Consider the following 133,121-nt stretch of genomic DNA (forward strand, 5'->3'; position numbering starts at 1 on the left):
AGATCAGGAGTTCAAGACCATCCTGGCCAACATGGTGAAACCTCCTCTCTACTAAAAATACTAAAATTAGCCAGGCATGGTGGCACATGCCTGTAATCCCAGCTACTTGGGAGGCTGAGGCAGGAGAATCGCTTGAACTCAGGAGGCGGAGGCTGCAGTGAGCTGAGATCACGCCACTGCACTCCAGCCTGGGCGACAGAGCAAGACTCCATCTCAAAAATAAATACAATAAAAAAAATTTTTAAATGGGCAAAGGACATAGACATTTCTCCAAATAAAATATACAAATAACCCAAAAGCACATGAAAAGACGCTCAACATCATTAGTCATCAGGGAAATGGAAATCCAAACCATAGTGAGATACCATTTCCCACCCTCGAGAAATGGACATCAAAAAAAAGAAAGACGATAACAAGTGTTGATGAGATATGGAAAAACTAGACCTCTTTTTTTTTTTTTTTGAGATGGAGCCTCACTCTGCTGCCCAGGCTGGAGTGCAGTGGCACGTCAGCTCACTGTAACCTCCACCTCCTGGGTTCAAGCAATTCTCCTGCCGCAGCCTCCCGAGTAGCTGGGACTACAAGCACGTGCCACCATGCCTGGCTAATTTTTGTATTTTTAGTAGAGACGGGGTTTCACTATGTTAGGCAAGATGGTCTTGATCTCCTAACCTTGTGACCTGCCCACCTTGGCCTCCCAAAGTGCTGGGATTACAGGCATGAGCCACCGCACCCGGCCTAGAACTCTTACACACTGGCATGTGGAGTGCTGCAGCTTCTTTGGAGAGCGGGTTGGCCACTGCTTAAAAAGTGAAACACAGCTGTACCACATGACCCAACAATACCACGCCTTGATATATGCCCAAGAGAATTAAAAACACATATTCATACAGAGACTTGTACACATGTTCATGGCAGCATTATTTATAATAGACAAGAAGGGTAAACAATCCAAATGTCCATCCACTGAAGAATGAATGAACAAAATGTGGTGCATCCATACCAGGGGGTATTGTTCAGCCATAAGAAGGAATGAAGTATCAATACATGCTGTGACATGGGTGAACCCCAAACACATGGGAAGGAAAGAAGCCAGACACAAAAGACCACATATTGTATGGTTCCATTTATATGAAGAAATGGCTAGAAAGAGAAAAATGTACAGAGAAAAAACAGATTGATGGTTGCCAGGGCAAAGCTGGGGGGAAGTGGGGAATGGCAGCTAATGGGTAAGGGGTTTCTTCTGACTTGATAAAAATGTTCTGGAATTAGTGATGATGGATGTCCAGCCTACTGAATATACTAAAAACCACTACATTTTGCATTTTAAAAGGGTGAATGTTATGGAATGTGAATTATATCTCAGAAAATCAAAAAGAAGTAAAGCTTAGCACACACATACTAAGTGCTCAATAAATGTCTGTTCTTTTTCTTCTTACAAAAAATCATTCTTGGCCGGGCGCGGTGACTCACACCTGTAATCCTAGCACTTTGGGAGGCCGAGGCGGGTGGATCACGAGGTCAGGAGATCGAGAGCATCCTGGCTAACATGGTGAAACCCCATCTCTACTAAAAATACAAAAAATTAGCTGGGCGTGGTGGCGGCGCCTGTAGTCCCAGCTACTCGGGAAGCTGAGGCAGGAGAATGGTGTGAACCCAGGAGGCGGAGCTTGCAGTGAGCTGAGATCAGGCCACTGCACTCCAGCCTGGGCGACAGAGTGAGACTCCATCTCAAACTCCATCTCAAAACAAACAAAAAATCATTCTCGAGGAGTGGTCTCCAGGTCAGCAGCATCAACATCACCCAGGAGCGCATTGGGAAGGCAAACACCCTGGGAGGGAGGGGCAGCAACCGGTGTGGTTTGTTTTGTTTTCAGATGGAGTCTTGCTATGTTGCCCTGGCTGATTTTGAACTCCTGGCCTCAAGTGATCCTCCCACCTCAGCCTCCCAAGTGGCTGGGCCTACAGCAGCCTGTTTGAATCAGCCTTCCAGGTGATCCTAATGTATGCCCAATTTGAGAACCACTGGAATGAAGGAACAAGACAACTCTTTACCTCCTCTCAGGGTGTTAAAAAGTGCAGATCTTCCGAATTCTTTCCCTCTAGAGAGCCCAATGACAATATTAGTTCAAACTTCCAAGATGTTGAAGCAAGCCCGCCTCTGCATCTTGAAAGCTGATTCCTATATCCAGCAACATTGCAGAAGACTGCAGGTCACTCTGGGTGTCAACTGCGTGTACCTACATCCATCACACCAAGATTCTTGATCGCCAATCACAGAAACCCACCTGGAAGCCAGGTCCAGCTCCAAGGATGGTTTAACTGCCCCCTTCCCTCTGCTCTCTAGCCAGATCCTAGTGAGGGCTCTGCCCAGCAGGGTGACCCCACATCCCAGTCGACCCCGGACAGCATGGATCCAGGCCTGTTGTCCCAGGTGGAGTTGACAGCTCCTTCATGCAGAAGGCCGGGCGTGGACTGGTGCTGCCCCTGCAGGTCAACACTGGGAGACCAGGGCCCCGCATTCGCGTGCAGCCCGCCTCACGCTTGCGCACAAGCCGCCACTGGCCCAGTGGCCAGCCCAGACCCCATCCTCAAGGCCGGCCAGCTTCCGTGACCCGTCTGTCAGGGGAGGATCTGCACTGATTTCCAAGGATGCAGCCCGTATCAGGGCCTCCTGGCACTCGCCCTGCGCTGGACGATTCCTCTAGTCTCCGGCCCCAGTGTCAGAATTCTGAGAACTGGCCAGGCACGATGGTTCATGCCTGTAATCCCAGGACTTGGGAGGCCAATGTGAGCGGATCACCTGAAGTCAGGAGTTCGAGACCAGCCTGGCCAACATGGTGAAACCCCGTCTCTACTAAAAATACAAAAAAATTAGCCGGGCGTGGTTGCAGGCGCCTGTAATCCCAGCTACTCAGGAGGCTGAGGCAGGAGGATCACTTGAACCCGGGAGGCAGAGGTTGCAGTGAGCCAAGATCGCGTCATTGCACTCCAGCCCGGGCGACAGAGCAAGCCTCTGTCAAAAAAAAAAGAAAAAAAAAATTCTGAGAATTAAGAGGAACTGCAAACCCTTTTCCAGGCGCCCTTTGCAGTGCTAACACGCCCCGGGTTGCACGCACAACCAGCCAAAAACAGCCAAACTGTGCTTCTTTGTATCTTTCTTTCACACTGCACAGCTTTCAAAACGCCAGAAGCCCTGCTCTGCACAGCGGCTCCCCTGTCTGCGGACTGGGCCGTTCCGTTCTGGGTCCAGGCCGGAGGCCGGCGGCTGGACCGCTCCAGGAGGCCAGGCGGGCGCGCGCCCGAGGCCGGGGCGGAGGGGGCGGAGGGGGCGGTGCGGGCCGCGAGCCGGGTGCGTGAGCGCCACACGCCCGCCAGGGGGCGCCGCCCGCCCGGCCCCGCCCCGGCCCGCTCCGCACGCTCAGCTCCTGGACGCCGACGGCGGCGGGCGCTTCCGCCTCGCGGGCCTCGGCCCGGCGCGAGCGGCACCGCGATGTGGCTGAGCCCGGAGGAGGTGCTGGTGGCCAATGCGCTGTGGGTGACGGAGCGGGCCAACCCCTTCTTCGTGCTGCAGCGGCGCCGGGGCCACGGCAAGGGCGGCGGCCTCACGGGTGAGAGGCGCGCGGGCGGCCAGGCCTATGGACGCCGCGGCGGGGCTGGCGGCGGGCGGGTCCGGTTCCGGCCCGGCCTCTGCGCGTCGCAGCGGACACGCACGCCAGTGCGCGGCGGGGCGGGGGCTCGAGGCCAGGACCCGGGAGCCGGGCGCGGAGGGGCCGGGGCGGGGAGGCGAGGGGCTGGCGGGAGGCGAGTGCGCCCTGGGCGGGCTCTCCTCAGGTCGGCGTGGGGCGGCCTCCGCCCGGATTCGGCGCCCGCGAGCCCCGGGAGCCGTGTCGCTTCCCGGGATTCCACCGCCGAAAGTTAGCGAGACCGCCCTGTCCTCATCCTCCACCCCAGTTTCCCCCGGTGCCTCTAAGGGGCCAAGTGACGCCAGCGCACGTTTTCTTTTGCCCTCTTCTTCATTCCCACCTCACCAAAGTATCGCCCTTTTAGCAAGATCGGAGGTCCCCGGAGCGGGCCGCGCCCCCATTCCCCCAGCTTCTCCTCGCCCGCCTTTCTGCTCCTGGCTGCTCTCAGAGCTGCCCAGCCAAGGCTTTGGGTAGCAGCGCAGGGTGTTCCTCCTGCCAGCTCGCCAAGGTGGCCCTGTGTGGGCCCGGGCGCCACCACCACGCAGGCTGAGGCCCTTGGAGTCGTGCGGCCTGTAGGATCCGGGGAGTCTCGTGCTCCAGGGCCTGCGTCCCGCACTGCAGGAGCCCGGCTGGCTCAGGCTCAGTGCCTGTGCTCTTCGGGGCACCGATCGTTGCCCTGCAGGAATGCGGTCCCAGTGTTGCCAGGTCGTCCAGTTTATCAAGACCTTTTTCTGTGAATCCTCCTGATTTTTCAGTGTTAGCAGCTAATAGCCAGATGCAGACGGAGGCTTCTCCTGGGCCACACTTCTTCATATGGAAGAGACTGTTCTGTTCCCAGGAACACTCAGTGTTCCCTTCAGCTTCAGGCTCCCTCCCAGTGGGCCTCGAGGATCTCGGGCTCCTGTGCTGGACCCGCCTCCTAGATCCAGCTGTTCAGTGGGAGTTAGTTGGCAGCCCTTGTGGCCAACCTCAAAGCTACTGCAAGCCCATTGAAGAAGGCAAGGGACCGGCACCTTTCCTTCCGCCAGCGTGCCAGTGTGTCATACTCGCCGGTGTACTTGGAGCACTCGTGCTGTGCTCGGCAGGCTTCCGCAGGTCATCTCATTGGACGGGCGGGTGCAGGTGCAGCGCGGCCTCAGTACACCTCCTTCCTGCGGGCTCTTCTCCTTTCCACCTCACTCTCCCTGTCCCCTGGGACCATTCTTTGAACCCTCTCTCCACTGCTGGGTTTGGTGTGTCCTGCTGAGCCCTCTGACAGGGCCTTCCTTGTGCCATCATGGGCATTGTGGCCTCCGAGCACTGTCCTCCCTGAAGAGGAGCGGACAGTGATTTGGTTTTATTCAAGCCATCTATTAAAAACATGCCAACCTAGACTTTTCATTAAAGAGTCTGAATAGGTAGCTTGGCTAACATAGCAAAACCCCGTCTCTACTAAAAATACAAAATTTAGCCGGGCATGGTGGCATGCACCTGTAATCCCAGCTCCTCGGGAGGGTGAGACAGGAGAATCGCTTGAACCCAGGAGGTGGAGGTTGCAATGAGCTGAGATGGCGCCATTGCATTCCAGCTGGGCGACAGAGCAAGACTGTGTCTCAAAAAAATATTAATGAACTGTGAAGCAAAAGTGTTAAAATTGAGTAATAGCAATAAAAATAGTTCTGACATCAACAGGAAAACTGGTAACAAAATATTTTCAGATCATGTCAAAAGCAGCACTTAGTTAAAAGGAAGAAAAAATTTCAAAAACGATGAACAGGTTTTTAGATTGCTTGATAATTCAATTAGTGAATCAAACGACGGTAAAAAACTATATTTCCTGCTGATTTGTCACTGCAAATAGTGACACTGACAAAGATAGCATTACCAAAAACATAAAATCTAAAAACAAAGATAGCATTGCCACAAACTGGTTAATGTGTGTCATCTATCAAATGGGTGTATGTGAGGAGAAGAAAAACTTGAAATGCCCTAACATGTTTCAATTCAGAAATGAAAACACTTCTATCAGTATTTTCCTGAATTTGACGATTCTAAAAATTGACATCTTCAGTTATGAGTTTTGAGGCTAAAAGAAACTTCCTTAAACGGTCGGTAATAAAAGTCAGTGAGTCATGGCAAAGGGAAGACATTATCTTTCTGTTCTTGATATGGAAAATAATGTTGCAGAATCATTGTCCTGTGAAGAAGCGATGAGTACATGACAAAATATGTCTGGAAGTCTTATTTCTGGAGGTGTGCCTGGCAGTTAAGAAAACATTGTGTTGGTTTTCTGGATTTTGTGATATTGTTCTTTTTTAGCTTTAATGTGTAACTCAGTCTAAAGCAATGCTTGTTTTGTATTTGTCTAATTTGGTATACTTAAAGAGGGCTTCCCAGAATTGTTTAAGCTCTGACCCCATGAAACTTGCATCTGCCTCTGCTTGCAAGCGTTTCTGAGTCAGGAGAAGCAGCAGATGCTTCCAGGAAGAAGTGGAAGGGGATTTTTTTGGTCGGGATCAGACTCTGGCTGAAGGCCTTTCACCGCGGGGATAATTTAGGACGTTTCCCTGGTTGGGCTGGACCCTTTGGGTAGCGCCATCATCATTTCTGCCTCCGGCCAGACTCAGCCTTCAGGGGCCTCAGTCCGGCCCTCCCCTCACCCACCATGTCTGTCTGCCCCGTTCCCAGGTCTTCTCGTGGGCACCCTGGACGTGGTGCTGGACTCCAGTGCCCGCGTGGCCCCTTACCGCATCCTGCACCAGACCCAGGACTCCCAGGTCTACTGGACAGTGGCGTGTGGTAGGTGCCGTGAGTGGTGAGGGGTGCTCGGCAGGGCCTGCCCTGGAAGAGCTGTTGCCAAGAGGAAGGGGTGTGTAGCCCACATGCCTGGGCGGTGTTCCCTGCTGACAGCACAGTCCAAGGCTGCAAGAGGGAAGTGGAGGCAGCTTAGCTTCCATCTTAGAAAGGCAGCTCCACTGGTCATGGGGACAGAGTAGGAGAGGACAGCCCCATGGAGCCCCGCGTACCTCTGGGGGTGCAAGTGTGGGGCTAGCCAATGTCCACGTTCTATGCCACCTTTTCTCAAGGTAGATATAGTTGGCCTCATTCAAAGACTCCATATTTGCAAATTGGCCTGCTCAGTAAAATGTATTTGCAATCCCCAAATCAATGCTTCCAGTGATTTTGTGGTCATGTGGAGACATGGACACGTGTACATTCAAAGCAGTGAAAAATTTGACTCACCTGATGCCCATGTCCCCAGCTGAGGCAGAACAGGGCGACACTCTGCCTTCTTGATTCAGCTGTCACACCGCACTCGTGTGTCTTGTTCACGGTCTCTGCAGTGCCGTGTTTTCCCATGTTTGTGCTCATTGCTGTTGACTTGGCTGTTTAAAATGTCTCCTGAGCATAGCGCTGAGGCGCTCTTGTTCGTAAGAGCAAGAAGCCTGCGTTGTGCCTTGTGCATTAGAGCAGCTTCATTCAGGCGTGAGTGGCAGTGCTGCTGGCCATGAGCTCAATGCCAGTCAATCAGGGGCACGTATTAATAAGGTCTCTTTAAACAGAAACACGTGTAAACAGTTACGTATCGGTCAGTTGAGACGAGTGTGACTAGAGGCTCGAGGAACCTAACCCTGTATTCCCCCAGAGTACTGGTTCAGGATTCGCTAACTCACTGATTGCGGCCACCTTACAGAATCTAACCACCCGAAAAACGAGAATCCGCTGTGTCTTGGCTGAGGCTCTCTGTGTACCTGGTGGATGGGCCCCCTGTCCCACCTCCGGGCAGCTGAGAACGATCCGGGGTGTCATTCACTCCTCATCCTTGTGTTCATTCAGCAGAGGCAAAACCCCAGAAACGGGTGCTGGGGATGGGGGAGCCAGGCTCGGCAGAGATCTCCCCTCATCTCTTTGCGCTTCCCCTGGGGCTTCTTCCCCGATTCTTTGATGGGAGCAAACAGTTCTTCCGGCCTTTAAAAGTGGCATCATGCTGCCTTCTCTACATTTTTGTTTTGTGTGTTGTTTTTTTTGAGACGAGATCTCACTTTGTCACTCAGGCTGCACTGCGGCCTCCGCCTCCCAGGCTCAAGCATTCCTCCCACCTCAGCATCGTGAGTAGCTGGGACCACAGGCACGTGCCACTACGCCCAGCTAATTTTTTTTTTGTATTTTTGGTTTCGCCATGCTGCCCAGGCTGGTCTCAAACTCCTGGGCTCAAACGATCCTCCTGCCTCAGCCTCCCAAAGTGCTGGGATTACAGGCATGAGCCACAGCACCCAGATTTTCTCTACTTTTTTTTAAATCTTTATTGGGCCTATGGAGGACAGGGACCCCCTGCCTCTTAGGTGGGGCAGACACTAGGTAAGAAGGTGGCCAGGAGAAACTGAAGAGAGGGACAGTAGCTACTTGTCTGCCCAGCAGGAGCCTAGCTAGCCAGGGGCCTGGAGTCTTGTAGGAAGCTCCAGCTGCTATCTGTGGATACCTAGATTCTCAGGAAAGAGCTGGACTCATTTATACAAAGTATGGCTGTGTCTGATTAATCACATACATAGCAAAGGCCACATAAAGTTCTTTCAACTTGAGGGAAGGTATAAGTTAGCAAGCTTGCAGGCGCATAGACTGTTTTTAGGACACATAGGAGACTTAGTGACGCTCCCTGTTGGCTTCAGGGACAGGTGGAAATGTTCACTCTCACACGACTGTGATTCAGCCTGGATGTTTAATTTTTTGTTTTTTATCAGGACCATTTATTACTTTCTTTATGCACATATTCATCAGTATAAGAGGGAAAAGAGGAAGCAGCTTGAAGATTCTAGTCACTTGGATTTAGCTAATTAGGTTGCCCACTTTCATCTTGCTTCTTTGAATATGTGTTTAGGACCTGGTGAATTTATGATTTTTCTTTTACTTCACCAACCTCTTCTAGGTTCTTCCCGCAAAGAGATCACAAAACACTGGGAATGGCTGGAAAATAACTTGCTCCAGACACTGTCCATCTTCGACAGTGAGGAAGATATCACTACCTTCGTCAAGGGCAAGATACACGTAAGGTTTACTCGCCACTCCCTGTTCTCACCCTTCCCTGGCCGGCAGTGTTCTCTTGTATTATCCTATTTAATCTTCACAATGTAGGGTGCGTCCTCATTTTACAAAGGTGGTGACTGAAGTGTCAGTGCTCTTTCTCTTGGAGTTGAGAGGGGCAGAGGAACTCATGACCCAGGAAAACCCCTTCTTACCCTGGCTGGGCACTGGAGGCTGCTGAAGCCTAGTGCGGGGTTTCCATTCCTACCCAGGTGCCTTGGAAAGCGTGTGCAGATAGACAGCTCTGTTTGCCAGAGGAGATGCTGGAAACAATAGGATATTTTGAGTTATTTTTTATTGTAAAACTAACGTTATTTTAAAAGGCACATGCCCTTTACCCCAAAATTCCAATCCTTGGAGCCCCTACAGTATATTCATATACGCAGAATGTACAGTTTCAAGGGCCATGTGCGGTGGCTCACACCTGTAATCCCAGCACTTTGGAAGGCCAGGCAGGAGGATCCTTTGAGCCCAGGAGTTTGAGACCAGCCTGGCCAACATAGCGAGACCTTGTCTTTAAAAAATATATATGTATATATTTGCATATGCATACATGTATAAATAATACATGTATACACACATATGTTGTTGTTGTTGTTTTTTTTTTTTTTTTTTTTTTTTTTTTTTTTTTTTTTTTTGAGACGGAGTCTTTGCTCTGTCGCCCAGGCTGGAGTGCAGTGGCGCGAACTCGGCTCACTACAAGCTCCGCCTCCCGGGTTTACGCCATTCTCCTGCCTCAGCCTCCCGAGTAGCTGGGACTACAGGCGCCCGCCACCTCGCCCGGCTAATTTTTTGTATTTTTTAGTAGAGACGGGGTTTCACCGTGTTCGCCAGGATGGTCTCGATCTCCTGACCTTGTGATCCACCCGTCTCGGCCTCCCAAAGTGCTGGGATTACAGGCGTGAGCCACCGCGCCCGGCCGAATAATACATGTATACACACATATGTTATATATATAAACACACAGTTTAATATGTCTCCCACCAGACTGTGTGTATTAGCAGAAAAACTGGAAACAGTGCCTCCCGGTCCCATGATAAGGGAGGAAAGCAGCTGTTCTCTCTTCTGCAACCTGAGAATAATAATAGGTGCTGTGGCATTGACTGAGCGTACACAAAGTGTATACATACACTGTGCTAAGTGCTGCTTGTTCAGGGGACTTGTTAAGTCATGTATGCTATACTTAGTGCAATATTTTGCTGCCATCAAACAATGGTTATGAAAATTGTAGCGGTGTGTAAAAACTCATGGTGATCTCTAGGTTGTTTCCTCTTTGGGGATAATTAACAGGATAATGAGCATTTATCTGAATGTATGTGTCTTTTTTTTTTTTTTTTTTTTTTTTTTTTTGAGCCAGAGTCTCACTCTGTTACCTAGGAAGGAGTACAGTGGCACAATCTCAGCGCACTGCAACCTCTACCCCCTAGGTTCAAATGAATCTCCTGCCTCAGCCTCCCAAGTAGCTGGGATTATAGGCACGCACCACCGTGCTCAGCTAATTTCTCTATTTTTGGTAGAGACGGGGCAGGTGGTCAGGTACAGTAGCTCACACCTGTAATCCCAGCGCTTTGGGAGGCCAAGGCAGGCAGATCAGCTGAGGTCAGGAGTTCGAGAGCAACCTGGCCAACGTGGCAAAACCCCATCTCTACTAAAAATACAAAAATTAGCCAGGCATGGTGGCGTGCGCCTGTAATCCCAGCTACTCAAGAGGCTGAGACAGGAGAATTGCTTGAACCCAGGAGGTACAGGTTTCAGTGAGCTGAGATCGCACCACTACACTCCGGCCTGGGCGACAGAGCGAGACTCCTTGTCAGAAAGAAAAAAAAAAAAAGGCTGGGCGTGGTGGCTCATGCCTGTAATCCCAGCACTTTGGGAGGCTGAGGCGGGTGGATCACGAGGTCAGGAGATCGAGACCATCCTGGCTAACACAGCGAAACCCTGTCTCTACTAAAAATACCAAAAAAATTAGCCGGGCGTGGTGGCGGGTGCCTGTAGTTCCAGCTACTCAGAAGGCTGAGGCAGGAGAATGGTGTGAACCCGGGAGGCAGAGCTTGCAGTGAGCCAAGATCATGCCATTGCCCTCCAGCCTGGGTGACAGAGCGAGACTCCGTCTCAAAAAAAAAAGAGTGGAGATGGGATTTTGCCATGTTGGCCAGGCTGGTCTCAAACTCCTGACCTCAAGTGATCCACCCACCTTGGCCTGCCAAAGTTCTGGGGTTACAGGCGTCAGTCACCGCACCTGGCCTGAATGTATATGTCTTGTTCTTTCTGTTAGGTTATTTCCTTAAGTTAGAGTCATGGGAAGGCTCTTACTAGGTCAAAGTCGTGTGGTACAAAGTTGCTTTGGGCAGGCTCTTGTGAATTCCTGATACCAGAACGTCCCATGCCTGGACAGACATTACCAAGTTTCTCAGCTCTCCTCGGTGCACTTTGGGGTTCAAGTTGAGACCTCGTTGCCTCTGTCTCCAGGAAAACAGGTGGAGAGAGTAGAAGCAAACCTTTACTCTCTGGTGAGCAATTGGGCGGTGATAATAATAGTAGTTGTGGCGTTATTCCCTGCCTCCTATATGCCAGGCCCAAAAAACGCATCAGCAGAAAAAACTCTAAATGACTCATAGGCCAAGGAAGAAATGGAAATTAGAAAATATTTAGAATTGAGGCAGGAGGATGGCTTCAGCTGTTGGGTTGAGGCTGCACTCCAGCTTGGGTGACAGTGAGACCCTGTCTTAATTTTTTTTTAAAGTCTCTGCTCACAGCTGGTGATGACAGTAGTTCAGGGAGTTGCAGGAGCTTTATCTGGAGAGTCACACAGGCAGCATCTGTCATCCATGTGCCTTGACTGCAACCCAGCAAGAGCCGCTGACTGTTCCCACCTGTGCCTGTAGCCCTTAGACCAAGGTCCATGAGTCCTGGGTTCCCTGGGCCTCTCTGCTCCACGCTGTGACCTGTCCAGGACTGTGCAGGGCAAGCCCTTGTCCTCTTGTCTTCCTCCAGGGCATCATCGCAGAAGAGAACAAGAACCTGCAGCCCCAGGGAGACGAGGACCCCGGGAAGTTCAAGGAGGCCGAGCTGAAGATGCGGAAGCAGTTTGGGATGCCTGAGGGCGAGAAGCTGGTGAATTACTACTCCTGCAGCTACTGGAAGGGCCGCGTGCCCCGGCAGGGCTGGCTCTACCTGACTGTCAACCACCTGTGCTTCTACTCCTTCCTGCTGGGGAAGGAAGGTAAGCCAGCCCCTCAGTGTGCCCCCGCCCCCACACCCTCAGCCCCTCCCTGCCCTCAGCCTCCAGATTCTCCATCCCCACATGGCCACCAGAGGGCTCTTCCTGAAACCCAAATGCCACCTTTGCAGCCCAGGGTGGGACTGTCCAGCCTTGGCCAGGCATCCACCTGCTCCCAGCCGGCTTTTACCGTGCCCACCCCTCGCTAGTAGGGTTCTCCACATGGTGACTCCACATGCCTGCCCTGCTCTCTTCTGCTGAGCTGGCGTATTCGGGCACACATCTGCCCCGAATTCCTGGGATTCCATGCCATGCAGTGCCTTGGGTGTGTGCCACAGCCTTCATCTGCTGCAGGTCCCTCTCTGCAGACACCCCGGCCACAGGATGCGAGCCTGGTTCCCCAGCAGCTCCAGAAAGAGCCCCCAAGGTCTTAGCCATCCCCAAGCCCACCACGCCCTCCTCCCTCCTCGTCTCCCTCAGCCCACAGCCTCCCTGTGCCCCCTCCTGCCCTTGCCACTTATCTGTCACAACCAGGTGGCCAGTCACCTCCTGTCAGCAGGGGCTGGGTCCTGCTCTGTGTTGGCCAGCTGTGCTGTGACTGTTCACACATCAGTGCGCTCCCACTTAGGGGAGCTGCAGGGTGGGTCTTGATGGTTCACCTCTGCACATTGGTTCCTTTCCCCTTCCGCCACTGATGGGGCAGACACCGTGTGTGGTTGGTCTGAAAGGCAGTGGACACCTCAGTGGCCTGGTCCCTCCACATGGAGGGCATGACCCAGCCCAGCCAGGCCTGGGCATGCAGGAAGTGCTGCCCCCAGAGAGCAGTTCCCTAGGGTGGGTCTGGGGTACAGATGGGCATCAGGAGCCTCACCCTGCCAGGCCCTAACCCGCGGTGTGTCTGTCCCTGCGGGCACAGTGAGCCTCGTGGTGCAGTGGGTGGACATAACGCGTCTGGAGAAGAACGCCACCCTGCTCTTCCCCGAGAGCATCCGTGTGGACACTCGCGACCAGGAGCTCTTCTTCTCCATGTTCCTCAACATCGGCGAGACCTTCAAGCTCATGGAGCAGTTGGCCAACCTGGCCATGCGGCAGCTACTGGACAGTGAGGGCTTCCTGGAGGACAAGGTCCTGCCCAGGCCTGTCCGGCCACACAGGAACATCTCAGCCCTGAAGCGGTGCGTTACCCTCCAGGGCTGGGGTGGGCTCATGTGAGCCAGGTTTGCTGACCTTGGCTGGGACCTGCCTGGTCCAAGTGTGTAGATCTGGAGAGGGTGTCCACATTTACCCCTCATGGGCTCCCCACTTGGGAGGGAAGCCAGGTAAACAGATCATTGCAGTACCGTGTGGAGAGGCAGCAGGAGATAGCAGTGATGTCCTGACCACTAACGGGGAGGAGGCTTTTCACACTTTACTCCTCTTGGCCCTATGATGGGAAGGGTCTCTTACCATCCCTAGGTGTCAGACAAGGAAGCTGAGGCACGGAGAGGTCAAGTAAGTTGCCTGAAGTCCTCAGTGAGCAGTGGAGCCAGAATCTAGCCACCTCAGCCGGGGTGCTCTGACGCCCCCAGAAAGGCTTCGGTGAATCTGGGCTCAAGTGCACAGCCTCCATCCCACCATGATTGACAACTCTCCTGTATATCCCGAGACTCTGGCCAGAGGACCCTCCCAGCCATGGGACCCCAGGGGTCCCAAGTTTGATGTGGAAGCAGACCTCTGGGTCTGAAGCCAGCCAAGGAGCTGGGCCATGTGTGGGTCTGAGTCCCTGCTGCCCTGTCCAGAGGACTGATGGATAGGAACACATCATAGCAGCCGGCCCTCCCGGGCTGCTTACGTTTGGGCTTCTAGGTTGTAGCTTATGGGAAACTCAAGAGGCTGGCCAAGATCTCTGAGGTTCTCTGCGTCCCACAGCCAACCTGAGCACAGCCAGATTCACACCCATGTGTTCAGCAACCTCATTCCAACCAGGCCATTTCCTGCATTGCACCCACAGACTATGGTCTAGGTCCAAACTCTGGGGTCCACCCCCAGAAGCAGAAGATTGTGCCAGCATGTTGCCCTTAGGGTGTGGGTGCTGGTTGGCCGTGGGACCTTTTGGAAACAACAGTAGAGGTGGAGTGTGGCCACGCTGGCACTGCCGGTGAGGGTGCAGCCAGGCCCTGCTTAGGCCACGGCAGCCCAGGCCAGGCAGGAGGCTCCCTTTGGGGCTGGGAGGGTTTATGTGAACAGAGCCACCGAAGGGGTGGGGCCCTGGGTCTGAGATACACAGGTGTGCGTGTCTGTTAGCAGCCGCATGCTTTAGTTTTAGCTCCACACCTCCCAGTGGGGAGCTCCTCACCCAGGCTTCAAGGTGAAACCTGGGGTTAGGCCTGCCCAGGGTGGAAGAGCTGCCGGGAGCCGTCCATCTGAGTGGGACCAGTGCAGACGCTCTGGGCTCTGCCTGCCCTTCAGTACCGAGGGATGGGTTGCACGTTGCCCAGGCCAGCGTCTAGGTGTCCTTTTCAGAGCAGTCTCAGGACACATTGCTTGCTGGCCACTTCTCCGCTGGTTATGTGACTGTCTCACCTTCTGCCTGGTGACTCAGCGTGCATGTTCTATTGAACTCTCAGGTCCCTGAGCGGGACTTCCTTCAGGGAGAGCCCCAGGGATCCTGAATCTGATGTGTAAACAGGCCTGGGGAGGCCCCAAGGCTTCCTTGAGAGTGTGCTGGTCCTGACTTTGTCCCCTTTCCTCCTGTCCTCCCACCTTGTTTCCCCAGAGACCTGGACGCCCGAGCCAAGAATGAGTGCTACCGAGCCACATTCCGGCTACCCAGGGATGAGCGGCTGGACGGCCACACGAGCTGCACCCTGTGGACACCGTTCAACAAGCTGCACATCCCTGGCCAGATGTTCATCTCCAACAACTACATCTGCTTCGCCAGCAAGGAGGAGGATGCGTGCCACCTCATCATACCCCTGAGGGAGGTCAGCATCCCCTAATTGAGAGGCCAGGGCCTTTCTATCCCTGAGGGGTCAGTCAGCTCAGGGACCAGCCTGTCCTGCTCTGCCGTGGCTTACTGGGGGGCATCTGGGAGGAGGCCCTAGCCCAGACAGCCACATGTCACTCAGTGATGGGACAGGTGGAGGATGTAGGCCGAGTGAGCCCCTCCACAAGCACCTGCCCTGTGGGGGAGGCAGGTGACATGGTGGGGGCACACTGCTTGCCCTCCCAGGTCACTTGCGTGAGTTTCCGTCAGGCTTGCCTTCTGGGCCCTGCAGTTGAATTTTGGCAAAGCACTGCTCTGTGGCTGGGCTTAAAGGACCCTGTTCCTGCACCGGTCCCACATGTCATTCTCAGAGGCCACCTCACCAGTCCTCTCTGGACACACCACCTTGGCTGTGGCTCAGGCTCCAGCAGGCCATCAGAGGTCGGCTCTCCCCTGTGGGGCGGCATTGGCTCTCACTTGCTCCTTCTTGGGTTTCTTGGGCCTCCACAGTGACCCTGGTGGGAATAAGGCCATCTGTCCTGCACTACAGTGAAGGGGTGTGGAGCAAGGATAAGGCACCTTGCCCAAATAGAAAACATGAGACTGAGTCAGGACAGGTCCCAAGGACTCCTTTTCCTTGTGGCCAAGCAGGGCACTGACTGTTTAATTATAAGAAGAAGCAAGTGAGATTCTTTTATTTTTATTTATGTATTTATTTATTTTTGAGATGGAGTCTCGCTCTGTTGCCCAGGCTGGAGTGCAGTGGTGCGATCTCTGCTCACTGTTCATGCCACTCTCCTGCCTCAGCCTCCCGAGTAGCTGGGACTACAGGCATCTGCCACCATACCTGGCTAATTTTTTGGATTTTTGGTAGAGATAGGGTTTCACTGCGTTAACCAGGATGGTCTTGATCTCCTGACCTTGTGATCCGCCCACCTCGGCCTCCCAAAGTGCTGGGATTACAGACATGAGCCACCGCGCCCAGCTGAGATTCTTAAAGACTTTCCTGCCATTTGCACAAATCCCTCAAAGTGTAGCTGTAGCTGAGAATAGGTGTGGGAGAGTTGTTGCCTCAGTTTCCCCAAGAGAAGTCAGAGGGAAGGAACTCAGAAGAGCCACAGCTCCAAAAGCTCCAGGTTGAGAGTCTCAGGTGTGACCCGGACCCCACATTCTATTAGCACTAGGGCCCTGTGGATCTGTCCCGGGCACTGTACTGACCTGGCCCCTGGGCCTAGGGGTCTTCCTGACACCTGAAGCTCCATTTGAATTTCTCTTGCCGGGCCCTTGACATCTCAGATGGTAGAACCCTGGTGGAGCTCGGGGAGCAGGACTAGCCCACACTGGAGGGCTCGGGGAGCAGGACCGGCCCACGCTGGAGGGCTCGGGGAGCAGGACCGGCCCACACTGGAGGGCTCGGGGAGCAGGACCGGCCCACACTGGAGGGCTCGGGGAGCAGGACCGGCCCACACTGGAGGGCTGAGTTTGCTCTGGTGATGAACTCTGCAGCTGGTCAGGGTGGAGGCGGCCAATGCTGACCCCTCAACACACCCGCTCCTCCACGTTCCCGCCTGCAGGCTCTTGCGCACGCAGCACACTCTGCTGTGGGTGTAGTGGGCTCTTGAATTTCACTCCCAACCACGCCCTTCCGTACTTCCCTTGGGAAGTGACCCCTCTTCCACCCTTTGTCCAGGTAGAAACCACGTATCAGCCTAGATTCCAACCTCTCCCTCCTCCCTTTGTCCTACCTACAGCATGTCTTGCCAGCTCACCCCACAGAGCTCAGCCCTTCCTCTCCATGGCTGCCACCTAAGACACTGTCATCTGCTTTAGCCACTCCCTAACCACACTTAACCCCCACCTCTGCTTTGTTTTTTTGTTTCTTTTTGTTTTTTTTGGAGACAGGGTCTCACTTTTGCCTAGGCAGGAATGCAGTGGTGTGATCATGGCTCACTGCAGCCTCGATCTCCCGGGCTTAAGTGATTCTCCCACCTCAACCTCCCAAGTAGCTGGGACAACAGATGTGTGCCACCACACCTAGCTGTTTTTTTTTTTTTTTTTTTTATTTTTAACAGAGACAGGGGTTCATCTTGTTGCCCAGGCTGGTCTCAAACTTTTGGATTCAAGTGATCCTTCCTCCTCAGCCTTCCAAAGTGTTGGAATTACAGGCAAGAGCTACCACACCTGGCCCAACACACTTAGCCCCTTTATAACACATCCTCCCACAGCAACCAGCAAAATTTGAAATGTCAGTCAGAGCATGTTGGCAACCTGCTTAGAGTCCTCTAGTGTCTTCTCCCACCTGCCTCCTGTGGCCTGTGAGGCCCTCTGTGTGCCTCTGCCCCGGCACACCCCATGTATATGCTCACACACAGACATAAAAAGTGTACACACACTCCCCACCGCGTCCCCGGTCATGCTGTCCTGGCTTCTCTGGCCTTCTCTTCCTCCCTCAGGCAGTCCCACCCCACTCTGCAGGGTGACTGCTGTGCCCCTGCCCATCTCTTCCCCAGCACTCACCTGGCTGGACCAGGTCTTAGCTCGGTGGCCACCTCCCCTGGGGCCACCCAGCCTTCCCCCTTCCCAGCACTCATCCCTGCTGACTGTGCTCAGCTGGTGCATCCCTTGTCCGTCTCCCTGCCAGGCCTTGGGCTCTGCAGAGGTGCCCGCTGAAAGCCTGTCCTGTGCCCTCCACACCTCAGAAGGGTTCAGAGCCAAGCTCCAGGACCCCTGCTATCAAAAAGTGTTCCCTGGGAACAAGTGCAGGGGACAGTCCTGCAAGCAAGGGACCGCTTGCCCTGCTTTAGGACAGCCTTCTGAGAGCCAGTGACGGCCAGCAGCTGGGCTGAACACTTTACGTCATCATCCTCAGAACCGCCCTGCACGGCCAGTGTGCTCACCCCCATCGACAGGAAAAACAGGACCTTACAGGCACAGGCAGCTTGGTCGGGGTTACGTGCAGCGGGTGGCAGAGTCAGAATATGAGGGCAGTAGGGCCACTCACTGCATTGTGCCCAGGAGGGGACAGCTGCATGACAGTCTGCCATTCACAAAGCATGCCCAGTGGCAGGATCTGAGATGCAGACACCAAAAAGAGTTCTTCCACCTTCTCAGGTGACCATTGTCGAAAAAGCCGACAGCTCCAGTGTGCTGCCCAGCCCCCTGTCCATCAGCACCAAAAGCAAAATGACATTCCTGTTTGCCAACCTGAAAGACCGTGATTTCTTGGTTCAGAGGATCTCTGACTTCCTCCAGAAAACGCCATCCAAGCAGCCAGGCAGTATCGTTGGGAGCAGGAAAGCCAGCGTTGTGGACACAGAGGTGAGAAGCCCCTTGGGAGCAGCAGGGTCAGGAAGAGCCAGGGCATGCATCAGCCTCCCCGCTGGAGCCTGACCCCATGGTGCCTGCTGTGGGCCTCAGCCTAGGGGCTGATGTGTCGGAGCTGGCAGGAGACCCCTAGCCCAGACCCACACTGCCCAGCAACATCACAGCCCCTCTGCTCCCCTAGCCACACACCCTGGTACTCCTCACTCCTGCTGGGCCCAGTGCCCATGAGGAACCCTCTCTGGCCGTCCTTTCTGCATTGCTGCTGCACTGAGAGCAAAGCCACACTGTGGAGGCCCGTATACTTCGGCTTTGTGCTCATGGCCTTCCCTGCCAGGCTTTCATTCTGAAGTTCTTGCCGGTAGAACTGCAGTATCACTATTGTACCAGCAAACTTAACAATAATTCCTTAATATCATCAAATACTGTATTCACACTTCCCCGTGTACTTTTCACGGCTTGATTATTTGAACTGAGACACACAAAAGTCACACATGTCACTGTGGATTGATAGGTCTCTTAAATCCCTTTAGTCTACGGGCTTCTGTTCCACCTAGTTCTTGTTTATTCTTCCACAGTATTTTGTTGAAGGAATCGGCGACTTGTGCCATAGAGTCTCTCATTGTCTGATTTTGCTGATTGCATCCACTGCAGGCGTTTAGCAAGCTCCTGTGTCCCCTGTTTCCTTTTAAGTTGGTTGAGCAGTGAGACCGAGAGCCATGATCACATTCAGGCTTAGCTGATTTTGGTTCTGGCAAGTTTGCCTGTGGGCAGGCTCAAGGTGCTGTTTACTTCCAACAAGAGATGTCGGGCGACCGGCCACTTCTCCATGCTACTGTCTGTCATTGAGAATATGCTTGGATCCAGCAGCCAGCGGCACGCTCATTCCATTCCTCCTTTCATCTGGGAGCTGAAATTCTCCCAAAGAGGGAAGCTGACCCCAGGCACGGTTCATAGAGGAAAGGCAGAATACATCTTTTACTCTTCGTTCTTACTCTCCAGTTGTCAAAATAATGATGAGTTGGTTTTCTAGTGTCTTCCACATGTGACCAGTGAGTTTTTTGGCTTACTTTTTATTGTAATTATGAACGTATGGATTTAAGCAACTTGATGTGTGTCTTTCCACTGGAATCACTATGCTTATTCTATATGTGGCCAGAGGGGCTCATCTGGGCTGGCCCTGAGAGTCCCTGGGCACAACACTGGTCGTCTTTGATTCCTTGCTTTCTGGTGTGACAAGATGGATGTGCTGCTGCTGTCATTGAGTCTGAATTTGCAAAAACATTTGGCCATTAGAAGAGTCCATATATAAATTCACAGATCCAGCTTCTCTGGAAAAATCAGTGCCCAGCCTTGCAGGCCCCATCTCATTGGGCAGCAGGCATGGGAGCTGTGGGTGCATGTGTCCTCAGTGCTCTAGAACCGTGTGTGGTCTGGCCCAGGCAGGCCTTTACATTGTCCGCCCCAATAACAGATGCTAAATAAATTACTACATAGATGAGTGAGTGGGAAGGGGTGGGCGGAATCAGTGTGGATTGGAGATATTAAGAAAGGTGTGGTGGAGGTTGGGCTTCATCTGGGATTTCAAGAAAGAGTGAAGTTGGATTGAGTGGCAGGGGCAGTGAACAGGGTGGTCAAGCCTCCTCTGCCTCCATGAGGCCCCACACTTCCTGAAAGCTGAGTAAGCACCACTCATGGCCCCTCCCACACACTCGGCTTCATGTATGCAAACACATTTTATTGCATTCCTGTTAGGTGCCAGCTGCTATTCTAGGCCCCAGGAGTAGAACAGTGAACACATTGGACAGGGTGCATGTTCACTTAGAGCTAATATTCCAGTGAGGGAGACAGTAAGCAAATAAACATACAATATGTCAGGCAGTGATAAGGGCTGTCGGTTGAACTAAAGCAGGATGAGGGGATCAGGAGTGCCAGAGGAAAGAAGGGGGCTCCATTTTCTCTCTGTTCCTCATGGGTGACCTCTCTGATCAGGCAGCACTGAAGGAGAAACTTGAAAGAAGCAGAGGAACCAGCCATAGTGTGTCTGGGGCAGAGTGTTGGAGGCAGAGAGCACAGCAAGCTGGGAGACAGGATTGGGCGTGGCATGGGCTCCTGGGACCAGGGCTTAGGAGACTGACCAGGTGTAGGAGGTGAGACCAGAGAGGTGGCAGAAGGCCAAGTCACCGAAAGCCCGTGGACCCTGTGAGTGCTGCAGCTTTGACTCTAGGTGAGATGAGAAGCCAGTGAAGAGTCATGACCAGAGGGCAGGACCTGTTTACGTGTTAATGGGGTTACTGAGGCCGCTGACGTTGGCAGTGGATTAGAGGTGCCCCGTGTAGTACAGCACCACGTGTGGCCATGGAGCACTGGAAACCCAGCGGGTCCCAGTGGAAATGTACGGTAAGTGTTCACTATACATGGGTTTTGGAGACTTAGTATGAAAAGAAAAACATAAAATATCTCCTTTTTTTTTTTGAGAGACAGAGTCTTGCTCTGTCACCCAGGCTGGAGTGCAGTGGGGCAGTTTTGGCTCACTGCAGCCTCTGCCTCCCAAGTTCAAGTGATTCTCCTGCCTCAGCCTCCCGAGTAGCTGGGATTACAGGCATCCACCACCATGCCCAACTAATTTTGTATTTTTAGTAGAGATGGGTTTTCACCATGTTGGCCAGATAGGTCTCAAACTCCTGACCTCCGGTGATCCACCTGCCTCAGCCTCCTGAAGTGCTGGTCTTATAGGGGTGAACCACCACGCCTGGCCACTCCATCATTTTTTAATTGATTCCTGTTGAAATGCAAATATTTTGGATATATTAGATTAAGCCAAATATATTGTTCAAATTAATCTCAATTTACTTTAGGACTTTTTAATGTGGCTACTAGAAAATTTACAATTACATTTGTGGCTGTCATCATCTCTCTTGGGCAGTGCTGGACTAGAGAGTGGCAAGAGCAGAAGCAAGGAGGCCGGCTGGAGGCCGCCACAGTAGCAGGGCACAAGATGATAGAGTCCAGCATCAAAGGTAGGAGCAGTGTAGGTGGTAAGAAGGGGTCAGATTCAGGAGATATTATTGTGGTAAAACACACATAACAACATTTACCATTAAGTACATTCACATTGTTATGCCGTCACCACCATCCATCCACAGAACTTTTTCAATTTTGCAAAACTGAAACTCTGAACCCGTTAAACAGTAACTCCTCAGTCCCCACTCTCCCAGCCCCTAGCAAGCACCATTCTACCTTTTGACTCTTTGAATTGAACTATTCTAGGTAATGCACATAAGTGGAAGCATATAGTATTTTCCCTTTTGTGCCTGCCTTATTTCATTTAGCATGATGTCCTCCAGGTTCATCCTTGTTGTAGCATGCTTAAGATTTCTTTTTTAAGGCTGAATCACATGCCATTGTATGGATAAGCCACATTTTGTTCATCCATTGAAACTTGGACTGCTTCCACCTCATGGCTACTATGAGTAACACTGCTGTGAACATGGGTGTACAGATGTCTGTTTGAATCTTTGCTTTCAGTTCTTTTGGGGACATACCCGGGAGTGGAATTGCTGGATTGTATAGCAATTCTATTTTTAATATTTCGAGGAACCTCCATGCTATGCTCTATGCACCAACTATGCACCATAGATGGGTGCCAGACCACCAACTGTGACATGACTCCGTGCAGACACAGAGCCAGTAGCTGTGCTGAGGCAATGGCAGGAAGGAAAAGCGGCTCCGACAGTCCTAAGAGCCAAGGAATCCAGAAGTCACCAGAATACCCCTCACGAGAGACTCCTCAGCAAATGGAAACCTCACCAAGTGAATCTGAGAGAGCCAGTGAGACTGGGGCAGGTTTCTCAGGCTCCAGTTTATAGAGGAGGCTTTTTTATTAATGGAAGCACAAAATCCTGCTTTATTTCTACCCACAGCCTTATCGCTGCCTGGCATATTATACGGCTGAGGAAAGATCAAGAATGTGAGGGAAGCCCATGCCCTTGACAAAAACTTCTCTTCTGAAAGAAAAGAGCCCACCCCCCCGCAAAAAAAAAGGGCTGGGATTGAACAGAGCAGGAACACTTGGGGTAAAGGAGAAAAGCTTCAGATACAAGAAAGAGGTGGCCGATCCTAGAAAGTACAGGAGCAAGGGCTACACAGACCGACCACTGCAGGGAAAGGCCCCTCCAGCTGTGGAGTTCAGAAAGCTACTCTGACCCACAACCGCCCATACATAGAACATCCTGCTGAAAGAACAGGAAAAGATGCTGATCACACCCTGTACAAAGATATTGTGGGGAGAGAGTGAACCAGATAACCTTCCACAGATAATGAAAGCACACCAGAAAAACATTCCTCCAGGCAGATGAAAACTGTCCTGATGTTTTCAAGTGATCTCAAAGGAATTAGAAAAACTACAGAAACTACTAAAGAATGGCATAAATTAAAAATGTTTAGAAAGCTCAGGTTAAAAGTGACTAAACAGAAAAATATGAAGAGAGTTGACAGGACTCAGGAGGAAATAAGAAAAAAGACACATATTTCTGAAATGAAAATCAGGAACACAAGAATGAAAATACATTAAGGTAAATTAGGAAGAGACCAGAGAAAAATGGAGTCAGACGAGACTCAAACAAATAGAGAAGAAATTGTCCAGAGAAGGGATAAAGAAGTCAGGCAAAGACGATCCAACTTACGTATAATTGTAGTGCCACCCCACACCCTTCCCAGAGAAAAGTGGTGGAATAACAGGTAATAGAAACCATGATTCAGGAAAACTTAGAAAATAAGCTTGAACTTGTATAGTGGAAGGGCACATTGAATGTCTAGAAAAATCAACACAAAATAGTCAATATTGACATATAATCTCATAAAACTATTCGATTTTAAAGATTTAAAAATTAGTCCAGGCTGGGCACAGTGACTCACACCTGTAATCCCAGCACTTTGGGAGGCCAAAGCAGGCAGGTCACTTGAGGCCAGAAGTTCAAAACCAGTCTGGCCAACATGGTGAAACTCTGTCTCTACTAAAAATACAAAAATAAGCTAGGTGTGGTGGCACATGCCTGGAATCCCAGCTACTCGGGAGGCTGAGGCACAAGAATCACTTGAACCCAGGAGGTGGGAGACGGAGGTTGCAGTGGACCAAGATCCTGAAAGATTCCTCCTCAGAGAGGTATCAGACTTTGTGATACAGTAGCAACATTTTAGAATAACTTTTTGGTGGGGGTTGGGCGGGGGATGTCTCCTGGTGTGCAGTGGCACAATCTCGGCTCACTGCAACCTCTGCCTCCCAGGTTCCTGCAATCTCATGCCTCAGCCTCCTGAGTAGCTGGAACTACATGTGCGTTTCACCATGCCTGGCTGTTTGTATTTTTCGTAGAGACAGGGTTGAGATTTCACCATGTTGGCCAGGCTGGTCTTGAACTCCTGACCTAGAGTGATCCACCCGCTTCAGCCTCCCAAAGTGCTGAGATTATACAAAGTAACATTTTTAAGATACACAGTAAAAGAAGCTGTGACCCAAGGATTTTATACCCAGCCGAACTGACCTTCAGGTATAAAGACCATAGGCTGTAAAGAACGTGCAGAGGAGCTCAGGGGCTCTCTCAGCTTCTTTGGAGTCTGCTGGAGAACAGACTTCAGACAACCAAGGAGTGATGGAAGCAGCTTGGGCATGAGGACTGGTGGTAGCATTGAATATATTTAGCTGTGGAATTAAGGTTAGATAGTAGGAATAGAGGTGACAGTTTGTAAATGTTACAGTTTCTGATGATGGAGACATAGTACAATCAAAACCTGAGATCAGGAAGGAATATGAGGCTGGGCTTGGTGGCTCACACCTGTAATCCCAACACTTTGGGAGGCCGAGGCAGGCAGGTCACCTGAAGTCGGGGGTTTGAGACCAGCCTGGCCAACATGGTGAAACCTCGTCTCTATTAAAAATACAAAAATCAGCCGGGCATGGTGGTGCACACCTGTAATCCCAGCTACTTGGGAGGCTGAGGCAGGAGAATTGCCTGAGCCCAGGAGGTGGAGGTTGCACCTCCGTACTCCAGCCTGGGTGACAGAGCGAGACTCCATCTCAAAAAAAAAGGAAGGTATATGGAAAGTAGAATAAGCTCACTGATTACCTTATTAATTAAAAGTATATCCTTTTGATCAGATGTTGGCAGAGAGGGAGGAAAGTGGGAAGAAAAGGCCTACTCGCTAATTTCCATATTGCTTATAGTAGGGAATTGACATCTTAAAAAGAGAGGACTAAGGGAACTATATAATGGTATTAGCATAAAAGTATTACAGTATAAATATACACTTTTTGACACAGGGGAAAAAAACTTGAAAGGGAGAAAGGAGACAGTGAGATTAAGCATCTCTCTCAAGTTTTGTGTGAAGGTCAGCAGAAAGTAATGAGGTAACTTTTGGGAGGGCTAGAATTTGAACTGAAGTTTAACATACATACCCAGAAGTACACATACAGTTTACAACTGGATGAATCTTAGCAGAGTGAGCATAACATGTGAACAACACCCAGCTGAAGTGGGGGTGGCCTTTAGGGGAATAACAGTGCAGTTCTGTGCTGGAGAGCGACTCCTGCAGAGAAGGCAGGGGATGGGGTCCAGGTGCAGGCAGTGGGTGGGCAGGCTGGCAGTCACCTGTGGAGGGCTCAGATCGTTCCCGTGTGCTCAGTTTGACAGGAAGAAGTGTGGTTCAGTGGGATGCAAGGATGGCAGGTGGTTTTGGAGGTTTACGTGAGGTGGTTACCTCGGGGAAGCAGGGAGGACTGGACTAGGAATACATAGGATCCCAGGCAGCTCTGAGAGCCCACCTGAGGCCAGTGAGCCTGAATGTAAGGCGGGACCTGAGCCAAGCTTCTGCAGAAAGCAACCTGGTCCCCAAGCTCGGTGTCGCGCTCGACGCCTCACCAGGAGCACGCATCTGCTGTGCAGCACACACCCGGCGGTCTGGCTCCTTCCCTGGCACTAAGATTTGTGATCCTCCAAGGCACCTCACAGCCTGCAAACCCATGTGTGTCCTAGTCAGTCCCTCTGGGGGAGCTCAGGTGGGAAGCAGGGTCTCCAGGCAGGCAGCTGGTCTGCACTGGGGCTGTGCCCACTGGATTCAGGCGGCTCGTCGTAAACATGTGTTGGAGCGGACCCAAAAGCCACTTCTGTGACATCGTGGGGGGCAGAGGGGTAGACTGTGGGTGTGAGCCTAGCAGAGTTCTCTCTTTTCTTTTCTTTTTTCCTTTTATATTAATAACTTCATTGAGATAAAATTGATATGCAATACACTATACATATTTAAGGAATACAATTTGGTACGTTTTAACATGTATACCCCCATGAAGCCATCACCACAGTCAAGATCAGGGTTCTCTCAAAAAACACAGAATAGGAAGTGTCTTAGGAGGGCGCCCAGCACGTTGGCTGCTGCCCTATCCGTGGGTGCAGTGGGACCATGACCACGGGAGCAGAGCCCGCGGGAGGGTGTGAGGGTGTGAGGGGTCGAGAGCCCAGCCCAGGCCGGAGCCCGCCATGGGGAGTCTACCACCTGCAGAGCCAAGAAGCTCAGGCAGTCAGCTGGCCCCGGTTGAGCTGGGCTCTCCCACACTGGACTTTGCTTTCTGCCAAGACAGCATCACTTTGAGGCCCGTGTGGCCCTATGACGGCAGCCGCAGGCCTGGCACGCTCCCTGGGTTATCCCAACACTCCTGTCACTCTCAGGCCCGTGTGGCACCATGATGGCAGCCGCAGGCCTGGCACGCTCCCTGGGTTATCCCAACACTCCTGCAGAAGGGCCACTCGTTTCCTTGGTGGCAACTGGGTGACGCAGTCACCCCAAACCCACCCTGAGCCCAGACCAACATCATAGGCCATCGCCCAACCCTCTGTGCAGCCTAAGAAGCGTGGGTCTGCGAGTGGGCAGGGGTGTGCCTCCACGTTAGGATAGGGCCTCTCCTGTTCTTTACACTGACCTCCCTCAGAAAAGGGCCCCACAGGGTGAGCCCAGAATTCACTCCCTGAGACTGACTCGATGGTGAGGGTGGGTTTGGTTACTGAGGACTCAGTGTCCAGCAGCCAGAGAAGAGCTGAGGGCAGAGCTGCAGCCACAGCCTCCTGCCCAACCAGACAGGCTCTTCTCCATGCACCACTCACCCCCATGGCCCTTTCTGCACCGGGCCCTGGTCCGGCTCTGGGTGGACGGCGCGTCAGAGGCTGCCCGGCAGCACAGTTGTTAGGTGTCCCCTTCCCTGTTTTATTTTCTAGTCTTCCCCAGCTCCTCAGGAGGTGCCGGAGCAGCCTGCCAGCCCAGCCTCTCCCCTCAGCAGCCGACAGAGCTTCTGTGCGCAGGAGGTGCCAACCGCATCCCAGGGCCTGCTCAAGCTCTTTCAGAAAAACTCACCCATGGAGGACCTTGGAGCCAAGGGGGTGAGCCCTGAGCGCTGGCACTCCAGCCTCTGTCCAGAGCGGAGCCCTCAGGAGGAAAGCTGGATCCAGTCCTGGGCCTGTGCCTTCCTCAGGGCCCTAGGCTGACCACTGGGCAGTGCCCATCCAGGCTGCACCCTGGCAGTGTGGGACGGAGCAGGCACTCTCTCGGGGGCTCCACTGACCTGCTCAGTGGTGCTGTTTGCCACGGCCTCCAGGCCTCTGAAGGGAAGGGCCCTCCCGCTGAGGAGCTGATCTCCTGAGCCTTGGGAGGTGTGGCTCAGCGCAGCCTGGTCTTTCCCGGGAATCGTGAGGAAGGCCGCACCTGCAGGCCAGCACTGTCTGGAGGCTTTCGGCGTGGCCTAGGCCTCAGCACTCAGATGTGCTTCGGCCCCCAGGCTCCCTGATGCGCTTTTCCCTCAGGCCAAGGAGAAGATGAAAGAGGAATCATGGCACATCCACTTCTTCGAGTATGGGCGTGGCGTGTGCATGTACCGCACAGCCAAGACACGGGCACTGGTCCTGAAGGGCATCCCTGAGAGCCTCCGGGGAGAGCTGTGGCTCCTCTTCTCCGGTGAGTGGGATGCAGCCACCCCAAGCCTCAGCTCAGCCAGTCACAGCCCCCAAGCTCTCTCCATGTCTCAGCCAGTCACAGCCCCCAAGCTCTCCCCATGTGAGCTCGTCTGGTCCTGAGCCGGCCTGAACCGATGCAATCTCAGCTCACTGCAACCTCTGCCACCTAAGCTGGCCAGGCAGGAGCTCCCAACTTTCACATAGCTGGGAGCCTGGCTCTGGGCCATGGCCAGGGGCCCAACCAGGAGGAGCATCCCGAGGGACAGAGGCTGGGGGCCAGGCACTCTGCTGGCCTCCCACTGTGGGTGGGAGGGAAACAGGTCCCCTAGAGGCCTCCTTTCCTTGGGACGGGCTCTGACAGCATTCACACCCGTGGTTTCTGGAGGAGGCAAGTCAGCCACTTGAACTTTCGGGTAGAACAGCCTCCCCGGGAGCACAAGGGAAAGCTTGCCTTGCAGCTTGTGCTTGATCCCAAGTCCCACCTCTCCTCTGTGGGGCACCGGTATCTCCAACCTGCCCTGTTACTGCCCCCAAAGTACCAGAAGAAGGACAGAGACAGCCGGCACCCGTGTCTCCCCAGGGGCCTGGAATGAGATGGTGACTCACCCCGGCTACTATGCTGAGCTGGTGGAGGAGTCCACTGGGAAGTATAGCCTGGCCACGGAGGAGATCGAGCGAGACCTGCACCGCTCCATGCCCGAGCACCCTGCCTTCCAGAACGAGCTCGGGATTGCTGCCCTCCGGCGGGTGCTGACTGCCTATGCCTTCCGAAACCCCACCATCGGCTACTGCCAGGTAAGGGGCCTGACAGGGGCCCAGAGACAGCATCTGCCACCAGAGGCTCACAAGAGCAGGTCCCTGTGGTCCCAGGCCTGTGTGGTGACCCTGCCTCATGTCCCAAGGAAGGAGCCCAGCTGCAGAAAAAGATGTAATTTAAAAACAGTATTACTTGCTCATCTCATCCCCATGCCAAATAGAAGTTGTCCTCTTGCTACTTTTGTCTGAGTCCCAGCAGCATTCGATTGTTTTATGTGTTTGGTAAAATAAGTATTCAGAACGTAAAATTTCCCATGTTCACCATTTTTAAGTGTGCAGCTCAGTGCTTTAAGCACATTCACACTGTTGTGCACCCGTCACCACCATCCATCCCCAGACCTCTTTTCATCTTGCAAAACCAGAGCTCTGTGCCCATTAAACATGCCCCAACCACCATAGCAACCACTGTTCTACTTTCCATTACTATGAACTGGACGACTGTGTCCCATATATGTGGAATAATACAGTATTTGCCTTTCTGTGCCTGGCTTATTTCACTTAGCATGATATCCTCAAAGGTCATCCATGTCATATGAATGTGTCAGAATTTCCTTTCTTTCGGGCCAGGCGCAGTGGCTCACACCTGTGATCCCAGCACTTTGGGAGGCCGAGGCGGGCCGATCACAAGGCCAGGAGATCGAGACCATCCTGGCTAACACGGTGAAATCCCATCTGTACTAAAAATACAAAAAATTAGCCAGGTGAGGTGGCGGCGCCTGTAGTCCCAGCTCCTCAGGAGACTGAGACAGGAGAATGGTGTGAACCTGGGAGGAGGAGCTTGCAGTGAGCCGAGATCACGCCACTGCACTCCAGCATGGGCGACACAGCGAGACTCCGTCTCAAAAAAAAAAAAAGAATTTCTTTTCTTTCTAAGACTCAATCATATTAGATAGACCACATTTTCTTTTCTTTTTTTTTTTTTGAGATGGAATCTCACTCTTGTTGCCCAGACTGGAGTGCAGTGGCGCAATCTCGGCTCACTGCAACCTCCATCTCCCAGGTTCAAGCGATTCTCCTGCCTCAGCCTCCCGAGTAGCTGGGATTACAGACACATGCCGCCTTGCCCAGCTAATGTTTCGCATTTTTAGTAGAGATGGAGTTTTGCCATGTTGGCTAAGCTGGTCTTGAACTCCTGATATCAGGTGATCCACCTGCCTTGGCCTCCCGAAGTGCTGGGATTATGAGCATGAACCACTGTGCCTGGCCAGTATTTCTATTTTTAATTTATTTAATTTTTTTTTTTTTAGAGACAGGGTCTTGCTATGTTGTCCAGGCTGGTCTCAAGCTCCTTGGACAAGGGAATCCTCCTGTCTCAGCCTCCCAAGTAGCTGGGACTACAGGCATATGCCACCATACCCAGCTAATTTTTTTTTTTTTTTTTTAAGACATGGGGTCTCACTGTCTTGCCCAGACAGGCCTCAAACTCCTAGGCTCAAGTGATCCTTCTGCCTCAGCCTCTCAAAATGCTGAGATTACAGACGTGAGCTACCAGCCACCATTCCTGGGCATTTTTTTTTGAGACAGGATCTCCTTCTGTTGCCCACAATAGTCGGTGGCATCATCATGGCTCACTACAGCCTCCATCTACTGGGCTCAATCGATCTCTCACCTCAGCCTCCTGGGTAGCTGGGGCTGCAGGGGCACACCACCACGCCCAGCTCTGTTTTGTATTTTTTGTAGAGACGGGGTCTCACTGTGTGGCCCAGGCTGGTCTTGAACTCTTGGACTCAAGTGATCCACCCTCGTCAGCCTCCTAAAGTGCTGGAATTACAAGGCGTGAGCTACTGTGGCCTGGCCTATTTTTAATTTTTTGAGGAACTGCATACTTCTTCCCCAGCAGCTGCACCATTTTATATTCCCACCAGCAATTCACAAGGGTTTCGATTTCTCCACATCCTCATCAACACTTGCTATATTCTGTTATAGTGATGGGCATGAGGGTATTTAATTGTGCTTTGAGTTAGCAGTTCTGGCAGCTTTTGGTTTTAACTCCAGGCATTTTCCTGGCTGAGTCAAATGGCATTCTGTTTGCCTTAAAGGTCTTGTTAGCAGCTAGGGCTGTGTGTGGTCCTAGTTCTGTGCCCAGTGAGTGGCCTTGGTGTGGGGCTCTGGCCACATGGCTCACCTCCACGTCAGCTTGGTCATGCGTCCCACCTCCGACACCCAACACCACTTTGCAGAAGTGTAATGTGTTGATGTCCACTTTCTCTGTTTTCCCAGTGCCTTCTGACCCAGTTGGAAGGAGTTGGCCGACTCTCTGTTCAATCAGTTTCCTACAAATTGCCTTTTGACATTTCCCGGAGTTGGGCAGGGGCCGTTTCTCATTACCAGATGCCCAGCACTCCTGAAGAGGCAAACTTGCTTGTAGGAGGCCATTAATCTTTACCATGAGAACCTGAAAAATAATAAAAATAACAACAACAAAAAGAAGGAGATCATGTGGGCCCTTTTAGGGAGGGGGCAGCTGGGAGGGATAGGGAGAGACAGTTTCATTTCCTGGCCAGCAGTGCAAGCCTTCCCCGGCTGTCTCTGCCCGGCAGGCGATGAACATCGTGACCTCGGTGCTCCTGCTCTATGGCAGTGAGGAGGAGGCCTTCTGGCTCCTGGTGGCCCTGTGTGAGCGCATGCTGCCCGACTACTACAACACCAGGGTGGTGGGTGAGTGTCCCCAGGTGCCGCCTTGCCTGAGTCTCCAGGTGCCTGCTGGTTCCATGAGGGCGGCAGCCCTTCCCAGGCCAAGCTCCAGGCTTCACGTGGTTTCCTTAGGAGTTAGAGGGTAGTATTACACATTCAGTGATTTATAAAAGTCCCCTCAGAGCCTAAGTTCCTATCCATCTAACTTTCTGTCAGCTTTCCGATTATAGAAAATTTCAAACATCAAAACTAGAGAGTGTATATCCCCCGTGTAACCTGATGCTCAACTTTACTGAACTCACATCCAGTGAAATCTGTTATTAAATGGAAATGACTTGCAAGTATTTAATTCAGTTCATATTTAAGTGTGTTATCCTGTCCTTCCCCTGCCGTCTGGTGTTTGGAGTTACCGCTCTTAATGTCCTGCATCTATGTGCAGTCATCAGGATGGGACACAGTCACTGAGGGCGCTGTTTACCTCTCATGCCTCGGGGAGAAATCAGTATTTCCCCAAAATAAAATTCAAGTGTAGTGGAAGAAATAGTTATTTCGCCCAGTGGTTTGGAAGCTGTAGAGAGAAGACTTGAAGGGTTTTTTCGTCCTTATTTTCTCCTGGCACTCCAAGTCCCCTTCAGCCCTCACTGAAAAGCTGGCAATGCTGGAGTGGCCAGGGCTGGTAGGCTGCAGGCGCGGCCCCACCCAGGCCATGGGGTGGGCTCACCATCAGCCTCGCTCATCCTGCCCGCAGGAGCCCTGGTGGACCAAGGCATCTTCGAAGAGCTCACAAGAGACTTCCTGCCGCAGCTCTCAGAGAAGATGCAGGACCTGGGGGTGATCTCCAGCATCTCGCTGTCCTGGTTCCTGACCCTCTTCCTCAGTGTCATGCCCTTCGAGAGCGCTGTGGTCATCGTCGACTGCTTTTTCTATGAGGGCATCAAGGTGATCCTGCAGGTGGCCCTGGCCGTCCTGGACGCCAACATGGAGCAGCTGCTGGGCTGCAGCGACGAGGGCGAGGCCATGACCATGCTGGGCAGGTGACATGCCGGGCTCCTTCTCCTGCTAGGGGCTCGCAGCAGAACCCCTCACCAGCCGTGGGCACTGTCCAGTCAGTCTCCAGTGACTGTGTCTGCGAAGTGCCAGGCCGCAGCTGGACCCGGGGGTGCTATGGGGTCAGGAGCCGGCTCCTTTCTAGTGGGAGATGAAGCAGCGCTCAGTGATAGGTGCCAGGAGGAATAAAGCAGGAGCTGTAGGCAGAGCACGCTGGCTGGAGGGCCGCCGCTCAGATTGGGGGGAGGGGGTGCTTCTCCTAGGGGCAACCCAGAGCCAAGATCCAGTGACCACAATTCCAGTTGGTGGCACAGCTGGGCATTTCATGTCCACTAGGTGGTCCTGGTCATACCTCCCCAAGCTCAGCTGCAATGCACACCCCACGCCCTGGAGGGAGCAGGCCTGCCCTGGGCCTGCTGGAACAGCTGGATGAGCTGATGCCCTGCTAGTCACGCCAGAGGCCCAGGGTCATCCCAGCCCCTCCACGCGCTCCTTAGTCCCCACATCCCATGCCTTGCAGATTCTGTCTGGGATCCAGTCCCTTCCCCCCTTCCCTTCAGCCTGCTGCCTCAGCCCAGGCCTACCATGCCCTTTCCCTGGGGTTCCCCTCTCAGGTCTTTCACCTGCCTGCATCCCAGGACTCTGATCAGACCTGGCCCTCCCCCTCGCCTGGGTCCTCTGTACAAAGGCACTGTCTGAGCCCCCAGCCTGGCCTTCACGCCCCGGCCCCTCCTGGCTACACTCTGCCCTGCCCTGAGCTCTGTGCAATCCCACCCTCCTACATAGTGTATTTGACCTGGAATGCCCCCAGCCCCCGGGAACAGCCTGGGACTCTACCACTTGCCTGTGGCCAGGCCAGGTGCTGCCTGGGACTGTCTAGATCCAGCAGGGTTGTCACCTCCCTACTGTGGGCCTAAGTAGCTTTTGGTTCACACTGATGTCAAGATACTCAGCCTGTGGCCGGAGTCTGGCTGGTTTTCCTGCCCCTTCCTACAAGTGGATAGGGCCTCCTCCAGAGCAGGGGTCGGACTGGGGTACTACCAGGGCCATGGGCATGGGGAATCAGCTACCTCCTCCCAGCTGAGGTCAGGCTCAGCCCAGAGACCCAGGGAGGCCATGAACTCTGCCGGGGCTAGGGCAGCTGACCGAGGTGGGGCTCCATCCCCAGGACTGTGTCCCTGGAGAAGCTGATTCCCTGAGCTGCAGCAGGCCTCCCCATACCTGACTTTCTCCTGCGACTCAACCTTTGATCCCTGAATCTTCTTGGCCAGGGCGAGAAGGTGCCACGTCCCCAGGGCCCTGCCAAAGGGAGGAAGCTTGTCATCCTTCCATCTGGTTAGGGCCTGGGGTTATAAAGCCCAGGGGACCCCCGCACTAAGAAAACAGCCTGGTGTCCTCAGGGTTAGTGCTCAGGCCTTGTTGGGGGCACTGCCCTGTAGAGAGCTCCCAAGCTTGCTGGGGGCCTGCCGGGGCACACCTCTGCCCTCCTGCAGGGTGCCCAGTCCTCAGCACACTCCTTGTTAGGAGTCTGTGTAAACATTGGGTCCCTGTGCATCACCCCGCTGTGGGAAGGAGGCTCCCTCTGCCTGGGCGTGGTCTGGACTGTTGTCCTCTGCCTTTTGTAGATACCTGGATAATGTGGTCAATAAGCAGAGTGTCTCTCCTCCTATCCCACACCTCCATGCCTTGCTGACCAGTGGCGATGACCCCCCTGCAGAGGTGGACATCTTTGAGCTCCTGAAAGTGTCCTATGAGGTCAGCACCCAGTGGGGTCAGTTTGGCCAGGCCGCTCCATCTCGCGTGTGGGTTGGGGTAGCTACGGGCAGGTGGCGGCCCTCTGCCCTGCAGTTGGCTCGATCTCACCAAGTCACCTCTGCCTGTAGAAATTCAGCAGCCTGAGGGCCGAGGACATCGAGCAGATGCGGTTTAAACAGAGGCTGAAAGTGATCCAGTCCTTGGAGGACACGGCCAAGAGGAGTGTGGTATGGGTGCCAGCGGGGCTGGGCGGGGGCTGGGCCGGGGCTGGGCCGGGGGGCAGCGGAGCCCTCTCCACAGAGCAGGGCGGGTGCAGGGCTCCACCGCACCCGCTGTCCTACACTGCTTTGGTACGTACATCATGGTAGCATTCGTGGGACCAGATCCAGGGGTGTAGGTGGGAATGTGGGGAGAGGTCCCAGTCACTTTTCTCTGCTGGTGGGTGAGTCCAGGAAGCTTCTCAGATGGCTGCCACCCTGACAGCCACATGCCCTCTGGGCCGAGCCCGCCCAGCCTGGCTGTGCCATGTGTTCCCTGCCCCACTCCCAGGTGGTGGCAACATGCCGCCACCCTCCACCCTCCCCAAATGCCACGTCTCTGCCACAAGCTGCTGTCCTCGTCTCTGGAGGGGCCAGGCCCTCCCTGCCACCCTGTACTGCAAGACCTGTTCGTGGTCTCTGCCCCCAAAGGCAGGGACTTCTTCCGTGCTTTCCACACTCCCAGCCCTCCTGCAGGCTTGTGGGACACGGTAAAGACATTGGGTCACAGCACCAGAGACTGGCTGCTTCGGCCAATTAAAGCAAAGGAGCGCTGGCTGGCAGGTTCGAGGGCTCCTTCCACGGAGCTGGCACCAGGGTCTCCGCAGGGATCCGGACGATGGGAGCCAAATGAGCATTCCTCACCCTTCAACCTCAACTGTATGTTGAGGAGAGAGGCTCCCCCAAGCCCCTCCTGGGAAGGAGCCCAGGAGTGTGAGCTGACTGGTGGGTGGGGAGTCAGGGATGGGCTGTGGGCCTCGCCCTCTCCTGAAGGGTCTGCCCTTGAGTGCTGGGCCACTGAGAGGTGGTTCACACCCTTGCCTTCATCTGCTGAGGATACTCCCACAGAGTGCTGTACTTCTGTGGCAGGAGCTTGTGATCCAGCCATACACCCTGTTTCTCCTTCCTTCTAGGTCCGAGCTATACCTGTGGACATTGGTTTCTCAATTGAAGAGCTGGAGGACCTTTACATGGTGTTTAAGGTGACAGCCCAGAGCCAGGGCAGGACCCCTTCCTAGCTTCCTAGCTTCCTGCCAGAAAAGAAATAGATCCAAGAGTATCCTCTTAGAAATAGAGGATAGAAATAGAAATAGGGAATAGAATAGAAATAGAGAAATAGATCTAAGTGCATCCTCAGATGCAGTTGCCATGAACCTCATGTGGTAGAATCGAATCCTTCTTGGAGTTTAGGCAGGACCTCTTAAATGGCAAAAAATCCATTCAAGTCATCTTTCACAGAAAAGGGAATGCATTGCCCCTGTAACTGAAAAGTCTATCAATGCAAACTTCAGACATGGCTGGATCCAGGTGCTCAAATGTGCCGTCAGGCTCCCCACCTCTGATGTCTTCTGCACTGCTTTTCCTACAGTGCCAGGACTGTCGTCACAGCTCCAGGGCCATACTCTCTTCTCAGTAACCCCAGTGCGAAGATAATTTTTCTTGCTCTTGTGCTTTTAGTAAAAGACCCAGCCTTGATAGTTGGAATGACTGCCTTTCTGTTCTTGTTGCCAGTTCACATTCACCTCTCCAGCTGCCTCAGGTTCTGTGCTCAAGGTGGCCACTGCACTGTGGCCCTGGTGTCACAACGGTTGAGCCAGCTCTGCCTGCCTCCTAGAGAGGTCACAGGAGCGAGAGCAAGCCTCGGGCCTCTTGTTTCCCTGGAGCCCTGCCAGGAAGGCTCAGCCCTTCTCTGGGGCCAGCAGACCAGCTCTGCCCTCTGCAGGCTGCCAAGGACTCTGTCAGCCAACCCCCTCCCCATCTGTTAACAAGGGACTGATGATACCCTGAGAGCTTTCAAGAGGTGCTGCGGTGTCTGGCCAGTGCTCACCACCCCAGGGCTCCGCAGGCTTGGACGGAGGGGGAGGGTGGACACATCACCAGCCTAGGGGTCCCCTCCACCCACAGGCTTAGCAGCTGGGCCATCTCACCAGACTGTGTCCCACAGGCCAAGCACCTGGCAAGCCAGTACTGGGGGTGCAGCCACACGGTGGCCGGCCGTCGGGACCCCAGCCTGCCCTACCTGGAGCAGTACCGGATTGATGCCAGCCAGTTCCGGGAACTCTTTGCCAGCCTGACACCCTGGGCCTGCGGCTCCCACACGCCTGTGCTGGCAGGTCGCATGTTCAGGCTCCTGGACAAAAACAAGGACTCGCTGATCAACTTCAAGGAGTTCGTGACGGGGATGAGTGAGTGCCTGCAGGGCCTACCAGGGGCCGACCCTCCCTTACCCTTTCCCAGGAAGCCTTCCAAATGCCAGCATCTCCTGTCTGTCCCCACTACAGCCAGTAGGGGGCTGCTTGAGCCCCTGGCCCTAGATACGGGAAGAACAGTTTACCCACAGGAGCCGAGAGGAGGTCCAGCAGGAGCCTTACCCGCTCCCCTCCCTCATGCAGTCTGGGGCTGCTAGAAGCTGGTCTGCCAGCCCCAGGGAAGGGCTGAGCCTTCCCAGCAGGGCACCAGGGAGACAGGAGGCCTGGGACTCCCCCCGTGACCTCTCCAGGAGGGAGCTGGGCAGCGCAGGCTGTGAAGAGGGTCCCACTCGTACCCCCTGGAAGGGGCTCTGCAGCCATCTTGCCAGCCCCAGCCCCTTCCCTGGCCTTCTCCACAGGCGGGATGTACCACGGGGACCTGACAGAGAAGCTCAAGGTGCTCTACAAGCTACACCTTCCCCCAGGTGAGAGCCTCCTGCCCACTCCCCAGCCAGGATCTCCCACTTGTCCGAAAGTTCAGCTGCAGGGGACAGGCCTCTGTGGGACTGTGGGGCCTTAAGGGGGCACAGCGGCTCCACAGGCTGGAGTTTCACATTGGGGGAGAGGGAACGGGAGCTTGAGCACCTGACAGAGGTCTAAGAGCAGGGCCTTGGCCTGGGAAAGGACATGGAGGAGAATCCCATGGGTGACCGGGCACCACTGGGAACAGAACTCCCACCGAGGAAGCAGCTGGACCCAAAACCCACGAGGAGGGCCATGAGTGGAGCTTCAGGGCTGGAACTGAAACTGCTGCATTAATTTGTCAAGTTTCTTAAGGGTTTATTCCCAGAGGTTCAGCTAGAGAATCCTCACATGGCCATGAGGAGGGGCCACTTCTCTCTGGCCTCTCAGCGGTGCTGGAGCCTAGTAGGGCTGCATTGGCGACAGGCTGTCTGGGGGCTCAGCAGGGGTGGCTGCATGGACAGTGCTCCAAGGAGGGGTCATCTCCATCATCATAGAAAGAAAGAAAGAAAGGTGAGGCAGGTGGAAATCCTGGGCCAGGGGCTCTGCTCTGGCTGGACCTGCCCCCAGGTCCCTGCTGTCGCTTGCCATCTGAGGTCAGCAGCTGCCCTCAGAACCGACCCTGGGGATTTTTAGAGTCCTGGGGCTGGGCTTCACCTGAGGAGATTCTCTCCTGATTGCCTGTGATGGGGCCCAGACCTGTGATTTTTCAAGCTGACAGGCCATTGCTCTGTGCCTCCAGAGCCGAAAGGCTCTTGACACAGCTGTTCTCGCTCGTTTGTGGCTGGCTCACCAGAGAGGCCCTGGTGGGACAGACCCCACTGGGCCTAGGTCCCAGGGTTGAGAGCATGCAGGGCTACCCTGAGACTCCTGAGCCCCCTCAGCCTGCCCTGCTCTGTCCTGTCCAGACACAGAGAACACGTGGGCTCTGGTGGGCTGCAGCCCATGCCCTGCCACAATCACCCAGGACCATGTGATCTGCAACCCTGGGTACTGCTTGGTGACTTCCAGCAAAGACTGCACTAATGAGGCAGGCCAGCACACACGGCGCAGCACGACCTCTGAGCTACCCAAAGAGAGAGCAGCAAGTTGCCTGTGCATGGCCGGTCTCTGTGTGCCCATAGGAGCATGAAACGCCCCCAAAGGGTCCACTGGCCAGATGGGCATTGGGACAGGAGGGCAGCTGCCATTCACTGGACTCCTAATTGTGTTGATTGGATTTTTACCTGGGATAGGTATTTCCTTTTCAAATACAATGTAAAAGTCAGGAAAGCAGAGACCTGGGTGCAGGGGCTCACGCCTGTCATCCCAGCACTTTGGGAGGCCGAGGCGGGCGGATCATGAGGTCAGGAGATCGAGACCATCCTGACTAACACGGTGAAACCCCATCTCTACTAAAAATACAAAAAATTAGCCGGGCATGGTGGTGGGCACCTGTAGTCCCAGCTACTCTGGAGGCTGAGGCAGGAGAATGGCGTGAACCCAGGAGGCGGAGCTTGCAGTGAGCTGAGATGGTGCCACTGTACTCCAGCCTGGGCCACAGAGCAAGACTCTGTCTCAAAAAAAAAAAAAAAGTCACAAAAGCAGCTGGGCACAGTAGGAGGCCCAGACAGGTGGATCACTTGAGGTCAGGAGTTGGAGACCAGCCTGGCCAACATGATGAAACCTGTCTCTACTAAAAATACAAAAATTAGCTGGGCATGGTGGTACGCACTTGTAGTCCCAGCTACTTGGGAGGCTGAGACAGGAGAATCACTTGAACCCAGGACGCGGAGGTTGCAGTGAGCCAAGATCATGTGACTGCAGTGCAACCTGAGCGATAAAGTAAGACTTCTTTTCAAAAAAAAAAGGAAAGTAACAAATAACCAATCATCACCATCAAAACTATTACTGGACACTGTAATGGGCAGGTGGTGGGACTGGCCAGGCTTGTGGGTGGGGAAAGCAAGCCTCTGCCCAGGGCTGGAGGGAACTAACTTTGAGGGGGTCTCCTTGTTTCCTCCTGCCCTCACTCTGCCTTCTCTCCGGGCACAGCTCTGAGCCCAGAGGAAGCCGAGTCAGCCCTGGAGGCAGCCCATTATTTCACAGAGGACAGCTCCTCAGAAGGTGAGTGGCCACTGGACCTGACATGCCCAGCCAGCACCCTGCAGCCACCGCAGCCTTCCTGTGGGGCTCGGGCAGTGGCCAGCAGTCCCACCTGGGCTCAGGGAGCAGGCTGCATGGGGTTCTCCCCAGGGGACCACGGGCTGGGCCCTGCCATGCTGGCGGGGGCTGGGGCCGCCCCCTGTGGATGTCCTCACTCCTGTTTCTCTTGTGTCTCTGTCTTCCTGGACCTTGGCTCCTCCCCCCTCTGCCCCTCTGCCTCTCCTCTGCTGTCCCTTCCAGCATCTCCTCTGGCCTCAGATCTGGATCTTTTCCTGCCCTGGGAGGCTCAAGGTCAGTCCCTGGAAGGCAGGGGCGCCCCCTGTACCTCCTGACACTCTCCTGCACTATCAGGAAGCCTGGAAGCTCTTTGTCCCAGGGACCCCTCTGGGACTTCATCCTGTGGGGATAAGTCCTGAGAAGGACCCAGAACCAAGCCACTCCTCTGCACCGCCTCCATGTCTGCTGTGGGTGAGGAGTAGATAAGGCCCCCACACTAGGCACCAAGCAGGCCCAGGGCATGACCTCCGCAGCCACATGTTAGAGATATTCTGTCTTCATGTGAGTAGAAAAATATAAAATGCTATCGGAGCATGTGAAAGACAGCGTGGCTGAGTGGAGGCTAGAAAGAAAAGTGGATGCTTTCCTAGGAAAAATCTGCATGCTCCACATCACTTTTTTTGTTAAGGAAAAACATGCATGTTGAGTGCCTGTTAGAACTCATCCCTGTGCTATGTTTAAAGCCTGTTGGGACCATCTGATCCCAGGTGATGGGAGAATTCTAGGCCCTGGGCTTGGGCAGTCGAGCTGGTGACATGCAGCACACTTGCAAAACCGACCATAATGCCACCTGGTGATTTCATGTGGGGGATAATGCACACCAAGGAACTGACTCAGAAAACCAAAAATAGTGTGTACCAAGATGCCCATGGCAGTCCTGGTGACAGTGGCAGAGGCTGACTTGAGCTTGAGGACCTTGATTTCAAGGACAGAAACTACAGAAGCAGGTACACCTTCTGTTGTACGTGGAACCAGCAGGCCACTCTAGGCTTGTCCCACATGCTTCTGGGAGCGGCATGGTGGTGCAGAGCCCTGGCCTCAGACCGCACGTGGCTCCCAGGAAGCAGGGCTTCCATTCCAGGGTGAGATGTCTGAGCCCAGGGAGGTGTGCCCTTCACTGCCACCACACAGCCAGCAAGAGCAGCTCAGAACTGGGTGCTGCCGACCTGCCTGAGGTGCCCCCACCAGCCACACTGCCTCTGGGGAACAGCTCCAGGATAGCTGGTCAGCTGCTTCTCTCCTCAGGTGCATGTTCCCACACGGGGAGTATAGTGTGCGCCAACTCCAGCAAGTGTACTCCTCCCCGAAACGCTGCACTGAGCACAGGAGCTGTGCACAGACAACCCCTCTAACAGGCACAGCAGGCACTGGTGGAAGGCGTCACTAGGATTCCCCTGTAGTTCTAGCAGGAACTATAGAGTTCATTAGTCCTCAGACTGGTCTGTAGCCCGCATCATTGTTCACTTCAAAATCAGCATGTTGAGACTTGTATTCATTTGGAAGAGAGGAAGTGAGGGTTTGGCGGCTTTTGTTTTAAGTGTGGGAATGCTCAGGCCCTTGCTGTGGTGCCTTAGGGTGGGGCAGGGCGGGCCAGGCAGGAGGCCTGGCATGGGGGACCTGCCCCCAGGGCCTGGCCTGGGGCGGCTGTACAGAAACACAGACTACATCTCTTAAGGACCCCAGGAGCTTGCAGTCCCAACAGCAGAATGTTCTCCATGTTCTTTTTATTTTTGTGTTTGTCCAGAAGCACTACCACAGGAAGAGCAAGAAGGAAGTGGCGGTGAGGATGTCCAGGAAAAGAGAGGAGGTACAGGCCATTCTCTGCTGCTGTTCTTAGAGACCCCAGCGTGGAGGCACTCTTGCTGGCTGGTCTTTTCCCCAGTCACTGCCAGGGAGCCCCCTACCCTGGGAGATGGCAGATGCGTCCCCTGATCAGGGAGCAGGCCTCAGGGTGCACAGGAGGCTCCGCGTTCTCCACCAGCCCCGCGGGCACCCAGCCAGCCCCACCCTCTTGCCAGCTTCTCTCCATCTGCCCTGGGACTCCTCATCCGAGGAAAGACAGTGTGGACCATTGTCACCAGCTTCGGTCCAACCACTTCAGCCATTTAGGGGAAACCTGTGGCTGTTCTGGGTTGTTTTCCCATGACCACCTTCCCAAATGCCAGGGTGTTTTATAACAGGGCTCCGGTAGCTCCATGCAGAAGACACCCACCCTTCCTCCCCTGCTGTCAGCCCCCAGCCCTCTCTCTCACATGACAAAGATGAATCTCTTTCCTCCTAACCCGCAGAGGAGAAGGGGACCAGCTCTCCGGACTATCGGCACTACCTTCGAATGTGGGCCAAGGAGAAAGAGGCTCAGAAGGAAACGATTAAGGATCTTCCCAAGATGAACCAGGTAGGCTCCATCAGAGCCCACAATAGACATTTCTGGAGAGTTCTGACCAAGACTGGGCCCTCATATCACAGCACCCACAATGCAGCATCTCCTGGTGGGTGGGAAGGCTCCTCCCTGCCTCTAGAACCCATTAGTCCTAGTTGCCAGTCAGTGATGGTTCCAGAAAGACAGGAGGCCAGTTGCTCCAGGGCCTTGTACAGGGGCATGTTTCCGTGGTGACCGCTGTCCAGATTAAGGGAGCGTCCGTGAACCAGGAGCCGGAGGCTCGTAGGCTACCTTTGACAAGAATGCGTTCCACGCTCTGCACACGCAGGCTCACGTGCACCTTCCATACACCACTCTTCATTTACCGGTCTTGCAGGTCAGGAGCGTGGGGTCTTGCCAGGGGTCTCACAGCCAGAAAATGGGAGACCCCAGCTTCAAACTGCAAGTGTTGAGCCAAAGGCAAGTCCGGAGCACCAGCCTGACCGTGGCCCTTGGGACAGATCCACAGCCTAGCTGTGCCTAGTAGGAGACCCTGCAGTCTGACCAGTCCCCTGGCAGGCCTGGACAGTGGGCACCATGTGTGATGAGGATTCTTCCCATTCTTGAGCCAAGGGGTCTAGATGTGTGGCTTAAGGACCCTAGCACCCACCCTCGTCAGGACCCTCCTCCCCAGCTGACCCAGGCTGTACTTTCCTCATCATCACCTTCTAAAGAGCTTCATTTGGCTGGGCGCAGTGGCTCAAGCCTGTAATCCCAGCACTTTGGGAGGCCGAGACGGGCGGATCACGAGGTCAGGAGAGGGAGATCATCCTGGCTAACACGGTGAAACCCCGTCTCTACTAAAAAAATACAAAAAAACTAGCCAGGTGAGGTGGCGGGCGTCTTTAGTCCCAGCTACTCGGGAGGCTGAGGCAGGAGAATGGCGTGAACCCGGGAGGCAGAACGTGCAGTGAGCCGAGGTCCGGCCACTGCACTCCAGCCTGGGCGACAGAGCGAGACTCCGTCTCAAGAAAAAATAAAAAATAAAAAAAATAAAGAGCTTCATTCAAGGGCTGAGTTGAGGTTGCTTCTGATTAAAGCCAAAGGTGATTCTAAAACACAACGGAGAAGTCCTTGTACTGACTGGATTTAGAGTCGTGGTAGAAATCCATCTCCCTGTGCCAACAGAACAGACCTAGAAACAGGGAGGCTCCAGGTCAGACTGGCACGCTCTATGTGCCGAGAAAGGCAGCTAGAGGGGAAAGCCTTTTGAAGAGTTATGTGGCCTTGGTCGAGCCACTCTCCCTCTCTGAGCCTGTGTCCTGATCTATGAGATGGGACTGATGAGGCTCGTGGAGATGATTAACAAGACGGCAGCCAACATCCTTAGGCTGTCCCTTGTCATCAGTTTGGCTAATATGGACCCCGTCTGACTGGTCTTTTACCATCTCCCTGTTCTTCTGTTTTTCTCCTTAAAAGGAGCAGTTCATTGAGCTGTGCAAGACGCTTTACAACATGTTCAGTGAAGACCCCATGGAGCAGGACCTGTACCACGCCATCGCCACCGTGGCCAGCCTCCTGCTCCGCATCGGAGAGGTGGGGAAGAAGTTCTCGGCCCGCACAGGCAGGAAGCCCAGGGACTGTGCCACTGAGGAGGACGAGCCACCAGCACCCGGACCCCATCAGGACGCAGCCAGGGAGCTTCAGCCCCCAGCTGCAGGAGACCCCCAAGCCAAAGCCGGCGGAGACACACACCTCGGGAAAGCCCCACAGGAGAGCCAGGTGGTGGTGGAGGGGGCCAGCGGCGAGGGACAGGGCTCACCCTCCCAGCTGCTGTCTGACGACGAAACCAAAGACGACATGTCCATGTCCTCATACTCGGTGGTCAGCACGGGCTCCCTGCAGTGTGAAGACCTCACAGACGACACGGTGCTGGTGGGAGGGGAGGCCTGCAGCCCCACAGCCCGCATCGGGGGCACTGTTGACACCGACTGGTGCATCTCCTTCGAGCAGATCCTGGCCTCCATTCTGACGGAGTCTGTGCTGGTGAACTTCTTTGAGAAGAGAGTGGACATTGGACTCAAGATCAAGGACCAGAAGAAAGTGGAGAGACAGTTCAGCACTGCCAGTGACCATGAGCAGCCCGGAGCTTCCGGCTGAGGCCTGCAGCGGTGAGGCCTGGCCCGAGGTGTCATTGGTGGAACTGGCCTCCTCTCCTGCCTTTCCTCCCTTATCAGTTTCTCTTGAAAGGTGTGCCCCTCCTGCTCTCCCGGGAGCAGTGAGTTGTGAATGGAAAGAAGGCTGGTGCAGACCCAGCTGCCTTAGACAGATTCCCTGGGCCTGCATCTCCCGGCACCGGCTGCTTCTGGGCCCAGGAAGAGGCTGTGGCTCCCACCTTCCTTACACCCGCTGGGAGCACGCCTTGCACCAGCTGCACCTGCTTAGTGTTAGACGCTCTCAGATCTGCCCTTGCTTGCCTCATACCTCTGTGCCCGCACTGTGGCCAGGCCAGCTGAGTCCCTCCATCCGTGGATGCTCTCCTGCAGCTTGTGGTGCAGGGGTCATTCCTGCCGCTTGGCACCAGGTGGGGGGCATGTGCTTGTTGGGCAGCAAAGTGATGGGACCCTCAGGTGCCCTCCGGGAGCCTGAACCTCCTGACTGAGGAACACGGACAGACCACGTTTGCCGCACAGAGTGGTCGCTGCGCTTAGGCGTGGCTGTACACACGTTCTCAGCTCATCATCCTTTCCAGTAACTTTAAAAGCACATCCCTCAGGTCCTGATATATTTCCCTGGATTCATTTCACTTGGCTAGAGATTACACTGTGCTCAATGCCTTAATAAATCCCTGAAAGAAAGAAAACCCACACTGTGTGCAATGCCTTGCTGTGGCCCCCAACCACTGCTTAGGCCTCCCAACTTCTCCCCAGGCCAAGTACAGGGCCCTGGCTGCATTCTGGAAGTTCAAGACACCTAGTCCTCCGCAGGGGGTGGAAGAGTGCAAGGCCTGCCAGGTCAGATGGAGAAGCAGAACCTGTTGGTGCAGGCAGGGCAGGTCCTGACCAACCTGCATCAGAGGATGCACTGAGCTCCACAGGTCTGTGGGCAGGGGTCATGGGTCCTGGTGAAGGAAGTGTATCCTCAGGCCTGGGTTGTAGCAAGCTGTCTGCCCTTGGGTTCAAGAACCAGACTGTGGAGCCACAGGTGACCAGAGGGGGCCCCGGGTCTGAGCCACGAGGATACCCTCACTTTGCAGGAGCTGAAACTGACCGGTGTCCAGCGTTTGCCCCCACATGGGGCTACTCTTGCTTCTACTAAAAGATATAGCAGTTACCCCCTTATCCATGGGGGATACAGTCCCAGACCCCCAGTGGATGCCTAAAACCACAGATAACCTTACACATACTGTTTTTTCCTATACATACATACCTGTGAGTAAGTTTATGAATTAGGCACCTTAAGAGATTAACAATAATAAAATGTAACGGTTATACTGTAATGAAAGTTGTAAATGTGGTCTGTCTCACAATATCTTCTTTTTTTTTTTTTTTTTTTTTTGAGACGGAGTCTTGCTCTGTCGCCCAGGCTGGAGTGCAGTGGCCGGATCTCAGCTCACTGCAAGCTCCGCCTCCCGGGTTTACGCCATTCTCCTGCCTCAGCCTCCCGAGTAGCTGGGACTACAGGCGCCCGCCATCTCACCCGGCTAGTTTTTTTGTATTTTTTAGTAGAGACGGGGTTTCACCGTGTTAGCCAGGATGGTCTCGATCTCCTGACCTCGTGATCCGCCCGTCTCGGCCTCCCAAAGTGCTGGGATTACAGGCTTGAGCCACCGCGCCCGGCCTCACAATATCTTCTTGTACTGTGTACTCATCTCTTCCAGGTGGCTGTTGACTCAGGGTAACTAAAGCTGCAGAGGGTGAAACTCAAGAGGTACTATTGTATATCTCTGTGGCTGCTGGTTTTGTTTTAAGTAGCTTTGCTTTTTTTTTTTTTTTTTAAAGACTGACTCTTGCTGTGTTGCCCAGCCTGGAGTGGAGTGGCGTGATCTGGGCTCACTGCAACCTCTGCCTTCTGGGTTCAAGCAATTCTTTGGCCTCAGCCTCCCAAGCAGCTGGGACTACAGGCATGCGCCACCAAGCCCAGCTAATTTTTGCATTTTTACTGGAGACAGGGTTTCACCATATTGGCCAGGCTGGTCTCAAACTCCTGACCACCCACCTCAGCCTCCCAAAGTGCTGGGATTACAGCCGTGAGCCACCGTGCCCAGCCTGCTTATTTGTTTGTTTTAGAGACAGACTGGAGTGCTGTGGCATGACCGTAGCTCACTGCAGCCTCAAACTCTTGGCCTGAAGTGATCCTCCTGCCGCAGCCTCCCTAGTAGCTGGGACTACAGGCATGAATCACCATGCCTGGCTTTAATTTCCTTTCTAGTATTTACACAAACTACCATAAAATAATTTCAAATGATTTATACCAAAAAGACTGTTCTTGGTCATAATTAAGATATAATAACCCCACACATTTGGCAATTTTAAGTCTTACATTGATTGTATTCAATCAGATTTGAATAACTTGGAATTTGGATAAATGCCTTTTTTTTTTTTCCATTTTTTGTCTTTACAGAGGTAAGATAAAAATGTTTTTAATATGTGGAAGTATAAGCTTGTGAATACACCAAAGAAATTAAACCAAAGGATAGAAAAGAGGAATCTGGCCTAGTCACATGATACAATGTACAAAAATGTACAATAGTGCTTTCATCCATAAATCATTCAACCTGGGAAGATAACTCAAAATGTTTAACAACCAGAACAGTAACATTAAATAATATATAGATAATACAAATAAAAAATCTAAATTTTATAAGTAAACATGAATATTTTAAAACTGCTTACCAAGTAATACAAGTTCTATCAAACCACTCATCAAATCATTCTAATTCCAAGAAAAATACTATACACATGAATTTTTGTTTTTGTTTTTGTTTGAGACGGAGTCTCGCTGTGTCGCCCAGGCTGGAGTGCAGTGGTCGGATCTCAGCTCACTGCAAGCTCTGCCTCCCGGGTTTACGTCATTTTCCTGCCTTAGCCTCCCGAGTAGCTGGGACTACAGGCGCCCACCACCTCGCCCGGCTAGTTTTTTTGTATTTTTTAGTAGAGACGGGGTTTCACCGTGTTAGCCAGGATGGTCTCGATCTCCTGACCTCGTGATCCGCCCGTCTCGGCCTCCCAATGTGCTGGGATTACACTGCACCCGGCCGCAACACATGAATTCTTAAAGGATTACAGGTTTATTGCCAAAAGGAGAAAAATACACAGAAGAGTAGAAAAACAATTTTTCCTAGTGCTACAGATTCCTCCTCAGTATTTTGGTATTCATTCTGTATTTTTTTCAGAGTTTAACTGATGTCATATATGAAATGTTTATCCTACTCTTTTCATTAAGCATAAAACATTTTTTGCAGATGCCTTCCTTCTGTTCTCAGCTACAATAACTCAAACGTAGAAATGAAGGAAGACCACCCAAATGAGAAACAGTATTCACCGCTTGCTCCAGCAAGGGAGTCAGAGACATCACAGGTGTGGGCAGGCGCAAGGGCCAGGGGATGGAAAACAGGGAAGGCTCCAGGTGGTTCTGACTGCAGGCTGTTGGAAACGAGGTGAGCTAACAAGCAGGATGTTTTCTGTGACTGGCTTGGGGAGCATATCCCTCTTTCGTGGGTTGGCTCTGACATGGGGAGGGTGGTACAGAAAATAGAGGAGCAAGCAGTCCTGACTACATCCTTCCCACACAGCCAACTGCCCGATTACTGCAGAGGCTGCAGTTTCTTGTCATTCGTTATCCGACCATTGTCTATTGGCATACTGTCTCTCAATTTTTTTTTTTTTTTCTGGTAACTACTTACTGTACAAAAGTTGGAGAAAATTTAAAAATTAGCATTACCTACAACCTTAGCCACACACACACACACACACACACACACACACCAGAAAATAATGCCGGTGTCACAGAATTCAAACGATGTACTGTAATTTTGTAGCCTTGCCTCTCCACAGCAGGGTGTCACTTCAAACTCAAGTTCTTGCTGATAGAACTGCATAAGGGTCCGTGCCATTCTTCAGAACACTGATTTCCATTTCTTCCTGGTATACTTCAGGGAACACTAGGGAACGAATAGTAAATCACCTGGGTGAAGGGATTCCTTCCTTGGGGTAGCAGTATTGTCAGGTTGCTTTCCACGGTTTTGCATTTGAATTTGACCGTTCTCCCAGCTTCCTGTAAGAGGGGTAGCTCTCCCCGCGCCGTTGTCAGGCTTGGGTGTTTTCTTCACCGGGATGGTTTCTGCTGTTAAAAGCGAGTGTCGGCCGGGTGCAGTGGCTCACGTCTGTAATCCCGGTACTTTGGGAAGCCGAGGCGGGCAGATCACCACACGTCAGGAGTTCGAGACCAGCCTGGCCAACATGGAGAAACACCGTCTCTACTAAAACTACAAAAATTAGCTGGGCTTGGTGGCGGGCACCCGTAATCCCAGCTACTCGGGAGGCTGAGGCAGGAGAATCATGCCACTGCACTCCAGCCTGGGCGACACAGCAAGACTCTTGTCTCCAAAAAAAAAAAAAAAAAAAAAAAAAGCTCGCTTTTTAATTTTTCACTGTGCAAAAGTTGGAAAAAAAAAAAAACATAAATTAAAATTATAACCCTAGACACGGGGTTGTAGGATTGGAGATAATTTTAAATTTTTTTTTGTATTTTATTTTCCAACAAGGCTACAACCCTAAGCCACGCAGGGTTGCCGCGAGAGCGTCGGGCTGCGGGGGCGCCTCCGCCCTCCGTAGGGTGGGCCTGGGACGCTCCCGGGGCGGCAGGGGGCCGGCTTCGTGCTCTCCGGGAAGCTTGGGTCGGCTGAGCCCCTCCGTCTCCCCGGATTCCTCCCCGGGCCCCGGTTCAAAGGCTAACTGTGCGCTGCTGCCCCAAAGCACGGCAGCGCAGGCCGGGCAGGGCGGCCCCTCGCCCCGCTCCGCGTGGTGCAAGAGCCCAAAGAACTCGTCCGCGGAGGCCCTGCCGTCTCAACTCCAGTCTCCCTAGGGCCGGAAGCCGCTGCCTTAGGAAGATGAGGGCGCTGCCCTGGTCAGACGGCACGTCTGCGACCCGGCATCCCGCACCCACCGGGACCCAGGACTCCTTCGACGTCGGAGGGGCCCAGACGACCAGCGAGAGGCGCGGTAGGCTAGAGGGACCCCAGTGCGCAGGGGCGGGCCGTGGCTGCCGAAGCGAAGAGTATACGCGCATGCGAGGCGGCGTAGGGGACTAGAGCGTCGCGAGCGCGTACGTGGGGCGGGGCGCGGCGCGGCGGGACAAATGCAGAGCGCGCGCGCTTCGCTAGCTGGCTACTGCACAGGCAAGGATGGCGCCTCCTCAGCCTTGTCGGGTCCTGTGCTGCTGCAGCTGCCGCCTCTTCCAGGCGCACCAGGTCTGGCGGGTGCCGGCCCCCTCCTTCTCCACCGGCGCGGGGACAGTGGACGGGAAATGGCGGGGCCGTGGGTGCTGTCTCGAGTGGCTCCGGGATGCACCTGGGCCCGAAGGAGTGCAGGGACCGCTGAGGGCGGGTCTCATTGGGGTCGCCCCCGCATAACGTCGTTCTGGGCTTTTTGTTTGGTTCGTGTACAAACCAGACGTAGTGGTTTCTGCAGAGGTGGCCTCTCGTGAATTGTAGCAGGTCGTGGGAGAACCCGGTTGAGGATAGCGTCCTTTACGCAGAGCCTACCCCACGAGGTGGCCCTGTCTCAGTTACAGTGAGAGGGGAGGACGGTTCTTAGAGCCCGGGCGCGCCGCGGCGGCGTCCCTGCTCCACTCCTGGGCGCCCTCTCCGTTGCCCCGCGCCTCTGCCGCCGTTCTTTTCCGCGGGGCCAGGGACTTAATACGCCTGTTCGCCGACGCGTGAAACACGGGCCCCCGAGTCTTAAAGACAGTTAATCTGTGTTTCTAGAACATATTTGCCTCCCTGACTTTCAGCGTGCGAGATAGAGGATGCCGCTTAACCTTTTCCGGATCGCACCTGTCTCCGTGCTGGATATCACTTAACCCTGCAGGCAGCGTATCCGCTTCGGATAGTCCCTCCCTCCTCATTATTGCTAATCTGCTCTGCCCTGAGAAAGAATAGCATCAGACTTCTCTAAGTCGTATGTTAAAAAGTCAGCAAGATGCTGAGGATGTGTCTGTAACCTTGCATTTAATGCTAAGCGTTTGTAAGGGCCATTTTAAGGGCTCAGAAAGTTTTTACTTGTTTTCTTTCAGGAGCTGGGTCCTAAGAGTTGCAAATAAAGGGAGATCATTTGTTTTTTTAAATTATTACACGTCTAATGTTTCATGCTTTTTTAAAAAACAAATTTTCCATTTATTTTTATTTCCTTTTTTAGTTTTTGAGATGGAGTCTCATGTCTCACTCTGTCACCAGGCTGGAGTGCAGTGGCTCGATCTCGTTTAGCTACAACCTCCGCCTCCCAGGTTCAAACGATTCTTCTGCCTGAGCCTCCTGAATAGCTTGGACTACAGGCGCCCGCCACCAAGCCCAGTTAAATTTTGTGTTTTTAGTATTGGCCAGGAAGGTCTCCATCTCTTGACCTCGTGATCCACCCGCCTCAGCCTCCCGGAGTGCTGGGATTACAGACGTGAGCCACTGCGCCCGGCCTCTGTTTCCTTGTTTGTTTCCCTGTTTCACTCTTCCATATTCACCAGTGTTATTTTTTTATTTACTTATTTATTTTGAGACAAGGTCTGGCATTATCGCCCAGATTGGAGTGCAGTGGTAACAATCACAGCTTGCTGCAACCTGCACCTCCCGAGCTCAGCTGATCCACCTCAGCCTCCTACGTAGCTGGTACTATGGGTGCGGCCACCATCCCCAGCTAATTTTTATATTTTTTGTAGAAATGGGGTTTTCGGCCGTGTTGCCCAGGCTGGGGCAAGTGTTCTGCCCGCCTTGGCTTCCAAAGTGCCGGGATTACAGGTGTGAGCCAGCGCCCCTGACCCTTATGGTCATTTTCAACCCTATGAAATGTGAGTTGCCTGGCCCCTGTGGCTCACACCCATAATCCCAGCACTTTGGGAAGCCCACTAGGGCAGATCACTTGAGCTCAGAAGTTCCAGACCAGCCTGGGCAACGTAGCGAGACCTTGTCTATACTAAAATTCAAAATAAAATAGCCAGATGTGGTGGCGTGCATCTCTAGTCCCAGCTACTCATGGGCACTGAGACAGGAGAATCGCTTCAGATCAGGAGGCAGAGGTTGCAGTGAGCCGCGTTCGCACCACTGGACTCCAGCCTGGGCAACAGAGCCAGACCCTGTCTCAAAAACAAAGAAAAATTACTTGAAACCGAAGAGGATGTTGACCATTTTAATTGCAAGTCAGCTGGGTACTACTTTAACACGTTTAACTTCAACCACCTTTGACTTAGGCATCATTCCCATCTTACACGAGAATTCCAGAATCCACAGAAATCAAGTGGTTTCTCCATCTAGTAAGTGTCAGAACCATACTATCTCAGCAGTTCGCAGAGTTCATCCCTTCACCAGGTACTGTGAGTCCTAAACTTTTAAAAATGCTTTTCTTGTCCGGGCACGGTGGCTCACACCTGTAATCCCAGCACTTCGGGAGGCCAAGGTGGGCAGATCACGAGGTCAGGAGTTAGAGACCAACCTGGGCAACATGGTGAAACCCTGTCTCTACTAAAAAGACAAAAAATATAGGGCATGGTGGTGCGCACCTGTAATCCCAGCTACTTGGGAGGCTGAGACAGGAGAATCACTTGCATCCAGGAGGCAGAGGTTACAGAGAGCCGAGATGATGCAACAACACTCCAGCCTGGGTGACCAATACTGTCTCAAAAAAAAAAAAATGCTTACTTGCTTACATACTCATAGAAAATTCACAGTTTTATTGGTGTTTTAAGGTAGAAGCTGAGAAGTAAAATTGCTAAGTCATTCCCCATTTCCATTTTTGGTAGGTGCTCATTGTCCTCAGAATCCTTTTGGATACTTCCCCCGAAAACCTCATGATTTTGTGCTAGGATCATATTAATCGTATTAATGTTAACGAATTAACCTAGACATCTTTGTGATGTTAAACATGATCTATTACATTTCTTCAAGTAACCTTGGTATCCCTTGGTAACATTTTATTTTTTGCTATTATAAATGGACTCTTTATCCATTATGTGTTCTAACTAGATGTCTGCTCATATAAAACCTATGTTAACTTTTGAAGGTATCTTAATTTTGTACCTAACCACCATATTAGATTGTCTGGTTTTAGCAGCTTTTCATTTTGTTGGTTTTCGGATAAAAAATTATATCAGGTAGCACCTGGGCATGGTGGCTCACACCTTTAATCCCAGTGCTTTGTGAGGCCGAGGTGGGTGGGTCACTTGAGGTCAGGAGTTTGAGACCAGCCTGACCAACATGATGAAACCCTGTCTCTGCTAAAACTACAAAATTAGCCGGGTGTGGTGGCACATACCTGTAATCCCAGCTACTTGGGAGACTGAGGCAGGAGAATCGCTTGAACCTGGAAGGCGGAGGTTGCAGTGAGCCAAGATCTCACCACTGTACTCCAGCCTGGGCAACAGAGTGAGACTCTGTCTCAAAAAAAAATTATATCGGGTATTATAATTATATCGATAAATAATGATAGGGTTTTGCCCTTCTTTCCAATTTTTATATCTCTTACAACTTTCTTCTAATTCCATTGGGTAGTACATCCAGAAAAAAATGGTAAATAATAGTGGGCAACCCTTCCAGGTGGAACGCTGGTAGAGACTCTGCAGCATTAGAGCTGGGTTTAAGGCATTTTATCATGTTAAGAGAGTACACATCTACTCAGGTTTAACAAGAACTGAAAATGTTATGGAATTTTTTTTACACCCAGGTTTAACAAGAATTGAAAATAAATATGGAATTTTTTTTTAGAGTTTCCACTTGGGTTTTTCAGAGTTTCTTTGTTTGTTTGGGTTTGGTTTTGAGAGACAGGCTCTTGCTCTGCTACCCAGGCTGGCCTCAAACTCCTGGGCTCAAGTAGTCCTGGCCTGCCTGGTCGCTGAGACGACAGGCTCAAGCCACTGCACCCCGCCCAACTTGATTGTGTTTCGTGTAGATAGCCAGTTTTCTCAGCACCAACCCAGACTTGTTAAACAGTCTGTTCTTTTCTCACTCTTAAAGTCCACCTTTATGATTATGATAGGCTAAATTTTTACACATGTGTTGGTTTGTTTCTGGACTCTTTCCATCCATTTTTAAAATTATTTGGGGCCAGGGCCAGGCACGGTGGCTCTCGCCTGTAATCCCAGCACTTTGGGAGGCCAAGGCAGGTGGATCACGAGGTCAGGAGATGGAGACCATCCTGGCTAACACAGTGAAACCTTGTCTCTACTAAAAATACAAAAAATTAGCCGGTCATGGTGGGCACCTGTAGTCCCAGCTACATGGGAGGCTGAGGCAGGGGAATGGCGTGAACCCGGGAGGTGGAGCTTGCGGTGAGCTGAGATCGCGCCACTGCACTCCAGCCTGGGCAACAGAGTGAGACTCCGTCTCAAAAAAAAAAAAAATTCTTTCGGGCCAGGCATGGTGGCTCATGCCTGTAATCCCAGCACTGTGGGAGGCCAAGGCAGGTGGATCACTTGAGGTCAAGAGTTTGAGACCAGCCTGGTCAACATGGTGAAACCCCATCTCTAGTAAAATGCAAAAATTAGCTGGACCTGGTGGTACGCACCTGTAATCCCAGCTACTTGGGATTGAAAAAAAGAAATTTCAGATCCGATTCCATTTTGCTGTTTGTTTGTTTATTTGAGATGAAGTCTCACTCTGTCACATAGGCTGGAGTGCAGTGGCGCAGTCTCGTCTCATTGCAGCCTCCATCTCCTGGGTTCAAGCGATTCTCCTGCCTCAGCCTCCTGAGTAGCTGGGATTACAGGTGCCGCCACCGCGCCTGGCTAATTTTTGTATATTTAGTAGAGACAGGGTTCACCATGTTGATCAAGCTGGTCTCGACCGCCTGACCTAGTGATCCGCCCATCTTGGCCTCCCAAAGGGAGATTACAGGTGTGAGCCACCGGGCCCAGCCCAATTCCATTTTGTTTTAAATAATTATCTGAGTTGTATTTCTGAAATTTCATTGCAGGTAAAAAAGAGTGCCAAGTGGACATGCAAAGCCTGTGGAGAGAAGCAGTCCTTTTTGCGGGTGAGTCTCCAAAACAGAAAGCAGGTGGGACGCAGGCCTGCAGTGAGCCCTTCCAGGGAGTCCCAGAATGCCACAGCTGGGATCATCCTCTCTCACACAAAGTTCCCAGACACGGAGCTCCTGCTTCTGAGCTTCCTGTTCCTTCAGGAAGTGAAATGGATGGAGTGGTGTCTGGAAAGGTACTGCCATTTGATTCTTCATTCAGCAAGTATTTCTTGAGTACCTTCTGTGTGCCAAGCATGAGGGAAACAGTGGAAAGTAAGCCCATTGTCATTCTTGCCCTCACAGATGCCCTTGTGTGGAAGGGGAAGAGAAACTAATGCACACACGCTTCTATATAATTTAAAACTCGGCTGAGCACAAGGAAATGAAAGCACCAGGGACTGTGAGAAGATGACGGAGGAATCAGGGCAGCTGGGGAAGGGCAGAGGCTGGTGGTGGAGGTGGGGGTGTGGGAGAGTGGGCTCAAGAAGTGCAGGCAGGCAGGGGCAGGCTGTAAATGCTCTTATCCAGCTGTTTGCATCTGGCATTGAGCACATCTTTTCAGTCCATCCATATTCCCCCTCCTGAACTCTGAAGACCCCAAACTGTCCTACATCCTTTGCCTTACTGAACTTGCTCTTTTCCTGCTCCAGCCCCAGTGCCGCCTCTCCCTTCGTCTCTCATCTTTCCTCTTCTCCTACAGCCGTGTGCTTTCTTTCTGACCTGAAGCCTAAATTTGCTCCCTCTTGGACCTTTGTGCTCTCTGTGGAGTTCCCCTCCCTTTTCTCAGTATCCTATGGAAGTTATATGATCATGTGTTTATGTGCAGATTGTCCATCTAAGACTAGTTCCATGAGAACAGAGGCTTTTTCTTTACTGTTGTATCCTCAGCACCTAGCACAGTGCTTGGTGTTTGTTGAGTGAGTGAGTAACGGGTCCAACCTTGTTGGGCATTTAGGTTGATTTCCCTTTTGACTGTTAGGCACAACTCTACAGTGAAGCTTTTTACAAAAACCTCTTTATCCACGTGACCGGCTGTTTACTGTTTATTTAGGACATAGTCCTAGAAGTTAAATTGCCGGTTTTTGGGGGGAGGGGGGTGAAGGGGTGGCCTGCCCCTCCACACCTGTGGGTGTTTCTCGTTAGGTGGAACGAGAGACTTGAGAAAAGAAAGAAGACACAGAGACAAAGTATAGAGAAAGAAAAGCGGGGGCCCAGGGGACCGGCGCTCAGCTTACAGAGGACCCACGCCGGCACCGGTCTCTGAGTTCCCTTAGTATTCATTGATAATTATCTCTACCATCTTAAAGATAAGGGAGTGGCAGGACAATAGGATCGTTTTTAGGGAGGAAATCAGCAGTAAGACATAAGAACAAGGATCTCTGTGACATGAATAAGTAAAGGAAAATCCTGTGCCTTGAGATAAACCTTTTAGCGGCATTGTTTCATCCTATCACATGGAGATAAACCTTGGACAATACCTAGCTTTTCTAGGAACAAAGACACGCCCTGCACGCCCAAAATCCATTAAACCTTGAGTTACCACAGCACATGTCTCTTGCAAGGACAAGGTTGGGAGTAGGGTCACAGATTAACAGCATCTCAAATACAGAACAAAATGGAGTCTCTCATGTCTACTTCTTTCTATATAGACACAGTAACAGGCTGATCTCTTTCTTTTCCCCACGGTGGGGGAAGTTTTTTTTTTGAGATGGAGTCTCACTCTATCACCCAGGCTGGAGTGTAATGGTACGATCTTGGCTCACTGCAACCTTCGCCTCCCAGGTTCAAGCGATTCTCCTGCCTCAGCCTCCTGAGTATGTGGGACTACAGGTGCGTGCCACCTCGCCCAGCTAATTTGTTTTTTGAATGTTTAGTAGAGATGGCGTCTCACCATGTTGGCCAGGCTGGTCTCAAATTCCAGACCTCAAGTGATCCACCTGCCGTTGATGGTGCCTTCACTTGATATTTTTTTTTATTTTTTTTGAGACAGAGTCTCCCTCTGTCACCCAGGCTGGAGTGCAGTGGCGTGAACTCGGCTCACTGCAAACTCCACCTCCCGGGTTCACGCCATTCTCCTGCCTCAGCCTCCCGAGTAGCTGGGACTACAGGTGCCCGCCACCTCGCCCAGCTAAGTTTTTTGTATTTTTTAGTAGAGGCGGGGTTTCACTGTGTTAGCCAGGATGGTCTCGATCTCCTGACCCCATGATCCACCTGCCTTGGCCTCCCAAAGTGCGGGGATTACAGGCGTGAACCACCGGTGCCCAGCTGATTTTTTTTTTTTTTTAAAGGGAAAAAAAAAACACTTCAGAATGGGTTCAGCAAAGTTAAAAACAAGAAAAAGTGCTGGCAAGGTAATGAGATCTCTTAGGGAATCCAAGGGGCAGAACTTCATTCCTGATGCCTTGAAAAACTAGCCCCAAGAACTGAAAAGCTGCCAACAAGCCAGGCATCAGCTTTTCCTCCCATCACCCAGCTTCTCCCTGTATCTTTGTTCTATTTTCTCCTCCCCTTCCCTTTCTGTTTCTCCCCAGACTGTTCAGTCACATTCTCTGCTCCAAGTCCACAGAATCTCATTCCAAGCCAACTGGAAGAGGTGAGTCCCAGTTATAAATTCCTAGGAGAAGCAATCTGGTTGGCCCAGGCTGATTCGGATGTCCACCTCTGGTCCAGTCAACTGGGATTGGGTCTCAGTAGAGAGGGGCTGGCTTACCAGGTAGGCAGACACCCCACATGGTGAGCATGGCTTGTTTGAGATGTATTTCTGCATTCTCCTTGAGTAAGGCTTCTTAACCCCTCGGTGCTTCTGTGCTGTGTGTGGTATATGGTGTATGGCTGACTAGGCCACAGTAACAAACACACCAAAATTGTGCTGGCTTCATGCAATAGACGTTTCTCTTGCTCTCGTATCAGTCCTGGGAAGACGATAAGGACAGCAGCGTGCTGCCCTTGATGTGGTTGCTTGGGGATCCAAGTTCCTGCCATCTTGGGCTTCTTTTATTCCCTGAGGCTCATCTGTAGCTGCTTCTAGCGACTGAGAAAGGCAAGTGCGTGGAGGAGCTGCTGGAGGCTTTGAGGGCCAGGCTGGGAAACAACTGACACTGCCATGGAAAGAGGCTGGTTTCGTGGCCACCCTGACCACATGCACACTGGGAAATGAAGTCTAGTTTTGTGCCCACATCGGGAAGAATGCGCTTCGGTATCCAGCCAGCAGTCCCTGCCCTATGGAAGGGCACACTGCTTCTGGTTATGCCAGCCTGGTCTTTTTCAGCTTTGCCATTTCCCCTCCAGCTGCTCTCCTCCGTTCTCACTTGAATGTGCTCCAGACAGGGCTGCACTCCCCACCTGTCCATTACAATTGCTTGTGTCGGAGTCGGCAGCAGTCTCCATGCCGCTAAAAACAATGGTTGGTTCTCAGTTCTCACTTGACACACTGCTGCCAGGCACTGGGAGTCCACCAGAATTCTTTCCTCACGGGACATCAAGAATACTCCTGCCAGCGGGGTGTTGAGGAAGAGTGGACACATACAGTGTGTGCGTCTGATCGCAGATGTGCGCCATTGTCCCAGCAGACTTCACTTACAAAACACAAGTTCAGATTGTTAAGAATTTCAAGAAGGCGACAGCAGAGCAGATCTCATACCTGTAAAGCTGATTCTGCCTGTAGTAGGACCCATACTCTCAAGTTTCATTTCTTACCATCTTCCCCTTAGATCACTCAGCTCCAGCCATACTGGCCTCTTCACTCTTCCTCCAAAATTCCAGGCTCAGGGTCTTCACACTCATTTTCATATCATTGCTTCTGCTGGAATGTTCTTCCCCTAGACAGCCATGTGGCTTGCTCCTTCGTATCTTCCTGTTTGTGCTCAAACCTTACCTTCTTAGGGATCCATTCCTTGACCACTTTGAACACCTTGTGTAAAACGGTATGCTCTTTCCTGGCCTTGTCTTTCTCAGGAGCACGTATTAGCGTCTGATATGTTACATGCCTCACTGTTTCTTTCCTGTCTCTTCGCACTTGAATGTGAGTTCCATGATGACAGGGAGTCTTGTCTGTTCCTGTGTCATCTGCCCTTAGATGAGGCCTGGCACATTAGTTGGTACTCAGTAAATACATGTTGGATGAATTTGTGACTGCTAAGTGGAAAAAATTTATTTTGTATTCCTTTGATTATCAGTGAAGGTAAGTAGCATTTCATATATTTTTTGGTGGTATGTTATACAATGTGGCAATATGTGTTACTTCTCTTATGACCTTTTTATTCATGTTCACTAACCATTTTGTGTAGGGCTTTGGGTTGAGTTTGGCTTCAATAGGTAGAGTTCAGGGTGCTTGCGGGATAGCCACATAGATCTAAAGTATTAGTTCCAGAGACGGTTGGTTTGTAAATGATTCTAGAGACAGCAGTCAGTCATTAGGATTCCTACGTGCTGCTTTAGGGGTCTTTGGGCCTTGCAGAATATAGCTTTGTCCTCCCCAAGGTGTATCTCAAATGGATCTGTTTCTCAACATTCTGCCAACACTTTTTTTTTTTTTTTTTTTTTTTTTTGAGACGGAGTCTCCCTGTGTCGCCCAGGGTGGAGTGCAGTGGCCAGATCTCAGCTCACTACAAGCTCCGCCTCCCGGGTTCACGCCATTCTCCTGCCTCAACCTCCCGAGTAGCTGGGACTACAGGCGCCCGCCACCACACTCGGCTAGTTTTTTGTATTTTTTAGTAGAGACGGGGTTTCACCGTGTTAGCCAGGATGGTCTCGATCTCCTGACCTTGTGATTCGCCCGTCTTGGCCTCCCAAAGTGCTGGGATTACAGGCTTGAGCCACCGCGCCCAGCCAACACTTTTTAAATGTAATATATTTTTTGGTTTTTCAGGCTTATGGTGAAGGCTCTGGTGCTGACTGTAGACGCCATGTCCAAAAATTAAATCTACTACAGGGACAGGTTTCAGAGCTGCCACTCAGGTACAGTTGTTTGAGAAGAGTGTGGTTGTCTTGCCCTGTTTTCGTCTTGACTGGGTGATAGAAGTACACAGTGGAGAAGTCCCTTAGACACCCATGTCTCACAATATGGCAGTCAAACACGCTGAGCAGTTCTCTCACTGAAAATAAAACACCAGCTGTTTTACATGCACGGATGAGCTGACTAGAAAGAAAGGAACTCTCGGCCGGGAGCGGTGGCTCATGCTTGTAGTCCCAGCACTTTGGGAGGCCGAGGCGGGCCCATCACGAGGTCAGGAGTGCGAGACCAGCCTGGCCAGCATGGTGAAACCCCGACTATACTAAAAATACAAAAAAAGTAGCCGGGCATGGTGGCATGCACCTGTAATCCCAGCTACTCAGGAGGCTGAGATAGGAGAATCACTTGACCCCAGGCAATGGAGGTTGCAGTGAGCCAAGATTGCACCACTGCACTCCAGCCAGGATGACAGAATGAGACTATCTCAAAAAAAAAAAAAAAGAAAAGAAAAAAAAAAGGTAAGTAAGTAACTCTCAAGAGGTCAAAAATGAAGGAGAAGCTGGTCCGATGGTAGTGGGTTATCAGAACTTATTAACATTAGTGTCACTAAAGTTGATATACAACTTGCACTGCTAAATTTAACTGGCTTTAAAAAAAAAAAAAAAAAGTGGAAGCCAGAATCCAGAGAGGAAGCACCTGAGCTGCTAGGGTGGTTGAAGCCGGGTGCTCTGGAGCCTCCAGTTAGATGGCTGGGAGGGGTGCAGGAGACCCTCAGAAGACAAAACGTACGGCCCGGTCAGTGTGGGAAGACCAGTGGGATACCTCCTAACAAAACCAAGCCCCTGGAGGACTGCACCCTCTGTGTACAAATGAACTAGATCCCCTCTGCAGCGGGCAGCCTGCCTGTATTGACCTTGGCAATGGCTGAAGAGGGGGAAATAGCTCTAAGATTTTGGAAATAAAAGGAAGTTGTTGCATGGTTTTTCATCCTTTTACATACCCTGTGTGAAAAGCCTCCAGCGGAAAATTTATCTTCTAATTGTCCCAGCGAGCAGAGGTGAATGCAGCTCCTCTCTGCAGCAATATATCTTCAATTGCCGGGCCTTAAAGAATTCCCACAGAAAAAGTTCCAAGTAGCATGTACTCAGGAGTTTAAAATCATTTAACATTCAAGGAAATATGTCACCAGGAGCAAAAGATAGCAGAACAGCAGTCCGAAAAGTCAGACCCATAAAGACTTCAGAATACATGATATTGCATGTTTAATATACTTAATAAAATAAAAGAAGTGGGTGATAAGATGAGGGACTTCAAAAAATAGGTGTATTTGAGAGCTTGTTTGGAGGTTCTAGCAGGAGGGTGCAGCTACTCACATACCCTGGACCGAAGACCGCTCCTCCTCTATTGGAGGTGGTGGTCCTCTTCAGCCAAGCGCACAGCTTCAGGAGGGACGCACGTGGAGCGGTGAGGGAGGACGGGGACACCAGCCAGATGAGCTAACCAACCTTGGTGACTGATGGGGTGACAGATACTGCAGCCAGATCGCCCTCATCCAAAAAAATAGGTGTATTTGAAAAAGAACCAAAAAGAGGCCAGGTGCAGTGGCTCACACCTGTAATCCCAGCACTTTGAGAGGCCAAAGCAGGCGGATTATTTGAGGTCAGGAGTTCAAGACCCAGCCTGGCCAACATAGTGAAACTCCGCCTCTACTAAAAATACAAAAGTTAATTGGGTGTGGTGGCACGTGCCTGTAATCCCAGCTACTCTGGAGGCTGAGGCATAAGAATCGCTTGAGCCTGGGAGGTGGAGGTTGTAATGAGCCAGCCTCCACCTCCCAGGCTCAAGTGAGGCCTGCAACAGAGTAAGACTCTGTCTTAAAAAAAAAAAAAAAGCCGGGCGCGGTGGCTCAAGCCTGTAATCCCAGCACTTTGGGAGGCCGAGACGGGGGGCTTTTGGGGGCGGATCAGGAGGTCAGGAGATCGAGACCATCCTGGCTAACATGGTGAAACCCCGTCTCTACTAAAAAATACAAAAAACTAGCTGGGCGAGGTGGCGGGTGCCTGTAGTCCCAGCTACTTGGGAGGCTGAGGCAGGAGAATGGCGGGAACCCGGGAGGCGGAGCTTGCAGTGAGCTGAGATCTGGCCACTGCACTCCAGCCTGGGTGACAGAGCAAGACTCTGTCTCAAAAAAACAAAAAACAAAAACAAAAAACAAAGAGTTTGCAGAACTTAAAAGTATAATTACTAAAATTAAAAATCCAGTTTAGGCCAGGCATAGTAGCTCATGCCTGTAATCCTAGTACTTTGGGAGGCCAAGGCAGGCAGATCACTTGAGGTCAGGAGTTCATGACCAGCTTGGCCAACATAGTGAAACCCCATCTCTACTAAAAATACAAAAATTAGCTGAAAATCACTTGAACCCAGAAGGCAGAGGTTGTGGTGAGCCAAGATTGCGCCACTGCACACCAGCCTGGGTGACAGAGTAAGACTCCATCTCAAAAAAAAAAAAAGAAATTAAAAATTCAGTGGACACGTTAAACAGATTAAATGCAGCTAAGAGAGAATTAGTGAAATGGAAGATAAATCTAAAAAATTATTCACAGTGCAACACAGAAAAATGGAAAAGTAGAAAATATAAGGGAAAGTTGAGGGACATGGAGGTTACAGAGGAGAGTTCTAGCAAAAGATAATTAAGAGAATGGAGCAAAAGCAATAACTGAAGAGATAAGAGCAGCATTTTCCAGAATCAAAGACATAACATTTTTAGATTAAGGAAACGAAGTAAATACCAAACTGGATAAAACCATTATTTTATTTGCAAATAGCATGATTGTGTATGTAGGAAATCCTAATGAATCTACAAAAAAGCTATTGGAACTAATAATTTAGCAAGATCACAAGGATACAAGGTCAACATACAAAATTAAATTGTATTTCTTTTTTTTTTTTTTTTTTTTTTTTTTTTGAGACGGAGTCTGGCTCTGTCGCCCAGGCTGGAGTGCAGTGGCCGGATCTCAGCTCACTGCAAGCTCCGCCTCCCGGGTTTACGCCATTCTCCTGCCTCAGCCTCCCGAGTAGCTGGGACTACAGGCGCCCGCCACCTCGCCCGGCTAGTTTTTTGTATTTTTTAGTAGAGACGGGGTTTCACCGTGTTAGCCAGGATGGTCTCGATCTCCTGACCTCGTGATCCGCCCGTCTTGGCCTCCCAAAGTGCTGGGATTACAGGCTTGAGCCACCGCGCCCGGCCTTAAATTGTATTTCTATATATATGCAGTGGGCAATTGGAAAAATGATTTTTAAAATCAAATAACAGCTGGATGCATACTTCACGCTTGTAATCCTAGCACTTGGGGAGGCTGAGGTGGGTAGATCACTTGAGCCCAGGAGTTTGAGACTAGCCTGGGCAAGATGGCAAAACCTTTTCTACAAAGGAAAAAAAAAATTTAGCCAGGCATGGTAGTGGGTGCCTGTGGTCCCAGATACTCAGGAGGCTGAGGTGGGAGGATCACCTGAGCCCAGGGAGGTTGAAGCTGCAACTTATCTCCATTGTCATGTGATTCCATGTTCTAGCAATCTTGGCTCACTGCAACCTCCGCCTCCCGGGTTCAAACGATTATCCTGCCTCAGCCTCCCAAGTAGCTGGGATTATAGATATGCACCACCATGTTGGCCAGACTTGTCTTGAACTCCTGACCTCAGGTGATCCACCTGCCTCAGCCTCCCAAAGTGCTGGGATTACAGGAGTGAGCCGCTGTGCCCAGCCCCTGGTCATTTTTCAAAGGGCATATGTATGGTCTTCCCTGAAGGTCTCTAGAAGAAACTCTCGGTGCTGGTGAAGAAGAAAACGTGGGCCACCAGCAGGCTGGGAATGTGAAGCAGCAGGTAAGCCTCAGGCCCACCTGCCCCAGGCTGGCTCTGTGTCAGGGAAGGGATGAATGCACAGATGTATCCAGTAGTCATTCGTAGAGCAAATGTGTGTTGATGCCACCCTACAGGCAGTTGACTTAAAGCTGCAGGGAACACAAAAATAAATAAACCTGTACCTTTTCTAAGGATGGGGATAGCCACGTGTACCAATCATTACAGTACCCTGCAAAGGACTCTCTCGTGTCTGCTTGGAGAACTGAATGTAGCTCAAATATCACCTTACTGCTTCCACTTTGCTCCCACGGCACTCTGGGCATACCTCTGAGAGGGAGAGAATAATGGGATAAAACACCTGGGTTTCTTTCTTTCCTTGTTCCAGACTGCAAGCTGTTTTGTTTTGTTTGAAACAAGGTCTCACTGTGTCGCCCAGGCTGGAATGCAGGGAGCGATCATGGCTCCCTGCAGCCTTGACTTCCTGGACTTAAGTAATCCTCCCACCTCAGGCTCCTTAGTAACTGGGACTACAAGTGTGCCCTGCCACACACAGCTAATTTTGTTTCTGTTTTGTAGAGGCAGGGTCTCCCTGTGTTGCCTAGGCTGGTCTCGAACTCCTGGGCTCAAGCCATCTTCCCGCCTCGGCTCCCAAAGTACTGGGAGTACAGGCATGAACCAATGCACCTGGCCAGATTCACACTTTGTTATAAGCAGAGGAAGATGCTCTTCTGGTACCTGTGTCTGTGCTTCCAATTTGGTCCATTTACAGACTTAATTTTATATCATTCTCATCAGAAATACTTTTTTGCATCCTAGTTTTCAGTTGTATCATTCTTCTGTGTTGCGGTATAGTTTTCAGTGATTTTCATTTCTTACTTATTTTTGAGACAGGGTCTCCCTCTGTCACCCAGGCTGGAGTGCAGAGGCATGATCACTGCTCACTGGAGTCCCAACATCTCAAAAAAACAAAGTATTTACAGAGTGTAGTAGATGTACTAGTATTGGTTCCTTTATTATATGTTATTTAGGTTGTTTCCACACTTTTGCTTGCCTCCCTCCCTCCCTCCCTCCCTTCTTCCCTCCCTTCTTTCCTCTCCTTTCCTTCTTTCGACAGTCTCGGCCTGTCCCCCAGCTGGAGTGCAGTGGTGTGATCTCGGCTCACTGCAACCTCTGCCTCCTGGGTTCAAGCAACTCTCCTTCCTCAGCCTCCCAAGCAGCTGGGATAACAGACGCACATCACCACACCCAGCTAATGTTTGTATTTTTAGTAGAGATGGGGTTTCACCATGTTGCCCAGGCTAGTCTTGAACTCCTGAACTCAGGTGACCCGCCCGCCTCAGCCTCCTGAAGTGCTAGGATTACAGGTGTGAGCCACGGCGCCTGGCCATGTTTCCACACTTCTGTTCTTTTTTTTTTTCTTTTGAGACAGAGTCCCAGGCTGGAGTATAATGACACAATCTCGGCTTACTGCAAGCTCCGCCTCCCGGGTTCACGCCATTCTCCTGCTTCAGCCTCCCGAGTAGCTGGGACTCCAGGCGCCCACCACCACGCCCGGTTAGTTTTTTGTATTTTTTTTTTTTTTAGTAGAGATGGGTTTTCACTGTGTTGGCCAGGATGGTCTTGATCTCCTGACCTCGTGATCCACCCGCCTCGGCCTCCCAAAGTGCTGGGATGACAGGCATGAGCCACTGCACCTGGCCACTTCTGTTCTTATAAATAAAATTTGCTATCTTTTGTAACACTGGGACCGGCACCTCTGCCTTCTCTCTTTGTGTGGAATCACTGGGCCAGGGAGCATAGATATTCATGAGATTCTTGGTGGGCCGTGCCCTGCCGCCTTCCCAAGGCCTGTACCAGTGAGCACTGTCCTGCCAGCATCACAGGGTGTTGGTGTCCATCACCTTCCAGCCACTGCCTTTCCTAGCGTGGAGCTGCACATGACCCCTGAGATCCTCAGGCACAAGAGTTGGGTTAGGGGTTTTCAATAAAACTGCCTGCTTTCCAGTACTGAGAATCAACTTTTTTCCCACTCTGATAGGAAAAATCGCAGCCCTCAGAGAGTCGCTGGCTGAAGTATCTAGAAAAGGACTCCCAAGAACCGGAGCTGGAAGGAAGAGGAGTGTGTTTCAGCAAACAGCCTTCATCCAAAACGGAGGAGCCAGGCCCCCGCCTCAGCCAAGACCTGCCTAGAAAAAGGTGCCAAGTGCGACTCCGGTCCAGCCCTGGCCCAGAGCCTATGCTGCCTCCAGCAGTGGGGCACCAGTGAGCCACTGTGAGCATCAGCCAAGTGGGGGAAGCCTAGGTGGCAAGTGGCAATGGGCAGCTGCTGCCACTGCTGGCCCCTCGGCCCACCTGGGCATTGGGCACTGCTGGTGCAGAGGCAAAGGCTGGGCAGGACACCAGTATGCATACCCTTTATGATGCCCACTTAATTCTGAACATCTCAGACTATACTGACCTCAGGGAAGTGGCCAGAGTAGCTGAGAGGCCTGAGAGCTTTTAGCACAGAGAAGCAGAGACCTCAGACTTGAAGGAAGGTTTCTTCTGCTTCAGGCATTTCAGTGAGTTTTTTGGAGAGACTGCTTTAGGCTAAGGATCTAGGGTGGCTCTTAGAAGGCAGGTGCTTTCAGGAGGTAGATTCTGCTTTCAAACCAGAACGTTCATCTGGGCACAATGGCTCACACCTGTAATCCCAGCACTTTGGGAGGCTGAGGCAGGAGGATCATTTGAGACCAGTCCGGGCAACATAGGGAGACCCTATCTGTACAACAAAGTTTTTAAACAAATTCATGGGGCATGGTGGTGCATGCCTGTGGTCTCAGCTACTTGGGAGAATGAGGCAGGAGGATCACCTGAACCCAGGAGGTCAAGGCTGCAGTGAGCCATTGCACTCCAGCCTGGGTGCCAGTGAGACCCTGCGTAAAAGAAAAACACAACTTTCTAGCAACTAGAAGCTGCGAAGCAGGGGAGTGGGGCCTGCGCGGTGGCGGGGCAGCCTGAGCAGGGGAGCGGGGCCTGCGCGGTGGCGGGGCAGCCTGAGCAGGGGAGCGGGGCCTGCGCGGTGGTGGCGGGGCAGCCGGAGCAGGGGAGCGGGGCCTGCGCGGTGGCGGGGCGGCCTGAGCAGGGGAGCGGGGCCTGCGCGGTGGCGGGGCGGCCGGAGCAGGGGAGCGGGGCCTGCGCGGTGGCGGGGCGGCCGGAGGAGGGGAGCGGGGCCTGCGCGGTGGCGGGGCAGCCTGAGCAGCTGCCTGGGAAGCTACAGGGGTGAGCAGGCGGCCACCCGGGCTTGTGGGCCGTGTGATTGTGGAGTCAGGCTTGGGGTGCCACTGGAGAGTAGCACGGGACCACTGACAGTACTGTCCTGACAGGAAGTGGAGCCAGAGCACCGTCCAGCCTCCGTGCAGCCTTGGCATCCAGGACTCGGGTGGCTCTGAGGTCGCCTGGGAACCCCAGAAGGTCAGTGACAGAGAACAGTTTCTCTGTGGTCCCAGTGACCACTGAGTATGTGTGGGATAATTTTGTCTTTTGTCACAGTTGACAAAGTATAAGATTCCTAACCGCAGAAAGCCCATCTCACCACCTGGGTTTCTTGTCTTTTCTGTGTGAAGCCAACTCCTTCCTTGGTTCTCTACCCCCTTTTCTCTCCCATGCCTCTCATCTCTCATGAGGGTAGCTCAGGACCAAAGAGCATCGTGACACCTGGGAGCAACTAAGGTTGGATTTTCTGGGTCAGGGCCATCGTCTCATTCTGCAGGGAGCACGGGGACCTTTGTCCAGGCAGGAGCAGTCTGTGGGCCCGCCCTGAATCCTGGGAGATGCTTCCCTCCACACTCGCATTTGCCCAGGTGTGGACTCTTGTATGTGAGACGCTCTTCACTTAGGGTGTTGCCTTGTTCTTTTTTGTTTTCTGAGACAGGGTCTCACTGTGTCTACCCAGGCTGGAGTGCAGTGGCCCAGTCAGAGCCTACTGAAGCTTCAACCGCCCAGGCTCAAGTGATCCTCCTGCCTCAGCCCCTCAAGTAGCTGGGACTACAGATGTGCACCACCACACTGGCTAATTCTAAAACAATATTTTGTAGAGGTCGGGCGCGGTGGCTCACACCTGTAATCTCAGCACTTTGGGAGGGTGAGGCGGGCGGATCACCTGAAGGTCAGGAGTTTGAGACCAGCCTGGCCAACATGGTGAAACCCCGTCTCTACTAAAAATAATGAGTTGGGCATGGGTGCATGCACCTGTAATCCTGGCTACTCGAGAGGCTGAGGCAGGAGAATTGCTTGAACCTGGGAGGCGCAGGTTGCAGTGAGCCGAGATCACACCACTGCACTCCAGCCTGGGCGACAGAAAAAAAAAAAATTTAGAGACATGGTCTCACTATGTTGCCCAGGCTTGTCTCAAAACTCCTGAGCTCAAGCAATCTTCCCAATTCCCAAAGTGCTGGGATTACAGGTGTGGGCCACCGTGCCTGGCCCGGTTGTCTTGTTCTTGAAGCTTCCAATCTAGCAGGCCCCACCACATATCCAGTGCTGCAGAGTGCAGGGTGTGCTCTGCCTGTCACAGGAGCCAGGGGACAGCAAGGGCACTGCAGCTGGGAGTCCAGTGGGCATCAGTCACTGCCCCCACCCCCACGTCAGCCAAGGTCGGCCTCGGCTGGCCTCACCACGCACAGAGCACTGGCTCATGCCAAGAGGCAGAAGTCAAACTTTGATGTTGCCGCCAACGAGTTTTGTGATCCTGGGTAAGTATGTGGTCTCGAATCTCCAAATCCTAGAAGAATGACCACAGAGTCTACCATGGGTCCGTCCCTGGGCTGCACGTTGTAATGGTATCATTGTGTTTCATGCTCCCTCAAGCCTGTTGCTTTGTTTTGAAGGTGAGAAACAGGCTTGTAGTTTGTGTGGTCATGGCAAGTTCAGTGGCAAAGCTGGCATCAAGTGTCAGGGCTTCTTCCAGATTGCCTGGGTGGCAGCACTGCAGGGACCCACTCTGTTGCTGCTTTCACATCCCTTTGTAAGCAGTACAGCCCAACTTTTTTTGAGATGGAGTTTCACTCTTGTTCCCCTGGCTGGAGTGCAATGGCATATCGGCTCACTGCAACCTCCGCCTCCCAGGTTCAAGTGATTCTCCTGCCTCAGCCCCGAGTAGCTGTGATTACAGGCAGGCGCCACCACGCCCGACTAATTTTTCTATTTTTAGTAGACAGGGCTTCACCATGTTGGCCAGACTGGTCTCGAACTCCTGACCTCAAGTGATCCACCTGCCTCGGCCTCCCAAAGTACTGGGATTACAGGCGTGAACCACCACCCCCAGCCTTCTGTTTTTAAGACAGGGTATCACTCTGTCACCCAGGCTGGAGTGCAATGGTGCCATCTCAGCTCATAGCAGCCTCCAACTCCCGGGCTGAAGTGATCCTCCTGAGTAGCTGGGATCACAGGCACTCACCACCACGTTTGGCTAATTTTTTGTAGAGGTGGGGTTTCATCATGTTTCCCAAGCTAGTCTCAAACTCCTGGACTAAAGCAATCTGCTTGAGCATTCCAATCTGCCTCGGCCTTCCAAAGTGCTGGGATTCAGGCATGAGCCACTGCTCCCAGTCTACAACCCAAGTTTCTTTTTTTTTTTTTTTTGGGGACAGAGTCTCACTCAGTTGCCCAGGCTGGAGTGGAATGGCACGATCTCGGCTCACTGCAACCTCTGCCTCCGAGGTTCAAGTGATTCTCCTGCCTCAGCCTCCTGAGTAGCTGAGATTACAGGCATGTGCCACCATGCCTGGTTAATTTTTGTATTTTTAGTAGTGATAGGGTTTCGTTTTGTTGACCAGGTTGGTCTTGAACCCCTGGCCTCGGGTGATCTGCCCGCCTCGGCCTCCTAAAGTGCTGGGATTACAGACATGAGCCACTGCACCCGGCCAACACCCAACTTTCAGAGCATCTTTGGTTCTTGGGGTGAGAGAAGCCAGACCCCAGCTTTTCTATCCTACCCGGAGCTCGGTGCTGCCACCTGTGCAGCTGCAGAACCTGGCAGGCTCTGGAGAGCTGCTCCCAGGTGGGAGATGGCAGGATGGAGCCAGCCCACCCCTTTCCAGATGTCTCTAGGCCCTCCCTGCTCAAACCTCCTTTGTAGGCACTGGTGACCCGATTCTAAGGTCCCCAGGAGATGGATCACCTGATGACGTGTCTTGTTTTTGGAAAGCCTGGTCATGCAATTTAGCAGATGGTTTGGGGTGAGGTGGAAGGCATTTATTTGCTTTGTCTTGCTAACTCTCAAAATCAAAGCCTGTCCCAGCCTAACAGCTTCCAGCAGAAAGTGTCTGAACTAGAGGCCCAGCCAAGGCCCAGGCAGGGCTCGTGGTCCTGCTGGGCCCTGGCATTGTTCTTACAAATGGAGGGCATGGCCATCTTCTCTTTCAGGGACAGGCTGGCTTGACATGGAAGGTGAAGCAAGGCAGCAGCCCCTGCCTCCGGGAGAATGCTGCCGACTCCAGCGCCAGGGAGCCGAGGGGTCCTGGGAAGGAGCTATGGAGTCCTGCCCAGCAGGTCACCGCCACCTCCTCTAAATGGGTGCAGTTTGTCCTGTCACCTAGAAACAGTTCACACGTGGACAGAGAGCAGCCAACGCCTCTTCAGAGGGACCCTGGGCCAGCTGCTCCAGCACAGGCTAAGCAAGGGACCCCCGGGACCCCCAGAGCACAGGCCTCAATGGAAGGCCTCAGCAGGCCCACCGACGCTGTCCAGCTTCCTCGGGCCACACACCCCACCACATCCGGGCCTGAGAGGCCCTGTGGGAAGACCTCATGGGACTCAAGGACTCCCTGGGCAGAGGGTGGGCCCCTGGTCCAGGAGACACAGAATCCCCGACTCCCACGACTATGTGACTTCTTTACAACTGGTGAAGACTTTGATGATGATCTGTGATCTGGGACTGGCAGGTTATTATTAATCGAGATACACTTGTTAGGAGGGACAGGGTTCCCTAAGGCACTTTTAAAGCTACTGTGTAAGAACCACCAATAAACTTACTGTCAAACAGATCATTTCTCTCTATGCAAATATCATTGGTTAAAGTGCTGATGCCATTTAATTAGATTGTTTACAAACGTAACAGGATGGCTACAAAGAGATCTTATTTTAAAAGCAGCTGATGGTTTGGCAATGAGAGAACTACAGTGGTGGAGAGACCAGGAGGCGGCTCTCAGCGAAACCAACATTATGGATGCCCTGCATGAGCCTTCTCAGTCCCAGCAGGAAGCCCACCACACTGGCTGCCCCGGCCTCCCCACTGCCTGTGCCAGGACAGCCGCCTCCCCTGCTTACCCGCCGACAACACCTAGGCTTCCTTTATCTAAAATCAGAGCGTACCAGGTCTCTAGCAGAAAATCAACTCAGTGTCAGGGACCTCCGAGTCATTTAAAAAGAGAAAGTGGAAGGCCATTAGGCAAGCTATGTCTGCGCTGCTAATGTGGCCCCTGCAGGGAGGGGCCAGGAGCGCTGCGGTGAGCCTCAGGTCTCAAAGGCCCAGCCCTGCTGCAGGGAGCTAGAGCACCCAGGAGACCAGGACACCAGGAGACCGGTCTTGCTTCTCAGACGTCACACACACGGGGCCCCTCCCCTCATGTCACTTGTTTTGCTTCCCTAAATGGCTTCTTCCACCCTAACCCCTGATCCCCTGATCCTGGAATAAGGCAGAGAAACTGGCCCATACAGAGACCTGCAATTCTACACTAGCTTAACAGCTACGAGACAGAAGAGGGAGACACAGAAGAGGTGGGCAAAAGCGGTCACAATGGCGGGGAATGCTTTGAATACTGGATGGTGTCCAGAGCCGCCCCGATGTCGTAATTCTTGGTCTGCAGGAGCCTGGTGAGCCAGCCGCCTTCGTCAGAGAAGCCCATGGAGAGCATCTGGGAGAGGGACTCAATCAGCCGCGGGTCAGCCTCTGCCAAAACAGTAAGGAAGCCATGAGGAGTGGTGCTGAGCCCTGTGAGTGACCCGAAACACACACCCTCCTGCCTTGGCCAGCGGGACCGGGGCCTGCCAGTGTCCGAGTGCCCAGAGCTCTGGCCCTCACAGGCCACAGTGGACCTGCCTGCCCTATAAAGGGCCAACTAGTCTTTTTCACACTGCTCAACTCTGCCACTGTGACACAAGGCAGCCAGGTGGTATGTAAACAAAACTATCGCTGGACACTGAAATACGCATTTCATCTAACTGTCACATCTTTTGATTGAAAAATACAAGAACTACTCTTGGCCCATAGCTCGCCATCCCCTGCCCTAAGGCAGAGAAGACACACTGGCAGCGCACAGCAGGTTGTGCACACAGACCCTGGTTTACACACGGCTGCAGTGTGACAATGAGGAGTCTGTCAGCTGTCCCCATCCCCCACCGCTGCCTTCCACACCATCCACTTCAACGGTGGCTTCTGCCTGGCTCCTCCAGGGATCTTGGCTATGACCTCCACTCAGACCAGCACTCCCTGAGGAGACACTGAAGAGGTCTGAGCCCAGTGTGAGTAGTAGGGACACACCCAGTGCTGCCCCCTCTCTGTGTCACACCTGCCTTAATTCCTGGTCTGCATGTTAAGTTTTAGAAACTCCTACAATTAATATTCCTGGCTCTGGAGTTTCCTTAAAGAAAAACATTTTTAGAACTCCTGCATTAGCAGAGCTTACTCACTACTGCTCAGGGTAGACGTGAGAGGACAAAACCAACTCCTAACCTCCCACACCTACAGACAAGCCCTGCAGTGGAGAACGTCCCATCCTGTGTGTGTCGCTGGAATCAGAGGGGGCAGGATGCTCTGAAGGGAAAGGTAGGACTGAATACAGAACTCTTGGTTCACTTGCCTGGTGGGAGATGTGGGTACAAGGCGGCTTCCTTCAGCCCTGTGGGTCCCTCCTGGGAGGGGTCCAGAGAGCTTGGCCCTTCGGATTCTGGCATCTGTAGGGACTGGAGTTCACCTGTGGACGGGTCCACTTCTTTTGAAGACAAATGGGTCCAGTCATCGTCTCCTCCTGAACAGTTATCAGACTCCATCTGTTCCTGGAACAGAACTCACCATGAGCACACAAGAGACACGCGCAACAGGCCAAGCCTGACCATGGCACTGACTCCTGGCACACAGTTGGGGAGTGTGCACGCACACGTGTTTAAGGCTGCAGGGGGCTACGGGGAACAGTGAGCCACTCACAAAGACCAAGTAACTACAAAGTTCTAGCCGGTTCCCAGAGTGACTTTAATGGCACAGACATCACTGCAGCAGCAGCAGCTCCCTCGGGTTTCATAAGTGGCTGCATAGGTGCTGAGGATGGGGCGGAGGCGCAGCTACAAATCGCTAGGCTGCCCGAGGTCCCAGGTGGTGGGAGGGGCACAGGCTTGCCTCAGGCCGCCCCTCGGACTCCAAGGCGATCTGTCTCATCTGCTCTGCCAGAGACTGCGTGGCGCCCTCAACGCTCCCACCCGGCTGGCTGGGGCCAGAGCAGCGGCTGCTTGGCTGTGAGCTGTTCTTCTCCTCTGTGCTGGAGCTCTCTGGAGAGGCAGGGGTCAGGCGGCTTCTTTTCCCGCCGTGCTCCACGTCAATATCCACTTCAATGCCTAGAGGCCAAGGAGGAGAGAGAAAGCTGTGACGCCCCCACAAGGAGGCAGCTGCGAGCAGGAGCGTGGCCTGTGGGGACTAGACTCGCGAAGATCTCACGTTCAGTCCCCACAGGCAGGCGAGGGTCTGGATGGCGGCACTCAGTGTGTGGATGCCGGGGCTAGGTTCTCCTACCCAGCTTGACCCCGGAATCACACAGTCACTATGGGACTAGACGATGCAAACCTGTGAGTCCGAGGCTTCTCCCAGTATCCCAGCTACAAATCTCTGTGGCTTCTGGAAACATTCTCGGTGTGCCCGTGATACTGGAGCTTTCTCTTTCTCCAATTCAGTAAAACATTAACCTCAGCTAGCATCTAAGGTCAGCTTCTAAGCCAGAAAGTCAAGAGAGACCTTGTTTTTTCTAACCATGCAGGGTATGGGCTGCACAGCAGGTAGGGCCAGGCCCTAAGTACGGGGGAGCCAATACTGCATGTGGCAGGCACCTCCAGCCAGTGATGGAAGGCTGTGTACCTCATGACACCTGCACATAGAGGCTTTGTGTGATGACACATAACACGCACCTAAACGCTGGGCTCTGCTCGGAGTGGACAGGCCATGCAGGGGAGGCGTGGGGCCCGACATGGCAGCGCAGGGAGCCTGCACACCTCCAGGCTCACGTAACTCACCAAGGACAGAGGGAAGAATCACCTGCACTATTTTTGAAATTCAATAGTGTCAGAAGTCTCCATGCCCACAGCTTAGAGTCACCAGTTGTCAAAGGCTGTGGTGCACACTCTGCTCCCATCCCACTCCCCAAAACCTCCCTGCACCCTTTCAGCTCATGCTGCTCTCACCTGATGACCGAGTTCACATCTGTGCATTTCCTACTCTAGACAGTATCTGCCTCTCCTTCCACTACCCTTTCCAAGACTCAGTTTTTCGTTAAAAGAACATTCAGTGTTTCAGCTAGTGCCTCTATCTAAATGTTCTTTGCTGGGTCAAGGGGCAGACTATTTCCTTGGATAGCTTTTTGTTTTCCTACCACTGATGACGGCTTCTCTTTTTTTTTTTTTTAGACGGAGTCTCGCTCTGACGCCCAGGCTGGAGTGCAGTGGCGCAATCTCTCGGCTCACTGCAACCTCCGCCCACCGGGTACAAGTGATTCTCCTGCCTCAGCCTCCAGAGTAGCTGGGACTACAGGCGTCCGCCACCTCACCTGGCTAGTTTCTTTGTATTTTTTAGTAGAGACGGGGTTTCACCGTGTTAGCCAGGATGGTCTCGATCTCCTGACCTCGTGATCCGCCCGCCTCGGCCTCCCAAAGTGCTGGGATTACAGGCTTGAGCCACCGCGCCCGGCCTTAACTGATTTAAGTCATCAGTTGTTCCACTGTCTCCTAGCTTTTCATGATTGTTTGCTCTTTGTATTCCCAAGTATTTACAATAACCTAAAATTTTAGAAGCCCCTCTTTATCCTCAGGGTTCTGATTTGACAGCGATAAGCTTTGCTGTGGGTCTTTCTCAGTCACTGTCAGGGCCGCTTTCAATCTAGAAGATAAGGTCCTCATTGCCAAGAAACTATCTTGCATTTTTGTTGTTGTTTTCTGTTTTTTTGTTTTGAGACAAGGTCTGGTTCTGTCGCCCAGGATGGAGTGCAGTGGTACAATCTAGGCTCGTTGCACCCTCTGCCTCCCAGGCTCAAGCCATCCCCAACCGCAGCCTCCCGAGTAGCTGGGGCCATAAGTACACAACTCCAGGCCCAGCTAATGTTTGTAGTGTTTGTAGACACGGGGAGGGGGGACGGTGTCTCCCTATGTTGCCAAGGCTGGTCTCAAACTCGTGAGCTCAAGTTATCTGCCCGCCTTGGTCTCCCAAAGTGTTGGGATTACAGGGATGAGCCACTGTGCTTGGCGCCAAGAAACTATCTTGCATTCCATGTTCATTTCCTCCTTTCAGTTTTCTATTCTTTCTGGAATTCCTACTCATCCTATATGGGGCTTCTAGACTTGTTCCTACACTAGTTTTCTTATATTTCTCTCCTTCTATCTCTCTTCTGCTTTTGGAATATCTCCTTGAGATAATATTAGAATCTAAGCCTTCTTTTGAAGTTTTTTTTCTATTTACATTTTTTAATTTCAAGAACTTTCTTATTCTATTCCCTTTGTTATCCTTTTTATAGTATCCTGTTCCTTTTTCACACAGACAATACTCTTTTTGTATCTCACTGAGGGCATTAACATTCTTTTCCCTTTAAGCCCTTTTCTCCCATGTGTGGGGCCTTTCCTCAGATGGCTGGTGACCCAAGGCTGTCTGATCCCACGGAAACACTAAGAAAAGGTTGATAGGAAGCCTTCTGTGAGGCCAGCGCCATCACCAACTTCTCCTCTGCAGGGTGACTGGGGGCCTGGCAGGCAGGAGCTGTAGGACGCTTCTCTGGGGGCATTCAGCCTCCCTCAGCAGGGACTCCCCATCTCCTGCCTGGCCAGGGAACTGACTGTTGGGCCCACTGCTCATTCAGGATGCCCAGTTTCAGGCTGGTGCCTCACCTTGCCCTGTGTCTCTGGTATCCCATGCTGAAGCTTCCCTGGGTCTGGTGCTCTTGGAATTAAACATGAGGTCTCCTTCAGTTGTTGGCAAGAGCTGTCATCTGGTCAAGTGGGCCCTGAAGTCTCTTGACACTTACTAGAGGTTTTCAACCCTCCCCCCTTGTTCCTGTCCCCCATCACTCCCACCTCTTGCCTTTCCTGGCACCTGAACAGATGGTCCTGCTTCTCACCAGGGTGCCCTGTTGTGGCACACAGATTTCTGAAGCTTCCCTCAGCAGGTTGTCATCCTCCCTCCATTTCCATCTTCCAAAATCTGATCACATCTTTGTCTTTTCCTCTTATTACTTTCTTTGTCTATGGTGTTTTCTTTTTGTGTAAGCCCTTTCCTGTTATTTCAGTAGAATGTAAGGGGGGAGCAGAGGTAAAAGCAGACTTAACTACAAGTACCTCCATCTGTAAATTGTTTTTCTCCTTTATTCTTCCCAACGTGTGATTATGAAAAGGTTGAAGCTGCCGGGCACAGTGGCTCACACCTGTAATCCCAGCACTTTGGGAGGCCAAAGCAGGTGGATCACCTGAGGTCAGGAGTTCGAGACCAGCCTGACCAATGTGGAGAAACCCCGTCTCTAGTAGAAATACAAAATTAGCTGAGTGTGGTGGCACATGCCCGTAATCCCAGCTACTCAGAAGGCTGAGGCATGAGAATCGCTTGAACCCAGAGGCGGAGGTTGCAATGAGCCAAGATTGCACCATTGCACTCCAGCCTAGGCAACAAGAGCAAAAGTCTGTCTCAAAAAAAAAAAAAAAAGAAAAAAGGTTGAAACAAACAGAAAAGTTGAAAGAACAGTACAATCAACACCCATATGCTTTTTAAATGCGTGAGTAATGAGACTTGTCTGTAAACAGATCAGAGAAATTACAGAATTAGGATTTCTCCAACTTGATGATGAAAGCCTGAGATTTCAGGGCTTATAAGAAGACTCTGCCTATGGAGTAGCCATTCTTGTATTCCTTTACTTTCTTAAGAAACTTGCTTTCACTTTAAAAAAAAAAAAGTGGACGATGCTTCGTGCCCTGCTGCCCCGCAAAGCCTCTGCGTGTGGGTGTGTTTATCAAAGATACCGTGGCCAGGAGGGGCCCTGTGGCTTCATGTCAATGCATCTCGGGGCCTGCAGCCTCCCAGCCAGGAGTAGCCTGGGTCTCAGTGGTGGCTTCCTCAGCGGGTTCTCACCGCCCCACCAAAAGGCCTTGGCACTTCACACGAAAGCCGCCGCTTACCCCACACACACTGCCATTGGGAGGCAGCTGTTGACTCATTCCCCTTTGGGCCCTGCTCTGGGAACAGTCCCTTCTAGGCAGTTAACCTGAGTCATCCGGCTTATAGTTCTTCATAAAGAAAGGAAAGAAACTAGCCCTAACTTCTGTAACAGTCTAAGCCGCTCTGCGACTGGCTCTCCTCAGCTGAAACCTCTCAGTCTATTTTACTAAAATCTTCCTTGTTTGTAGAGCTGCAGGCTCCTCCCAGGTTAGGAGAAAGCAGTTTACCCACTTCAAGCCTTTAGCTTTTAGTGCTCAAAGACATCTGAGCACTTGCAAGATGATTCCTGTCTTTGCCAAGTGGGGCGTCCAGTTCAGTTCTGAGATGCTGCACCAGCACAGGTGGGTCTTGAGACAGTGTGACCCCAAGCACCTGGGCAGCCTCCCAGACAGATCCCAGGCCCCACCAACACCTACTTACCACAATCAAAAAAGGTAAGGTCTGGGGATCTGCACTCTCTTAAAGTCTCCATCTGAACCTACACTTGCTTCTGTGACTTCCCAGGATGTCTCCTTTGTTCTCTGAGTGAAGGACTCTTGTTCGTACCTCCAAATTCACCTGCAATTTCTCATACCTTTACTATGCCCAGAGTGAGTTGCAGGATTGAGGCACAGCCTATCTCTCAGTCATGATCTCAATGCTCCACTGTTCTACCCTCCTTCGAAGGCATTAAGAATACTGATTCTAGGCTGAGCACGGTGGCTCACACCGGTAATCCCAGCACTTTGAGAGGCTGAGGAGGGTGGATCACGAGGTCAGGAGTTCGAGACCAGCCTGGCCAACATAGTGACACCCCATCTCTACTAAAAATACAAAAATTAGCCCGGCGTGGTGGCGGGCACCTGTAATCCCAGCTACTCTGGAGGCTGAGGCAGGAGAATCGCTTGAACCCAGGAGGCGGAGGTTGCAGCGAGCCGAGATCACATCATTGCACTCCAGCCTAGGCTACAAGGGCAAAACTCCATCTCAACAAACAAAAAAACCAGAATAGCGATTCTTCTTTCCTATTCTCTGACTTCGCCTCTAAACTCTAGTACAGAAGCCATATGTGTTTGGGCTGTTTAGTACAGCAGCGATGCCAAGATGTCACTGCTGCCTCAAAGTGGAATGAGCAAGGCCAGGCGCAGTGGCTCACGCCTGTAATCCCAGCACTTGGGAGGCCAAGGCGGGTGGATCACGAGGTCAGGAGTCAAGACCAGCCTGGCCAATGTGGCGAAACCCCGTCTCTACAAAAAAAAAATACAAAAATTAGCTGGGCGTGGTGGTGGGTACCTGTAATCCCAGTTACCCAGGAGGCTGAAGCAGGGGAATCGCTTGAACCCAGGAGGTGGAGGTTGCAGTGAGCAGAGATGGCGCCACTGCACTCCAACCTCGGCGACAGAGCAAGATTCCATCTCAAAAAAAAACACAAACCAAAAAAACTGGAATGAGCAGAGTTGGAGCAGATGGCAGTCATGCCCTGTAGCCACAGGAGGCAGCAGGCAGGGCTCGGATGCCCCTCCTGGCAGCATTCTCTCAGACACTGAACACAACCTTTGGACAGGCTGACACAGCCTGCCACTGCAGTCGCAAAAACAAGCTCACTCTTCTAGAGAGAGATGCAAGTGTCCCAGCGATCCATCTGCCATCACGGATCCACCGTCATCTTGAACTAGAAGTTGGCTTCATTCACTGATTCTCACTGCCGCATGCCTAACCCTGCAGCACCCACCCCAGACCCTTAGCCAGACACAGGCACTTTCTAAAGCCCAGCGGGGAGGGGTCTCGGAGCCTGAGCTCATGCCCGGGGTCAGGTGGCATCACTCTGGGGGTACACATTGGGGTTCGCCCACCCCAGCAGACCCACTGTGCAACCTGAGGCACCAGAACTGGCTGTCACCCAGAGTCCCTGCCTCCACCTTCTCCCCGCTCTGATGCAGGCCCAGCACCCAGAAGCACCGGAAAGGTTTGGGGGTTGTAAACTAAAAGAAGGAAAAGATAAGTAGCATCTCAACTACTACCCAGGTCCTCAAAAGTCCAAATCCCAAGGCCTGGCTTAGGGGAAAATCCAGACTATTGTTCACCCAAAGGAGGCCAGTCAGAGGTGACAGGCAAGCCCTACAGCCAGACCCTGGTGACCCTGCCTCACTGGGACCGTCCCAACCAAATGCTGATTCCACTTCACTCCATGTAGAAAGCTTGAGAATTCTGTCAGGGAATTCAACCGTGAGTGAGTTGCCTGTGGTCCAGCATTTAGTAAAGGTTGACTTGAGGCAACAAACCCTCACCAGTGTCAAGGGCATGTCAATTACCCATTTCTCTGCGGTATTCCCGGTGAAAGTGACAAAGTGCAGGCTGAGTTAGGGAAGCGCTGGGCAAGGAGGCACACTCACCCAGAGGGCTAAGGGCGGCTGCCACGCTCTCCCCCACGTTCTTCAGGAAATTCACACTGGGATCCTCCGATGGACCAGCAGCTTTGATTTTTACAAAGATAAGATAAAGATATCTTTAATGCCTTGGATACCTGTCACCTTCTTGCCAAGGTCCCTGTGTTCCTGGGTGACCTTTAACCCAGACGCCTTGTCCAGGGGCCCACTCAGCATCCCCTACTCCTCCCTCCCACTCTGCACCCCCTGGCCCTGCCCCGAGAGCCTCTCCACTCTCGCGCGCCGTTCCCCCTCATCTGCGACCCTGGTGCTCAGCAACCCCACACAGGCTCAGGCTCGGTACACTGTGAATATTGATCACATCCTTGAGTAAATATTTACTCAAAGTCAAGCAAACATCCCCATCTTTGTCCCAGAGAGTGGGGTGATTCACAGGACACAGTAACATTAATAAAATCAGAATCCAAAAATCTAGACTACAAAGCTAAGGGTAAGTCTTTAACTTACAACTATGTTTAAAAGGACTTGAGAAACTTGGGCTCTGATCTTCAACAACCATCACAAAAGAGAACAAAGTGCATCAAAAACCCTGGGCTGGAAGGGCCTCCCTGCCTGCACCTCACGGCACCTGGACAGGGCAGCCTCCTGAGGGGGAAGGGCTACGCAGGTGAATTTGTGGCTTCAGGCACTCACACCTCAGTTTCCCCGTTTGGGAAATGCAGAGAATACTCCCCACTTTGCAGGTTCTTGTGCGATTGTAGGACACCGGGAAGGTGGGGAGGTATCCTGAATTCTTGCCTTGCACACAGGCTTTGCACAAGGGCTCTGCGCACAGGCTGCCTGGCCGCTGCCACCATTCAGAAGCCGGTTCCCATGCAAGCCTCACCTGATTCCGCCGTGGGACCAGGGCGGGCATCCCCTGCACGAGGTGGACGTGGGCTCCAGTTTCCTGGTGGGCCCATTTCCCATCCTGGCCACCCGAAGTGCCCGTGTTTCAGCTTCCGGAGCCAGCGGCTGTGCGAGAAGCCCTGGGGGAGGAATTAGCAGAGGGGCAGGCAGTGAGCGGGTCAAGGTTCCTGCCACCCTGAGCCCACCCCAGGCCTGCCCAGAGGGCCTGCTCACCTCAGACAGGTGCCCGAAGGGGCTGGGGAACGCGAGCTTGGTGTGTCCCTGGTGCAAGCCCTTTCCCTCACAGACGCTACACAAGTCGTAGTCTGGACAGACGCTACACTTGTAGCGGGTTCCTACCACGGGCCCGTTGCAGCCATCACAGATCACATTGGGGTGCACCATGTTGCGAGGCGCCTCCTGAGCACACGGTGGGCGGTGGTCCCGCCGGCACTCTTTTTTCTCTACAGGAAGGGCAGAGAGAGCTGCTAGGGTGTAGCCCCCTAAAGTGCTCCCCCTCTATCATCACTGTGGGGCTGTCACTGCCAACAAGGCCCCTGGAACTGCTCCCCAGCATGGACTCCACACAGAATTCAGCTGCTTAGGTGAGGGCCGCAGAGCAACCAAGAACCTGCTAGGAGGTTCCCAGTCCCTGCGTCTGTTACCTGGGAACCGTGGCCCAGGCAGCAGAGCAGCAGCAAGGAGCCCAGGCTGCACGGCTTGGGCCTTGCTCTTCACCCAAGCACCGCGGCAGCAGACCCCATACCTAGGGTGAACACGGACTCCTCTTTCTCAGGTCAGGTCAGGCACAGCACTTAGTATGTCTTTTTTTTTCTGACACAGAGTCTCACGCTGTCGCCTAGGCTGGAGTGCAGTCGTGTGATTTTGGCTAGCGGCAACCTCTGCTCTCCAGGTTTAAGCGATTCTGGTCTCAGCCTCTTGAGTAGCTGGGACTAGAAGCACACGCCACCACACCCAGCTAATTTTTGTATTTTTAGTAGAGACAAGGTTTCACCATGTTGGCCAGGCTGGTCTTAAACTCCTGACCTCAGGTGCTCTGCCTGCCTCGGCCTCCCAAAGTGCTGGGATTACAGGCGTGAGCCACCACACCTGGCCTACGTCCCTGTCTTAAACAGCCCTCAAATTACTGACCCCTTCATTGGTGGAACATCAAGCCCTGTTTTTCACTCAGCAGGGAACTGAGTACAGGCTGAGCTGGCTTCAGGCAGCCCCTAGAGCAGCCCCTTACCTTTAATGTAGATTCGGAAGATGTCATCCTTCACATAGGACATGGCCATTGTCAATTCCTCATCACTGGAAAAGGCAACCAAGTCCCCGTCCTCATCTAGATTGTTTAAAAGACAGCACATGAGCACCCAGAGGTTCTCAGCTGGACATAAGCTGCTGGAATGGGCTGAGGCCAGTATGAAAGGGACACTCACAGGGCTATAAACTGGAGCATACCCACTTGAGCCACGGAGGGCAGGAGTGAGAGGCAAGATTGCCTCCTTGCTCTGGCACCTCCTGGAAGGTGAGTGCTCCAACCTGGCCCTGGACCACAGCCACACGCAGCAGGTGGAGGGCCCTGGTGGAGGGCCCTGGACCACAGGGACAACAGCAGCTTCGGCTGCTGCACTTATTTAGACTCGGGCCAGCTTCCTCTTCAGAAACGTGCCACCTCATTCCACATCCGACCAGGCCCATGTCCATCTTCAACTGTGGGAGATCCCTGCCTGTGACCTGCTTCTGAGGGGCCCAGCCCCACAAAGGCCTTAGACTTCTAGTGGCTTGGGAGTAAAGGAGACGAGGGCATCTGTCTACTTCCTTCCCTAACAAAGCTAAAAATCATGTATTTGTATGTAGTCTCCAGCTGTGACAGATACATGTGAGCTCAAAGGGCTTTAAAGCACAACCGTGCAGACCAAACCACACCATCCACTGTGTGAACAGGTGTGGCACCCAAAGATGCAAACAACCCAAATGTCTGTCAACTAATGAACAGGTAAAACACAGCCCATCCATACAACAGAATATTATTCCTCCAAAAAAACCGAAGTACTGATGTGTGCTACAACATTGAACACACTACACTAAAGGAAAGAAGACTCCATTGTATGATTCTATTTACGTGAAATGCCCAGGATTGCAAGAGGAACAGATACAGAAAGGAGGTGAGTGGTTGCTGGGGGCATGTGGATGGGGGGTGATAAAAGGTATGTATGGCGTTTATAAGGTGATGAAAAGCTCTCAGGTTGAATATGGTCCACAAACCTATGAAAATGGTGAAAACCACTGACTTGTACACTAAATGGGTGAACCCTTATGTCAGTTACAGCTCAATATCACAATTTTTTTTTAAGAACAGGAGAGGGCCTGGCAGGCTGGCAGCACTCCAGAGGGAGGTCCTAGCACTACCCGCTCCCAGGGGCCGGCCTTGGCCACCTCCCTAACCCCACCCCCAGCAGCCACTGGTCACACCAGCGCAGCAGGAAACAGTTCCTGGGCTTCTGTGCCCACACCAACACTTCTGAAGAACGTTCTCGTCTTGTCCCTCTCTCGACTTGCCAGTGGGATAACCTCTGTACTCGACCTGGCCTGGAGCGTTCCTCCCGGAATCAGTGCCCTCCTCCCAGGCGCTGTCGCGGCGCTCGCGAGTCCCCCGCACCCCCGCGCTTGTTTACCCGCGTCACTCCCTCCCCTCCGCCGGCGCTCCCCGGGCTCCTCCGGGCCATTATCTGAACCCACCACCTGGCGCAGCAAGATGTCAGTGTAACCCGAGTGCCCGCCTGACCACCCAGTTCCCGGGGAGAGCCAGAGAGTTCGCCCCGGCGCGTCCTGGCCAAAATCCCCAACAGCGCGGGGGGTGGGGGGGTCTGACGCTCGCAGGCTCGAGCCCGCGGCCCGCAGGGCTCCACCGCTGAACAGCGGGTCCCGGCCTTGGTCACCACTGCCGTCACCAGGCTGGCACCCAAGGCCGAACCGGGACCCATGCAGGCCACCGCCATCCAGGGAGCAGCCAGAGCAGACCCCTCACGGCCCACCAGGCGTCGCCGAGAAGCGGGAGGGCAGCCACACGCGCAGGAGGCCGAACCCGGCCTGCGTCACCGCCCCCGCCCTGCCCGGCCCGCTCACCGCGGTAGTGCGCCTGGAAGCCGCCGGGCCGCAGCGCGGGGAACAGGGCGGCCACCCGGCTCAGCAGCCGCTCGCAGGGCCCCGGACCTGCCGCGTCCTCGGCTTCCGCCTCCGGCTCGGGGCTGAAGCAGAAGCTGAAGCGGCGGATCTCGCGCGCCGCGTCCTCCTTGCCCAGCAGGTAGGCCTTCACCGTGAGGGACGCCATAGCGAGGTCGAGCTGCGGGAAAACCGGCCGTCCGGGTCGCGGCCGACGCGCGGCTTTTGTAGCGAGCGCGGAGGCCCCGCCCCGCCTCGAGAGGGGCGGAGCCTGTCGCGCCCTCCCAGCCTCCTCCACTGCCGTCGCGGCGCGAGAGCCGCCCTGCAGAGGCCCCTTCACTACTCACCCCTTCCCCGCTACCCCTCGCTCCAGGTCTGCCGACCCCTCATTGCTGACCCCTCTCTTCACTGCCCCAGTGCACCAAGGACCCCAAGAAACCGGCCCTGGCACTCACATAGGCCTGGGCTCCAGCCTCTGCACCTGGGATCAGGGGACTGTCCAGCCCCCGCCCCTCCCAGGCTTGGGCCTGGTCATGACTCAGCAATATCCTCCGTTGGGGGTACCCAGTGCAGGGAGAGCTGACACAGCCCCCATATCAGGAGGCTGCTAGGTCGCCCAGTGGGCACTGCTGGCCAGAACAAGCTGGCTCTCGGGGTACTGTTCCAACCCTGCCATGGTCAGCCTCCAGCGGGGGCAGCCCTCTTACAGCGCATGGCACCCTCGCTGATGGCCCCTAACTGGGTTGAGGGACGGACCCGACTCTGGCCTGAGCACCAGAGAAGTTCCCAGTTTAATAGGAGTGGAGCTGAGAGGTGCTGAGGACCACCCAAGGTCTCCTGAGTGTCAGTGGTCGCCAAATGTGCACTGTGGCCCAAGCGACTCCTTACGGGCTCCTCAATTCAGCGGGCAGTGCCCATGGCGCTGTGGGGGCTCAGGTCCGTCGGCCTTGTGGGCAGCCAAGGGGGTCAGGCAACAGCCTCCTCAGCTGGGAATGAAGAAACTCTACTTTATGCCACCAAAGTAACTGTCCGCCAGAACTGGGGCAAGGAGAGGGGCAGGACTGGTGGTCACCCTCTGGAGCCTCCCAGGCAGGGTCCTGTGAGTGGGAGGTCAGAACCTGCTGGGTCCAACTCATGCCATTTCAGGCCAGGGCTTGCAGGAGTTGGAGAAACGTCCCAACGGGGGAAACCCAAACCGAGGGAAGGGTGGCTGGATGGGGCCGGTCAGGTGCAAAGGTGGTATGTGGGTGTGCACACAGCAGGGGCTGGCCCACAGGTGTGAACGATCCTTCCGGGAGAGCTCTGCCGCGGGCAAGTCTTCCACCCTGCCCAGAGCAGCACCCTCTGTGGCGAGGGCTCAGGCCTCTCCCTGCATCCAGAGGGGGACAGTGGAAAGTGCCCCAGGGCCTGCTGGAGCCGGCCTTGCAGATAGAGGCAGGGGACACAGAGGGGCGTGCTGGCAGGGGCTGCGGCCTACAGACAGGTGCTGGCCAAGCGTGAGTCAGCAGCCCAGGCGCCTGAGAGCCACGTGGCCCCCGCCGAGGGCCGGCCTTCCTGCCCCAGCCCCTGGCTATGGCTCGGTCTGAGCAGGGTGAGGAACACAAGGAAAGCCCTCTGGCTCTGGGAACATAGCTTTGAGCTCCCCCAAGAAGGAGCTTCTTTGCCTTCTCGCCATTTGGCCCCGTTCGGGATCGTGGGAAGTTTCCGCGGGGGCTGGGGGCAGGTGAAGAGACTCGGGGGTGGGGGAGAAGGAAGCACAGAAGGGGTGTCCTTGGGAAGCTGGGGTAGAGACCCCGGCTCAGGCCCTTCCCCGCACGCCTTGCAGCCCCAGCGGCCGCCCTGCCCCCATGCGAGGCCGAGGCCTCCCGGAGGTAAACAAGCCGCGGCGGGAACCCCCTGGCAGGGCCCTCCCTCCCACCGCGGAGGTCAGGTGGTCTGGCCGGCAGTGAGTCAGCGTCCCATGACTGCTCTCGTAATAGGGGGATCCCCGGCCCCTGCTGCCACCCATCTCAGTGACCTCTTACCTGGAGGCTGGGCTGGGCAGTGGCTCCGGGGTCACTGTGAGTCCCCTGAGCAGGAAGAGCGTGCAGCGGCCGGAGCCAACCAGACCCTGTCCCCCTTCTCCCGTCTGACTCCTTCCCCTTTCCCGATGCAGTCCCACTCCGCAAGCTCCCCGCGTCCATTGGCCCCCTTCCCACCCTCCAGGGCCCCCTTCCCACCCTCCAGGGCCCGGCGTGTATGCCCAGGGAAAGCTCGGCAGCTGAGTTGGAGACCCACTATGAACCAGCCTCTCATTTCCTCATCTTTCAAATGGGGCTGAAGTGGGAGGACTTGCGCTGCCTTACCAGGGGATGGCCCATGAGTGTGCGAGTTGTTTAGCTGCTTTTGGGGCTGTTCGCTGGGGGGTCAGGGCAGGGCAGAGACTGCAGGCGGCCTGAGGTGAAAGAGTGGGGAGGGCAGGAGAGGCCTGAGCCAAGCGCCCGGTGGTCCCAGGAGACCAGGCGGTTGGCCACAGCGGTGGTCTGGTTCTGTCTGTTGCTGCCCCCCGTGTTGTAACCATCTCGTCAGTTCCCCCTTCCCCCTTCCCAAATAATCCCATACCTTGGCAGTGGCGTTCCCAGGTTCCCTTTTCTTTGCGGTGTGGAGTCAAGTGTCCGCGTGGGTGCTGGGGCAGCCAGAGACAGGGCCACTGAGGGATTCAGGCTGCACTGCTCTGGGCCATCTTTAGGGAGATTGACAATCACAGAGGACACAGTGCCTCCAGGCCCAGCCCTAGGCCCAGGGGATGAGTTCCTCTACGGAGGTCCTGGTCTGTGAGGGGACCTCCAGGCCTTCTGCACTGCAGCCACTCGCTTCCACTCAGATGGGAGGGCCACAGCCCTCCCTACCATCTTCCAAATCATGCCAGCTCATTCTACCTGGTGACTTTTCCCTGGCTCTCCCTCTGGTCCGAAACCCTTTCCCCTCCTGCCCTGCAAGGCAACTTCCCACCCTAAATGTCCGCTCCTCAGTGGGGCCTTCCTTGACCACTCCCTAGGAAAAATCCCCAGGCACTGGACATCTTTTTTTTTTTTTTTTTTGAGACAATCTCACTCTGTCACCCAGGCTGAAGTGCAGTAGCATGATCCTGGCTCACTGCAACCTTTGCCTCCCAGGTTCAAGCAATTCTCCTGCTCCTGCCTCAGCCTCCCAAATAGCTAGGATTACAGGTGCCCGCAAGCAAGCCTTGCTAATTTTTGTATTTTTAGTAGAGACAGGTTTCACTGTGTTGGCCAGGATGGTCTTGAACTCTTGACCTCAAGTGATCCGTCCACCTCGGCCTCCCAAAGTGCTGGCACTGCAGGCTGAGCCACCCGCCAGGCCAGACATCACCCCCTTTTAGCCCTTTCAGACAAGCCCAAAGCCCAGGCAAGAGGTGTTGGGGCCATGGGAGGGGGCACGCCCAAAAGGGGTTTGCAAAGATCTTTCTGAAAGAAAAGGAGTTCAAGTCATGGACTGACATGGTTAGAGAATTCGGTGATGCCAAGTTGTCAGGCGCGAGAACCTCAGGGACCCTCTCCTACTGGAAGGCCAGAGCTACAGAAAGAGGTCCCCCTGACTGTCGGAATTTCTCCAAATAATTTCAAATATAGCCTGCCTGGGGGACGGGGCGAGACCCTGGGCCCTCAGGGACACTGAGGGGTTGCCCATGTGGGGGGACATTGCCACATGGGGGCGGCCCTCGCCAACCGCGGAGTGGGGAAAAGGGGGAGGGATGGAGGAGGAAGCCCGGCCGTGTCTGAACGCACAACGCGGAGCGGGAACCACAGCCCTGGTCCCCAGAAAGCGCGCGCGGCCCGGGGGAGAACCTGCTGGGGTTCCAGCTCGGGCGCAAGGGACGTGGGGTCACTGGAAGACGGGAAGCGGGCCGCCGGTGGGGAGGAGACTGGACCCGACCCCGGCCCGCCCCACCCGAGTGGCGACGCCAGCGCTGCCCCCAGGCGTGTCCTGGCCCCCGGCGCGGCTCCGGCCCAACCGAGCACGCCCGCGGGCGCTTCCCCTGCCCCGGGCAGGAAGCCTCCCACCCGCGTCGGAAGTGGCCTGCCCGGGGCCACCGGCCTGCAAGTCCCCGTGTTCTCGAGGTCCCTGCCTCGTTGTCCCGCGCACCTGTGGCCGGCGGGAGGGGCTGAGAGGAGGGTTGTGCTGGGACCTAAGGCCCCGCCCCCTCGCCAGCCTCTCCCTTCCTCGGTCACCCGGTGGCCGGAGACCCAGGGGCATTGCTGGGGTACCCCAAAGCATAGGGTTAGCCTGAGTGTAGAAGGTCCTGAAAAGACAGGAGGGGGCGACAAGGAGTAGGGAGGGTGGCTGGGGGAAGACGGCAAAGTGACCCCGGAAGGGTCCAGGCGCCCCAAGCCCATCGAAGACTGGAAGCCCTCAGTGAGGCCTGGGGGGACTGTGGGAAAAGAAGCTCAAGAAGGGGAATCTGGAGCGAGGTGGGGGAGAGGTCAGCACGGCCTTCTCTAGGAGCGCCAGCCCCAGACAGAGCGGTGACAGGCTGCATCGGGGGTACCCCATCTATCCTGAATTGGCCAGGAATGTGGGATCCCGTGGAAGGGTTGTCCCCAGAGCAGGAGCAATGGCCCTCTCCCTCCCCTCCACTTGCTCCCCTCAAAAACCTTCTGGAAGAGGCTGGGCGCAGTGGCTCACGCCTGTAATCCCAGCACTGGCAGGCCAAGGTGGGCAGATCATGAGGTCAGGAGTTCGAGACCAGCCTGGCCAACAGAGTGAAACCCCGTCTCTACTAAAAATGCAAAAAATTAGCTGGGCGTGGTGGCAGGCGCCTGTAGTCCCAGCTAGTCGGGAGGCTGAGGCTTGAGCCTCGGAGGCAGAGGTTGCAGTAAGCTAGAATGGTGCCACTGCACTCCAATCCGGGTGTCTCAAAAAAACAAAACAAAGAAAAGAAAACCTTCTGGAAGAATTATCTGACTTTGAGGATCTAACCCTTCTTGCTCCCAATGCTTCCTAGCAGGGCCTGCACCCCAGGGCGGGTACTTACTGCAGTCCCCCACCTCCAGCTCTGCATACCTACAGCCCAGTGCCCGCTCTTCCCCCTCAACCTCCCTGGAGTCCCTGTGCACCCATTTTGTTCTGTGCCTGTCCCTGCCCTGACTGTGTGGGCTCAGGTAGCTTTGTGGGGTGTGCCCCATGTGTCCCATGTGTTATAACCCTGATGGTCTGGAGCAGAAGGCGTGGGGTCATCTGTGGATAAAGGCGTGGGGTCATCTGTGGATAAAGGGTGGTATTCAAGCAGGGTCCCCACCTGTGTTAGGCCACTACGTACTTTTGCGTACAGGTAGGGTGAGGTAAACCTACAACCCAAGCTTGGCCAACTAGAGCATTGTAGCACCCTGGGTCAGGGTTGACATGTGGCCCATGCTGGTGGATGAAATGCACACTGGGGCCATCTGCAAGCAGGAGCCTTGGGGAGGGGGGAATCCTGAGCAGATCAAAGCTTGATCTCAGTATCTGACTCCTGGATCCAGGCTGGCCTAATGCTGGATTATCAAATGGCTTAAGCCAGCTGACTGTGGTTTTGGTCAGTTGTATCCAGGAGTAGTGACCCATGTCGAACACCCCACGCCTGCACCAGGTTTTCTTTTCTTTCTTTTTTGTTTTTTCAAGGCAGAGTCTTGCTCTGTTGCCCAGGATGGAGTACAGTGGCTTGATCTCACTGCAACCTCCACCTCCCGAGTTCAAGCAATTATGGTGCCTCAGCCTCCCAAGTAGCTGGGATTACAGGTGCCCATCACCACATCCCGCTAATTTTTATATTTTTAGTAGAGATGGGGTTTCACCATTTGGCCAGGCTGGTCTTGAACTCTTGGCCTCAAGTTATCCACCCACCTCAGACTCCCAAAGTACTGGGATTGTGAGCTGCCATACCCGGTCTGCTCTAGGGTTCCTGATGGCAGTCATGGTCACAATGCAAGCCAGAAATGGTCACTAACAGGCCAGGGTCCAGTACAGGCATGCTGTCTGGGGAGTTGGGACCCCTCCTTTAAACAGTTGCAAGTTTGCATTGTAGTAAGAGGCGGAAGAGGGGGTTGAGATGTCCTTCACGTGAGGCCGATGGCACCTGCCTGCTACAAAGCTGGGGGTGCAGTGGGGCAGGCATAGTCTCTTTGCCTCATTTTCCCCTGCGCACCCAGACATCTCCTGGACTGCCCGCACCATCAAGATCTGGACTTCAGAGCACGTCTGTGACCACCGGTGAGAAACTGTTACAACAGTTGCACAAATACCCAAAAGCTCTATGAACCAGAGCACGGTGTGGGCTGGTGTTGGACAGACATACAGATCCCAGTGAAGAGTTGCACGGGCACAGACTTCTCTGCACAGAGTGGGAACTGCAAGTCGCTTATTGGTACAGCAAGAACCAAAACACATGAGCTAGAATATTCTGTAGTTTATCCTATAGAGAAAACAATCAAACTTAAATCTACTAATATTTCACTTAAAATATGGTTTCAGTAGATGAGAGACTTATATACAAACCACACCCTCAGGACCCAGAAAAAAAATTACTTTGACTAAAGAAGCCATAATCACTGAAAGGAGGCAGCTTCAGCAGTTACCCTGAAGGACTGATGGCAAGAACGGTATCTTCAAATGCTAACAAAGGCCAGGCCCTGGAATGGGGCATACATAGATTAGATGTTAAAAATGAAGCATCGATGGCTCCCACAAGGGGAGGCATAAGAACTCCGGTGGTGGCTGCAGCAGCCTTTGTAGTGAATTGATAATGAATGTGTGTAGACAAGTACCCCACGTCTCTCCAAGCTGGTAATACATTTATTTTAAAACTATAAACATATTTTAAGTAGAATTTTTAAAAAGTAGGCTGATATTGGCTGGGTGCAGTAGCTCACGCCTGTGATCACTTTGGGAGGCCGAGGCGGGCGGATCACAAGGTCAGGAGATCAAGACCATCCTGGCTAACATGGTGAAACCCTGTCTCTACTAAAAATACAAAAAATTGGCTGGGCGCAGTGGCTCACACCTGTAATCGCAACACTTTGGGAGGCCAAGATGGGTGGATCATGAGGTCAGGAGATTGAGACCATCCTGGCTAACATGGTGAAACCCCGTCTCTACTAAAAAATACCAAAAAAAAAATTAGCCGGACGTGGTGGTGGGTGCCTGTAGTCCCAGCTACTTGGGAGGCTGAGGCAGGACAATGGCATGAACACGGGAGGTGGAGCTTGCAGTGAGCCAAGATCACACCACTGCACTCCAGCCTGGGTGGCAGAGCAAGACACTGTCTCAAAAAATATATATATATACAAAAAATACAAAAAATTAGCCGGGCGTGGTGGCGGATGCCTGTAGTCCTAGCTACTCAGGAGGTTGAGGCAGGAGAATGGCGTGAACCCAGGAGGTGGAGCTTGCAGTGAGCTGAGATCGCGCCACTGCACTCCAGCCTGGGCGACAAGAGCAAGACTCTTGTCTTGAAAAAAAAAAAAAAAGGAGGCTAATATAAGACAGTGACTTTAGATCAAAACAAAGAGATGCATGGCATCTAAATAAAAGCTATCATCTGAAATTAGTGTCGTTTGAAATGACTGTCTAATATTGGAGATTCCAGTATTTATGATAAATTTAACAATTTTTTTAAAAGAAATTATTCTTAATGTTTTAAATTTGGGGTACATAAGCAGGTTGTTATTCTGGTAAACTTGTGTCGTGGGAGTTTGTTGTACACACTATTTTATCACCCAGGTATGAAGCCTGGTGCCCATTATTATTTTTCCTGCTCCTCTCTCTGCTTCCATCCTCCACCTTCAGTGGGCCCCAGTGTCTGTTGCTCCCCTCTTTGTGTCCATGTGTTCTCACCATTCAGCTCCAGCTTATAAGTGAGAACATGTGGTATTTGCTTTTCTATTCCTGCATTAGTTTGCTAAGAATAATGGCCCCCAGCTCCATCTATGTTCCTGCAAAAGACATGATCTTGTTCTTTTTTATGGCTGCATAGTATACCGTGGTATACATGTACGTTTTCTTTATCCAGTCTACCATTAAAGAACATTTAGGTTGAAAAAATAAAAACACACACACATTTGTGATATAGAAACACCTGATTATTATTATTATTGAGATGGAGTCTTGCTCTGTCGCCCAGCCTAGAGTGCAGTGGCCTGATCTTGGCTCACTGCAAGCTCTGCCTCTTGGATTCAATCGACTCTCCTCCCTCAGTCTCCCAAGTAGCTGGGATTGCAGGTGCCCACCACCATGCCTGGCTAATTTTTCTATTTTTAGTAGAGATGGGGTTTCACCATCTTGGTTAGGCTGGTCTCGAACTCCTGACCTGGTGCCTTGGCCTCCCAAAGTGCTGGGATTACAGGTGTGAGCCACCGTGCCCAGCCTTTTTTTTTTTTTTTTTTTTTGAGATAGGGTCTCACTCTGTCGCCCAGGCTGGAGTGCAGTGGCACAAACATGGCTCACTGCAACCTCTGCTTCCCAGCCTCAAGCCTCCAGAGTAGCAGGACTACAGGCTAGTTTTTGTAGAGCCAGGGTTTTGCCATGTTGCCCAGGCTGGTCTCAAACTCCTGGACTCAAGTTATTCTCCTGCCTAGGCCTCCCAGAGTGCTGGGATTATAGGCCTGAGCCACTGTACCCAGCCATGATTCTTTTTTTTTTTTTTTTTTTTTTTTTTGAGACGGAGTCTCGCTCTGTCGCCCAGGCTGGAGTGCAGTGGCGCAATCTCGGCTCACTGCAAGCTCCGCCTCCCGGGTTCACGCCATTCTCCTGCCTCAGCCTCCCGAGTAGCTGGGACTACAGGCGCCCGCCACTGCGCCCGGCTAATTTTTTCTATTTTTAGAAGAGACGAGGTTTCACCATGGTCTCGATCTCCTGACCTTGTGATCCACCCGCCTCGGCCTCCCAAAGTGCTGGGATTACAGGCGTGAGCCACCGCGCCCGGCCCAGCCATGATTCTTTATTAATAAACTCATTAAATTATGAGATCTAGAGGCAGGACAAATAAGTACCAGAAATCTGAAGTTACTGCTGTGAGTGGAATCGCTATTTTGAGGTGTCTGCAGCACCTACTGATTTCTGTCTTGACAGTCAGAGCTACTGTTAATTCTGGTGGATTTTGGTACTTCCATTCATAACTGAAGGACATACCAAGTATTAGCTCCTGGACCTCCCCAGTTCTGGGTCCCTGGACCACAGGCTAAGAACGGAAGGAGTGGACACCTCCAAGGGCTGTCCCAGAAAATATTCAGGAAGACAAAGTGGGCTGAGGGTTGGCAAGTAATCCCAAAACAAATAGGCACTTACATCATGTGGTAAGAACAAAGGAAAGGTCCACGGGCTGGGGTTTGGACAGCAACTGGACTTTTGTGCTCCATTTGGCTGCAGGCAGTGGCAGTCCTCAGGCACACTCCTAGCACAGGGTGACAGGCAGAACTCACCTGTCTGGAAGTGCCTGAGGGAGTCTGGGCTGCAGGCAGGCCCAGAGAGCAGCAGAAAATGGGAAGGGAGCCAGACAATGCGGGTCCCTGTTTCAAAGGGAGAAAGGTGGGGTGGAGAGGTTACAGCCAGGGTCAGGATCAAGGGTCATGGTGCTGGGACACCAGGTTCACCCCACCTCATCCCAGATCTTCCTACCCTGAAGCCACTGAGTGTAGAGGGGGAGGGGACTCAAAAGAGCTTCCCAAACTTGGTCACCAATAGGCCATTTCCTTCATTTTTACTGGTTTAATACTTTTAATATTTTTCCTTAAATCAATGCACTTTTGTGTGTGTGTATTTTGAGACAGGGTCTCACTCTGTTGCCCAGGCTGGAGTGCAATGGCATGATCTTGGCTCCCTGGAGCCTGAACCTCCTGGGATCAAGCGATCCTCCCACCTCAGCCGCCCAAGTAGTTGGGACTACACAGGCATATACCACTATGCCTGGCTAATTTTTTTTTTGTATTTTGGGGTTTTATTCTGTTTTTTGTAAAGACAGGGTCTCACTGTGTTGCTCAGGCTGGTCTCGAACTCCTGGGCTCAAGGGATCCTTTTGCCTCAGCCTTTTACCAGTTTGCATGGGAGGAGGGAGGCCAAAGCCCGGCTGGTAAAAACTTTCCCCTTTTGCCAGCATGTTGGGGTTCTGGGTTCCCTTCCCGAGCCCAATCCTAAGCCAACCAGTTTAAGGTTTGGGAAATTAACTTTTCCCAGTTTGGAGGATGCATCTGTGGGGAGTGTCCCACAGTACAGAGACTACAATTACCTATCAGTGAAGAGAGGACAGAGGAGGAGAAAGGAAAAATGATGGCGTTTTTTCAAAGGAGTCCCAGGGATTCAGGATGCATTCAAAAGGGGTACAGACTAAAGATGAATGGCTACCCATCTAGAAAGAGGGGAGCAGCCGGGCGCGGTGGCTCACGCCTGTAATCCCAGCACTTTGGGAGGCCGAGGCAGGCGGATCATGAGGTCAGGAGATCGAGACCATCCTGGCTAACACGGTGAAACCCCGTCTCTACTAAAAATACAAAATATTAGCCAGGCGTGGTGACGGCGCCTGTAGTCCCAGCTACTCGGGAGGCTGAGGCAGGAGAATGGTGTGAACCCAGGAGGCGGAGCTTGCAGTGAGCTGAGATCCGGCCACTGCACTCCAGCCTGGGCGAGAGCGAGACTGTCTTAAAAAAAAAAAAAAAAAAAAAAGGCCGGGCGCGGTGGCTCAAGCCTGTAATCCCAGCACTTTGGGAGGCCGAGATGGGCGGATCACGAGGTCAGGAGATCGAGACCATCCTGGCTAACACGGTGAAACCCCGTCTCTACTAAAAAATACAAAAAACTAGCTGGGCGAGGTGGCGGGCGCCTGTAGTCCCAGCTACTCGGGAGGCTGAGGCAGGAGAATGGCGTGAACCCGGGAGGCGGAGCTTGCAGTGAGCTGAGATCCGGCCACAGCACTCCAGCCTGGGCGACAGAGCGAGACTCTGTCTCAAAAAAAAAAAAAAAAAAAAAAAAAAAAGAGAGGAGCAGGCATCCCTGGTTCCCTTCTCTTCCTAGCAAATACCCAGGGTACATGAGGGAGAGAAGGGCGTCCTCTCTCTTCCGTCCTTGCATCCCCGAGTCCTGGCGACCTTGGCAGGTGCCACCCATGGGTGCCAGAGGCTTGCACCATGAAGCAGGGAGGGCCTTGAGAATAGGGATTATTCAGTCTCACCTGTGTCTCTATCCCACCTTGGAGTTCCCTAGACCTCATTTAAGCCATGAATACCATCAGCATGACCCTTACCATGAAATGGGGGGCTTGGCTTAATAGTCAGGAATTAACCATGCGCATGTGCTCTGTGTCTTCTAAGCTCTGTTATTGTGTGCCTCTGGATCCCTTAGATCAAGATTTCTTTCCCAGGGCTTTGACCCAAAGCTTGGAATTGAGTTTGGGACAGAAATGTGTCTGGGGGGCTGGGGGGTGGTTGCGTGGACTCCTTATCATAAGTGGAATGTTAAGGTGAAGCTGTGGAATTGAGTCCTCCTCCAACAAGGGAGAGAAAAGGATGTCATGCCCAGAAAACTGGTGGCTATAGTTATGCTTGCTAAGATTTGGGTGCCTGGTGCTTGGCTTTGGTTAGCTCCCCTGGTCTTATTTTCCCAAAAAGGAAACCTCCAGGTGATGGGCATCTTATTACTCCCATCACCTGGCAGGAATTGCAGGATAATTGCTCAGAACTAGAATACTGATCCAGATTTTCACATTAACTATCCCTTTTGTTCTTTCTGAGCTACAGCCAGAGATTGCAGGTTGATTCACAGGAACAAGAATAACTATTTCTACAGAGGCCTTTTAGGTTGGCTTTGATGGAACTCTGTTCCACAAGGAATCTCAGACAAGACCTTTTAAAACCGAGCCCAGCCATGGGTTTGTATCCTTAAATACCTGTGAGTTGGGTGATCCTCTCCTCTTAAAGACCCCAGATAAACTTGGGGCTCCTGGGCCTGTTAGAAAGTGACATTCTTTACTGACCACAGGTCAGGAACCCTGTACAGGGACTGTGTAGATGAGGGTATGAGGCCAGTTTTTTACCCCCAAGGGGCTTTTATTGGATCTACAAGTTGAGCTTGACACAAAAGGAAGTATATCCTTCCAGTCAAAGCCTTGGTAAAACAGCCAGTTTCTCCAATTGTGTCCTGTTGCAAAAGAAAAATGGATTCTTATAGCACTAATGCAAACAACTATATTGCCATAAGTTAAGAATATTCACAGATGGTTTCCAAATTCTAGAGGAGCTGGGCAGAAAGAAACAAACATGCTCCAAATTTAGTTCACAGGAGTATACCTTACTCAATTATTATTATTTTATTTTATTTTTGAGACGGAGTCTTGTTCTGTCACCTAGGCTGGAGTACAGTGGCGTGATTTCAGCTCACTACAATCTATGCCTCCCGGGTTCAAGCAATTCTCTGCCTCAGCCTCCTGAGTAGCTGGGATTATAGGTGCCTGCTACCATGCCCGGCTAATTTTTTTGCATTTTTAGTAGAGATGGGGTTTCACCATCTTGGCCAGGCTGGTCTTGAACTCCTGACCTCCCAGGTTCAAGTGATCCACCTGCCTCAGCCTCCCAAAGTGCTGGGATTACATGTGTGAGCCACCGTGCCTGGTCACCTTACTCAATTATTAAAGAAAATTTTGAAACTCAACTTTGAGTTGGGGAAGCCTGTTAAATATGTTAGAGGTTTAAAACACTTGACCTTATAAAACAGAATTCCAGGTTACCATAAATTATTAATTTTGCCAAAATGACTCAAATCTTAAGGAAGGAAAACCCTTTTTTTTTTTTTTTTTGAGATGGAATTTCACTCTTGTTGCCCAGGCTGGAGTGCAGTGGCATGATCTCTGCTCACTGCAACCTCTGCCTACCAGGTTCAAGTGATTCTCCCACCTCAGCCTCCCGAGTAGCTGGGATTACAGGCATGTGCCACCACACCTGCCTAATTTTGTATTTTTATTTATTTATTTTGAGATGGAGTCTCACTCTGTTGCCCCGGCTGGAGTTCAGTGACATGACCTCTGCTCACTACAACCTCCGCCTGTTGGATTCAAGCAATTCTCTTGCCTCAGCCTCCCGAGTAGCTGGGACTACAGGCGTGTGCCACCATGCCTGGCTAATGTTTTGTATTTTTAGTAGAGACAGGATTTCTCCATGTTGGTCAGGCTGGTCTCGAACTCCTGACCTCAGGTAAGCCACCCACCTCAGCCTCCCAAAGTGCTGGGATTACAACAGGCGTGAGCCACTGCAGCCGGCCAGGAAGCAAAAACCTTTTATAACACTTAACAGATTTTGCCACAGAACAGATCAGTGCCCAAAGAATACCTTGTTGTGCTTTTCTTTTATTGCTCAATTTACAGAAGAACCATATAATACTTAGGCAATATGTTCACACATGGAATTTTGCAAGATTAATTTTTATAATCCTTACACCACTTGTTTGAACTTTTAGCTTTATCTTATCTAATTTAAAATAATCCTTTAACCCTAGGCAAAACTGAAGGGGGCCTGCCGCTCCACACCCATGGGTATTTCTCGCAAGGTGGAGACGAGAGACTGAGAAAAGAAATAAGACATGGAGACAAAGTATAGAGGAAGAAAAGTGGGCCCAGGGGACCGGCACTCAGCAAGTGAGGACCTGCACCAGCGCTGGTCTCTGAATTCCCTCAGTATTTACTGATCACTATCTTTACTATCTCGGCGAGGGAAATGTGGCATAACTATACGGTGAAGGTGGGGAGAGGGTCAGCAGAAAAACATGTAAGCAAAAGACTCTGTGTCATAAATAAGTTTAAGGAAAGGTGCTGTGCCTGGATGTGTACGTAGGCTAGATTTATGTTTAACTTTACACAAACATCTCAGTGCAGTAAAGAGTAACAGAGCAGTATTGCCACCATGATGTCTCGCCTCTGGCCATAAGGCAGTTTTTTCCTATCTCAGAATAGAGTAAGTATGGTCGGTTTTACAACAAGTCTTTCCACTCCCAGAGACATAAAGGTGGCAGATGCCTCCCTTTTATCTCAACAGCACAGAGGCCTTCCTCTTTCACTAACCCTCTTCAGCACAGACCCTTTACAGGTGTCGGGCTGTGGGGCTGTAAGGTCTTTCCCTTCCCACAAGGCCATATCTCAGGCTGTCTCAGTGGGGAGAAATCTGGACAATACCCAGGCAAGAATTTCTCGGGCAGGGGTCCCTGCAGCTTTCCGCAGTGCATTGTGTCTCTGGTTAATAGAGAATGGAGAATGGCGATGACTTCCACCAAGCATGCATACTGCCTGCAGGAACATTTTTAACAAAGCACATCCTGCACAGTCCCAGATCCATTAAACCTTGAGTCAATACAGCCTATGTTTTTGTCAGCAAAGGGTTAGGACGAAAGTTACAGATTAACAGCATCTCAAAGCAGAACAATTTTTCTTAGTACAGATCAAAATGGAGTTTCTTTATGTCTTCCTTTTTCTACACAGACACAGTCACAATCTGATCTTTCCTTTCCCCCACACAAAATTTTACATTTTTATGCTTTTTTATAATTATTTACTAAAAAAGTACATATTATTGGCCTTTTTTTTTTTTTTTGAGACGGAGTCTCGCTCTGTCGCCCAGGCTGGAGTGCAGTGGCCAGATCTCAGCTCACTGCAAGCTCCGCCTCCCGGGTTTACGCCATTCTCCTGCCTCAGCCTCCCGAGTAGCTGGAACTACAGGCGCCCGCCACCTCGCCCGGCTAGTTTTTTTACATTTTTTAGTAGAGACGGGGTTTCACTGTGTTAGCCAGGATGGTCTCGATCTCCTGACCTTGTGATCCGCCCGTCTCGGCCTCCCAAAGTGCTGGGATTACAGGCTTGAGCCACCACGCCCGGCCCATATTATTGGTCTTACACGTCTCACATGTATATCTATTTTCAGTAGTTTCAATTACATATTAAAATGGTAACTCCTAGCAATTTTTTTTTTTTTTTGAATCTTGTTCTATTGCCCAGGCTGGAGTGCAATGGTGCAGTCTTGGCTCACTGCAACCTCCACCTCCCGGATTCAAGTGATTGCCTTGCCTCTGCCTCCCGAGTGGCTGGGACTACAGGTATGCACCACCAAGCCCGGCTAATTTTTGTATTTTTAGTAGAGACGGGTTTCATCATTTTGGCCAGGCTGGTCTCAAACTGCTGACCTCAGGTGACCCGCCCACCTCAGTCTCCCAAAGTGCTGGGATTACAGTCATGAGTGACTGCATCTAGCCACTCTTAGTAATTTTAACTTTAATGTAAAACCTGGGCCAGGAGTAGTGGCTTATGCCTGTAATCCCAGCAGACTGGGAGGCTGAGGTGGGTGGATCACAAGGTCAGGAGTTCAAGACCAGCCGGGCCAACATGGTGAAACCCCATCTCTACTAAAAACACAAAATTAGTCAGGTGTGGTGGCGCTTGCCTATAATCCCAGCTACTCAGGAGGCTGAGACAGGAGAATTGCTTGAACCTGGGAGCCGAGATTGTGCCACTGCACTCCAGCCTTGGCGACAGAGCGAGATGTCCTCTTGAAAACAAAAAATAAAAATAAACAAACAAAAAACTGGTAAGTTGTCTTTTTTTTTTTTTTTTTTGAGTCAGAGTTTCACTCTGTCCTCCAGGCTGGAGTGAAGTGGCGCGATCTTGGTTCACTACAACTTCTGCCTCCTAGGTTCAAGCAATTATCCTGCCGCAGCCTCCCAAGTAGCTATGATTACAAGTGTGCACCACCATGTCTGGCTAATTTTTGTGTTTTCAGTAGAGATGGGACTTCTCCATGTTGGCCAGGCTGGTCTTGAACTCCTGGCCTCAACTGATCTGATCTGCCCGCCTCGGCCTCCCAAAGTGCTGGGATTACAGGCGCGAGCTGCCAAGCCTGGCCACAACCTGGTAAATTGTTTTATTACGTGCTAGATGCAGCCAAGGTTTGACTCCTTCCAGCATAATTAAGGGTGTGGTTAGTTCCATGTGTCCCCAGGCCACCAACTGGGAAGCAGCAAGTCAAATAGTTCTCAAAACCCAAAAGGCAGTTCATAACCTTCAAACATTTAGCAAGCTAGTACCTAACCTGAATAATTATTTTATTATTTTTATGTTTTATTTTTTTTGAGACTGAGTCTTGCTCTGTCGCCCAGGCTAGAGTGCAGTGTGGTGATCTCGGCTCACTGCAACCTCTGCCTCCCGGGTTCAAGAGATTTTCCTGTCTCAGCCTCTTAAGAAGCTGGGACTACAGGCGCCCGCCATCACGCCCAGCTAATTTTTGTATTTTTAGTAGAGACACAGTTTCACCATGTTGGCCAGGCTGGTCTTGAACTCCTGACCTTGTGATCTGCCTGCCTCGGCCTCCCAAAGTGCTGGGATTACATGTGTGAGCCACGGTGTCCAGTCTAACCTGCATAATTTATTAGTCCACCTATTTATATTTTGATGACATCCACTTTTTGCCAATAATCTTTAAGGCTATTTTTATTTCTTAAAGATTAGAGTCATGTGAATTGAAAAGTCTTCCCTTTAAAAAATATTTGATCTGGCTGGGCACGGTGGCTCATGCCTGTAATCCCAGCACTTTGGGAGGCCAAGGTGGGTGGATTACCTGAGGTCAGGAGTTCGAGGCCAGCCTGGCCAACATGGTGAAGCCCTGTCTCTACTAAAAATGCAAAAATTAGGCCAGGCATGGTTGCTCATGCCTGTAATCGCAGCACTTTGGGAGGCCGAGGTGGGCGGATCATGAGGTCAGGGGTTCGAGACCAGCCTGGCCATTATGGTGAAACCCCCGTCTCTACTAAAAATACAAAAATCAGCTGGGTGTAGTGGCGGGCGCCTGTAATATCAGCTCCTGGGGAGGCAGAGGCAGGAGAATCACTTGAACACAGGAGGCGGAGGTTGCAGTGAGCTGAGATCATGCCATTGTACTCCAGCCTGGGGCAACAGCGCAAGACTCTGTCTCAAAAATAAATAAATACATAAAAATAAAAAATGAAAACAAATTAGCCGGGCATGGTAGCGTGCGCCTGCAGTCCCAGCTACTTGGGAGGCAGAGGCAGGAGACTCACTTGAACCTGGGAGGTGGAGGTTGCAGTGAGCTGAGATCGTGCCACTGCACTCCAGCCTGGGCAACAGAGTGAGACTACATCTCAAAAAAAAAAAAAAAAAAAAAAAATTTTGATCCAAGTTCTTGACTTCCTTTAGGCCAACTAATTAGAGCTCTTTTTATAGACATTACACACACAACACATACACAATTACACAGGCAGAATAAAACCCAGTCTGCACAAGATCCTTTGTTTGCCAATCTTTTATTTGGATCATTGGCCTCTGGGTGCTTTTAATCCCTGGGGTTCTATGAAGAAAACAGGTTTGTCGCAAAACAGGGTCTCTGGCACCTCCTGTTTTTCCCAAGGAGTCCGAGGTTATTAGAGCTTGAATATCTGCTTTTAATTAAGTTGACTTTTAACGATAGCACTCTTTAATACGGTCCTTTTAAAATTTATTACCCGACTTTACATAGGCCAAATGGCCAATATTCCTGGCTTTCAAACTTTACTAAAGGCTGGGAAAAAGGAAACTCCAACGTGGTTCATGGAGGGGAGGGGAATCAACAAATAGCAAAAGGTCATGCAGATACCAAACCAGAAAAAACTCAGCTAGGAAGCCAGAATGAACTCTGAGACCCCGGAGGCTAAGCCATGCCTTGCCACAGGGTTACAGGCCATGTCCCCAGGGACATAAAACAAGATGGAGGCCTGCAGCAAAGTTTACTAGGGACCACACAGAAAGACACACAAAGCACACCAGATAGGCTACAGCTTAAGACCAAACTCATCAATCCTTTTTCACAATTAAAACTCCACAGAAAATATAAACGGTGATCCCCATTTTCCAGCCCAGCAAAACACCTTTCAAATGGAAAAAAAAAAACTCGCTTAAAAGTCAACTTTTGGCGGGGGGCGGGGGGGGGGGGGGGGGGTGCGGTGGCTCACACCTGTAATCCCAGCACTTTGGGAGGCCGAGGTGGGCAGATCACGACATCAGGAACTTGACACCATCCTGGCCAACATGGTGAAACCCCGTCTCCACTAAAATACAAAAATTTGGCCGCAGGCACCTGTAGTCCCAGCTACTCGGGAGGCTGAAGCAGGAGAATTGCTTGAACTCGGGAGGTGGAGCTTGCAGTGAGCCAAGATCGGGCCACTGCACTCCAGCCTGGGTGACACAGCGAGACTCTGCCTCAAAAAAAAAAAAAAAAAAAAAAAAAGCGGGGGGGGGGGGGGCGGGTGCGGTGGCTCACGCCTGTAATCCCAGCACTTTGGGAGGCCGAGGCCGGCGGATCACAAGGTCAGGAGATCCAGACCATCTTGGCTAACACGGTGAAACCGTGTCTCCACTAAAAATACAAAAAAATGAACTGGGCGTGGTGGCGGGCGCCTGTAGTCCTAGCTACTCAGGAGGCTGAGGCAGGAGAATGGCGTGAACCCAGGAGGTGGAGCTTGCAGTGAGCCAAGATAGCGTCTCCAGCCTGGGCAACACAGGAAGACTCCATCTCAAAAAAAAAAAAATCAACTTCTGACCCGGTGGGGAAAAGAAAAGAAAAAAGTTCAAAAATGCCTGGGGGCTGGATCACTACTGTAATCCCAGCACTTTGGGAGGCCGAGAAGGGTGGATCACTTGAGTTCAGGAGTTAGAGACCAGCCTGGCCAACACGGTGAAACCCCATCTCTACTAAAAATACAAAAATTAGCCGGGCATGGTAGCAGGAACCTGTAATCCCAGCTACTTGGGAGCAGGCTGAGACAGGAGGTTCCTTCGAACCCGGGAGACGGAGGTTGCAGTGAGCGGAAGTGGAGCCACTGCACTCCAGCCTGGGTGACAGAGAACTGCCCTTCGCCCATCTGTCCAGAAGGAAGGAAAACGCCGTGGAGACCAAGGCCAACCTTCCCGACCCCCGGGAACAATGGGGGTGGGGTCACAGTTTCCCGTATCCTCCCCCTCAGAAGTCCGAAGATAAATAGGCTTAGAAAGAGAGGAAAAAGGCCGGGCGTGGTGGCTCACACCTGTAATCCCAGCACTTTGGGAGGCTGAGGCAGGTGGATCACGAGGTCAGGAGATTGAAACCATCCTGGCTAACACAGTAAAAACCCCGTCTCTACTGAAAATGCAAAAACGTTAGCCGGGCGTGGCCGCGGGTACCTGTAGTCCCAGCTACTCAGGAGGCTGAGGCAGGAGAATGGCATGAACCCAGGAGGTGGAGCTTGCAGTGAGCCGAGATCGCGCTACTGTACTCCAGCTTGGGCGAAAGAGTCAGACTCCGTCTCAAAAAAAAAAAAAAAAGAGAGAGAGAGGAAAGAAATTTCTTGGTTTGCATCTCACTCACCCTTTCTCAAGCCCCATGTTGCACGCCAAACTGTTGTAGGACTTTCTCCTTAGTTCAGCTAAAAGCCAGGTTCTTGTCCCACGGCCATCAGAGATTAATCTCGCAGACACTTTGAAGGGTGAGAAAAATGTAATTTATTGGGCAAGAGGGAAAAAAGGGGAAACAGGGACTCTCAGCAAAGCAAGAGAGAGTGCCGCTAGCTGGTTTCTCGCCTCACAGACAAAATCCCAGATTCCACCCAGAACAGGAGGCCAAGCTCCTCCCCCAGCAAAGAGTGGGAGCTTCTGTGGCTCCACCCAGTTCTTCCGGTGCTTCCGCAGGTGGGAGTTTCTCTGGGACCCCTTTATACTTGGCTGTCTCACTTGGATTACAGGTGTAGGCCACAGTGGCCAGCTGACTCACTTTTTTTTTTTTTCCTTAAAAAAATTGTTGGCCTGGCCAAGCGCAGTGGCTCACGCCTGTAATCCCAGCACTTTGGGACGCCGAGGCGGGGTGATCACGAGGTCAGGAGATCGAGACCATCCTGGCTAACATGGTGAAACCCCCTCTCTACTAAAAATACAAAAAATTAGCCTGGCATGGTGGCGGGGCCTGTAGTCCCAGCTACTCAGGAGGCTGAGGCAGGAGAATGGTGTGAACCCAGGTGGCGGAGCTTGCAGTGAGCCAAGATAGCGCCACTGGGCTCCAGCCTGGGTGACAGAGCAAGCCTCCATGTCAAAAAAAAAAAATTGTTGGCCCGCAGACACATGAAAAAATGTTCATCGGCCGGGCGCGGTGGCTCAAGCCTGTAATCCCAGCACTTTGGGAGGCCGAGTCGGGCGGATCACGAGGTCAGGAGATCGAGACCATCCTGGCTAAACCGGTGAAACCCCGTCTCTACTAAAAAATACAAAAAACTAGCCGGGCGAGGTGGCGGGCGCCTGTAGTCCCAGCTACTCGGGAAGCTGAGGCAGGAGAATGGCGTAAACCCGGGAGGCGGAGCTTGCAGTGAGCTGAGATCCGGCCACTGCACTCCAGCCTGGGCGACAGAGCGAGACTCCGTCTCAAAAAAAATAAAAAAAATAAAAAAAAATAAAAATGTTCATCATCACTCACCATCAGAGAAATGCAAATCAAAACTACAATGAGATACCATCTCACACCAGTTCGAATGGCTATCATTAAAAAGTCAGGAAACAACAGGTGCTGGAGAGGATAAGGAGAAATAGGAACACTTTTACACTGTCGGTGGGACTGTAAACTAGTTCAACCATTGTGGAAGACGGTGTGGCAATTCCTCAATGATCTAGAACTAGAAATACCATTTGACCCAACCATCCCATTACTGGGTATATACCCAAGGGATTATAAATAATGCAGGTATAAAGACACATGCACACATATGTTTATTGTGGCACTATTCACAACAGCAAAAACTTGGAACCAACCCTAATGTCCATCAGTGATAGACTGGATTAAGAAAATGTGGCACATATACACCATGGAATACTATGCAGCCATAAAAAAGGATGAGTTCATGCCCTTTGTAGGGACATAGATGAAGCTGGAAAACGTCATTCTGAGCAAACTATCATAAGGACAGAAAACCAAACACCACATGTTCTCACTCTTAGGTGGGAGTTGAACAATGAGAACACTTGGACACAGGGTGGGGAACATCACACACCGGGGCTTGTCCTGGGGTGGGGGAAGGGGGGAGGGATAGCATTAGGAGATACACCTAATGTAAATGATGAGTTAATGGGTGCAGCACACCACATGGCACATGTATACATACATAACAAACCTGCATGTTGTACACATGTACCCTAGAACTTAAAGTATAATAAAAAATAAAAATAAATTAAAATTAAAAAAAAAAATTGTTGGCCCGGCGCGCTGGCTCATGCCTGTAATCCCAGCACTCTGGGAGACTGAGGCAGGCGGATCACCTGAGGTCAGGAGTTGGAGACCAACCTGGCCAACATGGTGAAACCCCATCTCTACTAAAAATGCAAAAATTAGGTTGGGCGCCCCTGGTGGCTCACACCTGTAATCCCAGCACTTTGGGAGGCTGAGGCAGGCGGATCACCTGAGGTCAGGAGTTCAAGACCAGTCTGACCAACATGGTGAAAGCCTGTCTCTGCTAAAAATACAAAAATTAGCTGGGCATGGTGGCACATGCCTGTAATCCCAGCTACTCAGGCAGGTGAGGCAGGAGAATCGCTTGAACTCAGGAGGCGGAGGTTGCAGTGAGCCAAGATTGCCTGACTGCACTCCAGCCTGGGCCACGGAGCAAGATTCTGTTTCAAAAAAAAAAAAAAAAAAGGCCAGGCACGGTGGCTCATGCCTGTAATCCCAGTACTTTGGGAGGCCAATGTGGGTGGATCACGAGGTCAAGAGTTTGAGACCAGACTGACCAACATGGTGAAACCCCACCTCTACTAAAAATACAAACGGGCGGATCACGAGGTCAGGAGATCCAGACCATCCTGGCTAACACGGTGAAACCCCGTCTCTACTAAAAAGACAAAAAACTAGCCGGGCGAGGTGGCGGGTGCCTGTAGTCCCAGCTACTTGGGAGGCTGAGGCAGGAGAATGGCGGGAACCCGGGAGGCGGAGCTTGCAGTGAGCTGAGATCCGGCCACTGCACTCCAGCCTGGGCCACAGAGCGAGACTCCGTCTCAAAAAAAAAAAAAAAAAAATACAAAAAAATTAGCTGGGTGTGGTGGGGCGCGCCGGTAATCCCAGCTACTTAGGAGGATGAGGCAAGAGAATTCCTTGAACCTGGGAGGCAGAAGTTGCAGTGAGTTGAGATTGTGCCACTGCACTCCAGCCCGGGCAACAGAGCGAGACTCCATCTTTAAAAACAAAACAAAACAAAAAAGGCCGGGCGCGGTGGCTCACGCCTGTAATCCCAGCACTTTGGGAGGCTGAAGCAGGTGGATCACGAGGTCAGGAGATCGAGACCATCCTGGCTAACATGGTGAAACCCCGTCTCTACTAAAAAATACAAAACATTAGCCAGGTGTGGTGTCGGGCGCCTGTAGTCCCAGCTACTCGGGAGCCTGAGGCAGGAGAATGGCGTGAACCCGGGAGGCGGAGCTTGCAGTCAGCCTAGATCACGCCACTGCACTCCAGCCTGGGCGACAAGGCAAGACTCTGTCTCAAAAATAAATAAATAAATAAATATTTTTAAAATTACAAAAAAAAAAATCCAAAAAAATTGTTTAAAACTTTTTAATTTTATAGAGATGAGGTGTCACTATGTTGCCCAGGTTGGTCTCGAACTGGTGAGCTCAAATGATCCTCCCGCCTTAGCCTCTCAAAATGCTGGGATTACAGGCATGAGCCACCACACCGGGCCTGGGTGACTAAGTTTTAACGTTAAGTAACTCATTAACAATTTCTAAGGCCCTTTATGCCACAGCCTAAGTGAAAAGCCATTATCCTTTGCCACACATAGAAGACACCTGTGAAAACACGAGTTTCCTCTAGAAGGCGCCTACAAGCCCCAGTCTCTAGTTCGGAAAGTTCCAGGAGCACTGAATGGGGAGCCCTGTCCTTTAACACTGGGCCTCAGGATCCAGCCCACCTCAGCCTCTGGCTCGGCCACCCACTTCTTGGCATCAATCTCTCTGTGGGAGAATTGTCCAGACCCGTAGAAGCTCCCGATTCCACCCAGCCCCAGGTGTGGGCCGGGGCTGGACTAGGAAGACAAAGCTGCATTCACTCCCAATCTGAGTCCAGCCCCTCAGGCCTACCCCGAGCGGGCGGGGCAGAGGTCCCTGCAGCCTCCACCCGGAACCGGGCCCCTAGGACTGGGAGGTCCAAGCTGGGAGCGGGCCAGGCGCTGCCCAAAGTCTTAAAAAAAAAAAAAAAAAAAAAAGCCGGGCGCCTGTAATCCCGGCTACTCCGGAGGCTGAGATCGCAGTGAGCCGAGATCGCTCCATTGCATTCCAGCCTGGGCGACAGAGCGAGACTCTGTCTCAAAAAAAAAAAACCACAAAAATCCGAATGAAGGCGTGGGCCCCTATCAAGAGCCGGCTGGGCTGCGCGGGGCGAGGTGGCCGCTGCACCACCGGGAGCAGGGCCCGTTGCTCCCGTAAGCGGCGCGCTTGGGCCGCCACTGTCCCGGGAAGCCGGTCCGGTTCTGGGCTGGTCATTCCTTTGCACCCACAAGCATTGGCCCTGATTCCCCCTAGAACGGCCCATTGTTCCCGCCTCCTGGGCCCCTGCGCGTCTCAGTCCCGCGCCCCAGAGGAAGCTCCTGAGCGGGAAAGCGCCCTGGGCGGCGCCAAAGGCAACGGTGGCTCCCGGCTCCAAGCGCCCAGTCCCCCGCGCCACCCAGAGCCCCTCACGCTCGGGAAACAGCCCAGAGAACGTGCGAGTGGGGTCGGGGTCCGCGCGCGGAGGAGACGTTGCCAAGAAGAGTACCTGGGCCCGGGAGCGCCGCCCCCGCCGCCCGCACCGGCTGCGGTCGACCCACACTCCCACGCCGGCCTTACCTGAGGGCGACTCACACAAGCCCAAGCGGGGCTGCGGGAGCCGGTCGGGATCGCGGGCGCCGGCCCCCACTCCGCCCCCTCGCGGCGCCGGCGGCGGCGGTGCTGCGGCCCCTTTAAATCCGGGCCGCCCCGCCCTGCGCCGTCGACTCCGCGGCGGCCCCAGATCCAGGCCCCAGATCCAGGCCGGGCCGCGGCTCTCGCCGCCCAGCCCAGCCCAGCCCGGCCTGGCCCGGCCCTGCCCTGCCGCGGAGGCGAGGCCGCCAGTGTCCCGCGCCCCTGATACCTGCAGTGAGCCTGATATCTGCCTCTGCTCCTCTGAGTCTGTTCCTTTTCCCTGAGTACAGGGCACAAAGCTTGCGCCCTGAGGAGCGGCAGGCGCGCTCCCCGGCCCGGTCCCCGCCCGGCCCCGGGCCCCCCGCCCCTCCCCGCCCCGGGGCCGGGGCCCCCTGCAGCCGCCGCCTTCCGACCCCTGCGCCCCGACCCCGGTTCCCCGGGCCATGCAGCCTCGGCCCCGCGGGCGCCCGCCGCGCATCGGAGGAGATGAGGCTCCGCAATGGCACCTTCCTGACGCTGCTGCTCTTCTGCCTGTGCGCCTTCCTCTCGCTGTCCTGGTACGCGGCACTCAGCGGCCAGAAAGGTAAGCGCGACCCCCGCCCGGCCGGCCCGGCCCGCACCTGGCGCACCTGGGCGTCGGCGGCGGGAGCGGGCCCGGCGATGGCCGCGGGAGGCGGCCGGAAGCCGACGCAGGCGCCCCTTCCCCGCCCGGGCGGCGCGGAGGACGCCCCTCCCACCCTCCCCCACTTGTTTGCTGCTGGAGCCGCGGCGTCCTCCTCGGGCCCGGGCTGCGCCAGCCCGCCCAGCGCTGGCCGCGCCCGTGGGTGCCCCGGACCGGACTCCGCGGGCGCAGCTGAGCTGGGGACCCGTGGGGTTCTCGGAGAGGGGCACAGACCCAAGGTCACAGAGGTCCCGGAACACCAGCTACAGCCACTTGGGCAGGACCTGGGCCGGCGTGAGGGACACAGGCGCGAGGGCACCGCTAGGCGGTCAGGCATCCCCCCACCCGCCCTCCCCCGACCCTGCCTTCCGCTGCCCCGCGCCGGCCTGGGCGACCCCGGCGTGACACCCGGTCCTGGGTCTCCGTCGCCGACCCCCGGGCGCCCGGAACGCCTCGGCAGCATCCGGCCTATGGGAGCGGGGGAGGGAGGGAGAGGCGTCCTGAGCCAGCCCGGCCACTGCTGCCCTGCGCTCCTGTGCGGCCCCAGCCCGTCCCCCGCACCCCGAGCTTCCCGGGCTGGCCCCCGCCCTCCGCGTCCGCCCAGCGCTCTTGCAGGCGGAGGGTGCAGACCGAACCCCCGCCCCCCGCCCCCCTGACCGGTCTTGGCGATGGTGGGGCCGAGTAGGGCCTGAGCCCTCCGAGGCGCTCTTCCCCTAGCCTGGAGGTTCCTGGAGAGTGGCCTCCTGCCTGCCTGCCTGCTGAAGGCCTAAGCGGACTGAGGCCACCTGCCCCCTTGGCCTCCCCGCCTCCTGCTTCCCTGTTTCCCTGTCCCGGAGCGCCACCCCAGAGAGGCTGAGGAGGCTGGGAGGACCTGGACCCTTCCAGAACCTCCGAGCCTCAGCTACCCTCACCCAGCTCTGCCAGCGCGCCCGCCTGCCGCACTTGTTCTGTCAGGGCAGAGGCCTGGGCTGGCCTTGGGGCTCCAGGGCCAGAGCCCCATCACCCAGGGACTCTGCGGGGAGACTGCCGGACAGGGGAGGGATGGCTGGGGCAGAGGCCCCAGTGGTGGCGTATATTATCAAGGGCAGGCATGACTGGGGCAGAATTCTCTGTACATAGGGTGTGTCACCTGGGGAAGGACATTCTGGGTCCTTGGCAGGGTGACTAGCAGACTGGCATGAAGGCCTAGGTGGGGCCTTATCTGAAGGGCTGGGGCACACTCTTCCAGTCGTGGGTAGAGCCATGAGCCCTTGCCCTTTGTCCTCAGCCAGTGTGTGTCTCCCACAGCAGCCACATGCCCCCAGATTGATGTCAGGAGCCACCTCTGCAAGCCTGGCTTACCACAGGGAGCCAGTCTCTGGGACAGCAGAGTGAGGGAGAGGCACTGGCTCCGTGGGACCCACTGTGCCTGGGGAGCATCCAGGAGGCTGGCTCTTTGAGGGCCTGGGGAACAGGAGAGCTAAGAAGGGGAGCACCTAGATTCAAGGACCCAGCCCCTAGGGGAGGGAAGCCTAAGGATCCTGTGAGGCATGAGTAGGGGGTGACCTAGGCCTGCCTTGTTGAGGGGCTGTCACTGTTTCTGTGGTGACTCAGTAGGACCAGGTCATTGGAGACCTGAAGAGAAGCTAGGAATCCAGGCTATTATGTGAACCCATCTCATTGTCACATGTAGAAAGTCTGTCTTAAGCCCCTGGTGAAACCAGACTTAGCCAGTCTGAGGCCAAATTGGAACCTGGCCTCCACTTTGCAGCCAGCGGGGGTCCAGGAACTTGAGGGAAGAACCCAGGAAGTGGAATCTGCAGAGAAGGAAGGAGGTGGGCAGGGAACCAGAGAGGAAGGACAGCAGGTGCGGGCGTCATCCTGGAAGCCCAAGGTCAAGCCCAGGACGGCCTCTTTAGACTAATGCTAAATGGACCCTGGAGAAGGGTTTGGGGCCCAGTTTCATATCTGGCCTGTGAGCAGCTCTGCCAGCACTCAAACTGTGGCCTTCAGCCAAGCACCTGCTGAGGATCTGCCCAGGGAGGAAGACCCTTGGGGGCGGCCCAGGGTCTCAGCCACACAGCTCTCCCAGCCTCCAGGCTGTCCCCCTCCCCAGGCCTGGACCTCAGCAATGATGGACACCCTCCTTGCCTCCTAGGAGGGTGCAGGGTCTGGAGAGGAGACAGACAGCTGCCGCACACATGCATGGTGACAGCAGACCGTTAACGGGCCTGATACCTGCCTATGCCCCTCTGATCCTGTCCCTTTTCCCTGAATACAGGGCACAAAGGTTGTGCCCCAGCTTGGCTCTTTAATCTTTTCCCAACCAAGAGGGAAGCAGGGGGAACTGTGGTTTGCGGGCCTCAGGGTGTCCTAATGACTCGCCTCCAGGGAGGGTTACACAGCCTCCAGGCCTCATTGCTGCTGTTCTTAACAATGTGGCCCTGAGGCAGGAAGGTATGGCAGGGGCTCCCAGGCTGGCCCCTCTCCTCACCTGAGCTGCCTCCCCAGCTCCCGAAGGTTATAGGGTGTCAGCCTGGCTTGGCAGTGCCCTGGCATGGGGCCTGGCCCATGGGGAAGCAGTCACAGAGTTCGACCCACAGTTGAGGGCAAGGCGGGTGGGGGAGCTGGCAGGCGGGGGAGGCTGCCCAGGGCCAGGGCCTGCAGTGTGCAGGGAAATGACAGAAGGGTTGGTGTAGGCGGGAGCCTGTGGGTCCCTTTACCTCCTGGTAAACAGGACCTGGGGGAGAGGGGAGGCCCCTAGGAAGGAAGCCAGGGTAAGGAGCAGGCTGTTTCCAGGGTGATTCAGGCAGCGTCACCCACCACTGCCCACCCAGCCTGTCCATCTGAGGCAGTCATGTGGGACAGAGAAAGCCAGGGTGGGGCTCGGGGATGGGCAGTCGCTGTAAGTAGGCAAGCGGGGATGGGCATCTAGGCAGGAGGGAGGCGCACCTGCAGGTGCAGGTGGCTCTGAACCCATTCCTGATGGCTCTGTAGGCCTCTGCACCTCCAGTCCCATCCCTGTGGGCAACTGCTGCCTACACCTCGGTGTTGCCCAGCAATGGGTGAGTGTTGGGGGTAGCCAGCTCTGCATTCAAGGGGTCAGGTTTCCAGGGTAACCCAGCCCCTGAGCCCAGCGTGGAGCCTGGCAGATCCGGTAATCTGACTCCCCCTTCCCTCCCTCCAGGGCCTGTCCAGAGGCTCCACTTGGCCTCAGCCTTAGCCCCAGAGAGGCAGGGTGTGGGAGGGCGGGGGCTAGCTTCTTGGGTAAGAGATGCCTCAGGGAAGATCCACTTGGCTCCCTGCTCCTTACACCTTTCCCTCCTGCCCAGGTCCACCCCTTGCTATTCCCTGGTCACTTGGCACTTCGACCTCCTGCCCCTGCTTTGGAAAGGGGTGTGTCCTGAGGTGACTGGACTTTGCCTGATCATGACCTTGATCATGCACAGGGCCGCTGGCGGGGTGAGGCCATCCCACGGAACTCTGGGGTCTGTGAACCCACCAAGGATCAAGGAATGGAAGAGCTATCTGTGGGTAGAGGGAGTTCTGTCAGGCTTCTTAAACTTGGAGACCTGGAAACATAAGGCCTTGCAGGCCACATAGGTTTTCAGAGGCTCGCCTGGCAGAGGCCTTGAGCGTACTTCCGCATGGACTGTGGGCACCGAGCCACCAGGAGGCTGTTGATCTCAGTCTTGCTCACTGGTCCCTGCCAGACTGGTGGTGCCTCTCTACTGTCGGGCAGCCCTACCTGTGTGCTGCCCCATCTGCCTACAGCCCTCATGCCTGGGCCCAGCTGGAGGTTCTGACATGGGTCCCCTGGGGGGGCATGCGGACCCTTCAGGGTGCCCCAGGCACAGCACAGGTCTCCAGAGACACAGGCACCAGAGCATTCAGAGCTAGTCCCCTCGCTGCTGTTGACTGTCCTTGAGCAATGAAGTGAGGTGGGCTCCTGGAACCGCAGTAGCCACCCCCGGGGCCATTGTGAGGCTAACAGTCCAGGGCAAGGTGGGCAACCAGCGACTGCCACGAGGACAGTGAAGAACTAGCACCAGGACTTCGGGTATCCCATGCCCTGGAAGGAGCATGTGCTGCAAAAAGCAAGAGTGGGCTTTGGAGGCCAACGGACAGAGCGGCTTCGGTCTGAGGCTGTTCCAGCCCTTGCTTAGGATCCACCTACCTAGGTCTGGAAATTGTATTCCCACTTCAGACGCCTCCTCAAAGAATAAAATAACCCCGGGAAGAGGGCAAATTCCCCTGGTTTTCTCCCCACAAGCATTAGTGTCAGTGTAATTTCAGAGTGACCCCAGCTGTCTCACGTGTGGCAGGCACGAGAACAGATGTAAATGAGCTATTGCACAGATGGGCACCCAGATGTGTGCGCTGGCACTAAAGGGGCCCTAGGGCGGCTCTAGACTGCCCCCTCGTGACGGCTTGCGTACCACCTGCAGGCGACGTTGTGGACGTTTACCAGCGGGAGTTCCTGGCGCTGCGCGATCGGTTGCACGCAGCTGAGCAGGAGAGCCTCAAGCGCTCCAAGGAGCTCAACTTGGTGCTGGACGAGATCAAGAGGGCCGTGTCGGAAAGGCAGGCGCTGCGAGACGGAGACGGCAATCGCACCTGGGGCCGCCTAACCGGTGAGGTCTGGGGCGGGAGGGGGAAAAGGCGGGGGTGGGCTGGTTGTAGGCTCCCTGGTCTCAGTCTCGATCCTTCACGACCCACCCAGAGGACCCCCGATTGAAGCCGTGGAACGGCTCACACCGGCACGTGCTGCACCTGCCCACCGTCTTCCACCACCTGCCACACCTGCTGGCCAAGGAGAGCAGTCTGCAGCCCGCGGTGCGCGTGGGCCAGGGCCGCACGGGAGGTAGGGGCCTGGGCAGGGAGGAGCACGGGGTGGAGGGGCGGGTTCCCCCCCCGCGCCCTTCCCAGCGTCGCGCCTCCGTCCCCCATAGTGTCGGTGGTGATGGGCATCCCGAGCGTGCGGCGCGAGGTGCACTCGTACCTGACTGACACTCTGCACTCGCTCATCTCCGAGCTGAGCCCGCAGGAGAAGGAGGACTCGGTCATCGTGGTGCTGATCGCTGAGGCAAGTGAGCCGGGACGCGGGGTTGGGGGACATTCAGAGGAGCCCCCGCGGTATAGAACTGACAGCAGGAGCCATTCGGGATGAGAAAGCTGTCGGAGGTTCAGTTGCTAGTTTCGTTCGCAAATGTTCCGAGATAGAAAGTTGAAAAGAAGGGGCTTCCTGGCGCCCTCTACCCCTAGGCACACCCCTCGCCCCACCCTTGGCCGTGCCAGTCCCAAAGGGAAAGGGCTGTCTCTGGGCGTGCCCTTGCTCTGCTCTCAGCACAGCAGGCTAGCTACCTCCACGTGGAGGACATCTGAAGCCACGCCCCTTCTCCAAGCCCTTCCAGGCCTTCTGGGGCAGCGGCAGCACTAAGGGAGGGTGCTTGGTCTCCCCACAGACCGACTCACAGTACACTTCGGCAGTGACAGAGAACATCAAGGCCTTGTGAGTACTGGTGGCCCCAGAGAGCTGGTGCAGGAGGGCTCTCTGCGGGGCGTTGTGCTGGCAGGTTCCTGCCTCCCCAGAGGTAGCGCCTTTCCTATGGTGTGGGGAGGCAGGGACCTGATGGGGGAGGGGTGGGTGTGCAGAAGTGGCCCAGCCCCTGTGGACCCCTGCTGCCTCACTTGGCTGGGGGTAGGGGGTGGTGGGGGGCTGGCACTGGGTGAGCCTCAAGAAAGAGCCAGGGTCTGCTGGGCTCGGCCCCCCTCAGCCCCTGGAGGCTGCATACGGACTGGGCCTTCCCGTCCCCCAGGTTCCCCACGGAGATCCATTCTGGGCTCCTGGAGGTCATCTCACCCTCCCCCCACTTCTACCCTGACTTCTCCCGCCTCCGAGAGTCCTTTGGGGACCCCAAGGAGAGAGTCAGGTACTAGCACTCCCCCATACCCCCAGCAGCCTGCCCGCCTGTGCTGAGAACCCATCTACTGGTATCTGATTCCAGGGCGTTCCCCTGCAGTGCCCTGAATTCTCCATGGGAGGACCTGTGCATGGGGGTGGGGGGACAGAAGCTGCCCACCCAGCGGCTTCTCTGTGGAGCCACACTGGAGGTGGAGGGGTCTGAGCTCCTCAGGCCCCACCCTGGCCCACAGGTGGAGGACCAAACAGAACCTCGATTACTGCTTCCTCATGATGTACGCACAGTCCAAAGGCATCTACTACGTGCAGGTCAGCCCCAAGCCCTGCGCTGCCCTGCCCTGCTATGGGTCTGGTCCATCTGGCCCTTCCTGAGCCCCAGCCCCTCTCTGCTCAACCTGCAGCTGGAGGATGACATCGTGGCCAAGCCCAACTACCTAAGCACCATGAAGAACTTCGCGCTGCAGCAGCCTTCAGAGGACTGGATGATCCTGGAGTTCTCCCAGCTGGGCTTCATTGGTGTGCCCCTCCCCTAACCTGACCGTGCCTTTCAGTCCCACCCACCTCTGCCATCCTCTCCCAGTCCCACGCTGAGTCCGCTATGAGCCTTTGCCCAGGTTGGGCCCTGCCTGGTGTGCGTGCAGCAGCCCCACCTGGCCTCTTCCCATTGCCTGTGCATCAGCCATATCTGGCCTCGCCACCTGTCTGCCCCCTTGTGCTCACACCTGCCTGAAGCCTGCCCCTGGGTTTGCTGTGGGGCTCTCGGGGGCACCCTGCAGGGAGAAAGGAAGTACGGCGGAGCAGCACTGCCCACTCAGGCCCCCTTCCTACCAGGCAAGATGTTCAAGTCGCTGGACCTCAGCCTGATTGTAGAGTTCATCCTCATGTTCTACCGGGACAAGCCCATTGACTGGCTCTTGGACCATATTCTGTGGGTGAAAGTCTGCAACCCCGAGAAGGATGCGGTGAGCAAGAGCTGGCGGGACTGGCAGGGGCAGGGCCAAGGGGCAGGCAGCCTCCAGCACGAACTGTCCCTGTCCTTATATCTGATCACATAAGAGAGGGCACTGTCAGCTGTGGGAGGGCCCTGGCAGCCTCCAGGAGAGGCCGTGTGGAGGAAGGAGGGCTCAACCGAGTCCTGGGGTGTCGCCCGCCCTCCACAGAAGCACTGTGACCGGCAGAAGGCCAACCTGCGGATCCGCTTCAAGCCGTCCCTCTTCCAGCATGTGGGCACTCACTCCTCGCTGGCTGGCAAGATCCAGAAACTGAAGGTGGGCTGCGCTGCACGCTCTCCCTATGCCGGGGTCAAGGTCGGGGCCCACGCCATCACTGCTGTCCCTCCTCTGCCGCAGGACAAGGACTTTGGAAAGCAGGCACTGCGGAAGGAGCATGTGAACCCGCCAGCAGAGGTGAGCACGAGCCTGAAGACATACCAGCACTTCACCCTGGAGAAAGCCTACCTGCGTGAGGACTTCTTCTGGGCCTTCACCCCTGCCGCGGGGGACTTCATCCGCTTCCGCTTCTTCCAACCCCTACGACTGGAGCGGTCAGTGCCAGCACCTGGGTCTGCGATGGGGGGGCGGGGCTGGGTGGCCCCCAGGTGTAGGCTCCATCAGCAAATTAACCTCACATTCCTCAGTGTCCTCATCTGAAGTGGGCCTCCTAACGGTAGCTACCTTGTGAGAACTAAGTCAGGCAGCCCTTAGGAGCTCAGCCATGTTTCACCTCACCATCCTCCCAGAGGAATGCCCTGATCTTGCACAGCCTGACAGCTGCCTGGGGGCCCCCCGGTGCAGGCCTGGCCTTTCTCTGCTGGGCGCTGGCTGCTGAACTGGAGTGCTGCCCCTGCAGCAGCTCACAGGCCTGCCTGGCCGCAGGTTTTTCTTCCGCAGTGGGAACATCGAGCACCCGGAGGACAAGCTCTTCAACACGTCTGTGGAGGTGCTGCCCTTTGACGTAAGTGCGGTAGGGTGTGGTGTGCATTGAGGTCGGGCCTCCCGCAGCCACCTGCTTCAGCCCTTGGTTCTGCCCCCAGAACCCTCAGTCGGACAAGGAGGCCCTGCAGGAGGGCCGCACCGCCACCCTCCGGTACCCTCGGAGCCCCGACGGCTACCTCCAGATTGGTGGGTAGGGGGCTGGGGGAGAGCGTGGGCTGGGGTTCGGGGACACCCTCTCAGCGCTGCCCTCCCCCAGGCTCCTTCTACAAGGGAGTGGCAGAGGGAGAGGTGGACCCAGCCTTCGGCCCTCTGGAAGCGCTGCGCCTCTCGATCCAGACGGACTCCCCTGTGTGGGTGATTCTGAGCGAGGTGAGGCCGGGCAGGGCCAGGCCAGGCGCGGGGAGCAGCCAGAGAGACCCTGGCGGAGCTCAGAGGCCCTGCTGACCCTGGGTCCGGCTCTTCCAGATCTTCCTGAAAAAGGCCGACTAAGCTGCGGGCTTCTGAGGGTACCCTGTGGCCAGCCCTGAAGCCCACGTTTCTGGGGATGTCGTCACTGCCGTCCCCGGAGGGCCAGATACGGCCCCGTCCGAAGGGTTCTGCCTGGCGCCGGGCTTGGGCCAGCCTGGGGTCCGCCGCTGGCCCGGAGGCCCTAGGAGCTGGTGCTGCCCCCGCCCGCCGGGCCGCGGAGGAGGCAGGCGGCCCCCACACTGTGCCTGAGGCCCGGAACCGTTCGCACCCGGCCTGCCCCAGTCAGGCCGTTTTAGAAGAGCTTTTTCTTGGGCGCCCGCTGTCTCTGGCGCGAACACTGGAATGCATATACTACTTTATGTGCTGTGTTTTTTATTCTTGGATACATTTGATTTTTTCACGTAAGTCCACGTATACTTCTATAAGAGCGTGACTTGTAATAAAGGGTTAATGAAGTGTGTGCCTCCGATGTGAACGCGCTGGACATCTCCCTCTGCCCCTGCGTCTGGCTTCATTTGTCTGGTCTGTGCCCCAACGTGCCAACTAAGCCCGGCACTGGGCCTCCCCACCCAGCAACAGCAGCGACCTTGCCCTGCTAAGTCAAGGAGCCAGCCAGGCCGGCAGGCGCAGTGCCACCTCGGCGCCACCTCACCCCCGTTCCTAAGATCAGGCCGCAAAGTCAGTAATTCACTGGTGAAAGCAGCTCAGAATCCGGGACCACAATACCCACAGCAAGACACCCGAATGCCTCCCCCATGTCCAAGGCCTGCAACGAGGCCTTCCCTTAGCTCCTCAAGCTGAAGGCATTTCCCAGCCTCCTTGTTCCCCTCCGTGTGTCTCAGCTTGGTCCTCATCCTGGGTCCCCGACACATTCCTTTGGCATGTTAGGGTCTCCCGCTCACCTCAGGGCCTTTGCACACACCGTTGCCCCTGCTTGGCAAGCTCTCCTTTCTCCGTTTCTCCTGCATACTCGGCTAAAAGTCACTTCTTTGTTTTGTGGGCCTCCCCTGGATCCCCAAGCCTTCTGGACATTTCCTTGAGACCACCTGTCACTGACTCACTACGTTCCCATGCTGCCCGCAGCTCTGCGGACCTGGGAGGGCTGCCCTGAACACCTACAGTTAACAAGGGGGATCCAGTGCTGACCAAAAGGCCCCTGCCCTCACCGGGGGAGAGATCCACAGGCTGTGGGTGGCGGCACTGCAGCTGCACAGCTAGGTGCTGGGCCCCGCGCCTGCAGGCTAGTGTCAGCTGTGAAGGCCAGGGAACGAGGGACTGGGTGGCTGTCAGGAGAGGGGAGGCCCCTGAGAAGGGGGACCGGTGAGGAGACCGCTGAGCGCTAGCTGGGTGAACCCCGGCAGGACTGGGCGGCCTTGTAACCCAAAGGCTGAGTAGGGAGTGGGGTGGGAGGTGAAGACCGGATCCAGTCCCGCCCCAGGGGGAGGTCCCGTTCCTTCGCAGCCCCTCCCACGCCGCCTCTAGGAAGCCCGCCGGGCTGCCCGGGCTTGGGCTGGGCTCCTCCAGGGTCCGTAGCCCGCGGTGCGCCACCCCCGCGGACCCAAAAAACGCAGCCCGGGTCTCGGTCACGAGAACTTTAATGATAGAGACAAGGATGCGGAGGCGAGCGCCGCTTCCCGGGGCAGCTGGAGGCTCCGGCTCTTCGTTCCCGGCTCCGCCGGCCCAGCGGCCTTGGTCTCAGGCCCACGGCAGCAACGTCCGCAGCCGTCCGAGGAGCGCGGCGCGCAGCGCGGCCGGGAGGAAGTGGGCGAGCAGGCCGAGCGCAGCCAGCGCCACCAGCAGCCAGAGGGCGCGCGCGCTCGCGTACAGGGGCGCCAGCCTGCGGGCGGCGGTCAGCGGGGCGGTGGCGCGAGAAGGCCCCGCTTCTTCCCCGCCCCAGCCCCGGCCCCGCGGGGACTTCCTCCGGCCGCCGCCAGGGCTCGCCCACCGAATTCCCAAAGGCGCTGGGCTCCGGCCCCTCCTCCGCCCCCAGCTTGGGCCCCGCTCCCAGGACCCCGCCCACCCGCGACCTTTCCCCGGCCCCGCCCCGCTGCCCGCCCGGCCCTCACCTGAGCTGCGCGGAGCGGGCGTAGCCCTGGAAGTAGCGGAGGCGCGCGAACAGGTAGACCAGGCCGCACAGCGCCGCCGCCCCTGCGAGAGGTGCGCGCGGACCTCGTGAGCGTGGTGCGCGGCCGCCAGGGGGTCCAGCGCGTGCGCCCCAGCCCCACACCCCACACCCCGACCTTCATGAAAGAAGATGCCGGCGACCCAGAGCGTGGCAAGGAACAGCGGGAAGTACTCGCTGCAGTTCACCCTGCGGTGGGCGGGTGGGATGAGCACGCCGGCCGGGCTGGTCCTGCGACCCGGACCCGCCCGGGGCTCGCTCCCCGTTCCCGCCCTCCCGCCGCGCCTCACTGGGCTCGGTAGACGCGCTCGAACTCGGGTGGGCCGGTGGTGAGCGGCGGCGACACGCGGAAGGCCCTGCGCGCCGAGATCACCTGCAGGGAGAAGTAGGCTGGGGGAGGAGGAGGAGCAGGAGTCAGGTCTGGACACCCGAAGCCCCGGCGATGGGAGTGGGAAGGATCCTTCACTTGGCCGTGTCCTCTCTTCCCTAAGGCGGAACAATTCCCCGCTCTCTGCTGAGTGAGCAGACCTCCCGTCTGACCCATCCCTGGCCTGCCCTGTGTCCCTGACATTCAGCGGGGGGGCAGGACTGAAGCCTGGGGCGCAGAGAGGCCCTGTCCCAACCTGTGAGTGTATGGAGGAGGGTGCGTGATTGAGGCACAGGGACACCTGCTCAGAGAGAGATCACCTGAGTCCTTGTTTCTGAATCATTTCACTCGCAAAACACAGGCAAATGCAGCTTTCAGGTCCCTGGCCAGCAAGTGCCTCGGGAGCCTGAGGGCAGAGCTGGCCGCATCCTGCCAGGTGCAAGGAAGCACACTCCCTGTAGCTAACAGTCCCTGGTCACCCACCTACCAGAGCCCACCAGCAGGGCCCTCTGACCCTGCCTCAGGCCAGGATCACTAAAGCCTGGGTCCCTGTGGCTCCAAACTTGTTTCTCTGTTCCTGCATTCTGGTCCCAGGCCTAAATCTGACAGACACCTTCTCTTCTGCTCCCAGGAGGTTGCAGCAGGGACTCTCCTAGCCTAACCCCAGGACCCCAGGGCTGGGGTAGTTGCAGAGGGTGGGCTGGCCCCAAAGTTTCTTTGTGAGCAGGAGCCCTTCCCTCGGCCAGGGGAGGCCACACACAGGCCAGTGCTGGCTGTGCAGTCCCTCCCGAGACCTCCCGTCTGACCATCTCCCCTTCAGTCCTGCAGCCCTGGCACCTTTGGTGCTGGGCACTCTGCAGACGGGTGTCACAGGGTGGCCATCCAGCTCAGTGTGGGTGCAGCTGGAGGTCAGGCTGGCCTGTCTGTTCAGCCTCGTCAGAGCCCCCTCCCCAGGCTGTGCCTTATCCTAGCCCACACACTGTGGGGCAGTGGTGTCTCTAAGTGGCTAGGATATCTGGCCCAGGAATGTGTCCTTTAGGGCCAGTCTGAGAAAGGCATTAAGCAGGCTCCTTTTAGGGGGCTGGAGGAAGGAGTCCCACCTCTGCCCTGCTCCACGTGGTCCCAGTATGGAGGTGCCTCCTTTGAAGCAGGGCCAGGGACTAGGGGCCGCTTGCTGGGATGCCCAGAGAGGGGACAGCTGGAAAGAGCAGGGCTCAGCTTCCCCAAGCCCATGGCTATCCCACCACTTGTTCTAGCACCCTTGCCACCCCCAAGTCCTACAGCTCTCACAGCCAGGTGTCCCCCCAGGTCCCTGAAAGTCCCCACCCTCCTCCAGCTTGGGCCTGGGCTGGAGTCCCTGCCTCTGCCCTCCACCTGGACCTAGGGGGCAGAGGGCAGGCTGTAGGGATCTGAGGCCCACCCTCTTCCTAGATAGGAGCCAGCCCACCTTGCAGCAGGACTCCCAGGAGGGTGACGGTGGCCAGTAGAGCTACCTCGTCCTTCATGGTGCCTTCGGCTGCGGTGGCACGGGCTGTGTGTAGAGGCGAGCTGGGGAACACTCAGCCCCGTCTGCTGCTCAGAGGTCGGCCCAGGAAAGGAAGAGCAGCCTCAGTGCTCTCCCCGCCCCAACTCAGTGGAGGGGGTGCGGGGGGCGGGGGGGTGTGACCATACCACACAGAGCCAGGGAGCCAGGCCAGGCCGGCAGGGAGGAAACCAAAGTCTGGACAGGGGAGAGAAGCCAGCTGGAAACTGCCTCGCCACTTCCTGCTTGTTCGTGCCGCTTCCTTGCCTAGTCCCATGTGGCAGAGCCCAAGCTGTCCATCTGGGTCAGCTCCAGCTGTGGGTGTGCCCTCTGCTGCATCACCCCACTTTCTCCAGGGCCTTGGAGACCCCCACGTTATGCTGGAGCCAGCTCCAGGCTCCTGGCTGACTCCCCCACCCACCTTATCTGTTCCCTGCCCCCATCCAGACTGTTCTTGGCAACCCCTGCTGCACCCTCCTCTGCGGAAGCCTTTCCCAGTGCCTTTGGCTTCCGAATGGAGTCCCAGCGCCCCCCAGCCACACTGGGCCCCACCACGCTCTTTCTCCTTCAGGAAACCTCATGCCTGCCAGCCTCAGTCGGTTGCAGGGGTTCCCTGCACAAGGGCCCCCTGGGTGGCGGGAGGGTCAACCCTTGTGGGCCATCCCTCTCTTGGGCCTCTCCTGGGGCTTCCACAACAGTCACCTGCCGTGACTTTCTGCCCTGCAGCCCTCTTGCCTCAGGGTAACAACCCTCCACAGCCTACCTAAGACAGCAACCCTCCCCACACTCAGGCCCTGTGGTCTGGACAGCGCTGACTCCTGCCCCTTCCAGGCCTGTGAGATGGACACTGAGCCGAGGCTGACTCAAGATGGTGAGACATAGTTCTGGAAACTTCCTTAGAACTACGGGACAGGAAACTCGGAGTGGGGAGGGGGACAGACCCCAGACAGGGCCAGGCAGAGGAAAGGCGGCACCTGAGGACTCCTGTCTGGAGCCCTGGGTGTCCCCCTTGCCCCGCCTGGAGCGCCCCCGGCCACCTCCCTCGCCCCGCCTGGAGCGCCCCCGGCCACCTCCCTCGCCCTGCCTGGAGCGCCCCCGGCCTCCCAGTCTAAGCAGTTTTGCCTAATGGCCACTTCCTCTTTTGACTTGAGTGAGTTTGCGGTGGCTTTTGGTCAGACGTGGCAAAGTCCAGACTGACCCAGAAGCATGGGCAGGAGCTGGGGGAGACCACACGCAGGTACAGTCCGTGCTGCAGGGGTCGGGCCGCATGGCTCTGCCCTCGCACCTGGTCCTTCCTTGCTGCCCCAAGGGTATCGCCTCCGCCCCCGTCCCCGTCCCCAGAAACCAGATATGCCCCAGCTGGGGGCTCTGTGTGCTCCTCCAGGGCAGGGGCCAGGGCTCAGGCCCGGCCCCTGCTTTAGACCAAGGTGTGACAGTCATCTTGGGGCTCAGTGATGGAAGAGTGCCTCCTAGATCCTGGGACACAGATGCAGTGCCAGGGAGCGGTGGTGGCTGCGTCCTCAGACTGCCCACTCAGCCTCCTTCCTCCCTGAAACCTGCCCCACGACCTGCCTGAAGGGTGGGATGCAGGCCACCACACGGGTTGACGGTGCCAGTGGGCTGTGCCCAGAGTGCCTGTGTGCACCATGCATACATATCTGCATGCCCCTTGGTCCGCTGTCACACAGCCACGTCTTTGTGCTTGTGGGTGTCCATGTGTCTTCCCGAGTCCAGGCCCTCCTGTCGGCCAAGCTCTCATTTCCTCCAAGGCCTGAGTGTCCTCCCTTTGGAGTTCATCCCCTCATTCCGCAGCAGGAGGCCAAAGCCTGACATCAGCAGCTTCTGAGGAAGTCCCTTGGCGGATATGCGGGGCAGGGACCTGGGTCTTGGCCCCAGGAGCCCTCCCCGGGTCTCTTGGTCCCCACCTCCCTCCCTCTGAGCCTATCTAGGCTATCCGGGCCCTGCCTGGGCTCAAGCCAGCTCAAGCTGACAGAAGGGCCAGCCAAGCCCCCACCCCTGCTCAGGCCACCCAGCTTCCATCTTCCTGTCTAGCTCTGGAGGCACCAGTATCAGGAGGGAAGCGAAAGCTCCTCCCTGAGCCTCCACAGAGCCCTAAGGAGCCTGTGATGCCCACCCACCTGGACCTCTGGGAGGCAGAAAGGCTGGCAGAACCATTGCCCAGAAAAGAAATCAGAACTTCTGTGGAGTGGATCATAAGCGGTGCATAACTCAGACCCTGAGCTTGAACAACACAGTTTATTTAGAAATCATTTTATATTTGAGACAGGATCGTGCTCTGTTGCCCAGGCTGGAGTGCAGTGGCTCAACATGCCTCACTGCATCCTGGAACTCCTGGGCTCAAGCAATCCTCCCACCTCAGCCTCCCAAGTAGCTGGGATCACAGGCTGTAATTTTTTCTTTCCCCCAGAGATGGACTTGCTATGTTGGTCAGGCTGGTGTCAAACTCCTGGACTCAAGTGATCCTCTGCCTCAGCCTCCCAAAGTGCTGGGATTACAGGCTTATTTTAGACTTACAAAAAAGTTGCAAAAATCTACAGTCTCGGCCAGGCGCGGTGGCTCACGCCTGTAATCCTAACACGAGGTCAGGAGATCGAGACCATCCTGGCTGACACGGTGAAACCCCATCTCTACAAAAAATACAAAACATTAGCCGGGTGTGATGGCAGGCGCCTGTAGTCCTAAGGAAGGAGACCACTACTACTCCTGCTGCCCTCCTCCCCCCCGCCACCTTGCCTAGTTCACAAGACAGGAGGAAAGACAGAAAGAAACAAAAGTAAGATAAATAGCCAGACAACCTTGGCACCACCGCCCGGCCCTAGGAGTTAAACAAAATAATAACATCAACCCCTGGCCTAAACTACTTGTGTTATCTGAAAATTCCAGACACTGTATGAAAAAAGCATCGTAAAACTTTCTGTTCTGTTAGCTGATGCATGTAGCCCCCAGTCACATTTCCCACACTTGCTTGATTTATCATGACCCTTTTACATGGATCCCTTAAAGTTGTAAGCCTTTAAAAAGGCCAAGTATTTCTTCTTCAGGGAGCTCGGCTCTTAAGACGCGAGTCTGCCGACGCTCCCGGCCAAATAAAAAACCTCTTCCTTCTTTAATCCGGTGTCTGAGGAGTTTTGTCTGCAGCTCGTCCTGCTACAGTCCCAGCTACTCGGGAGGCTGAGGCAGGAAAATGGCGTGAACCCGGGAGGCGGAACTTGCAGTGAGCCGAGATCACGGCGCTGCACTCCAGCCTGGATGACAGAGGGAGACTCTGTCTCAAAAAAAAAAAAAAACAAAAACAAAAACATAGATAAAACATTTGTGAATCATACATATGATTTTTAAAAACCACTTTGTATTCGGAATATATACAAACTCTCAAAACTGGATAGTAAGAAGACAGTTTCCTGAGTAAATGTGTGCAGGGATCACTTGTGGCACAGCTGAGAACTGATTCAGTCTGGAAGTGGCCTGGGATTATGAGAGCCTGAGTCTTTACTGGAGCAGCTAGCCTGGCTTCTCTCTGCTTCTCTGTTCTTTTCTTTTTTTTCTTTTTTTTGAGACGGAGTCTCGCTCTGTCGCCCAGGCTGGAGTGCAGTGGCCGATCTCAGCTCACTGCAAGCTCCGCCTCCCGGGTTTACGCCATTCTCCTGCCTCAGCCTCCCGAGTAGCTGGGACTACAGGCGCCCGCCACCGCGCCCGGCCAGTTTTTTGTATTTTTTAGTAGAGACGGGGTTTCACCGTGTTAGCCAGGATGGTCTCGATCTCCTGACCTCGTGATCCGCCCGTCTCGGCCTCCCAAAGTGCTAGGATTACAGGCTTGAGCCACCGCGCCCGGCCTTCTCTGTTCTTTTCTTCTTTTTTTTTTTTTGAGACGGAGTCTTGCTCTGTCGCCCACACTGGAGTGCAGTGGCACGAACTCGGCTCACTGCAAGCTCCACCTCCCAGGTTCACACCATTCTCCTGCCTCAGCCTCCCAAGTAGCTGAGACTACAGGTGCCCACCATCACACCTGCCTAATTTTTTTGGTATTTTTTAGTAGAGATGGGGTTTCACCATGTTAGCCAGGATGGTCTTGATCTCCTGACCTTGTGATCCACCCACCTCGGCCTCCCAAATTGCTGGGATTACAGGCGTGAGCCACCGTGCCTGGCCTATTTATTTTATTTTTTTTGAGACAGAGTCTTACTCTGTTGCCCAGGCTGGAATGCAGTGGTGTGATCTCAGCTCACTGCAACCTCTGCCTCCCGGGTTCAAGCAATTCTCCTGCCTCAGCCTCCTGAGTAGCTGGAATTACAGGCGTGCACCAACATGCCCAGTGTATTAGTCCATTTTCACGCTGCTCATAAAGATATACCCAAGTCGGGGCAATTTACAAAAAAAGAGGTTTATTGGACTTATAGTCCCACATGGCTAGGGAGGCCTCACAATCATGGCAGAAGGCAAAGAGGAGCAAGTCACATCTTACGTGGATGGCAGCAGGCAAAGAGAGAGGAGCTTGTGCAGGGACACTCCCGTGGTTTTTTTTTGTTTTTTGTTTTTTGAGACAGAGTTTTGCTCTTGTTGCCCAGGCTGTAGTGCAGTGGTGCGATCTCAGCTCACGGCAACCTCTGCCTCCCAGGTTCAAGGGATTCTCCTGCCTCACCCTCCTGAGTAGCTGGGATTACAGGCGCCCGCCACCACACCCAGCTAATTTTTTGTACTTTTACAAAAAGTACAAAAAAATACAGCCTGCCCATGTTGGGGGCTGTGATCCACCTGCCTTGGCCTCGCAAAGTGCTGGGATTACAGGCGTGAACCGCTAAGCCTGGCCAATTTGATGGTTTTAAAAACCGGAGTTTCCCAGGCTGGGCCTGTCCTCACCTGAGGTCAGGAGTTCGAGACCAGTCTGCCCAACATGGTGAAACCCCGTCTCTACTAAAAATACACAAATTAGCTGGGCATGGTGGCATGCACCTGTAATACCAGCTACTCAGGAGGCTGAGACAGAATCACTTGAACCCAGAAGGTGGAGGTTGCAGTGAGCTGAGACCACGCCATTGTGCTCCAGCCTGGGCAAAAATTCAAGTTACTGCACTTTTGATCTCTTGCCACTAAGAAAGGCATATAGGCCTTGGTGGGTCTTTGGAGGTTTTGGATGCAACACAGTTCACACTTGGGACTGCTGCTTTGACTCCTGCCAGGATGCAGGGCCAGCGACCTCCTGCTTGGTTCACAAAATCGAGCACACCCCTGGTGCTAGAAAAAACTGTGGTACAGACAGAGCCAGGTGGTGTCTCTAGCAGAAGCCTCATAAGAGAGTCACAGTGCATAACCTTATGATCCCAGATCAAGGCTGTGTGTTCCCCAGCAGGCAATGGACATTGTTCCAAAAACAAAACAAACAAAACTGGACGTTGGGACATTGGGGCACGAAGTGACTGTGTGGCCAGAGCAGTCTGCCACAGGAGCTGGTTCTGTTGGGCCCAAGAAGTCCAACAGTGGGGCAGGCCCAAGGCCTGGTGGTTCGTTAGTCTCCTTACTCAGTCCCTTGAGGAGACCAACACTGGTCTCTGTCACTGGCAGGCTGGATACTTGGGCACTTGGGTGGCAGATCTGGATTTGTCTTGGGGAGCCAGAGCCATGATGCTGGGATCCTGCTCAGCCCCACCCCGGCTTACTGCTCACGAGCCCACCTTGCGGGGCCCAGCACTCGGGGCCATGACAGAGTCTGGCTGGTGGTCACTGCAGCTGAAACTGGGACTCAACTTTGCTATGTTTGCAGCAGACTGGTGTCAGCTGCTAGGAACCATTTGTGTCTTGTTGGGCCCAGACTGGAAAATCAAATGAGCATCTATGGCCGGGCACAGTGGCTCACTCCTGTAATCCCAGCACTTTGGGAGGCCGAGGTGGGCGGATCCCCTGAGGTCAGGAGTTCAAGACCAGCCTGGTCAACATGGTGAAACCCCATTTCTACTAAAAATAGAAAAATTAGCTGGGCGTGGTGGTAGGCACCTGTAATCCCACCTACTTGGGAGGGTGGGGCAGGAGAATTGCTTGAACCCAGGGGGTGGAGGTTGCAGTGAGCCGAGATGGTGCCACTCTACTCCAGCCTGGGTGACAAGAGCGAAATTCCATCTCAAAAAAAAAAGGATCTATGAGGCAGACCACCATGCACCCGACCCACTGGGAAGCAAGGCTCCCTGTCATTTCCTCTCTGGGTCCTCCCCACTGTGGCAGCTCTTGCTTCCCAGGCCAACACCCAGTGTGAGGCTTCTGTCAACTATCAAGTGAGTCCTTTTTGATTACATGTCAAGGCCAAGGAAATGGCTGGGTGGGCCTGTGGACCCAGAGGTCCCACTGGGCGCTGGGCCTAGGCCAGGATTCCCTTTCTTCTTCTTTTTTTTTTTTTTTTTTTTTTGAGATGGAGTTTTATTCTTGCTCCATCAGTGATAGCCAAAAATTGCTTATTGTCTTCGTAGTATTTGTTTCCATATTTTTCTTTCCCCACTAATGTGCCAACCTGCCCATCATTTGCCCTGAAAAAACTTCGTAACTAGCCGTGGAGGCAGCTGTAGCTGCTGACCTGCTGCAGGCTGTGCTTCAGACCTGCAGTCATTTGACCTCATCCTTCAGGCTGTGGTATTGGGGGAACCCGCCCCCGATAGTTAAGTGGGTTCTTTTGTATTTCCCTAAGCGTTGGCTGGTCTGAGAATTAAAGAGAAAGAGTACAAAAGAGAGAAATTTTAAAACTGGGTGTCCAGGGGAGACATCACATGTCAGCAGGTTCCATGATGCCCCCTGAGCTGCAAAACCAGCAAGTTTTTATTAGCGATTTTCAAAAGGGGAGGGAGTGGACGAATAGGGTGTGGGTCACAGAGATCACATGCTTCAAAGGCAATAAAATATCACAAAGCAAATGGAGGCAGGGCGAGATCACAGGACCACAGGACGGGGCAAAATTAAAATTGCTAATGAAGTTTTGGGCACGCCTTGCCATTGGTAACATCTTATCAGGAGACAGGGTTTGAGAGCAGACAACCGATCTGACCAAAATTTATTAGGTGGGAATTTCCTCGTCCTAATAAGCCTGGGAGCGCTACAGGAGACCAGGGCTTATTTCATCCCTTCGCCTTTGACCATAAAAGACAGCCACCCCTAAAGTGGCCATTTCAGAGGCCTACCCTCAGGGGCCATTCTCTTTCTCAGGGATGTTCCTTGCTGAGAAAAATAATTCAGTGATATTTCTCCTATTTGCTTTTGAAAGAAGAGAATTATGGCTCTGTTCTGCCCGGCTCAGCGGCAGTCAGAGTTTAAGGTTATCCCCCATGTTCCCTGAACATTGCTGTTATCCTGTTCTTTTTTCAAGGTGCCCAGCTTTCATATTGTTCAAACACACATGCTCTACAAACAATCTGCGCAGTTAACGCAATCATCACAGGGGCCTGAGGCAACATATAACCTCCTCAGCTTACGAAGATGACGGGATTAAGAGATTAAAGTAATGCCAGGCATAGGAAATCACAAGGGTATTGATTGGGGAAGTGATAAGTGTCCACGAAATCTTCACGAGTTATGTTCAGAGACTGCAGTAAAGACAGGCGTAAGAAAGTATAAAAGTATTAATTTGAGGAACTAATAAGTGTCCATGAAATCTTCACAATTTATGTTCTTCTGCCACGGCTTCAGCCAGTCCCTCCGCTCGGGGTCCCTGACTTCCTGCAACACTGCAGCTACATTTATACTGCACCTTTACATTTCTCTTAACTACAAATGTGCCACATAGTGTTTGCATGTGTAAGTTTTGACCAAAAAGACTTTTTTTTTCTTTGAGATGAGAGTCTTGCTCTGTCCCCCAGATTGGAGTGCAATGGCGTGATCTCGGCTCACTGCAATCTCCGCCTTCCAGGTTCAAGTGATTCCCCTGCCTCAGCCTCCCAAATAGCTGGGATTACAGGCGCCCACCACCACGCCCAGCTAATTTTCATATTTTTAGTAGAGACCGGGTTTCACCAGGTTGGCCAGGCTGGTCTCAAACTCCTGACCTCAGGTGACCCACCTGCCTCGGCCTCTCAAAGTACTGGGATTACAGGCATGAGCCACCATGCCCGGCAAAGAAACTTTTTTTCTGAGACAGGGTCTTGCTATGTGCCCAGGCAGGAGTACAGTGGTGTGACCTTGGTTCACTGTAGCCTCAAACTCCTGGGCTCAAGTGATCCTCCTATCTCAGCCTCCCAAGTAGCTAGGACAATTGGCATGTGCCACCATATCAAGCTAATTGTAGAGATGAAGGTCTCACTATGTTTCCCAGGCTGGTCTGGAACTTCAAGTTATTCTCCCACCTCAGCCTCCCAACGTGTTGAGATTACACACGTAAGCCGCTGCACCTAAATTCTAACTTTCTGTAATGGATTTGTGTATATTTTATGGTAGTAAACGATAAAATAGACTAGTACCTACATACATTTTATGCGTCCATGACATACCTAGCTTTTTCTTAATTTGTTCAGTATCTCTAAGGCAACATGGTTCAGTTGTGAGTTTTTTCAAATTGTCACATATTTCAAAAAAATTTCCAATATATTTATTGAAAAAGCCCCACGTGTAAGTGGCCCCAGGCAGTGGAGACCTGTGTTGTTCAGGGGTCAGTTGCATTTCCTCTCCCACACCCGCTTCACTGGGCATTCAGTCCCTTCCTGCAGAGGTGCCATGGTTGCCTGAGTTGCTGTTCTCTTCCTTGTGGGCCATGGCTTCCTGGGAAGCTTCAGAGAGCTGAGCTGGCAGCTTACGGGCACTGCTTCCTAGGGGCTCTGCCACAGTGCTGAGTCCTAGGTCATATCAGAGCCCCCTATGACCATGCCCTCAAATCTCAGGTACACTCCTGCTCCCCGCCACCAGTTCATCTTCTTTTTTCTCTGGCAGGCCCAGCACCCTCCTACTGACCTTCTTGGTCCAGGGGCCAGGAGGGGAGGTGAGCACAGATCCTAAGGAGAGGTGGCAGAGGCCTGTGCATGACCTTCAAACAAGAGCAAAGCACCGGCCCTTAACAGGGAGGAGTGGGCTTAGAAATTTTGGTGGGGGGTGGGGGGGCAGGGCTGGGGTATCCAGGTTTTCTAGAGTTCTAGAGTATTGATCCAGATGTCCCCATCCCAGTGTAAGTGTCCCACATTCCTAACTAGGACAATGACCTTGGTATGGCAGACTTGGTAAGGTTGAAAGTTCTACCTTCTTGGAGCTCTGATGCCTTCATAACAACCCCGTGCCTGATTCCTTTGTCCACCCTCCTGCCTGGCCGCCAAGGAAGCTTCTAATGGATCTCACATTGAAGCCTCTAATGGATCTCACGTTGTGCCTTTTCTAGTGATTAATCATGGTCAGCTTTTCATTATCTTTCTCCGAGGCATCACCTATAACCCCAGCAAAACCTCTCTCAAGGTCAGTCACTCCTCCACTTACACTTCCCAAAGGCCCAGGGTACTCTATTCCCTTCCCCTGTGTCCTGCCCGGTGTCACCATGGCGAACGTTTCACAGTTCCCCTTTACAGCTATCCCACTCGCCACTGGTGATGGGGTCATCGTGGCCAGCAGCGAGCCAGCTTACAGTCGGCTTCCTGGGACCACTCCCCGCACCAACTCTCTCGAGCCAGATGCCCCAAAGGCAGATTTCAAAGGGCATCAGCACCACTCATAAGGGAGCAAGGGCTGCTGGACTGGGCAAGTGAGAGGTGGAACTGAGAAGCGGACGCAGCAGAGGCCTCAGCCGACAGCACTGGTGCAGTGGAGCCAGCATGGCTCTTTGGAGATGTCCCACATTGAGGCAAGGGGGTTGGGGTCTCCATACTCCCATACTGACAAGTCTCCAGACATGGGCTGCCCCTGGAAGAAGGCGTAACTTTGGGCAGCTCCCTTCCACTGAACACAATTCCCAGAAAGATTCAGCTGTGAGCTGGCCGCAGCTCCTAACAAGGAGTGTCCAACACTCCTGGAAATGAGTCTCAGTCCTGAAAGGTATCTGGAGTGTAGCAGTCTCCGTGACCGTCCACTCAGGCTGGTCCAGTCTCCCAGGTTTGGGACAGCCACAGAGAGGCTCCATGCACGGTTGGCAGTGGCACACTCAGGCTTACACTCACCCTGGTCTCCTGCTGTAGTGTTCCTATAATGCCACAGGTTTACTAAGAAGTGGACCCAGGGGAGGGGAATCCAGGATCAATTGGATAGAGTAGGTTAAATGCAAGGAATGACAGACAGCTGCAAAGTTTAAGGGAAGTGCTGTTAATGCACAAGCAAGAATCAAAAAGAAGTCACAGATTTATCTTTTTATGTTTTAAGGGACAGGGTTGGCTGGGTGTGGTGCCTCACGCCTGTAATCCTAACACTTTGGGAGGCTGAGGCAGGAGGCTCTTGTGAGCCCAGGAGTTTGAGACCAGCCTGGGCAACATAGTAAAACCCTCTCTCTACAAATGTTTTGTTTGTTTGTTTGAGACGGAGTCTCACTCTGTCACCCAGGCTGGAGTGCAGTGGCATGATCTTGGCTCACTGCAAGCTCCGCCTCCCAGGTTCACACCATTCTCCTGCCTCAGCCTCCCCAGCAGCTGGGACGACAGGCGCCCGCCACCACGCCAGGCTAATTTTTAAATATTTTTAGTAGAGATGGGGTTTCACCGTGTTAGCCAGGATGGTCTCGATCTCCTGACCTCATGATCCGCACACCTGGGCCTCCCAAAGTGCTGGGATTACAGGTGTGAGCCACCGCACCAGGCCACAAAAATTTTTTTTTTTTACTGAGGCAGGAGAATGGCATGAACCCAGGAGGCGGAGCTTGCAGTGAGCCAAGATCACACCACTGCACTCCAGCCTGGGAGACAGTGCAAGACTCTGTCTTAAAAAAAAAAAAAAAAAAAAAAAAAAAAAAAAAAAAATTTAATTAGCTTGGCATGGTGGTACAGGCCTGTAGCCCCAGCTACTCGGGAGGCTGAGGTGGGAGGAATGCTTGAGCTCAGGAGGTGCAGGCTGCAGTGAGCTATGATCATACCACTGCATTCTGGCCTGAGCAATTCATAGTGAGACCATCTCAAAAAAAAAAAAAAAAAAAAAAAAAAAAAGACAGTCTTGCTATGTTGCCTAGGCTGGAGTGCAGTGGCTATTCACAGGTGAAATCATAGCTCACTGCAGCCCCAAACTCCTGGCCTCAAGCAGTCGTCTCTCTTTAGTCTCCTGTGTAGCTGAGGCTACAAGCAAATGCCACCATGCTCAGCAAGATTTAATTTTTTTCATTTTTCAGGCAATGTCTCACTCTGTCACCCAGGCTGGAACGTAGTGGTACCATCATGCTCACTGTGGCCTCGCCCTCCCAGTCTCAAGCAAGACTCCCACCTCAGCCTCCCTAGTGCTGCGACTACAGGAGTGTGTCACCACGCTCGGCTGATTTTTTGTAGAGATGGGGTCTCACCATGTTGCCCAGAATGGTCCCAAACTACTGGACTCAAGCAATACTCCTGCCTTGGCCTTCCAAAGTGCTGGGATTATAGGCATGAGCCACCGCACCCTGCCAAGATTTAAATTTTTTACTACTTGGGGACTAGGACCTCCTTAGGCCTCTAGCTCTAGATAGGTTGGATGGCACTATCTATAGCTCTTGAAGATTCTACATGTGGTTGGACTCTGTCTTATGTTACATAAAATAATCTGTTATTACAAGTATAGAACCAGCCTAAAACTTTAAAATTCATGATGAGAAATGATATCAGTAGTAATAAATCCAAAAGTAGTCAGCAAGCATTTGTCTCTGCTACATAAAATGTAGTTAGATCTTAACTTAGTAAGGACGCAAAATTTCAGTTTTTCGTCCTCAGTCTTGAAAAGTTCTGCTTTCCAGGCACAAAGAAAAGTGGAGGCCGCCCCATTGATCCCACATAGCAATCTAACGCGGCTGCTGCTTCTCACCACAGCCCACGTGGTCAGGGCTTGCTTAAGGTCGCCTGCAGGCTGGAAATCCTGAGTCAGTCCGTGCTGCAGTCCTGCCCCCAGCAGGCAGCTGCTGCATTGATGTGTTTTCGCAGCCAATGGCATCTGGTTCTTCCTAATGTACGTTACCCTTCCCAGAAGATTGACAGGGTGGTGGATCCTTGAATTCTGCCCTTGTGACGCTGGTTTCTGCTTTGGGTGGGAGTCTGAAGTTATCTTTCCTAACTTCCATGAAATGGTTTTCATGCGCTAGCTAAACTGCAGCTCAGCTTACGCAACCATGCAAAGAGGATATTATCCATGAAGTGTAAGTAAAGCCAATCTGAAGAGTGGCCGGGACATTAACTGCTTGAAGGCAAAAGGGGGAAGAAAAGTCCAGTAAAGAAAATTTGTCACTACTCACCATTTCTTGTGCTGGCCAGGGCAGTGCCTGGAACACTTAAGTTCAGCCATTAGCTTTGGACCAAGTTCGCAGGTAGCTAACATCTTGCATCTTTCAACATCTTTAGAGCCACACTGCCAGCTCCAGGCATCAGCTGGCTGGCCTGCAGGGAGCATTATTGATCATGCCACCAACCATGGTGTGCCATCCAACTCCAGGGGCAAACAGGAGACCCTGGAGCTTGTCCTTGACTTACCTCGGGCATCTTCTGAGGCTGGACTGGGGAGGTGGGCAGGCTTTGCCCAGGCTGGCAGAGGTTTCAGAACAGCACAGGCCTGCAATGCAGGCTTGCTGCAGCTCACAGGCACCTGCAGGATGGCAAGAGCCACCATCCTACTAAATGCAGTGGCATATTGCTTGCTTTTAAATTTGTGGGGTTTTTTTGTTTTTTGTTTTGAAATAGAGTCTAGCTTTGTCGCCCAGGCTGGAATGCAGTGGCACGATCTTGGCTCACTGCATGCAATCTCTGCCTCTCAGGTTCAAGCCTGCCTCATTCTCCCAAGTAGCTGGGACTCCCAATGAGGTTCTCCTGCCTCATTCTCCCAAGTAGCTGGGACTACAGGCGCACGCCAACACACCCAGCTAATTTTTGTATTTTTAGTAGAGACGGGGTTTCACCATGTTGGTCAGGCTGGTCTCGAACTCTTGACCTCAGGTGATCTCTCTGCCTGGGCCTCCCAAAGTGCTGGGATTACAAGCGTCAGCCACCACGCCCGGCCTGCTTTTAAATTTAACACATGTGCAAGCATCTGTTAACTTGCTCCTTAGCACTCCTCCCTCTTCCTGTTAACTGCACTTTTTTTTTTTTTGAGACAGGGTTTCTGCTGCCCAGGCTGCAGTGCAGTGGTATGATCTTGGCTCACTGAAGCCTCAACCTCCGGGGTTGAAGTGATCCTCCCACCTCAGCCTCCTGAGTAGCTGGGACCACAGGTGTGTGCTACCATGCCTTTTTTTTTTCTTTTTTCAGAGACAGGGTCTCTCTATGTTGCCCAGGCTGGTCTCAGTGATCCTCCCACCTGGGCCTCCCAAAGTGCTGGGATTAGGCCTATGTCGTGTGTCACTGTCTTAACAGACCTACATTGCTGCCATATCTACAGTAGTCTGTGGCCCACCCCAGCCTCTGCAGCCCCACTGCCCTCTATCTCATTACCTGGCTTTAGTTCTCCCTAACACTTACCTGACCTGTGTGATAACTCCTTCCCATGAGACCGTGAGCTCCGCGGTGCAGGAACCTTGCCTTCCTGTACTGCCGCAATTTCTGCCGTATTCCCCGCCTCTAGGGCAATGCCTGGCCGCAGCAGGTTGTCCCTAAACATTTGCCGAGTCGAACTGTCCCTTACCGAGTCCTCCTCCATCACCCGCAAGCCTGGCTGGTGACCGGGAGAGACTCGGGTGGTGGCAGGCTGCAGGGATCTGGAACTGCCTGGGCCTTGCCACTACTGAGGCCTGGCCGTCCGACGTCTCCTTTGATTCTGAAAGTTACTGGGAACCTTAAAAATGGGCTGTAGGGAAATAACTTAAAGGATTATATTAGCCAGATTTCTTTTCTACTGGCTTACAAGTTAAGAGCCCCAACAAAACCATTATTCCAAATGACTACGTCCAAAACCTTCATATATATTTTAAATGGCTGCATCCTATCTCATGCAGTGGAAGCACCAGTTTGCTTAACCAACCCCCTAGGGCAGCAGTTGAGCATCTCGTAAGTCTCTGCGATTGTGAACAGCAATACTAAGAACACCACTGTGCTGTGCCTTTTTCTTACCCAGAGTCATTTTCGAGGATGGCTTCTCAGAATTGCAACTGCCCAGGCAGACACAGCACGAACATTTTAAGGAGCTTGATAACGTCTACAAAATTCCTTCCCACAAAAAATCGTACAGCAGCCAGCCTCCCATACTGTAGCCA

The 133,121-nt window shown here is 53.6% G+C and overlaps 6 protein-coding genes across 13 annotated transcripts; 3 read left to right on the forward strand and 3 right to left on the reverse strand.

Annotated features, from left to right (window-relative positions):
• The first annotated feature begins 3,410 nt into the window (after positions 1–3,410).
• On the forward strand, positions 3,411–43,884 carry TBC1D9B (TBC1 domain family member 9B). Of its 2 annotated transcripts, XM_008015534.3 has the most exons (22): positions 3,411–3,611; positions 6,354–6,464; positions 8,590–8,708; positions 11,739–11,967; positions 12,881–13,139; positions 14,720–14,927; positions 18,041–18,247; positions 26,509–26,670; positions 27,091–27,241; positions 27,821–28,035; positions 30,597–30,714; positions 31,439–31,724; positions 33,363–33,492; positions 33,621–33,719; positions 34,664–34,732; positions 35,695–35,935; positions 36,358–36,423; positions 38,495–38,566; positions 38,846–38,896; positions 40,407–40,469; positions 40,951–41,057; positions 42,501–43,884. In XM_008015534.3, exons 1-22 carry the CDS (start codon positions 3,494–3,496, stop codon positions 43,179–43,181), a joined length of 3,762 nt encoding a protein of 1,253 aa, XP_008013725.1. In that variant the 5' UTR covers positions 3,411–3,493; the 3' UTR covers positions 43,182–43,884. The 2 variants fall into 2 exon arrangements, with proteins under 2 accessions (XP_008013725.1, XP_008013724.1); XM_008015533.3 differs by lacking the exon at positions 38,846–38,896.
• Positions 43,885–48,346: 4,462 nt separating this feature from the next.
• MRNIP (MRN complex interacting protein) lies at positions 48,347–69,835 on the forward strand. Of its 3 annotated transcripts, XM_008015528.3 has the most exons (8): positions 48,347–48,492; positions 53,195–53,254; positions 58,107–58,195; positions 61,997–62,072; positions 64,090–64,247; positions 65,417–65,504; positions 66,607–66,784; positions 68,457–69,835. In XM_008015528.3, exons 1-8 carry the CDS (start codon positions 48,427–48,429, stop codon positions 68,600–68,602), a joined length of 861 nt encoding a protein of 286 aa, XP_008013719.1. In that variant the 5' UTR covers positions 48,347–48,426; the 3' UTR covers positions 68,603–69,835. The 3 variants fall into 3 exon arrangements, with proteins under 3 accessions (XP_008013719.1, XP_008013717.2, XP_008013718.2); XM_008015526.3 differs by lacking the exon at positions 66,607–66,784 and having other exon boundaries at positions 48,349–48,492; XM_008015527.3 differs by lacking the exons at positions 58,107–58,195; positions 61,997–62,072; positions 66,607–66,784 and having other exon boundaries at positions 48,349–48,492.
• Positions 69,101–106,448, reverse strand: SQSTM1 (sequestosome 1). 2 transcript variants are annotated; one of them, XM_073010420.1, is made up of 8 exons: positions 106,344–106,448; positions 79,987–80,082; positions 78,972–79,201; positions 78,736–78,877; positions 77,856–77,936; positions 71,425–71,639; positions 70,892–71,087; positions 69,101–69,981 (listed from the first exon to the last, which is right to left on the reverse strand). In XM_073010420.1, the coding sequence occupies exons 2-8, from the start codon at positions 80,033–80,035 to the stop codon at positions 69,824–69,826; spliced, it is 1,071 nt and encodes a 356-aa protein (XP_072866521.1). In that variant the 5' UTR covers positions 80,036–80,082; positions 106,344–106,448; the 3' UTR covers positions 69,101–69,823. The 2 variants fall into 2 exon arrangements, with proteins under 2 accessions (XP_072866521.1, XP_008013722.2); XM_008015531.3 differs by lacking the exon at positions 106,344–106,448 and adding an exon at positions 81,870–82,123.
• Positions 84,300–106,315, reverse strand: LOC140709943 (uncharacterized). Of its 3 annotated transcripts, XM_073010422.1 has the most exons (4): positions 105,784–106,315; positions 101,297–101,405; positions 84,507–84,627; positions 84,300–84,339 (listed from the first exon to the last, which is right to left on the reverse strand). In XM_073010422.1, the coding sequence occupies exons 1-3, from the start codon at positions 106,313–106,315 to the stop codon at positions 84,552–84,554; spliced, it is 717 nt and encodes a 238-aa protein (XP_072866523.1). In that variant the 3' UTR covers positions 84,300–84,339; positions 84,507–84,551. The 3 variants fall into 3 exon arrangements, with proteins under 3 accessions (XP_072866523.1, XP_072866522.1, XP_072866524.1); XM_073010421.1 differs by having other exon boundaries at positions 84,300–84,627; XM_073010423.1 differs by lacking the exons at positions 84,300–84,339; positions 84,507–84,627 and adding an exon at positions 92,896–94,067.
• MGAT4B (alpha-1,3-mannosyl-glycoprotein 4-beta-N-acetylglucosaminyltransferase B) lies at positions 106,045–115,258 on the forward strand. Its single transcript, XM_008015532.3, has 15 exons — positions 106,045–106,420; positions 110,926–111,111; positions 111,201–111,341; positions 111,430–111,563; positions 111,943–111,989; positions 112,297–112,410; positions 112,634–112,709; positions 112,802–112,916; positions 113,232–113,362; positions 113,561–113,668; positions 113,750–113,943; positions 114,275–114,353; positions 114,433–114,520; positions 114,591–114,703; positions 114,800–115,258. Exons 1-15 carry the CDS (start codon positions 106,324–106,326, stop codon positions 114,821–114,823), a joined length of 1,647 nt encoding a protein of 548 aa, XP_008013723.1. The 5' UTR covers positions 106,045–106,323; the 3' UTR covers positions 114,824–115,258.
• Positions 115,259–116,379: 1,121 nt separating this feature from the next.
• On the reverse strand, positions 116,380–120,133 carry LTC4S (leukotriene C4 synthase). 2 transcript variants are annotated; one of them, XM_073010425.1, is made up of 5 exons: positions 118,785–120,133; positions 117,215–117,297; positions 117,043–117,113; positions 116,869–116,950; positions 116,380–116,639 (listed from the first exon to the last, which is right to left on the reverse strand). In XM_073010425.1, the coding sequence occupies exons 1-5, from the start codon at positions 118,794–118,796 to the stop codon at positions 116,498–116,500; spliced, it is 390 nt and encodes a 129-aa protein (XP_072866526.1). In that variant the 5' UTR covers positions 118,797–120,133; the 3' UTR covers positions 116,380–116,497. The 2 variants fall into 2 exon arrangements, with proteins under 2 accessions (XP_072866526.1, XP_008013713.1); XM_008015522.3 differs by having other exon boundaries at positions 117,215–117,314; positions 118,739–119,383.
• Between the last annotated feature and the right edge of the window lie 12,988 nt (positions 120,134–133,121).

The sequence above is a fragment of the Chlorocebus sabaeus genome, chromosome 23 (assembly GCF_047675955.1).
Source record: "Chlorocebus sabaeus isolate Y175 chromosome 23, mChlSab1.0.hap1, whole genome shotgun sequence".
Classification (NCBI taxonomy): Eukaryota; Metazoa; Chordata; class Mammalia; order Primates; family Cercopithecidae; genus Chlorocebus; species Chlorocebus sabaeus.

What these genes read in the sequence shown, in the direction of transcription:
- TBC1D9B (XM_008015534.3), top strand. Translation starts at nt 3,494, where the DNA reads ATGTGGCTGAGCCCGGAGGAGGTGCTGGTGGCCAATGCGCTGTGGGTG. An exon ending in CCAGCGTTGTGGACACAGAG is followed by an intron (nt 18,248 to 26,508) that starts GTGAGAAGCCCC and finishes TTTATTTTCTAG; the next exon opens with TCTTCCCCAGCTCCTCAGGA. An exon ending in ACACGGCCAAGAGGAGTGTG is followed by an intron (nt 33,720 to 34,663) that starts GTATGGGTGCCA and finishes CCTTCCTTCTAG; the next exon opens with GTCCGAGCTATACCTGTGGA.
- LOC140709943 (XM_073010422.1), bottom strand. Translation starts at nt 106,315, where the DNA reads ATGCGCGGCGGGCGCCCGCGGGGCCGAGGCTGCATGGCCCGGGGAACC. An exon ending in CTTGTGTGAGTCGCCCTCAG is followed by an intron (nt 101,406 to 105,783) that starts GTAAGGCCGGCG and finishes CACCCTTCAAAG; the next exon opens with TGTCTGCGAGATTAATCTCT. An exon ending in AACATGGGGCTTGAGAAAGG is followed by an intron (nt 84,628 to 101,296) that starts GTGAGTGAGATG and finishes ATCTCCCTAAAG; the next exon opens with ATGGCCCAGAGCAGTGCAGC.
- SQSTM1 (XM_008015531.3), bottom strand. Translation starts at nt 82,074, where the DNA reads ATGGCGTCCCTCACGGTGAAGGCCTACCTGCTGGGCAAGGAGGACGCG. An exon ending in AGCCGCCCTTAGCCCTCTGG is followed by an intron (nt 71,640 to 77,855) that starts GTGAGTGTGCCT and finishes CTTGGCCTCTAG; the next exon opens with GCATTGAAGTGGATATTGAC. An exon ending in AGTCCGAGGGGCGGCCTGAG is followed by an intron (nt 71,088 to 71,424) that starts GCAAGCCTGTGC and finishes GTTCTGTTCCAG; the next exon opens with GAACAGATGGAGTCTGATAA.
- MRNIP (XM_008015526.3), top strand. Translation starts at nt 48,427, where the DNA reads ATGGCGCCTCCTCAGCCTTGTCGGGTCCTGTGCTGCTGCAGCTGCCGC. An exon ending in GCCTCTTCCAGGCGCACCAG is followed by an intron (nt 48,493 to 53,194) that starts GTCTGGCGGGTG and finishes ATTTCATTGCAG; the next exon opens with GTAAAAAAGAGTGCCAAGTG. An exon ending in CTGGGAATGTGAAGCAGCAG is followed by an intron (nt 62,073 to 64,089) that starts GTAAGCCTCAGG and finishes CCACTCTGATAG; the next exon opens with GAAAAATCGCAGCCCTCAGA.
- LTC4S (XM_008015522.3), bottom strand. Translation starts at nt 118,796, where the DNA reads ATGAAGGACGAGGTAGCTCTACTGGCCACCGTCACCCTCCTGGGAGTC. An exon ending in CCTGGGAGTCCTGCTGCAAG is followed by an intron (nt 117,315 to 118,738) that starts GTGGGCTGGCTC and finishes CTCCTCCCCCAG; the next exon opens with CCTACTTCTCCCTGCAGGTG. An exon ending in CGGCATCTTCTTTCATGAAG is followed by an intron (nt 116,951 to 117,042) that starts GTCGGGGTGTGG and finishes CACCTCTCGCAG; the next exon opens with GGGCGGCGGCGCTGTGCGGC.
- MGAT4B (XM_008015532.3), top strand. Translation starts at nt 106,324, where the DNA reads ATGAGGCTCCGCAATGGCACCTTCCTGACGCTGCTGCTCTTCTGCCTG. An exon ending in GGGCCAGGGCCGCACGGGAG is followed by an intron (nt 111,342 to 111,429) that starts GTAGGGGCCTGG and finishes CGTCCCCCATAG; the next exon opens with TGTCGGTGGTGATGGGCATC. An exon ending in TCGTGGTGCTGATCGCTGAG is followed by an intron (nt 111,564 to 111,942) that starts GCAAGTGAGCCG and finishes GTCTCCCCACAG; the next exon opens with ACCGACTCACAGTACACTTC.